The following is a 121896-nucleotide window of genomic DNA, read 5'->3' as shown; positions in this document are numbered from 1 at the left end:
ATAGGAACTCAGAGTTCAGATAGTGTTATTGATTCTCCTAGTTTAGTATGTTGATTCTTGAACACAACTACTTTATGAGTCTTGGTTGTGGCCCTAAGCACTTTGTTTTCTAGTATTATCACCGGATACATAAATGCCACAGACACATAACTGGGTGAACATTTTCAGATTGTGACTCAGCTTTGCTAGAGTCCCCAATTAGAGGTGTCCAGGGTTCTTAAGCACACTCTTCTTTTTGCTTTGGACCTCGACTTTAACCACTCAGTCTCAAGTTTTCACTTGACACCTTCACGCCACAAGCACATGGTTAGGGACAGCTTGGTTTAGCCGCTTAGGCCAGAATTTTATTCCTTTAGGCCCTCCTATCCACTGATGCTCAAAGCCTTGGATCCTTTTTATTTACCCTTGCCTTTTGGTTTTAAGGGCTATTGGCTTTTTGCTCTTGCCTTTTGGTTTAAAGAGCTTTTGGCTTTTTCTGCTTGCTTTTTCTTTTTCTTTCTTTTTTTCACCATTTTTTTTCTTTTTTTTTTCTGCAAGCTTTTGTATTCACTGCTTTTTCTTGCTTTAAGAATCATTTTTATGATTTTTCAGATTATCAAATAACAATTCTCCTTATCATCATTCTTTCAAGAGCCAACATATTTAACATTCATAAACAACAACTTCAAAAGACATATGCACTGTTCAAGCATTCATTCAGAAAACAAAAAGTATTGTCATCACATCAAAATAATTAAACTAATTTCAAGGATGAATTCGAAACCATGTACTTCTTGTTCTTTTGTGATTAAAACATTTTTCATTTAAGAAAGGTGATGGATTCATAGGACATTCATAACTTTAAGGCATAGACACTTAGACACTAGTGATCATATAGTAAAGACACAAACATAAATAAAACATAAAGCTCAAAAATAAAAAAAAAACCCGTAAAATAAATAGACAAGGAGATTAAGGAATGAGTCCACCTTAGTGAGGGTGACGTCTTCCTCTTCTTGAAGAACCAATGGTGCTTTTGAGCTCCTCTATGTCTCTTCCTTGCCTTTGTTGCTCCTCCCTCATGGCTCTTTGATCTTCTCTAATCTCATGGAGGATGATGGAGTGCTATTGGTGCCCCACCCTTAGTTGTCCCATGTTGAAACTTAATTCTCCTAGGGAAGTGTTGATTTGCTCCCAATAATTCTGTGGAGGAAAGTGCATCCCTTGAGGCATCTCAGAGATTTCATGGTGAGGAATTTCCTCATGCTCATGTTGAGGCCCATGATCTCTTATTTGCTCCATCCTTTTCTTAGTGATGGGCTTGTCCTCTTCAATGAGGATGTCTCCCTCAATGTCAATTCCAGCCGAATTGCAGAGGTGGCATATGAGGTGAGGAAAGGCTAACCTTGCCCAAGTGGAGGACTTGTCAGCCACCTTGTAAAGTTCTTGAGGTATAATCTCATGAACTTCCACCTCCTCTCCAATCATGATACTATGGATCATGATGGCCCGGTCTTTAGTAACTTCAGACCGGTTACTAGTAGGAATGATTGAGTGTTGAATGAACTCTAGCCATCCCCTAGTCACTGGTTTGAGGTCATGCCTTCTTAATTGAACCGGCTTGCCTCTTGAGTCAATTTTCCATTGATCTCCTTCCTCACATATGTCTATGAGGACTTGGTCCAACCTTTGATCAAAGTTGACCCTTCTTGTGTAGGGGCGTGCGTTCTCTTCCATCGTTGGCAAGTTGAACGCCAGCCTTACATTTTCCGGACTGAAATCTAAGTATTTCCCCCGAACCATGGTAAGCCAATGCTTTGGATTCGGGTTCACACTTTGATCATGGTTCCGAGTGATCCATGCGTTTGCATAAAACTCTTGAACCATTAGGATCCCGACTTGTTAAATGGGGTTGGTGAGAACTTTCCAACCTCTTCTTTGGATCTCAAGTCGGATCTCCGGATACTCATTATTTTTGAGCTTGAAAGGAACCTCAGGGATCACTTTCTTCTTGGCCACAACTTCATAGAAGTGGTCTTGATGGACCTTTGAGATGAATCTCTCTATCTCCCATGACTCAGAGGTGGAAGCAATTGCCTTCTCTTTCCTCTTTCTAGAGGTTTCTCTGGCCTTAGGTGCCATAAATGGTTATAGAAAAACAAAAAGCAATGCTTTTACCACACCAAACTTAAAATGTTTGCTCGTCCCTGAGCAAAAGAAGAAGGAAAGAAGGAGAAGAAGAAAAAGAATGGAGGAGATGGAGGGAGAAGGTGTATTCGGCCAAGGGTAAGAAGAGAGGGTTGTGTTGTGTGAAAATGAAGAAGGAATGAGGGGTTTATATAGGGGTGGGATGGGATGTAGGGTACGACCATTAGGGTTGGGTTTGGAAGGGAAAATATTTTGAATTTTGAAGGTAGGTGGGGTTTATGGGGAAGAGAGGATGGATGTGAGTGGTGAAGAGGTGATGGGAAAGAGTGATTGAGGTGATTGGTGAAGGGTATTTGGGGAAGAGAGTTATGAAAAGGTGTGAAGAGGAGAGAAGAAGATGTGGGGATCCTGTGGGGTCCACAGATCAAGTGGGGTCAAGGACTTAACATCCCTGCCCCAATTAGGCGTGTAAAACGCCCTTACTGTGCAATCCTGGCGTTTAACGCCAGAATGCTGCCTATTTCTGGCGTTTAACGCCAGGAAGATGCTTGTTTCTGGCGTTAAACGCCAGCTTGGTGCCTTTTTCTGACGTTAAACGCCAGACAGATGCTTGTTTCTGGCGTTTAAACGCCAGGCTGCTCTCCTCCAGGGTGTGCTATTTTCAATGCTATTTTTCATTCTATTTTTGATTTTTCAGTAGTTTTTGTGACTTCACATGATCATCAACCTAATAAAACACGGAATAACAAAAATAAAATAAAATAGATATGATTAAATAACATTGGGTTGCCTCCCAACAAGCGCTTCTTTAATGTCAATAGCTTGACAGTGAGCTCTCATGGAGCCTCACAGATAATCAGAGCAAGGTTGGAACCTCCCAACACCAAACTTAGAGTTTGAATGTGGGGGTTCAACACCAAACTTAGAGTTTGGTTGTGGCCTCCTAACACCAAACTTAGAGTTTGACTATGGGGGCTTTAGTTGACTCTGCAGTGAGATAAGCTTTTCATGCTTCCTCTCCATGGTTACAGAAGGAGATCCTTGAGTCTTAAACACAAGGTTGTCCTTATTCATTTGAAGGACCAACTCTCCTCTGTCCACATCAACCATAGCTCTTGCTGTGGCTAGGGAGGGTCTTCCAAGGATGATGGATTCATCCTCTTCCTTCCTAGTGTCTAGGATTATGAAATCAGCAGGGATGTAAAGGCCTTCAACCTTTACTAACACGTCCTCTACTTGTCCATAAGCCTATTTTCTTGAGTTGTCTGCCATCTCTAATGAGATTCTGACAGCTTGCGCCTCAAAGATCCCAAGTTTCTCCATTATAGAGAGTGGCATTAAGTTTATTCCTGACCCCAGGTCACACAGAGCCTTCTCAAAGGTCATGGTGCCTATGGTATATGGTATTAAGAATTTGCCAGGATCCTGTTTCTTTTGAGGTAATATCTGCCTATCCAATGCATTTAGTTTATTGGTGAGCAAGGGAGGTTCATCTTCCCAAGTCTCATTACCAAATAATTTGGCATTCAGCTTCATGATTGCACCAAGGTACTTAGCAACTTGCTCTTCAGTAATTTCTTCATCCTCTTCAGAGGAAGAATACTCATCAGAGCTCATGAAGGGCAGAAGGAGGTTCAATGGAATCTCTATGGTCTCTAATTGAGCCTCAGATTCCTTTGGTTCCTCAAAGGGAAACTTCTTATTGGTCACTGGACGTCCCAGGAGGTCTTCCTCACTAGGATTCACGTCCTCCTCCTCCCTTGTAGGTTCGGCCATGATGGTTAAATCAATGGGCTTGCACTCGCTCTTCAGATTTTCTTCTGTATTGCTTGGGAGAGTACTAGGAGGAGTTTCAGTGACTCTTTTACTCAGCTGGCCCACTTGTGCCTCCAAATTTCTAATGGAGGACCTTGTTTCATTCATGAAACTTAAAGTGGCCTTAGATAGATCAGAGACTATATTTGCTAAGCTAGATGGATTCTGCTCAGAATTCTCTGTCTGTTGCTGAGTGGATGATGGAGAAGGCTTGCTATTGCTAAACCTGTTTCTTCCACCATTATTAAAGCCTTATTGAGGCTTTTGTTGATCCTTCTATGAGAAATTTGGATGATTTCTCCATGAGGGATTATAGGTGTTTCCATAGGGTTCACCCATGTAATTCACCTATGCTATTGCAGGGTTCTCAGGATCATAAGCTTCTTCTTCAGAAGATGCCTCTTTAGTACTGTTGGATGATTTCTTCAATCCATTCAGACTCTGAGAAATCATATTGACTTGCTGAGTCAATATTTTGTTCTGAGCCAATATGGCATTCAGAGTATCAATTTCAAGAACTCCCTTCTTTTGAGACGTCCCATTATTCACAGGATTCCTTTCAGAAGTATAAATGAACTGGTTATTTGCAACCATGTCAATGAGTTCCTAAGCTTCTGCAGGCATTTTCTTTAGGTGAATGGATCCACCTACAGAATGGTCCAATGACATCTTTGATAATTCAGACAGACCATCATAGAATATATACAGGATGGTCCATTCTGAAAGCATGTCAGAAGGACACTTTTTGGTCAGTTCCTTGTATCTCTCCCAAGCTTCATAGAGGGATTCACCTTCCTTCTGTCTGAAGGTTTGAACATCCACTCTAAGCTTGCTAAGCTTTTGAGGAGGAAAGAACTTGGCTAAGAAAGCCGTGACCAGCTTATCCCAAGAGTTCAGGCTGTCTTTAGGTTGAGAGTCCAACCATATTCTAGCTCTGTCTCTTACAGCAAATGGGAAAAGCATAAGCCTGTAGACCTTGGGATCAACCCCATTGGTCTTAACAGTATCACAGATCTGCAAGAATTCAGTTAAGAACTGAAAGGGATCTTCGGATGGAAGTCCATAAAACTTGCAATTCTGTTGCATCAGAGAAACTAGTTGAGGTTTCAGCTCAAAATTGTTTGCTCCAATGGCAGGGATTGTGATGCTTCTTCCATGTAAATTAGAATTAGGTGCAGTAAAGTCACCAAGTATCTTCCTTGCATTGTTATTATTTTCGGCCATGCTTCCTTCTTTTTCGAAAATTTCTGTAAGATTTTCTCCAGAGAGTTGTGCTTTAGCTTTCCTTAGCTTCCTCTTTAGAGTTCTTTCAGGTTCAGGATCATCTTCAACAAGAATGTTCTTGTCCTTGTTCCTGCTCATATGAAAAAGAAGAGAACAGAAAATATAGAATCCTCTATGTCACAGTATAGAGATTCCTTTATTTGAGTAGAAGAAGATATGAATAGAAGAAGGAGAATCTAAACACAAGGGTGAGGAATAGGTTCGAATTCTTGGATGAAGAGGAGTGTTAGTAAATGAATAAATAAATAGAAGGAGGTGAGGGAGAAGAATTTTCGAAAATTATATAGAATAAAATAAAAGTATTTTTGTTTTTAAATTAGAATTAAAATAAAAAATTCAAAAATTAAGAAAGGAAAAATTAAATCAAATTAAATTTAATTTAAAACAATTAGTTAAAAAAGGAATTTTGAAAAAGATGAAGGTGATTTTCGAAAATTAAAGAAAGAATTAGTTAGATAGTTTTGAAAAAGATATGATTGAAATAGTAAACTTTTAAAATCAATCAAAAAGTTAAGTGGTTAGTTGAAAAAGATTTGAAAATTAATTTTGAAAAGATAAGAAGTTAGAAAAGATTTTGAAATTGATTTTGAAAAAGATGTGATTGAAATTTATTTTGAAAAAGATTTGAAAAAGAAATTTAAAAAGATTTGATTTTGAAAATTAAAGTTGATTACTTGACTAACAAGAAACTAAAAAGATATGATTCTAGAGTTTAAAGATTGAACATTTCTTACTAGGCAAGTAACAAACTTAAAAATTTTGAATCAATCACATTAATTGTTAGCATTAATTTCGAAAATATGAATTAGAAATAAGAAAAAGATTTTGAAAATCAATCATAAAGTTTTCGAAAATATGAAAGAAAAAATGAAAAATATTTGATTTTTGAAAAAGATTTGAAAAAGATAGAATTTTTAAATTGAAAATTTGATTTGACTCATAAAAAACAACTAAATTTTAAAAAGTTTTGAAAAAGTCAACTCAAATTTTCGAAAATTTATGAATGAAAAAGGAAAAGATATTTTTTTTTATTTTTGAATTTTTAATGATGAAAGAGAAAAACATCAAAAAGACTCAATGCATGAAAATTTTGGATCAAAACACATTATGCATGCAAGAACACTATGAATGCCAAGATGAACACCAAGAACACTTTGAATGTCAAGATGAACACCAAGAACTTATTTTTGAAAATTTTGAAGAAAAGAAAAACATGCAAGACACCAAACTTAAAGATTTTTAATTTTTAGACACTAACAAATTGAAAATGCATATGAAAAACAAGAAAAGACACAAAATAAGAAAATATGAAGATCAAACAAGAAGACTTGTCAAGAACAACTTGAAGATCATGAAGAACACATGCATGAGTTTTCGAAAAATGCACAAATTTTTAAACATGCAATTGACACCAAACTTAAAAATTGACTCAAGACTCAAACAAGCAACACAAATATTTTTGATTTTATGATTTTATAATTTTTTTTTTTGGATTTTCAAAAATTAATTGGAAAAGGAAAAATAAGGATTTCAAAATTTTTAATAAGAATTCCAAGAATCTTGCAATGTTAGTCTAAAGTTCCAGTCCAGGAATTAGACATGACTTACTAGCCAGCCAAGCTTTCAGTGAAAGCTCCGGTCCAAAACACTAGACATGGCTAATGGCCAGCCAAGCTTCAGCAGATATTGATACCTCACATGTATACAACAACTATGTGTGTAACTGCCAAATGGGTGAAGATCAACAAGCTCTTGTGATGATAAGTTGAAACCCCGGTCCAAAAGATTAGACATGGCTTACAGCCAGCTAGGATTCAACAGATCATCATGAAACACTAGAATTCATTCTTAAAAATTCTGAATAAAAATATTTTTTTGAAAATATTTATTTTTATTTTTTTCAAAAATAAGAATAATAAAAACAAAAAACTTAAAATTAAAATAAAATTACCTAATCTGAGCAACAAGATGAACCGTCAGTTGTCCAAACTCGAACAAACCCCGGCAACGGCGCCAAAAACTTGGTGCGCGAAAATCGTGACGGTTCTTTTCCTTGGTAACGGCGCTAAAAACTCAATACGCATGTTCATAATCTTAGTTCTTTGTCACAACTTCGTACAACTAACCAGCAAGTGCACTGGGTCGTCCAAGTAATAAACCTTACGTGAGTAAGGGTCGATCCCACGGAGATTGTCGGCTTGAAGCAAGCTATGGTCACCTTGTAAATCTCAGTCAGTCGGATTTAATTGATTATAGAGACTTAATAATTAAAAGATAAATAAAATGTAAAATAAAGATAGTGATACTTATGTAATTCATTGGTGAGAATTTCAGATAAGCGTATAGAGATGCGTTCGTTCCTCCTAAACATCTACTTTCCTATTGTCTTCAACCAATCATTTATACTCCTTTCTATGGCAAGCTGTATGTTAGGCATCACCGTTGTCAATGGCTACATCCTGTCCTCTCAGTGAAAATGGTCTAATGCGCTGTCACTGCATGGCTAATCATCTTTCGGATCTTGATCATACTGGAATAGGATCCATTGATCTTTTTGCGTCTGTCACTATGCCCAGCACTCGCGAGTTTGAAGCTCGTCGCAGCCATCCCTTCCCAGATCCTACTCGGAATACCACAGACAAGGTTTAGACTTTTCGGATCTCAAGAATGGCCGTCCATGGATTTTAACTTATACCACGAAGATTCTGATTAAGGAATCCCAGAGATACTCATTCAATCTAAGGTAGAACGGAAGTGGTTGTCAGGCACGCATTCATAGGTTGGGAATGATGATGACTGTCATGATCATCACATTCATATTGAGGTGTAAATGAATATCTTAGAATCAGAATAAGCTTAAATTGAATAGAAAAATGATAGTACTTTGTATTAATTCATGAGGAACAGCAGAGCTCTACACCTTAATCTATGGTGTGTAGAAACTCTACCGTTGAAAATACATAAGTGATGAAGGTTCAGGCATGGCCGAATGGCCAGCCCCCAAACGTGATCAAAGGATCAAAAGACAATCCAAAGATGTAAATACAATAGTAAAAAGTCCTATTTATGCTAAACTAGTTAGTAGGGTTTACAGAAATGAGTAAATGATGCAGAAATCCACTTCTGGGGCCTACTTGGTGTGTGCTTAGGCTGAGCATTAAGCTTTACACGTGTAGAGGCTTTTCTTGGAGTTGAACGCCAGTTTGTAACCTGTTTCTGGCGTTTAACTCTACTTTGCAACCTGTTTCTGGCGTTTAACTCTAGAATGCAGCATGGAACTGGCGTTGAACGCCAGTTTGCATCATCTAAACTAGGGCAAAGTATGAAATATTATATATTGATGGAAAGCCCTGGATGTCTACTTTCCAACGCAATTGAGAGCGCACCATTTGGAGTTCTGTAGCTCCAGAAAATCCACTTTGAGTGCAGGGAGGTCAGAATCCAACAGCATCTGTAGTCCTTCTTCAACCTCTGAATCTGATTTTTGCTCAAGTCCCTCAATTTCAGCCAAAAATTACCTGAAATCACAGAAAAACACGCAAACTCATAGTAAAGTCCAGAAATATGATTTTTATTTAAAATCTAATAAAAATATACTAAAAACTAACTAAATTATACTAAAAACTATGTAAAAACAATGCCAAAAAGCGTATAAATTATCCGCTCATCACTGAGCACCATCAAACAAGGACCGAACAAAAGCCTGAAAGACTACATGACTAGGTTCGCTGAAGCAACCAATGAAATACCCAACCTAAACCCTAAAGTACACCTCCACGCCCTAAAAAGTGGCCTCCGACCAGGGAAATTCCAGGAATCTATAGTGGTGGCGAAACCAAAAACCCTGGCCGAATTCCGAGAAAAGGCAACGACTCAGATCGAAATCGAAGAATTTCGAGCACTACGAAGAGCGGAAAAACTACCACAAACAGGGAAGAAGAAAGACGAAACAGACACCCAACCGGCAGGACAGAGCAGAGATCATTCAGATTAACTCCTAAGTTCGACAGCTATACCCCCCTTAACGCAAAAAGGGAGGACATTATAAAGAACATACTACACTCAAAACTCATCAAACCCCCAAATAAAGCTGGTATATATCAGGACCAGCAACATATGGACAGATCAAAGTATTGTGCTTTTCACCAAAAGTACGGCCACACCACAGACGACTGCGTAATAGCAAAAGATGTCCTAGAGAAGCTGGCCCGCCAGGGACTACTCGACAAATACATTGACAGCCGAGCACAAAGGCGGAATATGGAAGACCTCGGCCAACAACCAAAAGCAACTGACAATTCTCGAGATAAAGGGAAAAAGGTAGATAGTGATATCAATCCACCACGTAGGATAATAAACTGCATTTCTGGTGGTTTTGCAGGTGGCGGATGTACAAACTCGGCACGAAAAAGGTCGTACCGAGCTATGATGACGATGACAGAATCCACTTCATCTCAACCTATCGACAAGGACAAGCCGAAAATTTTATTCGTCCCCAAAGACTATAAGGCAAATGATCGAAACTTGGATGACCCGGTTGTCATCACAGCACAAGTCGGAGAACCATTAGTAAAGAAGATCCTAATGGATCCAGGAAGCAGCGCAGACATGCTTTTCTATTCAACATTCCAAAAGATGAAACTAAGTGACAAGAATATCCAACCATCTTCCGGCAAACTGGTAGGTTTCTCAGGTGAGCGCGTCTCCATTTGAGGTTATATTTGGTTACAAACCACCTTTGGGGATTATCCTAACAGCAAGACAATAGACATACAGTATCTTGTCGTGGACTACAAAAGCCCATACAACATTATTTTGGGCAGACCATCTTTGAACGTATTCAATGCTATTGTTTCTACTGTGCATTTGTGTGTTAAGTTTCTTTCGCATGATAATAAAGTCATCACTATCCACGGAGACTAGAAGAGGCCAGACAGTGCTATAACGCCAGTCTGAAAAGTGAACAGCCAAGACAACCCAAACAGCAATATGTCCAAGCAGTATATAACTCGGATCAACTGCCTTCCCTGGCCGACCTAGACCCCAAAACTAACCATCAAGAGTGGCTGATGCCAATAGATGATCTGACTAAAATTCAATTAACAAACAACGAATCCAAGTACACATACCTCGGCAACGCGCTTAAAAAAGAAGAACAAGACCAATTAGCCAAACTTCTGAGGAACAACACTGACCTATTCGCTTGGACCCCAGCAGACATGCCAGGAATAGATCCTAACGTCATTTGCCATAAGTTGGCCATCAACCCAACAGTCCGACCTATAGCCCAAAAGAAACGACACCTCGGCACCGACAAGAGAGCAGCCTCTTTGGAAGAAACTCAAAAGCTACTTAACGCTGGCTTCATCAAAGAACTCAGATACTCCACTTGGTTAGCCAATGTTGTAATGGTAAAAAAGAACAACGGTAAGTGGAGGATGTGTGTGGACTATACAGACCTTAACAAGGCCTGTCCAAAGGACGCATACCCCCTCCCATGCATTGATAAACTTGTTGATAATTCTTCTGGTTTCCAATGTTTAAGCTTCATGGATGCCTATTCTGGCTATAATAAAATCCTTATGCATAAGGCTGACCAAGATAAAACTGCCTTTATTACTGACAATGGAAATTTCTGTTATAAGGTTATGCCATTTGGACTCAAGAATGCAGGTGCTACCTACCAACGACTTATGGACAAAATTTTCACAAGTCAAATCGGACGAAACATAGAAGTCTATGTCGATGATATGGTGGCAAAATCAACACACACGGCAAACCATGTTAAAGACCTAACAGAGATATTCCAACAACTCCGAAGGTACAATATGAAGCTTAATCCTGATAAATGTGCTTTCGGAGTACAGAGTGGAAAATTCCTTGGCTTCATGCTCACTTGCCGAGGTATTGAAGCAAATCCCGAAAAGTTCCCGGAAATCCTAAACATGCAAAGCCCAAATACAGTCAAGGAGGTCCAACAACTAACTGGCCGACTCGCAGCCTTAGCCAGGTTTCTGCGTCGAGTAGCCCACCGATCACGTCATTTTTTCAAAAATCTACAGAAACAAGAAGAGTTTCACTAGACCGGGGAATGCAAAACAGCTTTCACCGAACTCAAGGCCATACTTTCAGCTCCTCCAATCCTCAAAACTCTAGAAACTGGTAAACCACTCTATTTATATTTATCTATTACTAACCAGGCTATCAGTTCTGTCTTGGTAACAGAAACAGAAAAACAGCAACACCCGGTATATTGCGTCAGCAAATCTCTTCAAAATGCCGAGGTTCGTTACCCAAAGATAGAGAAACTGGCTCTAGCTCTGGTCACAATGGCCAGACGCCTACGACATTACTTCCAAAGCCACACCATCGTGGTCAGAACAGAACAACCTTTAAGACAAATACTAACGAAGCCCGAGCTAGCAGGAAGATTAATCAAATGGTTGATCGAGCTGTCAGAATACGACATCCAATATCAATTCAGAGGAGCCATCAAATCACAAGCACTAGCCGACTTCATTGTAGAACTCACTACAGAAGAGCAGGATCCTAAAGATAACATATGGACACTATATATTGATGGAGCCTCAAACAGCAAAGGTTCCGGAGCAGGAATACTCCTCGAAGACAAACACGAAACACAATTCGAGCAATCCCTGCAATTTACTTTTCATGCAAGCAATAACCAAGCAGAGTACGAAGCTCTAATAGCAGGACTTCAACTGGCTCACACAATGGGAATAGCACATTTAAACGTCAAATGCGACTCCTTCCTTGTGGTGCAACAGGTAACAGGTAGTTTCCAGGTAAAAGACCCGTTGTTAGAAAATTACAATATCATAGTCAATAACCTCGTCAATAATTTTCAGAAATTTAATATATCTCACATACCTCGGGAACAAAATGATAGAGCAGATATTCTCTCAAAATTAGCAACAACAAGAAGTCAAACCACACCACCTATCTTATCCCAACTAACACTCGAAGAGCCTAGTGTTATACTAACATCAATCTCGAGTATTTCGGAGAAAGATGACTGGAGATCACCCTTCATCACTTACTTGTAAACAGGTCACATCCCTAGCAACATCCAAAATCAACGAAAGTTCAAACGAAGAGCGAGTTTCTATACAATGCTCGGAACCAAATTATACAAAAGAGGATTCATAAGACCTCTGCTAAGATGTCTAAATACAGCAGAAGCCAAACTGGCAATAGATGAAGTCCATGAAGGAGTCTGTGGCACACACATCGGCGGCCGGAGTCTAGCTGCCAAAATCCTCCAAGCTGGTTACTACTGGCTGACGTTACAACAAGACTGCATGAATAAAGTCAAACATTGTGACCACTGCCAACGTCATGCACCAATTATTCATAACCCAGTCGAGCAGTTACATACATCCGAGATATGCTGGCCGTTCAACAAATGGGGGCTAGATATCCTCGGACCATTTCCACCCGCTCCAGGCCAGGTTAAATTTTTAATTGTCGCCATAGATTACTTCACAAAATGGATAGAGGCTACACCATTGGCAAAAATCACTTCCGAAAAAATGATTTCTTTCGTATGGAAAAACATACTATGCCACTTTGGTATTCCTCAATCCATCATCACCGATAATGGTAGACAATTTATAGATCAAAAGTTCACAAATTTTTTACAAAATTTAAAAATATTTCAATAGTTCTCTTCTGTCGAACATCCACAAACTAACGGCTTAGCTGAAGCCGCCAATAAGATCATTTTGCAGGGCCTTAAAAAGAAGCTCGACGACTCAAAATGAGAATGGGCCGAGCTTATTCCTGAAGTACTATGGAGCTATAACATATCTGAACAATCAGCAACAAAGGAAACACCATTCAGGCTAGTCTACAGAAGCGACGTAATGATACCAATTGAGGTATCCCTACAAAACACCATAACCACAAATACAAGCGAAAGCGACAATGCTGAAAATAGAAGAGCCGAGCTCGACCTCATAGAGGAAGCTTGAGACAAAACTGCACTACAACAGACAGCGGCAAAACGAGCTATAGCTCAAAAATACAATAGGAAGCTCAAGACGAGGACATTCTCAGAAGGAGACCTCATACTCAGAAAAGTTGAAGACATACAAAAGCCACAAGGACATGGCAAACTAAGCGCAAATTGAGAAGGACCATTCAGAATACGCAAAGTCGTCTGCAAGGGAGCATACAAAATACAAAGGCTCGACGGAACTATACTACCAAACACTTGGAACATATCCTCTCTGAAAATGTACTTCAGTTAGTCTATAAGTCGGACATGGTGATGCACTCTTTTTCCTACTACCAGATTTTATCCCTAAGGAGGGTTTTGCTGGAGAGGTTTTAATGAGGCACACCACCCTGCATCTTTTTCAATCAATTAAATTGCACACTAAGAAACACAACTATCTATATCCTATCTTACATTCCATTCGCGTGACTAAACTCAAACAACCAATACTAACTCTTCGACACATTCAATCTGTTGCAAAACAAATCAAACATTCCATACGTTTATCAAACCCAGTTCTAACTTTATCAAACTTTCTCAAACCAAACTCGTATAGTTCCAAATAAACACAGTCAAATGGCAGTAAGCCCAAACAACACTGATACTATGTATCTAGTTACACAAATCCTATGTATCAAACCAAAACGCAAACTGCTCGGAGGTACAAAAAACAAACACTTGTACCTTACTCCATCCTCTAATCATTCGATACCAATATGCCAAAATATTCAAACATGAAATATGAACAAAAACAAATATTTGTTTGGCTAAAGGCCAGCAGTTCATAACAACAAGCCAAAACGACCTTAAGTCAAATACGTTCAAAAAACTACACAAACCAGCCTATTACAAACTTAAACATCAGGGTTCTCCCCCTCACCCTTGACACCATCCTCGTCCTGAACTAACTCATCCCCAACAACAACCTTACACGGATCTATTTTCGAAAAGTCAGCAGCAGGAGCTAGAAGCTTTGCCTGCTCAACAGCTCTCTCAAATCCAGCCGAGAACATCTCCAAACCATGATCCTCTTTCTCAGTTTCAGCCTGTTTCTTTTCCACTCCAAGAACCACAAGTCTAGCCTCCAAAGATACATTTTTCTCTTTCAATTCCTTTCCCGCACTCTCATAAGTCGTCAATTTCTCTTGCAATGTGTTGACCAAGTCAAGAGCATCACGCAGCTTACTCGCCTTCTCCACATTCTCCTGCATTAATTGAGTCATGGCAGCCTTATCAAACGAATCCCTAGCATGCTTCAACTCTTGAGTTCGACCAATAGACATCTACCGAGCTCCAATCACCTACATCAAATAAGCAAAACAAATCAAAAATCCACACAAGCAAACACAATAAAACAACGAAGTGACACTATACCTGCGGATACTGACAAACCCCAATGCAATATCGTCAACTTCCTGGACGAGTTTAACATCAGCCGGATTCTGACAGTGCTCATCAACAACCATAATAAACGGGAAATGCTCATTCCAAAGGGAAGTCAAATCCTCATCCCCACGATAACCATGAAGCACCCTTTGGTTCTCGGTAAAACGCTTGACCACCTCAAGATCAATCTCTTTCCCTCCGACCTTATCCTCGGCCACATCCACCGGCCTATCTTTCGTCCCATTTCCTCTTTTTCTTTTAAAGTTAACCTTCTTTGGAGACGGTTGATTAACTTCAGCACCTTTCTCCGCCATAATACGACTAGTAGAGCTTTTCTTTTCAATGTTTTTCGACCGAAAATACGCTCGCAAGCTGCTTGAGGTCACCTTTGGAGCCTTTTCAACTACACACAAAACATAAAGATAACGAATAAACAACCGTTACCGAACCATACAAAAACAAATTACACAAAGCAAATACTTATATATCCAGCCAAGGCATCTCTATCCATTTCCAACTCCAGAAGTTCAACAACCGACAACAAACTCGACGACAAAACATGATTAACCAAAAACTCCACAACCATCTCATTTCTGTATTTCATCCCATCCATACCCAATATTTGCCTAGGCCTCGGAACCCAGAATAATGGGAACCTCTCCAATAAATACTCATCTATAAACCAAGAAAATTTACCCTCAACAACGCCAATCTTCACAAACATAGACTTAAACCCTTTATACGAAGACCTATATAAGCTGAAAATGGCACGACCTGGAACACTAGCGAGATTCAACCAACAGCCTCACCTAACCCCCTTACACTGAAACAAAGTAAAAAAAGACTTCCAAGGATGGTTCAATCTCTAAATACCTCATCAGAATCTGAAAAGCTCTAACAAAAGCCCACGAATTAGGATGCAGCTGAGACGGTGCACACTTAAGCTGCATGAGAACACCACACTCAAATTCAGAAAAGGAAAACTTAACACCCAAGTCCACAAAAACACAGCTGTACATGAAGAAAAACTCAAACCCTTCCCCACGATGAAAGACACGATCATCAGCATTATACGGTATGAACTTAAGCTTAATATCAGTTCCCTCCCTGACCCACGAAGACACTAACCCTAATTGCGACACACTTTGATCATCGTCGAACACAGAAGCATACTCCTTCATTGAATCTGCAACCCATGAAAAAAGGATTCACAGGATCCCAAACCCAAACATCTTCAACTAGCTTAACTTCTACCTTACCACCCACATCCGTCCCTATCTCAACCTTTTTCCCTTATCCATCCCGAAAACAAACATGCACACAGAAAACAAGAGCACACGAGGAAGAAAGGAATAACTAACCTTTCTTATTCATCTTCCAAAAACACAGGCGAAAAAAGAAAAAGCAAGCCTCGAAACCAGATAATCAAACAATCCAAACAAAAAACCACCCACCAGCCCACTACCCACACCTTCTTCAAGCAGTAAAAATTCAAGAATAATCCCTAACCGTCGATTATTAAACACAAAAAGAAAATCAGCGGCTAGATCTCACTAGCGCTACATTACCCAACACGCATTAAAAGCGAATGCGTTTTCCAATATTTCTCTTTCCTCCCCAAGAGACGCACACAAAATATTAAGCGCGAAAATTCAAAAGGACAACCTACTTCCACTCCTTACACCGAGAATAAACATGCTAACCTTGGGGCTCCGAGCTATAACTCGGCACACCTAAAAGTTGTCACAATCAACCCACTCCAGATCCTGGTTCCGAGTTATAACACCTGAAAAAGGTTAACCTGTTTATATCTCGACCCCAAAACAAGCCAACTTTGGGGACTATGATCCGTTATGTTAGAACCGAGTCATAACGGGAATATCGGAACCAGGATCAACTCACAACTCCTCCGCAGACCTCTCTCCATAGATACCTAAGTTCCGAAATATTAGAACACAACCAAATCAATAACAAACAATGTGGATAACAGTTCCCCAATTACTCCATTATATACGAGTGATTTACTCAGTCACAGGTACGCAATTCATTCTGGTTTTCTACTCTGAACTCTCTCACACTCGTACTTACTTGAGCGTTGGAGTCCCTTTGTAGGTACTCAACGCCGCCTTCTCAGGAGAAGACGACGTTCCACGCCTTCTACTCCAAGGAAAGCCGGTTCCAGCATCAGCAGAACGAGCTATACCTCGGAGTTCACTTTCATACAGGAACAACATATATCAAGATATATATAATACAAGTAGGAGTTACTCTAGCGAAAGAAAGATTGATGATTGAGATACTAGTGTTTATATGGCTTTTGCCACCAAAATTTGAGTTGTGGGATTATTAATAGAGTAAGTACCCAACTCGATTCGTGATAATTTTTTTTTTTTGAAGGACTATGAGATTTTTAAACTAAAAATATTTTTTTTATTTTTAATATGTATTTTGTGAGATTAGTTAGTTTCTGTATCAATGATCTTTTTTTAAAACATATTTATATGACATGTTAATCACTAATATATCTTCTATTTAATTTTTATAAATAAAAATAATTTAAAAATTACTAATATTTCTTACTTTTATACAGTAAATTTAGTTAATATATTTAAAAAAAAGTAATAGAAAATAAAAATAAAAACTAAACTGCCCTAATAATTATTCTTAAAAGACAACGAAATTCTCAACAAAAAAGAATTTGTTAATCCTAGTTGATTCTTAATGAATAAATCAATAATTTAACATACATACCATGTAGACTTATTCTGTTAATACCGATCAAAGATATTGACAGAAGAACTAATCAATCTTATAAAAATAAAAATTAAGAATAAAAAAATATATTTTTGTTAAAAGCATCGTTGTTTTTGGAAGTAATTATCTGCGCCGTTTAAAATTTATCTCTTATTAATATTGTATAATAAAGGTAACAGCTGATGCAATCTAAAGCATAGTTATCAAACCCAGCTCAATCCGGACGGTTCGACCGGAAATCTGGTCACCCAGTCACCTAACCGGACCAAACCACTCATTGAACCGTTCACACAACAGACCCGGTCAAACCCGGTTCGATCCGACGGGTTTCATGCAAACCCGGTGACCCGGCCGGTTAATCCAACCCGGTCCGGGTCATGTTTATTAATTTTTTTTCTTCCTTGAAACGGCATCGTTTCAGACCCATCCCAACCCCCCTCTTTGAATGAACCCTAACTCCCTGGCGTCATAGAGTGGAACCCAACCACCCCCTCCCAAGCCCTCGTCTCTCTGTCTCTGCTCTCTCAAGCTTGGCGTTGGCAGCGGGTAGTCTCTCACCTTCACCTCGTCACTCTCTCGAGCTCGGCGTCGGCATCCCCTCACCCTCACCTCGTCGTCAGTTCGTCACTCTCAGTTTCTGGGTCTCTCACCTCATCGCTGTCTCGGTCTCTCACCATGAGTCCGTGATCCTGCGTTCGCTTCGTCGAAACCAGTGAAGCAACACCTGCTCCCTCGGGTGGTGGTGGTGGCGTCTTCTCTACCATGCAAGCTCCAGTTTTCAACCCTGTTCTTTCTCTAGGTCAATGTTCATTTCGGTGAATCTGGTGATTGTTGAATATGAGTTGTTGCTGTTTTATTTAGTTTTTTGAGTTCTTGTTGATGTTATTTCTCTGGTTTGATGTTAATTTTGGTGAACCTGAGCAAATTTTAGAGTTGTTGCTGTTCTTTTTGTTTGTTGAATGTTGATTTTTTAGAGTTGTTGTTGCTGTTCATTCTCGGATTCGATGTTAATTTTGGTGAATCTGAGCAAATTTTAGAGTTGTTGCTGTTCTTTCTGTTTATTGAATATTGGTTTTTTAGAGTTGTTGTTGCTGTTCATTCTCTTATTCGATGTTAATTTTGGTGAATCTTAGCAAATTTTAGAGTTGTTGCTGTTCTTTCTATTTATTGAATATTGGTTTTTTAGAGTTGTTGTTGCTGTTCTTTCACTGATTCGATGTTAATTTTGGTGAATCTGAGCAAATTTTAGAATTATTGTTCTTTCTGTTTGTTGAATGTTGGTTTTTTAGAGTTGTTGTTTCTGTTCTTTCTGTTCTTTCTCTGGTTTAAATTTTAGTTAGAATTATTGTTGAATCTGGCAGTTGCTGCTGTTATTTGATTTTTTTAGAGTTGTTGTTGAACCTGAAAAAATTTTAGTGAACTTAATTAGATTGAATAGTTAAATTCGTTGTTGATTATCATTAGTGAACTTTTGGTGGTTGTTGATTCTCATTAGTTGTTGCTGTGTTTCTTTTGCTTGAATGGAAAGGTTTTCCAACTAGCCATTATACCTGAGATTGCGAGAAGTCCTTCTTCTTCTTTGGAGCTTGTTCTTGTTCCTAGGGGTAAGTTCTACTGGTTTGTCGGGGATGCTCTTGTTTTTCTTTCAGGAGTTGGTTCGTGGCATGGACACCTAGCCCTTTCTTATTTTTAGTATTTGTGACAATCATAGAGTTTATAATAATAGAGGGAAGACTGATTCTGCTTGGGGTCATTGTAAACAAATTGTGGATTTATCGATTGTGTTATCTTTTACTCGCCTTTGATGATTTAAATTAAAAAAGTATTTTGTAATAGAGACTAATATATTATATTTTTTTAGATAATTAGTTATGTTTAAAAATTAATATTAAATTATTAATATTTGTAAAGATTTATATTTTAATTTTTAAGACATTATTTTAATTTTATTCATATAATTTTTTTTTTATAATAACCGAATTGATCGAATAAATTAATGACCAACCAGTTGAACTAATAACCTAGTGACTCATCGTATAACCATATTGATTACTAGTTTAATTATGATAACTATGATCTAAAACTAATCTAGACCATATACACACATGCGTGGAGTGAAGAGTGAAACTTCCAAAATCATCATCTTGTTACGCGATTGACGCCCAACCCATCATGCAAGTGGGGCAATCCGTGTGGTACCCAGCAAACTCTTTTTGCTTCTTCTGCTGCATTGCCTACGGTGCATATATAACATGCATTTTTCTCTTTATATATGTTTTTTTTCAATAATATTAAAGAGACAATAATATATAGGGTGTGTTTGGCAAACACGTTGGGGAGGAGAAAAGTCCGTTTGAGCTTCTTGAAAGTTTCATTTTGATGTTTAACAATTTTTATCTTTTTAAACGCAGAATTGATTTTGCCTCTAAACGTACGTTCAGGAGAAGCTGAAATTCGTAGCTTCTGCGTTTCACGTTCATGGTTGTGATTGCCATTAGAAAATTGGGTACAAAATTTATTTTATTTTTACCAACCCTACCCTTCATTTTCTTCTATAAGAATGATACCAATAACTATTACATGTTCTTTGTAGTTCTTTCTAGTTCCTATTTCTTCATAGTTTTTTCGTTCCAATTTTTTTTTCATCAAAATGGTTCAAATTTGTTTCAATCACTAGCAAATTGAATATTTTTTTTATTATTTTTAGTACTCATTTTCATATTTTAATTTTTATGTTTTTTTTATTGTATTATTTATTTATATTTTTTATTTATATGATAAAAATTTTTATATTATTTATGTAGTATTCTGATTTCTCATGTTATGTTTTTATACGAGTTTTTTTATCATTTAATATATTATTTTTTATATGTATATTTTTTATAAATTTTTTTTAAATTTTTGGTTGGCTTTGTTTATATGATTTTTTATTTATTTTATTGTATTTCTTTTATTCATATGATAAATGTTGTTGATTTTTTTTTATTTTTTATGGTGCTATGATTTTTTAAGTATTTTATTAATTTTTACAATATTTTTATTATTTTTTTATATGAATTCTTTTTTTTTTTTATCCTTTACTGCATTGTATTTATGTTGTGTATGAAATTTTTTATTTTTTTATTTGATTTTATTCATATGAATTTTATTTACTTTTTATGGTATTTTTTGGTTCATATGATATATGTTGTTGATTTTATGGAATTTTTATTATTTTTTATTTGTATAATTTTTTTTCTATTCTTTGATGTACTCTATTTTTATTTTATATTAATTTTTTTTATTTTTTATTCTGATTTTGTAAAATTTGTAATTGTAATTATTATATACTACGTTTAGTATCAAAATTTTGTATAATATAAATTATGATCCTATAAAAAAAAAGACAAAATGAATAAAAAATTAATTATAAATAACAATAAAGTCATAAATAATAAAAATTTATAGTGCAAAATAATACTAAATTAAAGAGTACTGACGGTATTAAAAAAATTATAGAATATTTTTTTTGACATTATAAAATTTATAGTACTCTCTTTTATATTTTTATTTTTTATTGTATTTATTTTATTTATATGATAAATATTTTTTATATTATTTTTGATAGTGTTTTGATTTTGTAGGTATATAAAAAAAATTATTTAAATTCATGTTTCTTTTAGTAATTTTTCATCTAAAAGTGATTTTAAGTAATATAATCCAAACAACATTTATTTTACTATAATCAATTTTGATATAAAGATTGCCAAACATAAATCACGTTAACTCAAACTTACTTATCATCAAAATCAATTTTGTAAAATCAATTTTATGCAAACTCCCGTTTGCAAACTGTAATCCAAACACACACATAAAATTATTTTAAGTAATTTAATATTTATAATTTAATATTTATTATATTTAAAATTATTTATTTATTTTAATAATAATTTAAAATATAAAATATAAAATAAATATATTAAAAAAATTGTAACTCTCTATGGTTTTTAAATTATGATTCCAAATATTACTCGTTCTTTTTAAATTTTTCATAAGATTGATAAAAAAAAATATATTATCCCAGCATAAAATAATTCATTCTTGCCCTTTTAAAAGGGGTTAACTTTTCATGATATATTCTTTTTTTGGGTTAAAATTTTAGAATTTTTTATTTAAATTAAATAAATATAGAAATTACGAAAATATATAAAATATGAAGTAATTATCTAAATGTATAATAAATCACATTTCAAATATTGAGAGGTGAAGTGAAAAATAAGCATATCTAAGCAACTGAAATCCTGTGCTGCGATGATACAACACTGTGACAAATCTAGGGTGTACCTAAAATACGTGTTAAGTGGGAGAACGGATATTGAGTATCCGAGATACGCGTGAACTCGAAACAAGGTCAGTATTCGAGATACATGTAAAACGCGTAATTCAGGTCTCAACATCTGGGATACACTCAAACGTGTAATGCAGGTCTTAACATCCAAGATATGTATATTATGGTGTAGGTGTCTTTGCACCCTAGATATTTTGGAGAAAAAAATCTATATATATCCTCCCATTCTCAACTATTTTCTCACAATTCACAATTCAATCTTTTCTTTCTCCTCTTTCTATTTTGTTCTCATGGAGAATAATCAGTTCTTTTTTGTTATGATTTATCCCAATGAAATAGTAAAAAATGGTGATGAAGGAGTGATTTTGTAATCTAATTCAACTATGATGTTACGCACTAACCGTGTTGATATTCTACATGCGCTAAAGACGGTCATACTGAGCAACAATGGAGGGAGAATAGGTAGCAAGGGGGTTGGACGGGTTGCATATAGATTTTTGCACGCATTTTTGAACAGTGGATTTACCAACAGGTTATTCTGGATTGAAGGGGATCAGCATGTGAGGGCAATGTTCGACGTACATATAAGGCTAATGCCACAACATGTGATGGAGTGGTATGCTGCCGTGCGTGACATGGTTGTTGGTGGTGGGCCGTCCTCTTCGAGTTCTCAAGTAGTCCCACTGGATGCAACACCAATTCACTACACCCTGCCTCATGATAGTGCCGAAGAAGACGACAACGAGGCGATTCAGATTATGTTGCCGAATTTGGGTTGTCCAACGAGACTTCTACCAATAGTGGTGCTCGATTTCTCCTGCCTCCTCTTTTATCCGTTCCTCAATTGTCATAAGTTTCAAGTCATTATCACAGTTTAAATTTGCACATAATGCAGCTAGATGATCCTTTCAATGTCGGCCAAGGAGAGGCTTACAACACCGATGGTGGGTTGGAATTTCGGGTTGGCCATAGGTTCAGGAATCGTGATGCTATTCTGATAATAGTGAAGAACTACAGTATTCGAAGAAATGTAGAGTATATAGTTTTGGAGTCGGATAGGCTTGAATACCACTGTTGTTGCAAGCAATTCACCAACGGTTGTCCATTGAGTTTTCGTGTGGCACTATGTTAGAACTTGAACTACTGGTATATTTTACATGTTATTTTTTAGTTGAAATTAAAGTCTATTACGTTAATTATGTCTTGTACTAAACATTGACATACACGAGTATTTTTGTAGGGAAGTGTGTAGGTTCGATAGAGCACATACCTGTTTGACACCAACCATGTCTCAAGACCATGCTTAGTTGGATAGTAGCTTGATGTGCAAGGTCATTCTACCTATAATAAAGAATGACCCCGTCGGTGTCTATCCTAGTGTTGCAAAGTGAGGGTGCATCAGAGTTACCATTTCAAGTCATCGTATCGAAAAATGTGGATGACAAAGCAAAAAGTGATTGCTTAGATTTATGGTGATTGAAAAGAGTCGTATAACAAGATACCCGATCTCTCACAAGCTTTGCAGGAATGCTTCCTAGATACGATTCACAACTGCGTTGTTGTTCCTTATTATGACGAGGACATGGTTGACGGAGATTGAAGCCAGGTTAATAAGGTCTTTTGGATATTCTCTCATTGCATTGAGGCAATTAAATATTGCAAGACTTTTGTATCGCTGGATGGGATACATTTGTACGAAAAGTACGAGAGTGTGCTGTTAATTGTTGTGGTTCAAGATGGTAATAACAACATTCTGCCCATAGCTTTCGTATTAGTCAAGTCTGAGATAACTGAGTCATGGTCATTTTTCCTCTCGAATTTGAGGCAGCATGTTACTCCGCAGCTGGAACTTCTTCTCATATCTAGTAGATCGCAGACCATTCGCGCTGCCCTAAATGTACCTCACAATGGATGGCATCCTCCCTCCACACATCATGCTTAATTAATTGCTTATTGCACATCATCCTACTATGGCCTTATATATGTCTCAGAGCATATTTTGGATGTCTGGATTCGAATTATGCGTTTTACACATATCTCGGATACTGAGATTCTGTTTTGAATTTATGCGTATTTCGGATATTCAGTATCCATTCTCACACTTAACACATATTCTGGGTGCATCTTGGAAATGTCATGGCGCCGTATTGTTACAGTATGGAGTCTCAGTCGCCAAGATATATTTATATTCCACTTCACCCTTCAATATCCAAGATGTTATACGTTGTGCATTTAAGTAATTACTTCATATTTTATGTATTTTTGTAATTTTTATATTTATTTAATTTAAATAAAAATTCCAAAATTTTGTGATAAATAACTATAGCGTATCGATAATAAATTAATAATGTGAATGGATAAAGCATGGAAAAGCACAAGCAAGCCAGTAACGTCCCAAAGGGCAAAAGCAATGTAATAATATGTTAGTTGTGAAACTATGGCCTACATTACATTAATTGCCTGTTGGTTCTTAATTAGTTGAATCTCTGATAAAATTTATTTTCCTCTGCTTTAATTTGTTTTGGCTCCGGCATAATGACCCTTTTTTTTAAATAATAATAAAAAAAGAAGGCGGTTCTTTTATTATTGCATTGAAACGGTTACTAGTCCACTTTATGAATTCACATGGAACTATTATGATTTAGGATAGCTGCATTTATAAAATTACTCCGCTAGGGAAAAAAAATATTATATACACCATCTTCTATATTCACTTTTCTTGTATATTTTTATTTTTGTTATTGAATGAAATTTGATAAATGAAAAAGAAAAAAGAATCATCTTTATATATCATAAAAAAAGTTATATATAAGAAAATTTGAACACAAAAATAATGCAAATATTATTTTTTAAAAAAATAAAAAGTTATTAATAATAATATTTTGTAAAATGATAGTTAGAAATCATAATTAACCTAAATGTTTGGAAACAAAAATTAATATTCTATCTTTAAATAACTTATACTTTAAAAAAATGAATTTAATTTTGATGCAGTGACTCAATATAATCGTTTTATACGTGCATCTAATCATATAACGTTACATTAGCAAAAATATTTACATTGATCACGTGAATAATCATTTAAGAAAATGATTGTAATTATACAACATTATAAAATATTTTACACATTCCGTAGCATCAAATTAAACTAAAAAAAATTAGCTTTCATTTGTATGGAAAACTACATCTAGAACATTTTTTCAAAATGAACGATGAAAATGTATCAGCAAAATTAATACTCAATTTAACCTTTAAAATTTGAAGTTGGATTCAATTTGACTTTTAAAATTTTAATAAACTCAAATTAGACTAATTATAATCGTAACTCACATTAACTCTTGAGTTAATCTCCGTTAACGATACGTTAATTTTGTACATTAACTTATTTTTATTTGAATTTTTTACCCAAATTCTATGTGATCAAGATTTATTAGAATTTTAAAATCTTGATTGTTGCTCCAAAGTCGCACAATTTTTAAATTAAACTTGTTCGTCCTTACGAACATATTGTGAAATCAATCAAATTTTTACGGAGTCTACTAATAAATCTTAATCATATAGAATCTAAATAAAAAATTTAAATATTAATAAATTAATGTATAAAATTAACACACTATTTATAAAAATTAACTCAAAAACTAATATAAGTTATTATTATAAATTTTGAAGACCGAATCGAATCGATTATAATTTTATTTAATATAAGTCTTACCTCAAAATTTATGAATCATAACAGCATATATATGCAAGTGCAAGTGAGAAACCGGAAAAGACATAAAAAGAAGACAAAGTTGAAATCAGTGGCGAAATTTCAGGAGTTTAGTAGTCAAAAATCATAAAAGTGCCGGACTTTTGAAGTTACATTTTAACTTTAATAACGAGTAGTCGAGTACAGTTGTTGTCATTTATCATATGAACTAATATATTTTTTCTATTGTGTTTTAAAAAGTATATTTTAAATATACAAAATAAATTCTTTTTAGAATTATTTTATACCATAAACATTTGAATAATCTTGAGAATTTTATTTCACTAAGACATTTTATTTTTACGTTTTTAAATAATGTTGCTAATAAAACATCTTCTATCAAAATTTTTAGTTTAACAATAATATCACATATTCACATTATTACAAAAAAAAAAAAAAACGCCTATAATGTATTTGATGTTTACGAAAAATAATTGATTATACTATTGTAAAAAAAATTGATTATACTATTATAAAAAAACTAATAATAATATTATGATAAATTTAATTATTTTACTATATCAAATTTAATTATTCTAATAACTAATTATTTTATATAATAATAATAATAATAATAATAATAATAATAATAATAATAATAATAATAATAATAATAATTAATAGTACTTTGCTAGTCCATGTACCAGCTTATTAAGAAAAGAATAAAGACTATATATATTTACCAATAATGATGAAAAATATTCGAAAAGCTAACATGCTATTTTTTTTTAATATTATACACATACAAGTTTAAACGACTAAAATTCACTTTTTTAACTTATTATGAATGTATTTAAAAGATACGCCAAGCTTGTATTTTGTATATAAACATGTTATAATATTTATATTGTCAATTATATACAATTCTTGAGGTGAGAATTATTCACACCTTATGGTCAACAAACAATAATCAATATTGTCAAAAAAAAAAATCTTAATAATAATATTCATATGAATAATCTTACTTCTTACATAGATTTATGACATATATAATTTTTAAAGTGATATAATTGGACTCTATATTTACACAAATTAGATAAATTTGAATTCAAGAATTTCAAATTTAGCTTCTTACTTAATGAATATTTGAACCTAATTATATTAAAACAATTAGTATTTTATTATGATAGATGATTTAATAATATATTAAATAATTAGTTGTGGATAAAATAAGAACAAAAAATTAATACTAAAAAACAGAAACATACCTTGATAAGTGTTAATTTTATAGAATTAAAAAAATAATTAGACTTACTATTTGGTGCTCCCAATTATTTCTCATACTTGATATGTTGATTCTTGAGTTTGAAGCAATAGGTAACAAAGCAATCAAAAGTCAAAACGCGTTGACAGCGCCGAATATGAATGATCAATTTGCAACCTTAAACTAAGCAATAACCATCCATTTAAATATTCTAAAATTAAAATTTATCATATCACTCACTTTTTCATATAAATATAACGAAAAGGTTCAGCAGTTTCACTCCTCAGAACCATAGAACTAGCTGGTACTTTTCATTTTTCAATGCTCTCATTAACACTTAACTATGTATAACGTTTTGCATTAAAATTAAACTTGTGTATATCTTGTGCTTATTTTGTAGTAGACTTGATGGGATTAAAAGGGTTGGTGCAGTTGTTCTGTATTGTTGTGACTCTGGTGAGTGTGTGTTTGGTGCAACTGAAAGCAGAAGATGCATACAAGTATTTCACATGGACTGTGACTTATGGAACACTCTCTCCTCTTGGTACACCCCAGAAGGTAGTAGTAATTAAGGTTTAGTTTAATTTTAATTATGATCTTTCAATTAATGTAGTATTATTTTTCTTTGCTTATTGATGTAGTATTATTTTTAAGGTGATTTTGATCAATGGTCAATTCCCTGGGCCTCAACTTGACTTGGTAACAAACGACAATGTAGTTCTTAACCTTATCAACAAGTTGGATGAGCCATTTTTACTCACTTGGTGAGTTTCTCTGTTTATCCGTGTGCCTTTTCTTTCCCCTGCTTTTTAACATAAACATATTACTCTAATGGTGAGCATTTAATTTTCTGTATTGTCAACTTCTCATGCTATCATTGTGGCTTCGGGGTATTCTAATTTGTCCACTAAGAATGCGTTTGGAAGGAAAATTAAATTTAGACAAAGAGATAGAGACTAAAAGATTGTGACTGAGAAACTAAATTAAATCTTTATATTATATTTGGTGTAAAATGTACGAGATTGAGTTATATCTCAATATCATGTTTGGTTTAAGATAAATATAAAGATTAATACGTAGATTTATAATTTAAAAAGTTAAATGAGTGTATTTTTAGTAAAAAAATGTTATTAAAATTTCAGTTTTTGTTTTTAAAAATTTTAATCCCTTATATCTCTATTTTTTAAAAGTTGATTAAAATTTTAATTTTAGTCTAATCACCAAATACAATATTCAGCCACATTCTTTTAATCTTAGTCTCAATCTTAAAACAAATACAATCTAAGAGTGTCAGAGATAATGTCGTTAGTAAAAAATTAAATTTATCCTGAAAAAAAATTTTTAATATAAAAATAAAATAAATAAACAAAAATATACATAAAATAGTTTGAAATAGACAAAAGTATATAAAAATACACTCCAAAAATTATTTTTTATAAACAAGAAGTATTATACTATTAATAAGGATTTGATATTCATGAATTTTAGTGTGTATTTTTTGTTCATCAAAAACAATCTCTAGAGTACACTTTGATATTTATGAATTTTGGTATGTATTTTTTTCGCTCCAAACTCTTTTACATATACTTTTATCTATTTATTCTATAAATAAAATATTTTAGAGCACCTTTTTACGATAAAAAAAAAAGTCAGATATCGCATTCTTACATAGCTAATTTTCTAGATATGCATTGATTTAGTGAAAGTATAAGTGACGATCTTGGGGAATATTTAGCTACAAGATTTTGCATTCCTTCGAGTAAAAATTTATAACAACGCCGCAAAAGCAAAACAAATGAATTTTCCATCAGTTTTGTAATACTTTGTTTTCTTGATGAAACAGGAATGGTATTAAACAAAGGAAAAACTCATGGCAAGATGGGGTATTGGGAACCAACTGTCCTATCCCTCCAAACTCAAACTACACTTACAAGTTTCAGGCAAAGGATCAAATTGGAACATACACATATTTTCCATCAACTCACCTGCATAAAGCAGCTGGAGGATTTGGTGGACTCAATGTGTACCATAGATCAGTCATCCCACTCCCTTATCCATACCCTCATGGAGATTTTACTTTGCTCATTGCTGATTGGTACAAAACTGGCCACAAGGTATAACTATATATACGTAACACTTCTCTAATCTAGATCATCACATTTTTCTCTTCTTTCTTCATTCATCAACTTATTAATAGTGTGTATAATTTTAGACTAATTAAACATTTGCAATTTCTTAAAACAATTATTCTTTTGAAGAAAAATAAACTTTCTAGAGTATCTGTGTTGGATGATTGGATCCTGCCTTTATTCCTCGTTACAATAAAAGTTAGAGTTTAATTTTGATGCATTTAACACAGTCGTCCAATCACAAACAATCGTTTATAATTACATTCATTCTTTTGGATGACTATTCACTCGGTCAATGTAAAAAGTAGTTACTTTTGTTATTTCATACGCATCAATGCATTCTTCTTCCTTGCAAATTTGCCACCAAGAGCTTGAAATTGAATTCAAATTGTTTGTCATCATGCAAACCATATTTATAGTTTTTTGTTCTGATCTTTACAGGCATTACAACAATCCTTAGATTCTGGAAAATCTCTTTCCTTCCCTGATGGTCTCCTTATCAATGGCCAGGCACATACTACTCTCAATGGTGACCAGGGTATGTTCTTTGCTTTAACAATATATTGTCCTATTTTCAGGTACCCAAATGTTGAAACTTCTCTATGATGCTAATTTTTCAAGACATGTTTGCACTAACCAACATTATTGTTTATGTTCAATTTCAGGAAAGACCTACATGTTCAGGATCTCAAATATGGGGTTATCAACCTCAATTAACTTCAGAATTCAGGGTCATTCATTGAAGCTAGTAGAAATTGAAGGGTCACACACTATTCAAAACATGTATGACTCCCTTGATGTCCATGCTGGCCAATCATTTTCAGTATTGGTGACCTTGAATCAATCTCCAAAAGACTACTACATTGTTGCCTCAACAAGATTTTCCAGGAAAGTTCTCACTGCTACTGCCGTTCTTCACTATTCAAACTCTCATTCACCTGCTTCTGGACCTCTTCCTAGCCCCCCTGCTTACCAGTATCATTGGTCTGTTAGGCAAGCAAGATCCTTTAGGTAACTAAATATCAAATCATTTCTCTTCAAAGTTTATGCGATTAGGAAAAAATTAAAAGAATAGTTATATATCTAATACGTTTTTTTCGTGTCGAGCAGGAGTGTTAAGAAAAAAAGGTCTATTTTGCCTTATTCAAAAGAATGAATCAACAAAAATCAAACTCTAGACCTAATAACGTATCAAGACATCATTATGCAAAAAATTTAAGATGTTGAATTACATTGATTATATATCTTCTACAAATTAAATTTAAGTAAGTAACCTTCACTCTACTCCCATCTATCTATATTCTTGATATGTTACATCCATGATTCTGAGAATTGAATCAAACTGGTTAGTAAGTCTAGGTTAATCTAGAAGACTAGAACCAACTACGAAGGTTTAAGTTAAAAAATGGTTACTAGCAAATCAGAGAAAAACTAGTCAGAAAATTAATAAAATGATCGAATTGGTTTGATTTTTAGTGATTAACCATTTATTTAAAAAGATTAAAATGTTGAGTTATATAAATATTAAGAACTATATTAGATATGCCAATGAGTTATATCTCAAATGTCATACTCTCTCCATACTCAATTAAGAGGTTCGAATCTCCCTATCTTTGATAAAATATATATATATATACTAAAATCAGTTACCAATATAAATACAAATTAAGTTAACATTTTTGAAACATTAATTATCTAGATTGTTGATCAGTTACAATATTGATGGATTGTTGTTGTTGCAGATGGAATCTGACAGCAAATGCAGCGAGGCCAAACCCACAAGGATCATACCATTATGGGAAAATAACTCCAACAAAGACAATTGTGTTGGCAAATTCAGCAGCTATGATCAACGGGAAAAAACGTTATGCTGTGAACAAGGTTTCCTATGTGAACCCTGATACTCCTCTGAAGCTTGCCGATTACTTCAACATCCCCGGAATTTTCAGTGTGGATTCAATCCAAAGCCTTCCTTCTAATGGACCCGCTTCGGCGCAGATAGCTACTTCTGTCATTCCAAATTCTCTTCACGACTTCATTGAGGTCGTTTTCCAGAACAATGAGAACACCATGCAATCTTGGCACCTTGATGGCTATGATTTTTGGGTCGTAGGGTATGTAATTCTTTTCTTTCTTCAATTTTTCTTTACATGTTTTAGAAGCAATTAATTATGTAGGTTTAGAAGTATAAGACTTGGGATTTATAGGTGGAAACTTACATACAGTAGTTGTCTAAGATACTAGTTGAGATTATCTAAATGATTCTGTTAGCAACTTCATATAAAAGACAAATATACGTGAGTCTTGTTCAGAATTATAACATTGATACTAATCAAAATTAATTTTAAAAATCACATCGTTTCTAAACGGTGAAGCAGCCACATATTTAATGATGCTCGTTGCAACCGTTACAGTTATGGTTTTGGAGAGTGGACACCAGCCAAGAGAAGATCCTACAATCTTGTGGATGCCGTGACAAGACATACTGCACAGGTAACTATAATTAGAATGAGATGAAATACTCAATTGGTTGCTTGGCGAAGATTTCACGACAAATTAGACTATTAAAATTAAGATAATGTAAAACGTTTTATATATTCTTTTAATCACATAAATTTTTTTTGGATAATCATTCACGTGATCTAATATGAAAAGTAATTATAAAATTTTTTTATATTGATAGTACATCAAAATTAAATTGTTAGGTTTTTTATGTAACATTTTCAAAAAAGAATATAGTAATACATATTTGAATAGAATATATGTCTATCATTTTTTAGTTGAAAGAATTACTTATAGAGAAATTACTTTTAAAAAGATAGATCTGTATTTAGTTTAAGTGTGCTAAAAGTAAATTTAATAAAAATAAAATTTACTTGTACAAAAGGTAATTTCCGAACCTCAAAAAATAATTTTGAACATACAAAACAAAACCGAACAAAATTAGAGCCTCTGTAGTTGGTGTACATTTTCGTTCTCAATCCCCTAAAATGAGTATTGTGTGAAACAAGTGTCAAATAAAAATGTAATGTGCTTACCTTTGTGTTGTCTAAATTAATGTAGGTATATCCAAATGGTTGGACTACAATATTGGTGTCGTTGGACAATGAAGGTATGTGGAACTTGAGGTCTGCAATATGGGAGAGGCAGTATCTTGGGCAGCAATTGTATCTCAGAGTTTGGACTGCTCAAAAAAGCCTTTCTACTGAATATAATATTCCTCCTAATGTCTTGCTTTGTGGGAAAGTCAACGGACATCATCACCCTTAGTAATTGACATCAACATATGCAATATTTTGGTGTCATTTTCTAGTCATGAGGGGTTGACTAAAATTGAAGATTGAAAGAAGAGAGAATTTGATTTATCATTTAATTTTCATGGTGAAATATGTAAAGTTAAAGAGACAAAGACACTTGATGAGAATTCGGTGATTGCTCTCTTATATATTTGGAGAAGTTATATTTTATTTTTAGGGTTAAGTACGATTTTGGTCTCTAACATAAAGGTCGAAAATTTATTTTGTCTCTGACCTATTTTTTGCTATAAAATGGTCTCGAAGTTTTTAGTTTGTTTTAAAATCGTTTTTCAGACAAAAATACCATTCCCCCTTCATTCCCAAAATCAACCAAATGCATAAATAGAAGCAGACAGAAGCAGAATGCAGAAACAGAAACAGACAAAAGCAGAATGCAGAAGCAATGAAACAACAACAACAACTAGAAGAACAACACCACCAACAACAATGGATAACGAAATCAGAACAACAACAAAAAAACAAAACCAGAAGCAGAAACAAAAACAGAAATAGAAGTAGAAGCAAAAGCAGAAACGGCAAGGAGCATCGACAACCAAGCAAGGAGGAGGAGCAGAAACGGCGAGCGGCGTGCGAGTGGCTGCGGCAACGCTGAATGCGGTCTCCCTCTCCCTTTCGACCTCTCTCTTCTCCCTTTCTCCTCTCTTCATCCGTGTGTGTGTGGCGGTTTCCCCTTCTCTCCATCACAGGTGGCAGCGCGGGGCGCGGGCGCTACCTTCCCTTCCCCCTTCTTCCCTCCCTCCCCCCTCCCCCAATTTCTCTTTCCCCCTCTTCTCCTTCTTTCTTTTTTTATTTATTTTATTTTATAATTTTTTTAGAAAAGGATAATTTGATAATAAAAATAAAAAATTTAGTAAAAATGACGATTTTAAAATAAACTGAAACTTTTGGGACCATTTTGTAGCGAAAAAAAAGGTCGAAGACAAAATAAATTTCCAGCCTCTAAATTAGGGACCAAAATCGTACTTAACCATTATTTTTACTAAAAATATTTACGTGTAGTCATAGTTTACTATTTAAGTTGACACTCTTCTTTATGCCCAAATTTCATAATTATTTTATTTTTTAGTTTTGAAACCCATTTTTGAAAAAACTATTTTGCTTCCTTGAATGACCCTCTTCCAATGCAAAGACATAATGTTTAAATCTAACCTCTTGCAAAACTCAACTAAATCCAACCAAACTTTATGGTTGTCCCTAGTTTTATCAATATTTATTATTGTGTAAATAATATTACTAAATATATTCTTCTCAATATATATCACACCGAGACAAACAGATATTATTAGACTAGGTAATCTTTTAAATAAGTCAAGTTTAAAAAGTAAAAACAAATTTTGTCAATTATGTTAAATCTCATACTTTAGCATTGTAACTAATACTCTGATGTGAGTCAACTATTTTTTTTATATCTACTAATCGTAGATTATGTTAGAATTTTTATTCTAATAGTAGTCCAATTTATTAATATAGAAATTAGTTTGGGTAATATTGTAATTATTAATTAATTATATTGACAGTTGGTCTGTTTTTTTATGGAAAGAATATGATTATTTATAAACTTTATAAAGTTTAGATCCCCAATTCTGATTACACAAGTGATTGTTTTGCACTCTTTTAAGATACTGCTCCATCAGCAAGCATAAAAATGTATCCTGACGTTGACTTCCTAGAATCAACACATCCCGCCAAGTCTGAATCTGAGTATCCAACAATCGGTTCGTCTATATGTAAGCATGAAATCTTTGGTCCCTTGAAGATACCTTAAGACTTTTTTTGTTGCTCTCCAATGGATAATTTCTGGATTAGTTTGATATCTTCCTAACATGCTACCAGCAAAAGCAATGTCAGGTCTTGTATAGATCTGAGCATACATTAGGCTTCGAACGGATGAAGCATAAGGAATATTTTGCATCTGTTCCTTTTCAAGTTCATTTTTAGGATATTGATCTAAGAAGAATTTGTCACCTTTCACAATAGGTGCAACACTTGGTGAACAATTTTGCATTTTAAACCACTCAAGAACTTTATTAATATAGGCTTTTTGAGATAAACCTAAAATTCCTTTATGTTTATCTCTATGAATCTTTATGCCAATGATATCAGGGGTGTCCGCGGATCGGATCGGATCAGATATGAGAAAAATTTCGATCCGATCCGCACTACAATCATCGGATCGGATCGGATCCAATATCCGCAGTTTTTAAGGTCGGATCCGATCTGATCCGATCCGCACATTTGCGGATCGGATCGGATCGGATATCGGATATATCCGCAAAACACAAAAATATTTTTAAAAGCTTATTTTTATTTAAAAAATATCAATAAAATTTATTTTTTCTATTCTTTTAAATATGTTTACTCTTAAAATAATATTAAACATACTTTTCTTGAATAATAAATTAAAATAATTTAACATATATGATAATTATTAGTTAAAATAAAACATAAAAAGAATATTTTACTTATTTATTTCTTTATTTTTGCGGATACGCGGATATGCGGATCGGATATGCAGATACCAACACAAAATCCGCAATCCGATTCGATTAGTGTGTGGATCCGATCTGATCCGATCCGAAAGCCTTGCGGATCGGATCCATATCCGTAATTTTCGGATTGGATTCGGATAAACACCACGGATATGCGGATCGGATCCGATCCATGGACACCCCTAAATGACATAAGATACATCACCCACATCTTTCATATCAAAATGTCTAGAGAGAAATTGTTTCACTTCATGTAACAACCCTAAATCATTTGTTGCAAGCAAAATATCATTTACATATAAGATGAAAAATATGATCTTGCTCCCACTAACCTTGTGACATATACATTGATCAGAAATAGTCTCAATGAATCCAAATAAAGAAATCACATTGTGAAACTTCAAATACCACTGTCGAAAAGCCTGCTTAAGACCATACATTGCTCTCTTAAGCTTGCAAACTAACTCTTTACCAGCACTTAAGATAAACCCTTCGAGTTGTCTCATATAGACCTCTTCTTCCAAATCTCCATTAAGAAATGTTGTTTTCACATCCATTTGATGCAATTATATGTCAAAATGTGCTACCAATGCCATAATAATCCGAAAAGAGTCTTTCTTTAAAACAGGAGAAATATTTTTCTGTAGTCAACTCCTTCCCTTTGTGTAAATCCTTTGGCAACAAGTCAAGCCTTGCAGCGCTCAATATTGCCTGATGAATTCTTCTTAGTCTTAAAGACCCATTTACAGCTAATGGCCTTTTTTCCATCAGGCAATTCTACAAGATCCCAAACTTGATTATTTGTCATAAAATTCATTTCATCTTTCATAGCATCTAGCCATAAATTGGAATTACGACTTTCCATTACTTGTGAAAACATCGTTGGGTCATTTTTATCACAAACATCATAGTCAGACTCAGTAAGATACATTACATAGTCACTAGAAATTGCAGGCTTTATTATTCTTGTTGATCTTTTTAATGTTACATCATCAATCTCTTGTAAAAGTAGTGTCATAACAGGTTCTCCTTCTTCTTGAAGTTGCTCTTGAGCAATATGTTCTTGAACAATATTTTAATTATGAAGAGTTTGATCCTCCACCATATAATCTACTTGAATATTTTCTTCATGATGTAGAACATCAGCAATAGGTTATTCTACATTGACCCTATCTGTATGGGCATTATATTGAACAATCACTCTTGTACATGGAGAGGTTTGACAAACATTATCATTCTCAATAATTTTAATAGGATGATTTCTCCTCCTTTTTACATCATGCTCTAAAAACTTTGCATTTCTAGAGTCAACTATTTTACTTGAATGGGAGGGACAATAAAATCTGTAACCCTTAGACTTTTCTGCAAAGTCGATAAAATAAGCACTTATCATCCTTGGGTCCAACTTCCTTTCTTGTGGACTATAAATCCGAACATTAACAGGACAACCCTAAATGCGTATATGATTCAAACTAGGTTTCCAACCTTTTCATAGCTCAAATGGCATTTTAGAAACTGCCTTTGTTGGAATTCTATTTAATATATACGTGGTTGTCTTAAGGGCTTCACTCCACAAGGATAAAGGAAGATTGGAGTTGCTAAGCATACTCCTCACCATATCCAGCAAAGTCCTATTTCTTCTTTCAGCTACACCATTTTGATCTGGTGTGCCAGGCATGGTGTATTGTGTCACAATACCATGCTCTTGAAGATACTTTGCAAATGGACCAAGTGTTTGTCCACTTTCAGTATATCTCCCGTAGAATTCTCCACCTCTATCCGATCTCACGATCTTAATTTGATTTTCGCATTATTTCTCTACTTCAACTTTATAAACTTTAAAAGCGTCCAATGCCTCATATTTATTATGAAGCATATAGAGATACATATATCATGAATAATCATCAATAAAGGAGATGAAGTATTTCTGACCACTTAAAGATATATCAGGACAACATATGTCAGTGTAAATTATTTCTAATATGTCAGAGCTCCTCTTAGCATCCTTTTGAGACTTTTTGGTTTGCTTCCCCTTAATTCAATCCACACAAGTATCAAAATCAGTAATGTTTAGAGGTTCAAGAATCCCATCACTTACTAATTTCTTCATTCTCTCAATGGAGATGTGTCCCAACCTTCGATGGCACAACATAGAGGATTTTTCATTCATACCATTACCATGCATAACCATAAAATTAGATGGAATATTATTAGCTAAAAGGACTTTAAATAAATCACCAATTAAAGTACCACGTCCAATAATATTAGAATTTTTAATAATATCAACAGAATCATCATAAAAATTTATACATAATCCTTGTTTTACAAGCTTAGATAAAGAAATTAAATTTTTAGAAAAATCTGGAATATAAAAAGTTTTTTCTAAATCTAAAATACAACCAATACTTAATACAAGCCAAAATGTTCCAACAGCTTCTACACGTGAATTCGATTGCCCATATAGATGCTCAGTTCACTTCCTATCAGTTTCCTTTTCCTTATGAAACCCTGCATGGTATTTGAAATATGAATTTCAGCATCAAAATCAATTCACTAAGTGTCACGACATATTTCAACAAAATTATATTCAAAACAGACCGAAGGAATAAAATCACAAAGGTTAGTACCTTTCTTTTCAAGCCAAAATTTAAATTTTGGGCACTCCTTCTTCATGTGTCCTTTCTTTTTACAAAAAAAATACCGTGCACCTTCTTTCTTCATAGGATGAGATGCAATACCCTTTCCTTTCTTCTGATGAGCTTACTTTTTACTACTCTCATATGTCACTAATAGTACACTTTCACCAAATTCTTGAATTAGCCTTCCTTCCTCTTGCACACACATCACCAGTAATTCGTTAATGGACCATTTTTTCGCATGTGTGTTATAAAAAATCTTAAATAGTCCATACTGGGTAGGAAGAGAATTCAGAATAAGATGTACCAGAAATGAGTCAGAGATCTCAACCTCTAAGGCTTTCAGTTGTGCTGCAATGTCTCTCAACCTTATGGATAACAATTGTGCCATTAGGGTGCTTGCAAGTGCCTTACTAGAAGACTCAAACTGTTCATCAATAGCTTTCATATAATCCTTGACATTCCCGCAATCAGGAATCGAACCTCGGATACTAGCTGAGATACGAGACTTAATGAACATCATACTTAAACGGTTGGATTTCTCCCACCGTTCATATAATGATACCTCGGCTCGAGAACTAGCATCAGTAGGTGTCGGAGGCTCTTCCCTACGAAGAGCATAGTCAAGGTCTGCACACCCTAAGTGAAAGAGAACCTTATTTTTTCATTCTTTATAGTTGTACCACTTAACAAATGAACTTCAGATACAGTTTCAGATATCATTACTGCTGCAAATAATAAATCACGCTAACATTACTCAACTTTAAATAGGCACATCAAAATCTATAACGTATGATAATACATGCCAATGCAACTCATATCAAAATAAATATGAATCATAGTGTCATTAAAATCTACCTGTGGACAAAGATTTTAACACACATAATATTCACTATATTAACTAAAGTATTGGAACTAGAAAATAAAATACTACTTCTTAATATTTGTAGGTTAATTAAGAAGTAAAAATATTTTCTATTTCAACCTAATTATATGTGAATAACATAATAAATTTCTGTGGGTAAGTTCATTATATAATTCACAACAATTACAAATATATCATATTAATATTTCCGTGATTTCTTTAAATATAATTATTATTAAGGATGTTGTGGCTACTTCTCAATAAATCATATATTAATCACAATATGATATACAGCGAAAGAATTTATATTGCATGCAAATATAATTATTAAATAAATAAATTTAGTGACATAAACAATGCTAAAAGTGAAGATGATCTAGTGGACAAATATTTTGACAATATTTAGAAGATCCAAGTTCAAACCTCACTCCTACCAAAGTTTGAATTTTTTATAACAAATTTAAATTTTGAAGTCCAACAACTTCAACGTGAAAGTAGCAAGCATTCAATATTATATAACAAACAAAATTCATCCATTGAAACAAGTTCTTTTGGTCTTCTCTCTTCCAGCGTCTTCCCTTTCTCCTTTTTTTCCAAGAATAGGAAAACTTATGGAAATTACGAAAAATTATGTTATTATGAAGAACAACTACGACACAAATTTAGAAGATTTCTTCTGGGAGTATTATTTATTATTCCCTCTTCTGATGATGCGTCAACTTTAATTTCAATGATTTTCTCTTATTTATTCCAAAATTTATACTATGCATTTTTTTCTTTGAAAATAATTAATCAAAATAATGCACAGTAATTAAATTTGAGATGACAAGAGGCAGAAATAATTTTGCACTGATAGTCTGATACCACATGTTAGAAATTTTATAAAACCAGTAATTTACGTACCTCCAACCATTGCCAATAAATTCTTTGATTTAATTTGGAACTTCCAATTCTTGAATCACAAAGCCAATAAATTCTTTCTTCTTCATAGTCTTTTCTGTGACTTCTTATTTCTTTTATCTTCTTTTCTGATAGATTGAAGTGAACGAAAGCAAGAGAGAAGAGAGAGAAGAAAGAGAAAATTTTCGAACGAAGCATTAAATGGAATTAAACCAAATTGAATTTCCACTTCCATTACCCAAGACATAAAGTAATGTGTAAAGCTTTCAATGTGATTAAATCAAATTGAATTTTGACTTCTAGTTACCAAGGCGAAGCATGCTTAAAGTCCTTGGGCCATATGTTTCTTTCTTTAATTTTTGATGGTCTTTGAGGGACTTTGGCTTCTTTGGATTCCTTTTTTTTTCCTTTAACATTCAGCCACTTGATTTAATTATTTTTGAAAAAAGATTTAATACTTGAATTGGTTTGATTTTGAAATGATTTGATACTGAAAATGATTTGAGTGGTCGAGAGGTGATTGATTTGGTGGTTGGGACCCTTGAAAGGCGGCAAAAATTTAAGTTTTAGAAGAGATACAGCCGAAATTTCTATAAAAATTGGAGTTTTAATTTGAAGTGTTGTTTAAAAAAAAAAAGATTATTATGTGACTTGTATATTTGAGACTATTTGTTGACCCTCTGTCGCAAAATGTGATCGGACACTTTAATTTTTTAGGTTCCCCATGGACATACATATATATGGATTTTGAATATTATATTATTGAGTTTGGAGTTTGACTTCATGGAATATTATTGAGTTTGGAGTTTGACTCCATGGAATATTCTATTTAAGTTTGGAGTTTGACTCCATGGATATTATTTTTTAGCTTGGGGATGCACGCACAGAGGGACTGTCCAATGGTTAACTCTCAGCACATGTCGGGTTGACTATATAACCGACAGATGAAACTCATAAGCCATAGGACATGCATACATCATGTGCATTTGTATGTTTTGTTTGAATATGCATTGTTTTGGTTTGCTTAATTGCTTAACTCTGCTTATCTGCTACTTGTTCTACTTGCTGTAATTGTACTTCTATCTGTGTTTTTCTTACTTAAATTGTATGTGTATATTTTCTGAGAGACCCCTCTTGGCGGGGGTGTAAGGGGGTGTTCCACCGGTGATTCAGAGGATTGGAGGAGACAGAAAGTGAAGAGTTAAGTTAAAGTTAGATTTAGAACTTGAATACCTTAGATAACTTACTTAATTTCTGATTTAGTTGGATCTTTGAGCTGAAATCTGAGTGTCGGAATTCTAGGAATGCCTTTGGCTTTTTCAGGACCTTTTATATTAAATATGCGGGCACATTTACCATGCTGAGAACCCCCGATTCTCATTCCATACATATTTATGTTATTTTTTAGATACAGGTCAAGAGACACCTCGTTGAGCGTCTGGCGACCCTCCTTACAAGCGAAGAATTGTATTTTGGGATGTTATATTTTGTTTTAGGTTGTATATATATGTATATAGAATTTTCACGTATATATTTTCTATTTTGTCCCTCCTAGAGGTTGACTTAGAGAAACATGTGTTTATTCTGTAGTTTGAGTTATATTTTGGGTTGTATATATATATGTAGTTACATACTCTGGCCAGCCTTAGCTTCGCAGGTCGAGTCTGGATCTTGATATATGTGTTTTGGAACTCTGATCTGTATATTATGTTTTTAACCTTCTTTTGATCTTGCCTATCTGTTTATGCTTATCCGTACGAGTGTGACACAATTTTTTTTTTCGTTTTTGTTTAGCTTCTTCTTTAAAGCTCCTAGATATGAATTCTCTCAACTATGTTTAGGTACATATTTTACATGTAGAGGTCATAATACCTCACCACCTCTGCTTTATGACTTAAGTGTAAGGCTCTGTGTGGTAGGGTATTACAACTACAAACATCAGCTTAAATTTTCACACATAGTGGGTTGTCCGCGTTATGGATCGGTATGATCTTGCCTATCTGTTTATGCTTATCCGTACGAGTGTAACACGATTTTCTTTTCTTTTTTTTTTCGTTTTTGTTTAGCTTCTTCTTTAAGGCTCCTAGATATGAATTCTCTCAACTATATTTAGGTACATATTTTACGTGTAGAGATCGTAATTCCTCGCCACCTCTGCTTTACGACTTAAGTGTAAGGCTCTCTGTGGTAGGATGTTACAACTACAAACATCAGCTTAAATTTTCACACAGAGTGGGTTGTCTGCGTTATTGATCGGTAGCAGAATCTATTACCCACTGTCTCTGAGACTGTCCTGAATCTACAACGGCATGGAGAATGGTGGGTCTCCCAACTCTACAATACATTGATGAACCATTGAAGAGATGGACAGAAATAAAGAACCAAATTAATAGAAGCAGCGATTCGAAGGAAAAGTTAAAATTGACAGCTAACCTAGCTTAGTTCTTGTGGAAATCACGAAACTCCCTCATTTTCGAAGGCCAGCGTAGCTCCCCGTCCATGGTAGTGGAAGTTTCCCATCGAGCTATCCGTGAAGGAACCTTTCCTCTTTTTTTCTTTTTCTTAGTTCATATAAATGTATTAAGTCTATTAGTTCTTTAGATTTTGGATGGATCTCTTTTAATTCTATTCCTGTCAGTCGTCCTCTTTTAGACCAAACTCTTTTATTTAATTAATAAATAAAAAAGGTCTACTTTGCACACAAAAATTAAAATTAAATAAATAAAGAAGAGTCAGATAAGAAAATTAAAAATAAAAAGAAAGTAGGGCTGGAGACAAGTGTTAGAAAAGGGGGTAATGGCCTCTCCAAATTAAAAATTTTAATGTATAAAAGTTATTAATTTTTATGAGATAAATACCAAATTGGTATCCGAAAGATTTTGGCGCTGACAAAATGGTACCTGACTTTTGTTATTAACAAAATAGTCCCTAAAAGATTTTAAAATTTGACAAGTGTGTCTTCGAGCTCGCCGGAGCAAATTTCCGATAAGCACAATGCTGATATGACCACCGTATTTTGATGACCTGGCAAATTACCCCCCTAACCCTAATCCCTCCCTCCCATCGCAGCGCCCATCTTTCCTCTCCCTCCTCATCGCAGCTCCAACGCACACTCTCCCCTTCTCTTTCCCTCCCTATCGCAGCCCCCTTTCCTCTCACTCTCTCTCATATCATTTCTGCAATAAAGAAGAATAAAAATCTGATACCTCAAAATCTCATCCCTTCAAAGCAATCACAAACTAAAAATTCCATCCCTTCAAAGCAATCACAAACTAAAACGAGAATCTGAGAAAAAGAAGAAGAAGGAATAATGGATCTAGTACCAGACGAGCTGCAATTCCTAAACATCACAAAAATTTTGAGAGAATCAATCTCAATTCCAAAGAGATCACCGAAGACGTTCTCCCTCATAACCCTAACCCTAATTTTTCCTCTCTCATTCGCAATCTTCGCACACTCACTCTTCATACACCCACTCGTCGCTCATCAGTTTCAGAACCCACATTAGGACTCTTCCCAAGCTAACCATGAATGGACTCTTCTCCTCACAATCCATTTCTGCTACCTTCTCTTTCTCTTCGTCTTTTCTCTCCTCTCCACCACTGTCGTCGTCACTGTCACTTCCCTCTACACCAACAAAGCTGTTTTCTTTTCCTCCACCGTCTTCGCAATTCCCAAAGTCTTCAAGCGTTTGTTCATCACTTATCTCTAGGTCACTCTTTTGATGTTCATCTATAACTTTGTCTTTGTGATTTTCTTGATTTTGCTTATTATAGCAATTGATATCCTTCTATTCCTCTACTATTTTTTGCTGTTATTGTGGGTGTGTTGGTCATTGTGAATTTGGTGGGATTGTGAATTTGTTTATCTACTATGTTGGCGCAGAATGTATATGCCCCTCAAGAGCAACATTCAAATGGAGAATCTGGATGTATGATCAAAGGGAAAGAAATGGGGGGGGGGGGGGTTGTAATTGAATTTTTTCTTTTTCTTCTTTTTTTAATGTAATTGATGGAATAGTGTAATAAATTTGGAAAGAAACACAAATTGTATTGGTAGATTGTAATTTGAATTGTGATATTGTGTTCTATTATGCGTACTTCTATCTGTGCCTTTATATGATCTACGATAAAAAGGAGAGGGAAGGGGACTGCGATGGAAGGAAAAGATAAGGGAGAGTGTGCGTTGAGGGGCTGCGATGGGGAGGGAGAGGAAAAGGGGCTGCGATGGGGAGGGAGGGGAAGGGGGTGGGCTGCGATGGGGAGGGAGATGGAAGGAGAGTCTGCGTTGGGGAGGGAGGGATTAGGGTTTGGAGATGGTTTGCCAAGTCACCAAAATATGGTGGCCATGTCAGCATTGTACTTGCTGGAGATTTGTTCCGGCGAGCTTAGGGATACGCTTGTCAAATTTTAAAATTTTTTAGGGATTATTTTGTCAATAACAAAAGTCAGGTACCATTTTATCAGCACCAAAATCTTTCGAATACCGATTTAATATTTACCTCTAATTTTTATATTAGTCTCTCTTTAATTTTAATTTTTTTTCTAGAATTATATTTTTATATTGGCCCACCTCCTAAACATTACTCTAGCTCCGTTCCTAGAAGAAAGCGTGGAGAAATTTTTGCAGCATTATTTCATTTCAGCGTTATCTCATACTTTTTTTTTCTAGGGATTGAGTCATATCTCATATGTGTGTGTGTTATTCGTTAATTTTTTTTGTCTTCTTCTCTCTGTTTCTTAAAATGTGCACAAGGACAAGTGTTTTTTGTTTGTACATGAGTCATTTTCTTTTTAGGCAACTTCCAACTATACTTTGAAGAAAAAACTACTCTTGCAAAAGGTTTAAATTAACTTGTTAGATATGCTTATTTTAAATGGTTAGTCAAAATACATATTTCACTTGACGTATTTTTGGGATGGACACTTCGTATTTTTTGTGCTTTTTCACTTATGAAATATGAACGTTACTTCTGAAGTAAGCTATCATATGGAGTTGCATTTATAAAGTGAAATGTTTACCCAAATTTAATTTCTGAGATTGTTTAATTCTTTCTTTAGTTTAGATTTATCTAATTTATTTATATTATTTAAAGATCAGAAAAATGTTTCCTACTGCATTGCACACTTAAATAAATATTAAATAATAATTAATAAAATTATTAAATTATATTTAAATTTATTAATTATTAAATTTTAATTCGAGAAATCGTAGAAGCTACATAAACCACATTATTATGGAATAAAATATACAATTTTACACAGTCTTTATCATATACAATATTTCAAAATAAAATCCTTAAGTATATGCACTTTTATGTTGACAAACTTTCTCAAAATACATAAAATATGTGTTGGATATTTATTAGATGTTTTTGTGTTTTATATAGAGTATTTCGAATTCTTTATGGTTTATATATTATGAACGGACAACATTATTTAAAACAAAAAAGAATTTCATAGAAAGAAGGGAAGGTGATGAAACCAACACAGATCCACACTATTCGATCCCGTTGTCTTCAATGATACTTCCGCAGCCACGTTAGACCTCTTGGAATTTTTTTTCCTTAGTTGCTATACCGAAAACCTCGCTATTAACAATCCATCGAAAAAATATTAGTAAAAGTTGAAGTACTAAAATGTTGCGCTACAACTTATTCTTCTCATATTTAATCCGTGAATCAGTGCCAGCCTTGGATCTGCAAATAAACACACATTATGATACTTGGCTTGTCCACTTTGATCACGTAATAAATTTAAATTTTTTTTAGAGTTAATAGTCAAATTCATTCTCGAAAAGATCATCCATTCTTCAAATTAGTTCTCAAAAGATTTTTTTAGTCATATTAGTGATAAAACGTAAGTTAAATTGGTCCTTCTGTTAATTAGACAATAACGGCATGATGATGTGTCATGTTAAGTGCCATGTGACATGATGACGTAGTAGGTTAATGCCACATGTCACTTGACGTGTAAAAAAGTTATTTATAATTAAGATAGTCCTTGAAAATTTAGACGTAAGTCATTTTCATCTTTAAAATTTTAAAAATTAATCAAATTAGTTCTTATACAAATTTCTTTTATTTTTTTTCATAATATTAAATTTAAAGTATTTTTTGATAGTACTATTTTAATATTATTTTTTAGACTTTAATAAATAAAAATTTCTTTACATAAAATAATAAAAATAATAAAATTATTATAAAATTATTTTGTGATTTATATTTTAAATTTTATATTTTCAAATTATAATTTTTATAATGACATTTTTTTATTTAAACGAATTTATCAAATTATTGTTGATTATATATTTAAAAATTTAATATTTTTTTATTGTTGATTATATTAATGATTAATTAATTAAAATAATATCTCTCTCTTCCCCGCGTCCTAGTTGGTTGTTTCTAAAATTTCAATTCAACGAACTAACGAAAATACAATAATATGCTGTACATGTAGATTTGGATATAATATAAGGTCGTAGAATTTACTCCAATTCTAGACCTAAACTAATTAATCATGAACGAGGAATGGATCCGCCATCGGCTGCGTCGCACCCGCTATGTTCAGATCTCTCCACTCTTCCATTTTCCAATTTCCTCACACCACCGACTTAACACTGCCTTTTCCATGCTTCACATTCTAATCCAATAACAATAATCAATCATTTCAATTATAACTTTGTCCAAGATCAAAAGCAATCCCCCAATTAAATGTAAACCCCTCATAATAGCAATATACTAACAATTTTCCCCCAACTAACGCCGCATGGCCTTGACTATTATTATTATTATTATTATTATTATTATTATTATTATTATTCAAAAATTAATTTATTACAAATTTAAATTTTATTTAAAAATTTATTGTAAATCAATAAATTATTGTATGTACAATAAAATTTAAATTTTTAATACTTATTTAAATATACAAATGAACTAATTTAAATTAGTTTGACTATTATTATTATTATTATTATTTCAAGAAATACTTAATGTGGTCAACTTATTAGTTATTAGCAACTTGTGCATTAATTTGAAAATATAATAATGCACCATGCATGTTACTACAACACGCAGTATTATGTGTACACACATTGTACCCCGGCCACCCTGGCATTCATCTTCCACATAACATCTTCTATTGTGTCTTATTATATATATATATATGAGTCTATCCATACTTCATCCTCAATTCAACACCTTAGTTCTCCATCTCAATTTGTTTCTCTCCAAGGCGAAGCTAGAGTTTTGGTAAGTTCATTTTTAGCTTGAGAAATTCATAGTTGTTCGTAATTCGAACAATATCATTGAGCTATAAAATTCACTTTCTATCCTTTCAACTTTAAACTCCTAATCACACTAAGGCAATATCTTTTTCCTACGCAATTTCTTGGGATGCAAGCATTACATTATACGTTAGGGTTTAGTATAGAAAACTCCCAGTGAAATTACTTAAGAAGAAACAATTTTTTTTTAATTAAAATTTTGAAATTAAGTAAATAAAATAAATAAAAAAATAATTCGAAAATAAAAAATAATTTTTGAAATTTCGAAAAATTTTAAAAAACAATATAGAAAAAGAAATTTTGAAATTCAAAAAAAAGAGAAAACACCAAACTTTTAAAATTTAAATTTAAAATCACTAGTTATTTGTAGAGCACTTTTTATTTAAAAAGATTGTTGCATATTTAATTTATGCAGTGTTTCATCATACAAGAGATGAAGATCTCTTTGGCTCTAGCTTTTCTTGGAATTTTGGGTGCTCTCTCTGTTGTAGCAGAAGATCGCTATCAATTTTTCACATGGGAAGTTACTTATGGAACAATTTACCCTCTTGGGGTTCCTCAACAGGTTAGACAATGCATAGTCCTTTTTTATGTATATGTATTTTAGTTTGAAATATATATGTATGCCTTTCTTTAATTTCATGCTAAATTAAAGTGATTAATGTTTTAATTCACATCTTATATATTATTAGGGCATTCTTATCAATGGCCAATTTCCAGGCCCTACAATTGATGGCATCACTAATGACAACATCGTTGTTAATGTCATTAACAAGCTTGACGAGAAATTCCTCATCACATGGTTAGTGATTTTTTTTTTTTCGCAATTTAATTTTCTCGAACATTTTACTTTAACTTTTTGTAGTCTTTGTCCTCCCAAAATATTTTCTTATAAGTATTTTACGATATCCTTCAGCCTTAAAAATTTTGATTTGTTTTTGTAATTATAACTATTTACTAATTTTCGTTAGTCTTCATAAATATTGTCATGCAACACCAAAATCCAAATGATATGTAGTAAATATTTTTCAACACACACACATATAAAATCAGCTATCAAATTAATTACTATGTATTTTTATCTATAAATTCATGAGATGTTTAACTCATTTTTAATATATATTTATATTTTAATATATATTTTATACAAATAACTGATTTAATAACTGATTTTTTATGTATAGTTAATATGGTTGAATATTTTTAGACGAAACAAAAACCATAAAACCCTTATTTATAGAGATTGAAAACATACATGATACATTTTTTTCTTCCTGATAAACTATGAATTTGGTGGAAATAATTAAGCATAATAATTAAATCATGTGAATGTGGTGGAAAAAAAAACAGGAATGGTATAAAGCAGAGAAGGACATCATGGGAAGATGGAGTATTGGGAACAAACTGCCCAATCCCTCCTAAGAGCAATTGGACATACAAGTTCCAACTGAAAGATCAAATTGGAACATACACATACTTCCCATCAACCAAGCTCCATAAAGCTGCTGGAGGTTTTGGGGCACTTAACATTGCCCAAAGATCTGTTATTTCCATTCCCTACCCTGCTCCTGATGCTGAATTCACCCTTCTTGTTGGTGATTGGTACAAGACCAACCACAAGGTTAGTTATCAAATCACTCCCTTATAGTTTTCAATATTATTCACTACTATTATATACAGTAAGTGTGTAATATGAATATGAATATATGAAATTATGAATGCTAAGTTAAATAAAGTAACTTTAGTATATTATTTTCATTAAATTATTTAAGGTAAAGTATATTTTCTTTTTAAAAAAATATTATTAACGTTTAATTTTATTTAATTTTATTCATAACATTTTCAATTCATTCAATTTTGTCATTAATATTTTAAATTTGTGTCAAAATTATTTCTGAATGGTTTTAATTTTGTCCCTAACAATTTAGATGAAATTAATGTTCAGGAATAATTTTAAAAAAATCGAAAACGTTAGAAATAAATTTAAAAACAATTAAATACTAAGTATTTTTCAAGAATATAACAAACATTTAGGGACTAAAAATATACTTTATTCAATTATTTATCAGTTTGAAAAATGTTTTTGGGACCGAATGAGTAACATAGAAATCAAAGAAGTATTGATGATCAAAACATAGATGGGCTAAAGAATCTTGATTTGCAGGTACTAAGGAGACTATTGGACTTTGGTAAGAAACTTCCTTCTCCTGATGCTCTTCTCATCAATGGGCAAAGAGATTCTGCTGTCTTTACTGGTCAAGCAGGTAATAACTAATTACTAATTAACCATCTCTCCATCTCCGTTAATACTTAATATTCACTATTTGAAACTAAATAAAAATGAAATCAACTATATTTATTTGCAGGGAAGACTTACAAATTCAGAGTGTCCAATGTTGGGTTAACAACATCAATCAACTTCAGGATTCAAGGCCACACATTGAAACTGATTGAAGTTGAAGGTGCTCACACATTACAGGACACATATGAGTCCCTTGATATTCATGTGGGTCAATCAGTGGCGGTTTTGGTCACACTTAACCAACCTGTGAATGGCTACACCATTGTTGCTACTAGCCGCTTCACTCCCATTGTTCTCACCACCACAGCCACTCTTCAATATGCTGGCTCCACTTCTAAGGCCCCTGGTCCATTGCCCATTGCCCCAACTACAGATGTAGATTGGTCCATGAAACAAGCCAACTCCATCAGGTAGTTAATTACTATAATTCTGGCTATAATATTATTTAACTTTTAAACACCACAAGCACAAACACACGATACGATTTTTTGTTTATCAAATGCAAAATAAATTACTTGTACTTTTAAAAATATTCCAAAAAATGAGTGTGAATATCACTTTAATTGAGACCCACCAAATTTATAGTTTAATAATAAGTCAAAATGAGAGTACATAAAGAATGATTCTTGTAGATCAATACTTGTCACCAAATTATATTCTCAAAGGCTTAATAAATATAAATGATTACACCTCTAACCTCCATTTTTATATAATAGCAACAGTTTCTTTTAGATATGTGTAAATTTTTTGCATAAACTTTTTTCTCTTTTATTTATCTTATGCTAAATGTTTTTGTCTCAAGATTGATCATACACTAAACTTTTAAAGAATAAAAGTTTTTGGTATCACACAGTGAGATTATTTCTCCTATATATTTTAGCGAAAAAGTTTAGGGGCTAGCAATTTTATTGAATTTTGGCCAGCATGTAACCAGCAGAGAAATGTGAGTCATTAGATGAAATCTCACACCAATCTCACACCATTAAATCATTATTAATGGTTATTTGATGGCTACTAATCACAAAAGTTGCTGGTCCCATAACATTGCTCTATTTTAGCAAATAAGAAGATGAATATAAATGACTATATCTATAATCTATATCTATATTCTAAAAGAAAGCTTCGAACTAACCTTCTAATGGTTGTTTGAATAGGTTGAATTTGACAGCAAACGCAGCAAGGCCAAATCCTCAAGGATCATTTCACTATGGAACCATCCCTATCACAAGGACAATCATATTGGCAAATTCTGAAGCAAACATCCATGGCAAGCTACGATATGCAGTGAATAGAATCTCCCACATTAATCCACTCACGGCATTGAAGCTTGCTGATTGGTTCAACATTCCAGGAGTGTTCAACCTCAACACTATCAGTGACGTTCCTCCTCCTGCAGGTACCCCTGCCAAATTAGGAACCTCTGTGGTAGGACTTACCCTTCATGACTTCGTAGAAATCATCTTCCAGAACAATGAAGACACAATCCAGTCATGGCACATGGATGGATCTAGCTTCTATGCTGTTGGGTAATCAAGAAATTAAAACTAAACTCATTTGGTCTTGTGAAGTTCAATTTCGATTTGATGAATGTTCGTTAATTAATAATATAATCCTCTTGTCATTAATTTTAGATATGAAAATGGCGTATGGACACCTGCCAGCAGAAACACTTACAACTTGGCTGATGCGGTTCCAAGATACACTGTTCAGGTCAGTAATCTTAATCCTTAATTTGTTTTTCAATTATCTTTAAATAAGAGAAAACAAGATAGACATACTTTCTATACTGATGATATATAAAATAGAATCAACACCTAAATTAGCCTTCCAAAAATTTTAGATAAGATATTTTGGTATCTAACAAATTTTTATATTTTAAAATTCTCAAAAATTATTTCTATTAAACAGATTGGTTCCTATGTAATTTTAAAGGGAGAATAATTTTGTCTTATTATAGTGATATTTTTTTACCTAATTGTATTATAACAAAATTTATTTAAAATTTAATTGAAAACGTTAAAAAAAACTAATTTGTCAGTATAAAAAATTCATTAGAACCATAATGTCTTATCTAACATTTTTTAGAACTAATTTGAATATTTATTCTATAAAATATTAGATGAACTCGTTTTATTTCAAATATGGTACTATTTATCCGACATCTACAATTAAGAAGACAATCTGCCAACTGTAATTAGTAAATAAACTTGGCACAATATCTCTAATAAATGACTTCAATTAATATTTTTCTTGTTACCTTGCATGCATAATGATCTTTATTATATATATTCGACTAATGGCTATTATTCATACATGAATGTATTTGTGTATATATACAGGTGTATCCAAAATCATGGACGGCCATATTGGTATCTTTGGACAATAAGGGGATGTGGAATTTGAGATCTGCAATTTGGCCAAGGCAATATTTGGGACAAGAATTGTATCTCAGGGTCTGGAACAACGAGAAGAGTCTATACACTGAAGCTAACATCCCTGACAATGCACTGTTATGTGGCATGGCCAAACACCTGCACTAATCATATTAATTAGTCTATGTAGACTTTTAAGAGATGAGGTTTTAATTTCATTATTATTATTATTATATTATATTGGTTTAAGTTGTAAGTTGCAACTCTGATTTTTATCTTCTTTAATTTCATTCTTATCATTAATTTGTTTAGAAACTTCAGTTACGAGAGTGTGACTGTCAAACAATGAAAAAAAAAGTAGATCGGGTTTCAATATTGAGGCCCATTTAGGAGCAGTGGTGCCAGTGCAATTTGATGTTGTGTTAGATTATTTCTTGTAATCATAATAAAGTTTTTTTTTCCAATACCTTTCTTGGTAATGCTAGAACTTGAAAAGGGTTAAATCAACAAAACTTTAAAATTGAAGTTCTATTAAATAGCTTTTGCAGAAGCAGATTATGCAAAAAAAAATTTTGTTTTGTTTCTAAAACCAGAATAAAATAAATTAAAGAAGGTGCGTGAGAATTACACAAATATATATTCTGATTTAATTTTTATGTACAATAAACTCTACATTCAGTCTCTACTATAATTATAGCGAATTTTTAACTATAATAAAATTGATTACATGCACAAATACTAATGAATTACAATCTAATTCATCTAGTATTTATCACAAAGTTTCTAACTAAGCCTAGTAACCACCAAGTGTTTTCAATTTGGCAAAGAAAAACTTAACCTGGTTCAATAGTCACCAAGTACTATCCCAACTTAGTAAGGAAAACTCAACTGGTTCTATGCCACCAAGTGTTATTCTAACTTGGCAAGGGAGATTAATCCTAGTTCAACAATAACTAAATACACAAAAAATTTCTTTTGACTTTTTTTTAATGTATTTCTCTTATCATTTTTCTCTCGTAGCTTTTTCTCATTTAACCTCATTATGATTTATCTTTTTTTCAATTATAGAAAGATAAACATCAAATAGCCATAACAATAAAATCTAAAATGAAACTCAAAAATGAAGGAAAATAATTCTGCATATATGACATGATGCTCTAAATTTCTCACTCTATTTTTTTCCTTTAAATGCTGTTGTGAGACCAGTTATATAGTATGTGGCTAGCTTTTTAATTTTGGTTCATCGTCTTTGCATTTTTCTTGAGCGTTGAATCAACTGAAGTTTTCTCCTTCTTTCAAGAAATCAAACCAGAAAATCAAGAATTGAGAACAGAATAATGTGACACAGAGGTGAGATGGACAACAATAGCTTCATGGGTATGAGATCCTCAATATATTTGCCAAATCAACACCCTTAATCTTGTACTTTGATCTCAAATTTTAATTTCAACTATTGATTTACAGCAGGAGAAAGTAACCTCAATTTTTTTCTTATTACTCGAAATGCATGTGCAAAGAGAAGGTAGATTCAACAAGCAATTGACTTACATAATAATGGACACCTTTTACCTTTTTTTCTGATTATACTTGATTTTGATAAGAATAAAATACACAATTTTTTACTTGCAAGAATAAGAAGAGTAACAATACCCACTCAATAATAAATAGCAGCAGCATAATAATATCCAATAACAGCAGAAAAATCACACAAACCAGAAAATAGAGACAAGTTAACATACCAAGATCTTTAACGTGAAAAAACTCCTCAATATGAGAAGTAAAAATCACGAGTCACTAAGACCAGGAAATAGCTTCACTATGATGAAAAATAGGGTACAACAGAGTCACAAATTACTGCACAAAATTGTTGGGTTTGGGCTCCCTTTCAGTGTGGAGAAAAAGCCCAAATGTTAGTATTCAAGCCTGTAGATAGTTGAAGTTGTTGAGGTGAGTTAAGGTTAAGTGAGAGAGGTCTCATTTGTAAGAAGAACATCAAACACTAAAGAGAAGAGAGGAGAGAAAGTTATTTTTGTATATATACAAAACAGTCTCTGTAAATTGGTTGCTGCAAATTTGTTAACTGTTGGATCAAGCTCAAATTTGGACAGTGTCTTTCAGATACTTGGTTCTTTGTTTTCACCGTTCAAATCTTCAATTCGACATCCGTAGCTGGAGCTATTGGCCACACACAGTAGCTCTATTTTTGTGGTATTTTTATCTTGTTCTTGTTTTGTAAGCTTTGAAACTTAGGTTTGGCTTGTTGTATGCACATTTTGTGCAGTAATTTGTGACTCTCCTGTACTCTATTTTTCATCGTAGTAAAGTTATTTTCTGGTCTTGGTGACTCGTAGTTTTTACTTCTCACATTGAAAAGGTTTTTCACATTAAAAATTTTGGTGTGTTAACTTGTCTCTAATTTCTGGTTTGTGTGATTTTTTAACTACTATTGGGTATTATTGTGCTGCTGTTAATACTTATTGTGAGTGGCTATTGTTATTCCTCTAATTCTTGCAAGTAGAAAATTGTGTGTTTTATTCCTATCATTTGGCATCAGAGTCAGTTTTGGACATTTGATTATAACTTGTTTGAAAGATGGAGACAAATAATTCTACTAAGATGATAAGTTTGAATGGCACTAATTACTATCTATGAAAAGAAAAAATGAAGGATTTGTTCTTTGTCAAAAATCTACATTTACCCATATTTTCTATACAAAAACCAGAATCTAAAACATATGAAGAATGAGAGCTTGAACACCAACAAGTTTTTAGTTTTATTAGGCAATAGGTGGATGATAATATTTACAATCACATTGCTAATGAGACTCATACTAGGACTTTGTGGAATCAAATTGAATCCTTGTATGCTTCTAAGTTTGGCAATAATAAATTGTATTTGTTGAATATGTTGATGAATTTAAGATATAAGGAGGGATCACAGGTATTAGATCACTTGAATGAATTTCAATAGGTTCTTGATGAGCGAAAATCAAAGTTCACGAATACTGGCAAGTGCACCGGATCACTCAAGTAATACCACGGTGAGTGGATATCGTTCTCATGAGAATTAAAGGATTGAGCAAGTAAATATCAGATTAAATTCTTAATTAGATTAATAAAACATGATTTTGAAAGGGGCAAGATTGTGTCTTGCTGAGAGCTTGAGAACCTTGAATGCTTGAATACTTGAATGCTTACGGATAGAGAGTTTGAATGCTGATTTGAGAGAAGACAGTGATGGTGAGAGTTAAGGGCTTTGGAGATGTTTATACTTTTAGAGAAATTAAACCTTGTTTACTTATCTTGAAGTTTGTAAAGATCTTTCACGACAAATTTTTGCTAACTGATTTTCAATTCCCTGATTCCTCAGTTTCTTAAGCATTAATTAGTCGTCAATTAATTAATCAAGAGATTAAACACAAAAACTTATTTAGAAAAAACACAATTTTTAAAAGTTGTTCTAATCCGAATCATATGTCACTTATTCAAAGTTAGAGTGATTGAAAAATCATGCACGTGTCGCGCACTAATTCAAGTAGTCATGTGAAAGAGTTTTCAACCTTTAATTCAAATATCAAAATTTTCAATTATAATAAAAGAATTCAAACGAGATTAGCATACCTTTCGATACGACTAATCCGAATAAAGAATGAATAACTCAATCATGAAATAAGTCAATGCAAAACTTTAAAATAAAATAAACGTAGATTAATAACCCATAGAAAATATAAACAGAGCTCCTAACCCTTTGACAAAGGATTAGTTATCCATGAAAAAGAAAAGAAAACAATGAAAAGAGATTACAGAGGAGCTGGATGTTTGGATTTAGATCCGAAGATCCTCCTCTGGGATCGTGCCTCTTGTGAACCTTGTTCACTTATTTATATTCTAATTCTAGAATTCAAATTTAAAACTAATCTTAATCTTATCTCTCGAAAAGAAAGATAAGGTAACTAACTACTTATTTCAATTTCAAATCAAAACAATAATTCAAAGCTAATCTAGAAACAAACCCTAACAACCAAATCTTTTATGATTTTAAAAATAAGGGGTAAGTACGATTTTGGTCCCTTAAGTATGGGGTCAGAATCGAATTCGTCCCTCTTGTTATTTTGTCATTAAAATCGTCCTTAATGTTTTTTTTCGTATTAAAATCGTCCTTTTTATTAAAATTTTTAATTTAATACCTAAACTACCCCTATTCCTATTTTAATAATAAAAATTATAAAATTAAAAAAAAAAAACAAAACGCGTTTGGGGAGGAGGGGGGGAAGAAAACGCGTGGGTGGGTGAGGGGGGAGGGAGATGGCGCCGGGGAGGGGAGGGGAAGGGAGCGGGGGAGGGGGATGGCGCCGGGGAGGGAGCTGCTCACGTTGCTGCCGTCAGACCCTGTCGCCGCCGTTCGTGCTTCAGTCGCCGCTGCTGCTCGTCGCCTCTGCTTCTTGCTTCGTCTTCTGCTTCTTCTTCTTCTTCTTCTTCTTCTTCTTCCCTTCTTCTTCTTCTTCTTATTATTATTGTTGTTGCTGATTTGTGGAATATTATTGTTGTTTTCTGTTTCTGATTTGTTGATTTGGGTGAGGGGGAGACGGGGAGGGGGAGGTGACGCGGGGTGGGGGTGGAGGTGCTGGGAAGGGAAGACGGGGAGAGGGGGGTGACGCGGGGTGGGGGTGGGGGTGCTGGGAAGGGAAGACGGGGAGAGGGGGTGACGCCGGGTGGGGGGTGGGGGTGCTGGGAAGGGAAGACGGGGAGGGGGGTGACGCCGGGTGGGGGTGGGGGTGCTGGGAAGGGAAGACGGGGAGAGGGGGGTGACGCCGGGTGGGGGTTGGGGGTGCTGGGAAGGGAAGACGGGGAGGGGGGTGACGCCGGGTGGGGTGGGGGTGGGGGTGCTGGGAAGGGAAGACGGGGAGAGGGGGTGACGCCGGGTGGGGGGTGGGGGTGCTGGGAAGGGAAGACGGGGAGGGGGGTGACGCCGGGTGGGGGTGGGGGTGGGGGTGCTGGGAAGGGAAGACCGGGAGGGGGAGGGGGAGGGGAGGCGGGGAGGGGGAGGGGGAGGGGAAGGGGAAAGGGGGGGAACGACGGCAGCGTTGATGGTGGTGCTGGTGGTGCTGCGGTGGTGTTGGTGGAGGTTGTGGCGGTGGTGTTGGTGTTGGTGGTGGTGGTGGTGGAGGAAGTAATTATGTTGGTAGTGGTAAGGGTATTTTTGTCCAAAAAAAATAAAAAGGACGATTTTAATACGAAAAAAAACATTAAGGACGATTTTAATGGCAAAATAAGAAGAGGGACGAATTCGATTCTGACCCCATACTTAAGGGACCAAAATCGTACTTACCCCTAAAAATAATTAATAACTAATCTTCTAGAGTCTTAAATCTTTTGGATGTGATTAAGACTTCTAATGATGTGGATAATTAAGCTTGAGTTTTAATTGTTGCTTCTTGAGAGTTGTAATTGTGTTTAAGCTAGGCTTGCTTTAGAGAAAATTTGGCAAAAGCCCGAAATTTCACCTTCCAAGAAGGGGTATACGCCGGGCGTGCAGGTGTCTAGGAGGGAGGTCCGTCGGGCGTGTGCTTCATCCGTCGGACGTGTAGGAGTTGAGAGAGAGGCCGTCCGGCGTGCATCTTGCCTGCTGGGCGTAAGTCTTGTCTATCGGGTTTGTAATCATGCACATTGGGCGTGTGGTCATGACCACTGGGTGTGCATGTTTTTTTTTTTTTTTTCAATTTAGCACGCTTTTACTCCTTAGGTCATGCTTTTGTTATCTTTAAACATTACTTTTATCTAAAAGCACTATTCTCTTTAAATTGATGAGTTACATTTTTAAAGTGTGACTAAACAAATATCTTTGTAAAAACATGCTTTTTATTTCATTGAAGTAGGTGCCAATAGATTATAGAAAGATAGATAATATATATAATAGATAAAAATATATTTAAATTAAAGGGCCAATATCCTTAGATCGAAGAAAAGGCTAACATTCACAAACCTCAAATAATCACTTAAAAAACCAAGTGCTTGCAAGTTGCCACAATTTCTTTGGCGTGCTTTTTGTATCAGTTGTCATTTTTGTTCAAACTTTTAGCCACACTTTTTAGGTTATGTTTGTAAAGCATGATAATAGAGTTTAATGGATACGTTTTAAAAGTGTGGCTAACTGTTTACATTTAGCACATATTTTAAAAGTGCGATCTATTTCTTTAATTTATCATGCATAGACACAAAATATGATATGATATTTTATCATGTATAGACACAAAATATGATATGATATAAAATACATAGATACTTAAATTTTAAATTTTTATAAGACAAGAAGATATAATATAAATTATTTTTTAGATGAATTATAGTTATATATTGATATTTTATTAATATTAAAATATAAATTAATTTTTAAACTATTTTTACTATTTTTTTAATTATATAAAATATTTAAAATAAATTTGTGTTTTATAAATAATAATAATAATATATACTATTTCTAAACTCATTTCAATCATACATGTTAAGAATAAAAGTGAGTATTGTGTCTAAAATATATCAGACACGTGTACATGATAACTTAACTAAGGACTTGTTTGGGTGAGGTTCTAGTAAAAAATTTTTTTTCGAGTTATCTTTTTTTAATGAAAAAGTAAAAGTAATTTTATGTTTGGATATCTCATGCAAAAAGATATTTTTATCTATCAATTATGTTTGGGTATAACAATATAAAAGTACTTATTTATTTATTTATTATATAAAAAAAATCTTTTTTTAAGAAAAAAAAGATCTTTTAAAAAAGATATAAATTACAGTTTCTCAAAAAAGATATTTTTTTATTTTTCTAGTACTTTTACTTTTACTATTAGAAATTTATCAAACACGTAAAATTTTTTTTTTTCAATAAAAAAGATATTTTTTTATTAAAATAATGGCACCCAAACAAACACTAACTGTTTAACCATTCTGCTATACTAAATAAACGTAGCCAAAAAAAAATTCAAAAATTTCAAATTTACCATTAATTTACTCGTATGAGCTAATAAACTAAATAAAATAAAATAAAATAAAATAATGTTAAAAAAAAAAAAACTAAAAAATGAAATACTTTGACAAACACGAATTCAAACACAAAACGAAAGGACAATTGGATCACATTATAACCGTTCTCTCCAATTTTGAGAAGATTAAGGTTAGGGTTCGTGATTTTCTTCTCTCTCTCAAACCCCTCCCAAACCCATTCCCAATTTCGCCCCTCACTGGGTCGTCTCTTCCTCTCCGAGTTTCTGCTCTCAACTCTCCTCCTCTTCTTCGCCGTGACTGTCAAACCTCCATATCGCCGCTGCTCCTCCACCTCGACCACGCCGGCTCGCCGCTGTCTTGGTGCTGCCGTCGCATCAGCTCAGGTAGGCCTCTTCCTTGCTTCCTCCCTCTCAACCTCAATTTGCCATTATATTGTTCAGTTCCGAGTTCTGAATGATTGAATCTGTGATTATATTCTGCTCTGTTTCTGCTATGTTCAACTGCTTAGGGTTGTTCTACTTTGTAAGGTTCTGTGATTTTGTTCTGTTTTGCTCTATTTCTGTTTCTGCGTGTTCATCTCTATTTTTTGCTTTGTACTCATAATACATATGATATATTGAAGTACTGAATACTTTGCCTCTTGCCTTGGTTTCATTAAATCTCTTTTGTAAGATAAGTTATGAATCAGATAAAATTGAATATATCATAAATTTAGTATGATAGATGATAGCATAAATCAGATGATAATCCCCCTATACATATTGCTACCTCTGATTCTGTGTTGCTATTTATTACAGACGTAGTAGTGTTACCAAATCGAAGCTAGGGTTTCGTCTACTTCCATTATGAACTGTGAGGCTTGCCACCTCAAGGAACTGGTAAACCCTTTTCCCACTGTATTTTATCTATCAACACTCTGGCTTCATATGCTCTCTTGTAGTTCCCATCTCTAATTAAGTTTTTCCGCTGTTGTTGTTGTTGTTGCTGTTGCAGGAAGTAGAGCTCTTTGAGATACGTGAAGTTTTACGATGTAAATATTTACTTTTTGCTCACTCTTGCTTCGCGAAATTCTTATATTTCATGTTGAATTGAGATAACTCAGAAGTAGGGGAGATTTTGCAGGCATACTGCACACTATTGTGTTTCATCGGGCCTTGGGGCTTGTGCGTCCAAAAGATGTCGACTTGGAGCTTTTCGACATAACTTACGTATGTGTTTTCTTAGTGACTTGAAAATGCCATGTGATTATGTGTTTGCTTAAATGCCTTTTAAGTTGCCAATTCTGTATTGAACATACTGTTAATTGTGTTGATTAATGTATGATGATGGATATGAATAATATATTTGAGTTTACCCAAGATAAACAAAAAGGAATAATACATTCGAGTTTCTGTGGTTTGGGGCCTTGACTTACTAGCCTTATGTTGTTTAAAATTTGATGTGTGAGTTTGCCACCGTTCCTGTATAGGTGCAATGTGGGGAGGTGGAGCTTGAGAAGAAAATAGATGAAAAGATTGAGCAGTTTGTTTGTTGGGTGGAGAAGCATCCGAACAAAAAGAGTCAGGTGTGCTGATTGCTTTTGGCTTTCAATTTTTTATGCTTATTTTCGTGCTGTACCTATCTGTTATTGAGTGTGCTAGTAAAAGGAAATTATTGTGGTTCATCAATGACCTAGCTGATTTTTGTGACAAGTTTCTGAATATGTTACTATCTTTCATGGTGTTGTTCCTTTCTAAGGTTGTATTGTTAGAATTACTGTTGGTGTTGGATGATATACGATTTAATTGGCTCGCATATTGGCCCATGTCATGACCTTTTTCATCTGTATCACTGGTTATGCATGAGTATCTGTTTGCGATAGTGATGCAATCCAATTTTCTAACTCGATTCTGTAGTAAAAGGAATGGAACTTCTGCAGCATGATGCATGATAGGGCCATGTAGTTGACCTGCCAAGTGGGATAAGACTTTGTTGTTGTTGTTATAGTTAGCCTTTTTATGTCTTGGCTATACCATACCTATACCTTTTGTATCTAGGTGTGGATGGCTTATCCCCTTTTTAAAATTCTCTTCCCTTCTAATAAACTTTTTTTTTTCTATCCAAAAAAGGGTTTAAACACGAAGTAATGTTCCATGTAATTCAATCTGCAGATTATGGTACACTATAAAAGTTAATGTGCAATCATTGTTGCATCTGGGCATTGAAGTTTATTATTTTTTAATTTTTATCTTAGACTTCTGAATTAATGTGATGCAGATATGTTTATCTTTCTATGAGGTAAAAAACAAACAGGCATCTTGGTTCAGTAACAAGATTGAACGCCTGTATTGGGAACAATGGTATATTTATCTTAATGTGGCTCAACATCCGAAGGGACATTCTAACAAGTCTCATCATGCCAAAGTTGTTGATCCGGGAGGTGCAGTAACTTGTATTTTGCCAGCTATATTTCTTTTTCTGTTTCAGTCATTCTGTGATGGTACTTACAGGGCTCTCTCTCTCTCTCTCACTTGTCATTTTCCTAATTTGCAGAGGGGGCATTGGAAGATAGAAATGCTCGAAGTGCAGCACTTGAAGCATCACTTCGTGAGGTTTTATTTCAAATAATTAAATTTGTTAATGAGAAGAAGGATCATGTTCCTCCAATACCAAATCTTGAGGGTGCTGTTTCATTTCCCTATGAAATTACAATTCCCAGGTGCGCTGTGTTTACATTGTTTCGTTGTATCCATTGTGGTTACACATTCCATATATCCTCTTATTCTTTATTATTTCGGACGACTTAAATGTTGTTAGCTAGCTTTGATTATAGATGATTTTTTCTGCTTGCGCGTAGAATTGACGGTATGATATTGTGTAAATGAACTTTTTCAGTTTTTCTATCTTTATTCCTTCATTGTGACATATAGAAAATCTATAAAGCTTTCAAAGTCAAAAGGGTTTTGGTTAAAGATGTACATGGAATAGAGGGCAATTATAGTAAAATGTAAGTTGTGATTGTAATTTATTTAGAGATGACAATGAGTTAGCATGGCATCAAGGCATGTTGGACCCATGATAGAGAGATCACATTGTTTACAAACTGGGTGGCTAAAATAAGAAATGGTTGTCATTACTGATTTCAAAGCGAGATGTATATTCTAAATCTAAACAGAAAACTTCAAGACCAATCACCATACTCCATGTTAGTTATATTGGACACTAAACTGCCAACATTAGGTGGAAGTAGTATTTTATGAGAAAATTCTCACAGTACCTTTCCACTATGAATAAAATATGATGGAATCTCAACTAAGGTGGATTTGACAAGGGTTGTATGATTATAAGATCAACAAATGGGATCAAAACGGAAGTAATCCAATCCAATCCAATCATGTGGGACATTCTAAGGGGTTTAAACTTCTGCATGTTATATCAATTGATTTCTTTATCCTTAATTTTGTGGAGACTGGAGACACAAACACAGGATATCCATATATTTTGATTTTTAAGAATCTAGATTTTGAGGTGTACAAGTTTGACATTACAATATTGTTCTACTTAATCTAAAATTAGGAAATGCTATTTTCTCAGAATGGCATGATATTAGCATTATTGGCATGATATCACCATTTTAACAAATGCAAGCCTTATGCTTGCACCATGTGCTCTCTTAAGTCATTGTTATTCAATGTGCTGATTTACTACAAACATAAATTGTAGGTTTTTGTCATTGATGAAAGATATTCAGATTGAAATCTGAATTAATAATTGAGTGGGTAAATTCTTCTTTTGTTAGGTTTGGTTCTGTTGTTTTCCAATCTTTATGACACAATAATGAACGCTTGTTTAGAGGCAATGAAGTTATGGTCATCTTATTTGTGAATAATATATTCCCATAATCCATATGCTCTTAACTTTTATCATATTGTTATTTTGGTACAAGCAAAAAAGCTTCTATAAAGCCTAGATCTTGAGAATGTCTTTATTTGGTGAAGATGACTGCCCTTGTGATCTTTCTTGTGGATCTTCCTAATGAGTTGTAGTTTCATTCTGTGACAATTATTCTGAAATTGAATCTTAATATTCTGCTGTCGTTGTACAGTTCCTCAGATTCTGCATTTGGAATGGATATGATCAAGAGGATGCTCCAAACAGGACATCCAACAATGCTAAGTTAAAGAGTTTGTAGAGTTGTGGATGGGTTATAAATCAAATGTAATTTTACTGGTTGGATCTAAGATTGAAATGTAATGTTGAAGTTGCTAAGTAAAGGCAAGGTTCAGTCTCTCTGTAAATATGACATTCTATAGGTGCAAATGGTGAACATTTTTTTTTCAAATTTTGGACTCCGAGGGGTGTTATCCCCTATGGGAGCGCCGCAATTTTAATTTTTTTAATTCGTTAAAATAACAAAAGGGTAATGCCGTTTTCTATTTTTATAATAAAAAAAAAAAAACTAAACGGTGATGCCGTTGTCTATTTTAATAATTTAAAAAAATGAAAAAGAAAACGGCAATATTGTTTACTATTGTTTAAAAAAATAATTTTTTTTTTGAATGAAAAAGCTCAACACACTAGGTGGAGCAAACAGAAACCAAGAAACATAAGTACAACTGAACATAAAATAGAACTACTAACTTAAGAAAGTAAAGCAACTCTTAGTCATCTTCGGACTTGCCATCAACAACCAAAGGGAGTATTCTCAATCCACTCGTCGGAGAGTACAAAAGATCTGTTGGAGATTTCTGCGACATTTGAGCCTTTATTATTGAACACTCGATTATTCCTTTTCAGCCAAATTGTCCATATTACAGCAAAGAAACCAACAAACCACTTCTTCCTCTCATCCTTTCTCTGTGTGGTAGTCGTTCAACTCTCAAAGTGTTGTTTTAGTATACCTGGTACGGTCCAGTCTCTTCTAAAAGCGTACAGCCAAGCACCCCACACCTGCCAAGTGATCTCACACCCGAGAAACAGATGAAAAGCAGACTCTACAGCCTTACAGCATAACACACACGAATTATCAAGTTGGTTAATGATCCCTAATCTGCAAAGTCTTTCTTTAGTGTTCACCCTCTCAATCAAGACAAACCAAGAAAATAATTCGACCTTAGGCGGGACGAAACCCCTCCATATAGCACTAGTGAAGTTATAGCTTGTTATTTCCTCCGGAAGGACTGCTTCCTGCATCACCTGCACAAAGGAGTTAGTAGAGAAAATACCAGTTCTATCAAATTTCCATATTACCTTATCCTCTCTCTCTCTCTCTCCGTTGTTAGCTTAACTGAATGTAAGAGCTCATGGAGTTGGTTCAAAAGTTTCAGCTCCCATTGAAATAACTCCCTCCTCCACTGAAAGCTCCATATCCACTCTAACCCATCCCAAAACCCACAGTCCCCTATAACAGATCCTTTAAGGTTTGAGACCGAGAAGAGTCTAGGGAACAGATCTTTCAAGACCCCACCAGTTAACCAGTCATCCTCCCAGAACCAGATTGTTCTCCCGTTTCCCACATCCAGTGACAAGCCTCTAATCATCTTTTCTCTGATTTGTGGCTCTTTGATATGAAGCCGACAAATGTCCTTCCATGGACCCCCTCTTGAAGGAACCGGTTGACCATGCAGCAACACAAAAGGGTTCATGTTATTACAAGAGCAAACTACTTTTTTTCATAAGGGGCAATCATCTTTCGAGAACCGCTACCACCATTTAAATAGAAGAGCTGTATTCCGAACCACTGCATCTCCCACTCCCAACCCACCCGCCTTTTTAGGAGCCATCACTACCTCCCATCGAACTAGTGGCATCCCGATTTTTCCATCCTCTTTGCTCCACAAGAACCGTCGTTGCAATGAGATCAACTCATCTGCTACTGCCTTTGCCATCTTGTACAAACTGAGATAGTATATAGGCAGACTATTAAGAACAGACTTAATGAGTACTAGCTTACCCGCTTTATTGAGGATATTTGCTTTCCACAAACTCAGCTTTTCTTCCACCTTATCAATCACTGGTTTCCACGTCTTAACTAGCCTCAGATTCGCTCCCAAAGAGATGCCAAGATACCGTACAGGGAGAGAGGCCTCCTTACATCCCAGCAAGAGACACATCTTGCGCGCCCAACCCTGTTCACAATTAACCGGAATGAAGCTGGATTTCTCAAAATTGATACTCAACCCAGACATCAGCTCGAAGCATCGTAGTAGGCGCTGGTAATTCCATATGGTCTCTTCCTCTGGAGGGCAGAAAAGGATAGTGTCATCCGCAAACTGTAAGTGTGACAACTCGATGTTATCCCGTCCAACCAACAGCGGTGATATGCGCCCATTCCTCACCGCCTCCCCGATCATTCTATGAAGTACGTCAACAATGAGCACAAACAGAAAGGGAGATAAAGGATCCCCTTGTCGTAGGCCCCTTTCCATTTTGAAGGGCTTAGAGGGAGACCCATTAATGAGCACTGACATAGTCGCAGAACAAACACATTCCTTAATCCACCCCCGCCACCTATGTCCAAAACCCATCTTCTGCAGTACTACATCCACAAAACTCCATTTGACCCTATCGTAAGCCTTCTGAAAATCCAGTTTAATTAGCGCTGAACTCCTTTTCCTTAACCTTAGGCAGTGTACCGTTTCACAGGCTATCAAAGCCCCATCATGAATTTTCCTACCCTGCACAAAAGCACTCTGAGTCTCGCCTACTAGGTCTGGCATTACTTTCCTCCGAACCAACACCTTAGAGATGACCTTTTAGACACAACCCACCATACTAATAGGACGAACATCTTTTTTTTCTGTAGCTCCAACGAATTTTGGTGCCAGCGCCACCCACGTGACATTCGACCCTGCAGGTAACAATGCTAAGTGGAAGAACCCCATCACTGCATCCGTGAATTTCTTCCCAACTTCTGCCCAACACTTCTTGATAAAATTCATGTTATACCCATCGCTTCCTGGAGCTTTTGTTGACTCACAATCCCACACTGCAGACTTTATTTCCTCAGCACTTGGCATCAGCTTCAGCTCTGTTGCCTCATCCTCATTTATTCGCCTTACTAGTCCTTCCCGAAAACCAATGTTTGGTGATGTCTCCTGATGGTACAACTCCTTATAAAAATTTCTTATAGCAACCTTAATTCGAGATTGATTTCGTCAATAATGTTTTCTTTTAAATTAATTAAAAAAATTTCCTTTAGGTAAAATATTGATGCCGTTTAGTGTTTTATGAAAGTAAATTTTTAATCCTTTTCATCTATTTCTTTTATTTATCCTATGGTTGTGTTCCGTGTGATACATGATTAGCGTTACCTGAATAACTCATGCAGTCATACCCCAACTATACTGCCACGGATTGTCTGAATATTCTCGTCTTGAATAGCTGCGTTGTGTCATGTGTGTTTCTGATTAACGTAGAAAACTTAATTGGATTGTTGGGTCTTACAGAAGACCTTTTTTCCTCGTTTTTTATCCCCCTCCAAGATCGATATTTCATTTCTTGAAAATAAATTACAGATCATACACCACTAGCAATTGGAATAGTCGACAAGCGTCCAAAAGCATTATTACACACCGGACACAATTGATTAGTGGAGAGAATTCTTCTTTTTTGTAGCTTTGATATTCTTATTGGTAAGCCATGGTGCAAAGCTTTCCAGACAAAGTTTTTTTGTGGAATTTTCATATCCCATAGTGCTCCAAAGTTGCTTCTTGGCATAAATCCAGGGAATATTTCATTGGGAGGGTGGTAGAAATTAGAAGCTACTTTGTACCCTTCCAAGACTAAAATTTTTTGTCTTATTTAGCACTCATTTGATTTTATCTTCAATCAGGTTGAGATCCAACATTCATCGTCATTTCTCAAATGCCCCATAAAGAATATGCTTGGGATTGTATATGGATAAATGGCAGGGAGCCATGGATTCTCCTAGACTTTTTTTTGGGGTCTTACATTACACACATTCTCACTCACACTCACATTCACACTCACATTAAAAGAGGGTTCTTATTTCTCACTCTTTGGATTCAAACCGAGGTGCGGCTTGATGAGAAATCTATAAATTGTCAGTTGGTGATGTAGGGTTGAGTTTTGGTTCTTGCATGCTGAGTTTAATGACTGTTGCATACGACATCAAGCTGCTAATATTCCGTTCTCTCGCTTATTTATAATTACGGTAAGTTGTTTCTTGTTCCGAATTTCTATAATCGCTATTCTGTTATATATTACTAAGGATTATGATACGAGTCCTATGGGACAAACTGAGAACTGTCATATGCCAATTGGTCCAATTACAAGAGCAATAACTAAGAGAATAAAAGAAGGTTTTGCAAATATGGCTAAATCATGTGTTCAGGAGATGCATCAAGAATTGGGCAAGACAATGATTAACGATTATCAAAAGTCACACGTCTTACTATTTTACAAGATGCATTGAAGACTCTCATTAGTCAAGATGAATTAAAAGAGACATCACTTTCTTAGAATTTATTCTATGTTTATTTTATTTTTGTTATTTGTTTGTTTTAGGCCCAATTATGATTTGGCCCATATTTTATTCTAGTGAACTTATGAGTTAGGAATTTAATTTTAAGAGGTATAAAAACCCTCTAAAACCTGGTAGCCATTTTTTTCCTTAATTTTTATGAATGAAATTTTCTTTGAATTTCTTTGAGAAACTTGGGTGTGAACAGGTGAGGTAGAGTGATTCCCTTAGCTGTTGCATCAGGAAATCAAATTGAAGTAGAGGAGTCCCTTTCTTTGATCTTCCATCTTATCCTGGGTTACGTTTAGTATCATTTGGTATCAGATTTCAGGTATTAGATTAATTTTCATTAGTCTACGTTCACCCTTTTTGTGTTCTATATAAATTAAAAAAAAAAAAAACTTCCAGCCACGCATAGTCACCTTATCCTTACGTCTTATTCTTTTTTTGTTGATTGGCTTTTAATTCCTTTTCCTAGGATTATTTTTCTTTCTTTGCTGCTTTTGTGTTCATCATTATTCTTTTCGTCCTTCCTTTTTATTTCTTTATTATCATTCTTCTCATTATTAGTAAAAAAAAAAAGAGTACGTCCTTTAAAGTTTCTTCTTATTATTAGTAAATTTTCTTTTGCCAACACATCTTGAGTATCCAAAAAACAAAAAAAAAGTACATACTTTGAAGTTTACATAGTAGCACTCAAGCAAAAAAAAAAAAATACAACAAAAAAAGCGTTGTGTTCTTATAAAAAAACAAAAACAAAGCAACCATCTCAAAAAAAAAAAAAAATCATTACGTGCGTTATTATTATTATTCTTATTCTTATTATTTTTTATCATTTTTTTATTATTCTTATCTTTTGTCTTTTGTGTCTTTGTCCCTTTTTATTATTCTGTCCATCTTTTTCTCTTATCGTTGCGTCGGATTTTCTCTATCTTTTATTTTTATATGATTTTTAAAGTGCAACAGTCAAAGAGATTCAAGAGTGGTAAAAGACAAGAGTGGTAAGTTCAATAGAGGGTAAAAGCCAATTTTGAGAATAAACAGGAGTGTCCATCTTTGAGTGAAACACGTGAGCGAGTGATTGTGAGGTCCTTTTATAACATTTTTGTTACAGGTTCATTGTTATGGCAGCTCATTCCGAAGATACTTTAGTTGACATGGAGTTGATGCAAAGGGCCATTCAACACTTAACTAATCGCTTGACTAAATTGGAAGCATGGAAGCAAGAGGTGACACAGACACTATCCAAGATTACTAAACAAGGACCTTTCTAGAATCGGCGTCAGAATCATGTACCTTCTGATGATGACTCTGATGGGGTTATAACACCTCGACATAAAAGTCAAGATAGCAATATCAACGCCATCAAGATGCAAATACCACCATTCAAAGGGAGAAATGATTCTGAAGTTTATTTGGAGTGGGAACGTAAGGTGGAAAGAATTTTTTCTTGTCATAATTACTCTGAGGCAAAGAAGGTTCGTTTGGCAGCAGTTGCATTCTCTGACTACACCTTGCTTTGGTAGGATGAACTAGTGAAGACACGACAGCGGAATGATGATCACTCTATAGAGTCTTGGGATCTTATGAAGTGCCTCATGAAAAAACGATTTGTGCCTTCGTACTACTACAGGAAAGTGCATCAGAAGTTACATCGACTGACTCAAGGCTCCAAGTCCGTTGAAGACTACCATAAGGAAATGGAAATGCTTATGATTACTGCCAACATAGAAGAGGACACTGAGGTTACTATGGCACGATTTGTGGGTGGTTTGAATAGAGCAATTGCTGATGTGGTGGAGTTACATCATTATGTGGAGATGGAGGATTTGGTCAGTATGGCAATGAAGGTGGAGAGGCAACAACAAAGAAGAGCACCAAGAGGATTATCGCATGCTAATCCAAAGTGGGAGTCTCGTAGTGCTGACACAACAAAGACTAAGGGTGTTGAATCCAATGCATTGCTTGATGCTACGAAGAAGAAAGGTAATTCTAACTCTTCTTCTGCTACTTCTAGACATCGAGATATTAAATACTTCAAGTGTCATGGTATGGGTCATTATGCTAGTGATTGCCCAAATAGGAGATTGATGGTTATTAGAGGAGATGATATTGTGTCTGATTCTGATCATGGTGATGACTCTGATCATAATAGCATGCCATCTTTGGAGGATTGTTCTGATGGTGATGTTGAGTATGCAGTCCATGGTGAATCTCTTGTTGTTAGATGTGCTTTGAATTTGCAGGTGAAAGAAGAAAGTCTAGAGCAACACCACAATCTTTTTCATACTAGATGCTTGGTGGGTGGAAAAGTGTGTAGTTTAATTATTGATGGCGGGAGTTGGACTAATGTGGCTAGTACACTTATGGTGGAGAAATTGGGTTTGACATGTGTTCGACATCCTAAACCATATACGTTGCAGTGGTTGAATGACAGTGGAGAGATCAAGGTTGACAAACAAGTGACAGTTGCATTCTCTGTTGGCGAGTATGTTGATGAAGCATTGTGTGATGTGGTGCCAATGCAAGCTTGTCATTTATTATTGGGGCGACCTTGGCAGTTCGACCGTCGAGCTTTTCATAATGGTTACACGAATCGATTCTCCTTTGATTTTAATGGTCGCAAGATCACTCTTGCTCCTTTATCACCTAAGGAGGTTTACTTTGACCAGTTGAAGCTTCAACAGGATACCAAGGGAAATATGAGATGTGAGATCACAGAAAAATCTGAGAGAAAAGAGGCTATGAGAGAAAAGAATATAGCAAAAGGCCCAAAGGTGAGTGAAAAGAAAGAAAAGAGTCCATGTCATGAGAGTAGTACAAATACAAAAAAAATTGAGAAAGTTAAGAGCAAATTGTGTTTCTTTGCAAAAGAGAGAGATTTAAAGAGTGCTTTAATAGGCAAAAAAGCTTTGTTTATGGTTCGGTTTAGGGATATTTTATTCTCTGACACTGACCTTAACCCAAATTTGCCAAATAGCTTTGTCTCTTTGTTGCAGAAATTTGCCGATGTCTTTCCTACTGACGTACCACGTGGTTTGCCTCCATTACGTGGGATTGAGCACCAAATTGATTTTATTCCTGGTGCTAGCATTCCTAATAGACCAACCTATAGGAGTAATCCTAAAGAGACAAAGGAGCTTCAAAGGCAAGTGGAGGAGTTATTAGCCAAAGGTCACATCCGGGAGAGTATGAGTCCATGTGCTGTACCAGTTTTGTTGGTTCCAAAGAAGGATGGTACTTGGCGAATGTGTGTGGATTGTCGTGCAGTCAATAAAATTACGGTAAAGTATCGTTATCCTATCCCTAGGTTAGATGACATGCTTGATGAGTTATATGGTGCATGCATATTCACTAAAATTGATTTGAAAAGTGGGTATCATCAAATTAGAATGAAACCAGGGGATGAATGGAAGACTGCATTTAAAACAAAACATGGATTATATGAGTGGTTAGTAATGCCTTTTGGATTAACTAATGCCCCTGGTACTTTTATGCGTCTAATGAACCATGTTTTGTGAGACTTTTTGGGTAAATTTGTAGTTATTTATTTTGATGATATTCTCATTTATAGCACTTGTTTGGATGACCACTTGTCACATGTTTCAACTGTTTTGGAAGTGCTTCGAAAAGAAAAATTATATGCTAATCTTAAAAAGTGCACTTTTTGTATTGATCGAGTTATATTTCTTGGTTTTGTTGTGAGTGCGAGTAGAATTGAAGTTGATGAGGAAAAGGTAAAGGCTATTCGTGAATGGCCAACGCCTAAGAATGCTTCTGAGGTACGAAGTTTTCATGGGTTAGCTGGGTTTTATAGACGATTTGTAAAAAATTTTTCTACCATTGCTGCGCCTCTCACAGAGGTTATAAAAAAGGATGTTGGATTTAAATGGGAAAAGGAACAAGACATTACATTTCATACCCTTAAAGACTGTTTGTGTTCTGCTCCTATTCTTGTTTTACCTAACTTTGATAAAACCTTTGAGATTGAATGTGATGCTTCTGGGATTGGTATAGGTGCTGTTTTAATGCAGGAAAAACGAGCCATTGCCTTCTTCAATGAAAAGTTGAATTTAGCTCAGCGTAAATATTCAACATATGACAAAGAATTATATGCTTTGGTTCGGGCTTTAGAGATTTGGCAACACTACCTCTTACCTAAGGAGTTTGTGATTCACACGGATCATGAATCTTTGAAGCACTTAAAAGGACAAGGTAAGCTTGATAAAAGACATGCTAAATGGGTGGAATTTATTGAAACATTTCCCTATGTGATTGCCTTTAAACAAGGTAAAGATAAGGTCGTTGCTGATGCTTTATCTCGGAGGTATGCTTTGATTACTACACTTACCTCTAAGTTATTGGGCTTTGAGTTTTTAAAGGAGTTGTATGTCACTGATTCTGACTTTTTTGCTATTTATGCCTCTTGTGAACATAGTGCATTTAACAAATTTTATAGACATGAAGGTTTTCTGTTTCGTGGTAATAGAATTTGTGTGCCTGCTTGATCTATGAGGAACTTACTTGTTCTTGAATCACATAATGGGGGTTTGATGGGTCATTTTGGTGTGCATAAGACATTGGATGTGTTATCTGAACATTTTTACTGGCCCCACATGCGTAGAGATGTTGAAAAATTTTGTGCTAAGTGTGTTACATGTAAACAGGCTAAATCTAAGTCTTTACCACATGGTTTGTATGCCCCTTTACATGTTCTTATGCATCCGTGGGTTGATATTTCTATGGATTTTGTACTTGGTTTGCCTCGAACAAAAGAAGGTCGAGATAGCATTTTTATTGTAGTACACAGATTTAGTAAAATGGCTCATTTTATTGCATGCCATAAAACTGATGATGCAACAAATATTGCTGATCTGTTCTTTAGAGAGGTTGTGTGTTTGCATGGTGTTCCCCAAACTATTGTTTCTGATCATGACGTAAAATTTTTGAGTCATTTTTGGAAAGTTTTATGGGGTAAATTAGGCACAAAATTATTATACTCTACTACTTGTCATCCTCAAACTGATGGTCAAACTGAAGTAGTAAATAGAACATTAGGGACCTTATTACGTGCTGTTGTTGGTAAGAATTTGAAAACTTGGGAAGATTGTTTACCTTTTATTGAGTTTGCTTATAATAGAATTATTCATTCTTCTACTGGGTTTTCTCCTTTTGAACTTGTTTATGGTTTTAATCCTTTAACTGTTTTGGACTTATTACCTTTGCCTTTGAGTGATATTGTTAGCTTGGATGCTGAAGGTAAAGCTGAAAAAGTTAAAGCAATGCACTTGAAAGCATGTGAATCGCTTGAACAGAAAAATAAGTTGATAGCCCAACGGGTGAATAAAGGTCGAAGACAACTTATCTTTGAACCTGGTGACTGGGTATGGGTTCATTTGAGAAAGGAGAGATTTCCTACTCAAAGAAAATCCAAGTTAGACCCTAGGGGTGATGGTCCATTTCAAGTGCTCGAAAGGGTCAATAACAATGCTTACAAGATTGACCTTCCAGGTGAGTATAATGTATCGGCTACTTTTAATGTCTCTGACCTATCTCCGTTTGCTTGTGATGCAGATTCGAGGATGAATCTTTTTCAGGAGGGAGGGAATCATACGAGCCCTATGGGACAAACTGAGAACTGTCATATGCCAATTGGTCCAATTACAAGAGCAACAACTAAGAGAATAAAAGAAGGTTTTACAAATATGGATAAATCATGTGTTCAGGAGATGCATCAAGAATTGGGCAAGACAATGATTAACGATTATCAAAAGTCACACGTCTTACTATTTTACAAGATGTATTGAAGACTCTCATTATTCAAGATGCATTAAAAGAGACATCACTTTCTTAGAGTTTATTCTATGTTTATTTTATTTTTGTTATTTGTTTGTTTTAGGCCCAATTATGATTTGGCCCATATTTTATTCTAGTGAACTTATGAGTTAGGAATTTAATTTTAAGAGGTATAAAAACCCTCTAAAACCTGGTAGCCATTTTTTTCCTTAATTTTTATGAATGAAATTTTTTTTGAGTTTCTTTGAGAAACTTGGGTGTGAACAGGTGAGGTAGCGTGATTTCCTTAGCTGTTGCATCAGGAAATCAAATTGAGGTAGAGGAATCCCTTTCTTTGATCTTCCATCTTATCCTGGGTTACATTCCGTATCAGATTACCTGATGTTAATATCTCAAGGTTGAGTTACTGTGTATGGTGTTTTATAGCTGTTGCTGCTGCGAAAAATGGTCGAATTTGTTGCCGCTAATTGTGGACTAAAAGAAAAGGGTTTTTAGACGCGTTTGGTTTTGTGGGTTTCGACTATTTGAGATAGTGGCTTTTTCTTAAACTTGTTTTATTTCCAAAAATTGTTATAAATTGATATCGATATGAAAAATATATTTTTGTGATTATGTGAATCTTATGGATTACCTTGAGCTGTTTGGATAAATGGAACTGGTCAACTGAGTTTGTTAAGAAGTAAATGAAACGTTGAGTTGCCTATAACTGACTTGATTTCTTGATTGTTGGGATTCTTGACTTTTTTTATTGGTTTGTATTGAGAATTGTTGAGTGTCCTGGATGATCAGATTTATATATATGTTTGGAAAATGGTTTGATATTTAAGGCGATTGATGAGAGATATTGGTTTAGTTCGAACTCTTGAAGGGTAGCATGGTTCGAGTTTTAGAAGAAATACTGTCGAAATTTATATAAGTATTTAAGTGAATTTAAATCATCAGAATTTGGGTTGGTAAAATGAAATGATTTGTTAGTCTCTTTTTAAGAGAAGTCTTGAACTAAAGAAATGAAGTTGAAATTAGTTTTTAGGTACTTGATGGAATGAAAATAAGTTTTGTTTGATTAATTTTAGTTTAAGAACTGTGTTTTTGAAGAGTTTTAGAGAAAAATAAAGTAATATAAGTGAATTGACGATTTAATTTATTTTGGTTTGGTTAATTATAAAAAGAATTATGATTTGGGTATTTAATTGAACGAAATTGAGTTTTATTGAATTAATATGAATTGAAGAGTGATGTTTTGAGGATTTTAATGAAAAATAAAGTAATGTAAGTGTGTATTTAAGAATAAAAAAATTTTTCGAGTCTTTCCAAACAAATTTTAAGCTTGAAAATGAAGTGAAATTAGTTTTGGGGAACTTAGTAAATTCATAAATGAGTTTCGTTTGATTAATGGTAATTAAAGAAGTTATATTTTAAAATGATTGAGTGAATTTGAAGTATTTAGATTTGATTGGAGAAATGGAACGATTTTCGAAATTTTGGGAAGGCCCAAAATTTGAAGTTGAAATTGTTTTAATAATTTGGTTAAACAAAAGGGGACTTAATTTATCCTGATTAATGTTTGATTCTGAATATGATTGAGATTGAAGAATATTGAGGTTGATTAGTGATGATTACGATTATGTTAATAATGAATTTTTTTATGATGATAATGATGATTATTGATTAATTGTTTAGGTAAACGCAAGGGTTGTGGTTTAGTCCCACTTGTTCTGAGTTAAGATTTGAGATTTCTGGGTAAACATAAGAGTTGAGGCGTTGTCCCATTTGCTCGAGGTTGAGACTATAGACACTTGTCTGGGTAGATGCAAGAGTTGTAGTTTGTCCCACTTGTTCCGAAATTATGGTGAAAGGCACCTGCTTAGTTAGATGTAAGGATTGTTTGTGGTTTGTCTCACTTGCTCCGGGATTGTGGTGAAAGGCACCTGCCTGGGTAGATGCAAGGGTTGAGGCGTTACCCCACTTGCTACATATAGTGTAAACCACTTGTATGGGTTGACACAAGGATTGTGGTTAGTCCCACTTGCTCCGTGATGTGGTGTTCTATGTCTGAGTTAGCTACCGGATGTGTCGAGTTTGACATTATAATAGACAAGTGAGCTTATGGCCAGTAGGACAGACATGCATCATATGCATCTATGTGACATTGTTTGGGTGTGCATATTGTATTTGGTTTGCTTATGTGAATATTTCTGTTTAACTGCTAACTGTCATACTTGCTATAATTGCTCTTAATTATGTTTGAATTTCATTACTTGTGATTGTAACTGGTTAGTTCGGATTATGGCGGATGTATTGCAGTGTATTTTGGGTCGAAGGCCGTGATTTATTTTGTATTGGGCTGGAGGAAGTGATTTGATTTTGTGTTGGATCGGAGGCCATGATTTGGTTATGTTTGGACTGAAGGCCGTGATTGGATGAATCAGTGGTAAATTTGATTAGATTGTTCCTTTGGTATGTATTGTAATGTTATGGAATGGTATCAGATTTGGAGTTCTTCTAAGTATGATGTGAATAATAGCTTTCAATGATTAATTGTTGTGATTTTAAAAAGATTCATAAGACGAGCGATGATTATTGTAGTTGAAAACAAATTTCTTTTATATATCTTCTTATGACAATTCTAAAACTCCTCTAGTGAGATTCTGTGATTAGGTTCGCACCCCTATAGCCTTATCTTTTCAGGAAATGGACGAAGAAGCTTATGAAGAGATTATTACGCTTTTGGTTACGCAATATTGTTGTATTAGCTTAGTTATAGTTCTCACTCGCCTTTATTATTATATTTTTGTAAAAATGATAGGAGTCGTGAATCGTGATTGTTATGGTATGTACATATGTAATATTTATAATTACTTACATAAGAAGTCTTGTAAGTAATTATAAATATATATATATATATATATATATATATATATATATATATATATATATATAAAAGTGCTGTGATCTATATCTACATATATTTTTCAAAAGAAAAAGTATTTTCGGTTTTTCAAAGAAAATAGCGATACGATTTTGAGTTAAAGACTCCTATTTTATTATTAAGTATATGAAGGTCGTCATAATATCCTTGCTATTTGAGTAGTAGCGCAGCCAAAAGCATGGCATTTTGATATTAAGGGTATTACACTAATTAGCATTCATGATATATACACTAATAGTGATTCGTTATAGAATATCTATGGATAAGTATTCAATATATATTTATTCTCGAGTTAATACTCAATTTGGTCCCTGAACTTACACGTGAGTCTCAATTTAGACGCGAGTCTCAATTTAGTCCTTCAGGTTTCAATTGCGTCTATTTAGTCTCCAAACTTTATAAACGTTTCTCACATTAGTCCCTGAGACAATTTTCAGTACAAAAATGTTAATGATGCGCTGATATAGATGGTCAGATGTCAAATTAAAACTTGTAAAATGATAAAGTTTTAGTTTTGGTATTTAAATAGCTCAAAAACGGCGTCGTATAACTTATTTTGTTAGGTAAAATTTTAATAAACAATACTTACTATGTTATTTTTGGGTTATTTGAGTGCCAAAACTAAAACGACATCATTTTACAAAGTTTAGTGTGGCATCCGGCTGTCCATAACAATGTTCCGTTAATGTTTGTACATTGAAAATTGTTTCAAAGACTAATATAAGTTATATTCGCAAAGTTTGGAGACTAAATAAAGGCAATTGAAACTTTAGGGATTAAATTAAAACTCACATGTAAATTCAGGGACCAAATTGAATATTATCTCGTTTATTCCCGTTAATTATTCTTAATTTGTCATCTTATTAAAAATGAAGCAATGACTAATATGTTATCTTTATTAGTTAATTAAAAACATTAAAAATAATATTAAATAATAAAATTAATTAGATATTTATTTTAATTTTTATTTATGTTTCTATTAGAATTAATATTCAAGTGAAATGACAAATTTAAAAAAAAATTAAAACTCATGTGAAACTATTTCATCAATTGAAGTACATTTAAATAATCAAAGATATATAGTGCATTGTTTGAAATTTACATAAATTTTTATAAATATGAACACATATAATAAGAAAATAAAAAATAATAAAAACTTAAATATTTAAAATAAAATATAAAGTTAAAAATAATAAAATAATAATAATCTACCATAATATTAATCAATAAATAAAATGTTAGTAACAATATACACTACTAGAAAACTAGTTATTACAGACGGATATTTCCGACGGATTTTATCCCACGAAAATACAGACGGAATTTGCGAGGAATTTTTTGTCGGAAAACAAAAAAAAATGAATTAGCGTAAATTACAGACGGAAAAGAGAATCCGTCGATAATTCTGTTGGAAAAATTAATTTTTTTCGTGGAAAATGGTTACAGACAAAAATTTCGTCTGTAATTAAATGAACAAAAATGCTGCGTTTTATTAAATTATTACAGACAAAAAATCTGTCTGTAATTTAAATTTTCCGTCAGAAATATTGAGTTAACCTTAACTCAGATCCTACCTTCTCGAGCTCCATTCACACTCCACACAAGTGACGAGCTTCTTCCTCTCTCCGTCCATGCTCTCCATCGCACGAGCTTCTTTCACCGCCGCTGCTCTCTCTATCGCTCCGTCCACGATCTCATCACTGACCTCAGCAACGGCCATTTGCTGGTCATCCTCATCGACCGGTTTAGGAATCACTGCACTCATCCACCGGTTCAGGTATGGTTTTGTATCGCTTTCAATTTTTGAATTCTTCTCATTTGAAATCATAGTTCCCGTGTTGCTCATCATGGCTTCGAGTAGCATAATGTTCCCTTGCCAGTTCTTCATTTTCATGAGATCCATTCATCATGCTTCTCATTTGAAATTGGGAATCACAGGTACACAGAATAGGTTACTTCATCTCTTTTTCGGTCTCTATCTTTTAATTTTTCTCTAATTTAAATTTCCTAAACTAGTTAATACTAGTTTGTAATCATCAATTTTAGCTTCCTGCTATCATAAATTTGGAATATGGACTTTTGGAATATCTCAATTTGTTGGAGGGGTATCTTTGTTACCTACTACACTAATGCTTTTGGAATAAATAAATGAGAAAGATTTATCTAGGTTTTTCTCTCATTACTAAATGAAGTTATAGTTAGTTGATTCTTGAAGATGTTAAGCATTGATGATTTGAAACTTGAATCAACTAGTTATGCTAGTATTCCTTCCAACCACGACATTGATCTGTAGGTTACACTTGCATTATAGACTTAGGGCCAGTTTGGCTAAACTTCTTAAATAAGTTCTTTTGAAAAATGAGCTTAAAATATAAGGACTTTTATTAATAATAACTTTTAAATAAGTTATTTTGAGTTTGGATAGTTATTATAGAAGTCATTGTTTTAAAGTTGTGCATTAAATAAGAGTGATAAAATAGCTTTTGAAAATAGGAGAAGTCACATTTTTTAACTTCTTCAAAAGCTCTTAAATAACTTTTTGAAAAGTTAAAAGTTTATTTAAAAAATTGTACCAAACACATTAATGTAACTTTCTATAAGTCAAAAGTTGAAAAAAGTAGCTTTTTGGTGTTTTCCAAACGGACCCTTAATAGCTTTATGGTCTCGGTGAGTGTCAATACATAAAGCATGAGTTTGCCCTTTGCCAATTTACAAGAGGAATTTGTTTGTTGCTGAAACTGGTTTTATTGGCAGGTGATGTGTTACGTTCCAACCACATCCAGAGGAAAGAACTACTCGAAGCATTAATTAAGGGTAGAAAATTCTCTGATCTTCATAAGATATCCCAGGTTTGTTTCACTTCTTCTAAGCTTTGTATTAGAGCATTGGTATTTGCACACAATAAAAGTGAGGAACATATCAAAATAAAAGAATCATAAAGGAAGTGCGACTAATGAACAAGTACTTGATATATAAAATAAGTTAGCTTTGTATATATTTAATGTTATGAGTTAGTTTTACTGTGTCTTTTGGCATTTTAGCAGTTCAGATTCTCAAAATGCATAATTTTCTAATGTTACAACCTACACTGATAATATGGGGAGAGCAGGACCAATTATTCCCTCTGGAGTTAGCACACAGACTGAAAAGGTAACTTCTTGTTGTGTTCTGTACCCTACTTTACAATAATCAAGGAATACTTTTTATGGCAAATCTTTTTTCTTTCACACTTCAATAATGTATTGTGTCAATTTTCTTGTGTTCTGTACACTACTTGATGACGAAGTTGTTGCTCACTTGGGAGACTTTGGATTAGCTAGACTCGTTCATGGTGCCACAAGCCGTTCTAGCAGTGATCAAGCTACTTCTTCTACAATTAAGAGAACCGTTGGATATATTCCAGTAGGTAAGCTCATAACTGATAATATTTGTTATTTGCAGTGTAATAAAGCTCCATTGATAATATTAGTGTGTAATAATCAGTGTGTAATATCAGTGTGAAATACAGATCTATTTATTTGAGTGTCCTTCAAGTCATTCCATGATGAGAACATTGAAATTAGATAGTACTTTTCGTTTAGTTTGATAATACGATGAATTTGTTTATTTTTTGAAATATTATAAATATTCGAATACACATTAGATAAAAATTTGTATTAAATTTATATTTATTTTGTATAAAAACAAGTTCATTTTGCAATGGAAAAATCTAAAAAAAATTCTATTTTACCTTACTGACGGATTTACAGACGGATTTTCTGTCTGTATTCAGAGTGTGGGATGATTTTTCAAGATTCAAATTATAGACGAAAAATCTGTCAGAAAATCTGTTTTCAATTACTGACGGAAAATCCGTCAAAAAATCTGTCTGTAATTACCGACGGAAAATCCGTCAGAAAATCTGTCTGTAATTACTGACGGAAAATCTGTCGAAAAATCCGTCTCTAATTACCGACGGAAAATCCGTTGGAAAGTTTGACGTTTCAGTGAAATGGAGGGGAGAATTTACCGATGGAAAATCTGTCGGTAACTGGTAAAAATTCGTCGGTAATTTTTCGATAGAAAAAATCCGTCGGTAAATAGTTTCCGACGAGGCTTTTACAGATGGACAAAATCCGTCGGTAATTTCGTCAATAACCAAAAATCCATCTGTAATAAAGACTAAATCTGTCTGTAAATTTGTCTGTATTAAATAATTTTCTAGTTGTGATAATTTTAATCTACTATATTCTTAATACAAGTATGCTACACATACAAGCTTTTTTGGCTTACAAGTCTTACAAGTTGGCACAAGCCCAACAAAACACACGCGCATTACACTATCACATTCAAGAGTAAATATACGAACGTTACTCAACCACTTCTTGTTTCCAAAGTGCGCTACTCACCATTATGAACGACTCTTCTTCTTCTTCCTCGATGAAAACCACAACTGTCATTTTTCTTCGCATTTCTCCTCCTCCTCCTCTTTTTTCTTCTTCTTCTCCTCCTTCTTTGTGTTTCTCCTCCTTTTTCTTCGCATGTTTCATCTTCATCGTCGTGTTTCTTCTCCTTCTTTTGATTTTGCAACATTATGTATTTTTTCTTCTTTGTTTGATTTTTTCCTCCCAAAAAGAATTATAAGAATATGAAATAAGAAGATGAAGAAGAAGAAGCAGCAGAGATGAGGAGGAAGAAGAGGAAGATTTCTGAATTATGCAGAACTCATCAGAATAAAAATACACCCAAATATCTTCGTTTTACACCCAAATATCTTCGTTTTTACACCCAAATTTGCTGCAGATACAGAAATGAGTTATGTTACGTGTACACTAAAATCAGCCACCAAAATTAGCAAGGGCTGCAAAATACACCCAAAATACACCATAGAAGGGCTGCAAAATACACCAAAAAATACACCATATTAAAACAAGCATAAACTATAGAATGCAAATACAACTATAAAACCATCATAAAAAATAACAAAAACCATATTCATGAATCATAACTAAATAGAAACTAAAACAATTCAATTAAAAGAATAAGACAATTCACCCTCCGTCAGATGAAAAGTCATAAACTGTAAATACACCCAAATTTTTATAAAAATACACCCAAATATCCCTGATCTACATCCGAACGTCTGATATAAAATGGACAAGATTATATTAATTCTAATCAGAACTAGTACATTAGATTCAATTCAAACAAGGAAGAATTAACAGCAAATTTTATAGGCAAGGTTCACGCACTTGTTCATCTGACAATCTGAAGTTAAATTATCCATTATCTTCAAAAACGATTTCAGAGCTTGATGTCAAAAAACAATGGAAATCGAGAATAACGAAGAAAGAGAACAGAGAGAGAAAAGCACGTAAATGAAGAAGGAGAAAGAGAATGCAAGAAATTCGAAAAAGAAAACGGAATCCTTTCAAAATTTAAAAATATGTTAGAGGCGCATGAAACATATGTGCATAACATGCGCGTTTGAGCGTAATATCAATTAGAGGACTTGTAAGACTTGTATAGCAAAATCACTTGTATGTAGAGATTAATCCTTCTTAATATTTTAATATAATTAATGTAAACCCCGGTTAAATTAGTAGATAATTAGTCAATAAATTAGTTTTTGATAAGGAGGATTAGAAATGTGAATATTATATTAAATTAGGGTAGAACTCATCGAAACGAGAATTTTGACACTAATTTCGAAGAAAACGGTCCAAAATTGGACCGAAAGGACCGAACCAGTTGAACCGGACCCAATTCGGGTTGTCGGTTCAACCGGACCAGCCCTTTTAAGTGAACCCAAGCCCTTCGTCCCCTTCATTCCAACAGAAACGAAGCTTTCATCTTCCAGGGGAGGGAAGAACGAGAAATATCCCGTAACCCTCACATTACTTTCCAAATCCTGTAACTCCTCCGTTCGAGCTCCGATCGCCGCACCGTTTGCGACCACGCGTTCACCGCGTCGAGCTCTACATTTGTACCAGAACAATTTCATAGGTAACTTGCTATTTCACTTCAGCCTCTCATTTCCCCTAATTTTTGAGTTTTGAGAAGGGGTGTTAAATTTCTTTGATTTTTTATGTTTTAGGATCCAATTAGCTTGAGGAAAACATTCACTCTTGCTTATGTGAAGCTTGGGTAAGGTGAGGATACGATAATTCTATTTTATTTTCATTGAATTTGAGCTTTGAGTATTAAATTGGATATATATGTGTTATGAATGTGTATTAGGTTGTGAATAAATAATTGGAGCTTGAAATTGTGAATACTGGAATTTGAAGGAAGCGGATTAGTTGAGTTTTGAGGGGCTGTCTTGGTTTTGAACAAATATATGCTTTGGTCGTTACGTGAAAATCAGCCAAGGTATGGTTTAGGTTTCTTGCATTTAATATATAATGTTCTGTGAAAACTTAGGCTAGACAACCATAGGATAACTTGGAGTGCAAGTATATGTTTAATATTTAGTAATTTGTCGATGAATATATTTGGTTGAAGTTTATTGAATAATTAGTTATTAATTTTGGATGGTGAATGTTGTTATGTTAATTTGGAAAGGATTATAGTTGAATGTTATTATTGATGAACATGGTTGGTTTGGTGCTTGTTGATTAACTAATGATTTGGTGAATTATTGATTTGAGGTATAACTATTGTGGAGGTTGTTGTGATAATGAGGTATTTTGTGTTAAAAACCTAGGATTTGTGAACTATGATTCTTAGTTGAATTTTGGGTTGTTGGATTTGAATAAATTGTTTATCTGAGGTAGATTTATTGTGGTGATTGTTATGATGATGAGGAAGGGTATGTTGAATTGAAAAGAAAGCAGGTTTGGACCCGAAAAGGGTGGCAAAATCCGAGTTTTAGAGGAGATGCTGCCGAAATTTTATAAAAATTAGAGATTTTGTTTATATGATTATTTAAAAAGATTTAGACTCAAATGTTATATGGTTTGATTTAGAGTTATTAAGAAAATGAGCATGTTTTAAGTTTGATTTATTTAGAAAAGAATGAATTGTGTTTTGAATTGGAACTATTGATGGACGGAATGGGGGGTGTGATAATGAAGGATAAAAATTGAATATGATTGACGTATAATAATGAATGAGATGCGATTGAGAAAGATGTGGATGTTGATGAATTATAATTGAATTATTTATATGGCTTATGAATTTGAATAATCTGAGATACGAGATTTCCTGTATTAAGTGCCGTGGCTTGCCACCACGTGTACCAGGTTGAAAACTCGATACTCTGTTGACCCTACGATGTAAGTGTGACCGGGCACTATATAAATTTCCGGGAATGTTACCCCCATTGAGCAATATTGATTATTTGAGAAAAATCTATGCATAGACTCTTGGGGATGCACGTCGGGGGACAGTCTAAGGACAATTCAGACTTGACGGGTTGGCTGGATAACCGACAGATGAGCCTCATCAGCCATAGGACAGATATGCATCATATGCATATTACTTGAATTACTTGCTTGTGCTTTAATTGGGTGTGCCTATCTGTATTTGCCATGCTAAATGTGTATTTGTTACCTGCAGTAGTTGTAACCTTCTTGTGTTTGCCTTTATCTCTCTATTTGTCTATGAAAATGCATGATGGAGTTGGAGGTATGAAGGAATGGCAGTATGAGATTTAGGTTTAAGGTTAAGTTAAGTCAGGTTTACATATTCTTAGAAAACCCACCTTTTATGGCTTCTATTTAATACTTTAAGCTCTATAATCTGAGTGTCGGCGTTCTAAGATTGCCTCTGGCATTCCCAGGACCTTATATATTATGTGTGTGGCACCTTTACCATACTGAGAACCTCCGGTTCTCATTCCATACTATGTTGTTGTTTTTCAGATGCAGGTCGAGAGGCATCTCGTTAGGCATCTGGACTCTTGAAGCGGAGTGGTTACAGGATTATTTTGTTATGCTATGATGTATATATATATGTACTTGGTTTTCTCTCCGCATAACTTGTTATTTTGATCCTCTTAGAGGTTTATGGAGAGGTATGATTGTGTATATGTACTTTTGGGTTTTGGATATATATGTATATATATGTAAATATTCTCCGGCCAGTCTTGACTTCGCAGGCTGAGTCAGGAGCTTGTTATTTTGTATCTTTGGCACTCTATTCCTACTTCTGTCATCTTATGTTTAGTAGATATGGTTTTCTTAGTACGCAAGTCAACTCGTTCCTTGAGCGTTGCGCTTTTATTTTGCGATTTTTATTCCCTCTATTCTTCAAGGTTCCTAGCATATTATAATTCTTCTGCTATTATATGTACTCATTTTATTTTAGAGGTCGTAATACCACATCACCTCTGTTTTACGACTTAAGCGTAAAGCTTTGTGTGGTAGGGTGTTACAATTAATGTTAATAAAGTAGTCAAATGTATGAAAAGTTGCAAGAATTTAAAAAATTAAAATTTATTAATGCATAAACAAGAAATATACAATTACCTATAATTATAATTAATTATATTTAATGAATCATAGTAAATAAATTAGGAAATATCACTAAGAAAATGCCACATCAATTATGCTATGATTTGCAAATAAAAAAAATGCTATGAATTGAAGAAAAAATCAATTCAAATTTTAATTCAAAATAAAAATTATCAATAAATAAAAAAGATAAAAAATGAGATATAATGAAAAATAATTTTGATAATATATGAATAATTAAATTAAATTATTGGATACTGATTTTACGGTAATATAATTTAAGTTAACATTAGTTATTTATCATTATTTTTAAGTTAATAATAATTGGTAACAATTTATATTAGAATTATTTTTGTCATTATTTTGATCTCTATTTTTTGAAATTAAATAATTATCATAACTAATGGCAAAAATTAGTTAATTTGTCATAAATAATTTAGTTTAATAAATTATGCTAAGTGCCATTCTAGTAAGACATTTATGGGGAGAAAATAAGTTTAATTAATTTAATTTATGTATGTTTTACGACATAATTAAAATACAACCCATAACTTTATATTTTGTAATTAACCAATATTTTTTAAATCTTTTGGTTGAATTTTTTTTATTGTTATTGACAAATTTTTCTATAATTTTTTTTTTGCCATTAGTTTTAAAAAAAATTAGAAACGTTGATACTCACTGAAAATAGGACAAGAAATTTGCTAATTTCTCAGACTGAAACTCAGTCCTTGATCAAAGAGTGTTGAGGCACATATATCTATAAAATAAAATAGATCAAAAGTTCAAAACAACCAATTAAATCATCAAAGACACATAGAATGATAGAAACTCAATAGAAAGAAAATTAGCTCCATTCCCTCTATTTCATGTTCATGAGTGCATAATCAACCAAAAAAAAAATGAAGTCTTAAGCCAAACCACAAGAGGGATAAGAAATGGAAAAATAGTAAGCATATTAGTTAGTCATTTAGTGCATGCTTGTAAATTATTTTTTTGTTTTAAGGAAATAGTTTTTTATTATTAAAAAAACAGTTAACACAAAATAAAAGTATACATATAACAAAAAAAATTGAGATAAAAAAATAAGAACCATGAAAGGATGATTCTTATATTTTTGTTATACTATCTTTTTATATATAATAGGAGAGTAATACATGGTTCATTACTTGACAAGTGTCCAGTCTCCATAATCAACATGTGGCACAATAAAAGAATAGGGGCATCAAAGTAAATAAACATTGTTTAAATGTCAAATTTAAAACTGTAGTGTGTACATATAAATAAAATGACAAAACCTTAAACTGAACATTTGTTAGCAGCCATTATATTTCAAAATTCAAAATACATTCTCCTTCCTCATCAGATATCTCTCCATCTGTCTCTCCGCTTGCCAGTACCGAAGCTCTTCACCGTCACCGGAACAAACACAGAAACTTTGCTCGTGATGCAAACAGAGGAACCGTTGGTAGAGACTTTTCATCTGTTCGCAAAAATCGAAGCTCGATCCCTTCGAAGTTACTCAGCATAGATGGCTGTCATTGGCAGTGTTGCAGAAGTAATTTATTTTTTTTAAGAGTTAGAATAGTTACACTGTTAGAGAATCATTAGAATCAATTTAGATCAATTAGCATCGTCTATATTTATATAGCATATCTGTACATTAATTGTATGATTCTATGTCTTTATTACTTTGATTCATTTAGCACCTATAAATACCCCTTGTATATTGTACCTCATATACAACTCAATAATACACTTTTCATATTATTCTCTCAGTCTCTTGTTTCTATCATGGTATCAAGAGCTTAGGTCTTTTTTTTTTTCGATGAATATTAGTTCATAGCCCCTTTGTTTTTTTCTTGTCGGCAGTGTTCTTTGGCCTCATTTTTCGTTCTCTTTTTGACGCTTTGGTTCGTCACCTCCGGCATCATCGTGTTCGTCTTGTCGCCGTGATTCCAACGCAACCAGAACCGTCGCCATCCGCCTCCGGACGCGCCTCCACGCGCCGCCGAAAGACGCTGCCACGACCAGGTTGATCTTCCTTCCAGCTTCCACCCGTGCCTCTTTGCTCGCAATTTTCGAGCTGTTTCTGACGCTTTGGTTCGTCACCTCCGGCATCATCGTGTTCTTCTCTCCGTCAGCTTTCCAACGCCGCCAAGATCGCCTCCAGAGACCGCCGCACGCGCCCCCACGCGCCTCCAGAACGTTGCTGCCCACCACCATTCTTTTCTCATCCAGAGGCTTCAGCAGCCGTTGGATCTTCGTGCAGATCGGACGTTCCTGGAGCGTCCACGTGTCACAACGAAGCTGGTTGGGCAACCCTGACCCGCGACGACCCGACCCGACCCACCATTCGACCCTCGTGCCACCTGTCGCCAGCATGCCTCCTTCCGCGTATCAGGTGCTGCCACGTGTCGTCACTCTCTGACGTGGCACTGACGCACCGCTGACGTGGCGCTGACGTGGCTGCCAAGTGGACCCTCCCTAAGGTTTTTTGGTGAGCTCTTTTCGATTCCGCGCTCTGTTTTCTCGTTTTCTGCCCCGAATTTGCAGTTTTCTTCTTCCTTTTGCTATTTCTTCTATTACTATGGAAAAACCGGATGTCTTTCAGCCTATCCCTGTTATTCTTAATGGCTCCAACTATGCACATTGGGTTGAAGCCATGCGAGGATTTCTTAAAGGGAGAAAATTATGGCGATATGTGACTGGTGATATTGCTTGTCCTGTTAAGCCAACTGTATCCAAAGATGGTGCCTCCAAATCCAAGGAGGATGCTGAGAAGGAGAAGGACTATGCAGAGAAATTGGAAGATTGGGATAGTAAAAATCATCAGATTATCACCTGGTTCCGCAACACTTCTACTCCTGGCATTCATTTACAATTTGGGCGTTTTGAAACTGCTAAAGAGGTATGGGATCATTTGGCGAAACGTTACACTATCTCTGATCTCTCTCATCAGTACCAACTGCTTAAGGAACTTCATAGCCTTAAGCAAGAATGCGGCCAAGCAGTTTTTGATTTTCTTGCTCAGATGGAGATTATTTTGGATCAGTTGACCTCCTGTGAGCCTGTTCTTAAAGATCCCACTGATGCTAAGGCATATGAGGATTATCGGAACCGAACACGTCTCATCCAATTTCTGATGGCACTTACTGATGACTATGAGCCGGTCAGGGCTTCTCTTCTTCATCAGAATCCCTTGCCTAGTCTTGAAGATGCTCTTCCTCGTCTTAAGTCTGAAGAAACGCGCTTGGGATTGCTTCGTTCTAAAAGTGAAACTGTCTTTGCTGCCACCGATAGAAAGGGAAAAATCTGTCGCAATTGTAATCGGCCTGGGCATTCCTTCTCCGACTGTCCTTCTATTGAATGTCGTAAGTGCAAACAAAAAGGCCACATTGGCTCCAACTGTCCAAAACTGTTCTGCCATTATTGTAAGCTCTCGGGTCACTTGATTGCTACCTGTCCTACTCGACCACCACGCTCAGATCAGAACAAGTATCAACCTCGTCCCAACAACTCTTCGCATGTGCCTGCCTCTACTGCTGCTGCTGCTATTGAGTCCACCTCTTCCACCTCTCTCAACACACCTTCTGTCTCTCCATCAGATGTTGAAACCCTTCTTCGGCAACTTCTCTCTTTTTCTGGTAATACCCCCGCTACTCTTTCCACCCCTCCAGGTAATTCAAAATGGTATTTTGATTCTGGTTGTTTCAATCATATGTCTCCTTTGCGTCATCTTTTTTTGTCGTTGTCTCCCACTACAAATGCACCTTCTGTTAACACTGCTAATGGTTCTCTCTTGCATGCAACACATCACGGGGTTATTTCACAGTCCAATATTCATCTTTCTGATGCTTATTTTATTCCAAAATTGAATTTTAATCTTATCTCTGTCGGTCAGCTTGTTGAACTTGGTTTTGATGTCATTTTTTCAAATTCTGGATGTCGTGTGCAGGATCGTCGGACAGGAAAGATCATCGGGACTGGATGTAAGGTTGGACGCTTATTTGAGCTCGAGAACCTTCATGTTCCCTCTACAAATCTCTGTGCTGCTTCCTCTCCATCTACTCTTTACTTGTGGCACCGTCGTCTTGCCCATAGCTCCTTAGGCAAATTACGTCCTCTTATATCTACGGGTGTTTTAGGTCAAGTTCAAAATGAGTCTTTAGATTGCATTTCTTGTCGCACTGCAAAACAACCTGGCTTATCATTTAATAATAATTCCTCTATTGCATGCTCTCCTTTTGATCTTATTCATTCTGATGTTTGGGGACCCGCTCCCACCGCTTCTATGGGAGGGGCTCGATATTTTGTCCTCTTTATTGATGATTATTCCCGTTTTACTTGGGTCTATTTGATGACTAATCGTTGTGAGTTGCCTCAGATTTATATTAACTTTGCCACTATGGTTCGAACTCAGTTTTCAAAGGTCATTAAAATTTTCAGACGTGATAATGCTATGGAATATCGTGACTCCAAACTTTTAAATTTTCTCGCTGAACAGGGTACTTTGTCCGAGTTTTCTTGTCCTGGTACCTCTCAACAAAATGGCAGAGCTGAGCGTAAACACCGTCATATTCTTGACTCTGTCCGTGCGATGCTTATTTCCTCTTCCTGTCCTGAGCGTGCTTGGGGTGAAGCTGTCCTCACTGCTGTTCATGCTATCAATAGACTCCCTTCTTCTGTTCTTGGTAACACTACTCCCTTTGAGCGTCTTTATCGTACTTCTCCCGATTACAGTTCTCTCCGGGTTTTTGGTTGTGTCTGTTTTGTCCTTCTTCAGCCTCATGAACATAATAAGCTTGAACCTCGGGCTCGCATGTGTTGTTTTCTTGGGTATGCATCTGAACATAAGGGTTATCGTTTTTGGGATCCTATCTCTCGCCGTATTCATATATCTCGTCATGTTGTCTTCTGGGAGCATCACATGTTCTCTAGTTTTTCCTCCTTTGAGTCCATTCCTTCTACTGCATCACCGTTTTTTACTAACCCAAATGTTGATCTCTTTCCTAGTGATGATACTACAGGGCCTACCCCAAGTCCACCCTTCGAGGCTCCTGATCCTCCACCTTCTCCATCTCCCGATGATTCCAGTCCGGACGGCGATCCCGCTCCTAGCGTCATGCCTCCTCATCCCACTCGTTCTTCTAGGGTAAGGAATCCCCCTCCTCATCTTCTTGATTATCATTGCTTTTCTACTATTCTTCATCAACATGAACCTAAGTCATTCAGAGAAGCCTCCACAAATCCAAATTGGCAACAAGCAATGCAGGAAGAAATACAGGCACTTGAAAAAGCACACACTTGGGATTTGGTTGATCCTCCTTCTGATCAGGAAGTTGTGGGCAGTAGATGGGTATACAAGATCAAAACTCGCTCTGATGGCTCTATTGACCGTTATAAGGCACGATTGGTTGCTCAAGGTTGTACGCAAGAGTATGGTATTGATTATAAAGAGACTTTTGCTCCTGTTGCTCGCCTTACGTCTGTTAGAGCTCTCCTTGCCATTGCTGCGGTTAAAAGATGGTCTCTCAGTCAGATGGATGTGAAGAATGCATTTCTTAATGGGGATTTGAAACAGAGAGTCTATATGAAACCACCTCCAGGATATCCTTGTCCTTCCAGTAAGGTTTGTCTCCTTCGCAAGGCACTTTATGGACTTAAGCAAGATCCTCGTGAATGGTTTGACAAGTTCAGCACTACCATATGCAGTCTTGGTTTTATTTCTAGTCCTCATGAGAATGCGCTTTTCATTCATAAAAGCGACCGTGGAGTTGTTCTTCTACTTTTGTATGTTGATGACATGATCATTACTGGAGATGATGTTGATGGTATCTCTGATCTCAAGACCTCACTTCACCGTACCTTTGAGATGAAGGATCTTGGTTCTCTCAGCTATTTTCTTGATCTCGAGGTCATCTCCACAGATGATGGCATTTATCTCTCTCAGGCTAAGTATGCTTCAGATCTCCTTGCTCGCGCTGGGATCACAGATAGTCGCACTGAGTCTACTCCTCTTGAGCCTAATGTTCGATTTACCCCTATGGATGGCACTGTTTTGGATAATCCGACACTTTATCGCCAGTTAGTTGGCGGTCTCGTCTACTTGACTGTCACCCGACCAGACATTGCCTATCCAGTTCATGTCTTCAGCCAGTTCTTGTCTGCTCCTCGTACTACTCACTATGCGGCAGTTCTTCGCATTCTTCGGTATGTCAAAGGCACTCTTTTTCATGGCCTTTATTTTTCTGCCCATTCCTCTTTGACCCTTCAGGCATACTCTGATGCTGATTGGGCTGGTGATCCCACTGATCGTCGTTCTACTACTGGTTATTGTTTGTTTCTTGGCGACGCTCTCATCTCTTGGCGTGCTAAGAAGCAAACGTTCACTGCTCGCTCAAGCACAGAAGCTGAGTACCGTGCTCTTGCTGACACCACTGCTGAGGTTATCTCGGTTCGTTGGCTTCTCGAAGATCTGGGTGCTCCTCAGTCTTCCCCTACTGATATTTTTTGTGATAGCCGCAGTGCTATTCAGATTGCCCATAATGATGTGTTTCATGAACGCACCAAACACATTGAGATTGATTGTCATTTTGTTCGGCAACGAATCCTTATTGATGCTGTTCGTCTCATTGCTGTTGGGACACTGGATCAGACTGCTGATATCTTCACGAAAGCTCATCACCCAACTCGCTTTCAAATTTTGTTATCCAAACTCAAGTTGGTATCCTTAGCTCCTACTTGAGTTTGAGGGGGGATGTTAGAGAATCATTAGAATCAATTTAGATCAATTAGCATCGTCTATATTTATATAGCATATCTGTACATTAATTGTAGGATTCTATGTCTTTATTACTTTGATTCATTTAGCACCTATAAATACCCCTTGTATATTGTACCTCATATACAACTCAATAATATACTTTTCATATTATTCTCTCAGTCTCTTGTTTCTATCATACACAAATCTTTATATTTATGCAAAATCAATGAAATTGAAAAAGTATTTCTTTGGCACGGTTAATAAACTCAGAATGGATCTCCATGCAATGTTTAGATATGGCGTCGAAGTGCATCTTGAAGGAGCTCAAAGATTTGCAGAAGAACCCTCCTATGACCGGTGAAAAAGTTCAAGAAGGTAATATTTGATTGGTAGATTTGGGGTTTAGATTTGATATGGTGTTGCTACTGTCAGTGAAGAGGCAATAGCTCGGCAGCAAGATAGTGATGCTGGAAAGCTAATCGGAGGATATTCACTGTCCGAGAAAAAAAGAGAAGAATGGTGGTAGAGATCTTGCCGTTGAAGGTGCTATCGACTGTGAGGCAGAGGTAATTTTTTATTTATTTCAAAACAAAAATACTTTATGTATTTATTTTTCTAATCTCCTACTATTTTGGCTGAAGGTTGGGGTTGGGTTCACAGAGCAGGGAATGAAGTTTGATAGTCGATGACGATTCGTATGAGGCCGTGATAGGCAGCTTCAAGTTTGGTTAAATTTTGCTTTTTGGATTGGTATTTGATGTGAATTGGTTTTATGTTTTGGTGGATGGTTTGGTTTGAATCATATATGTGTTTTGTGGATGTGGTAGATTTTAGATTCACGGTTATTTTTTGTTGCTGTTTGATTGGAAAAATAACAAAATGACGTTAGTGTTTAACTTAATAGTGTGTTCACAGTTAAGTTTAAATGATGATAAAAAAAAAGTGAAATCAGCTCATATGATTTATTGATTTTCTAGCTTCTGAAGTTTAGGGTTTTATGGTTTAATTAAATTGTTAATTCTAAGTCTAAATCTTTGTGATTATTTTAGTGATTAAAAGAAAATCACAAGCAAAAGAAGAAGAAATAGTCTTGCAGCAAAGGAGAAATAAGTTATTATTGCACTAATTATTCAATGATATCCATAATTCATGTGATTTCTTTTAGACAAATTTTCAAAGTTTACACAGTATATCCATTACTTTTTTTAAATTTTGTTTATATATTACTTATTTGATTGGTAAGGAAAAAGTTCCATATTTTTTAGAATAACATAAAAGGGAAGGGTTGGGTTGAAAGTTACCAAATATTAACATAGAACTTTTCTGTATCCTTTGAGCTAGATTCTAAATGCAGATGAAGTGAAAATCCTATTTTGTAGAGGTTTTGGGTATAGAATGCCATGTATTGAAAAAGTTTGTTAGTCATATTAGTCTTTTTTTTGTATTATTTTCTGTATTTTTTTGTGGTTACTTATTTGATGTTAAGTGTTTTGCATCTAAATTTGTTCTTTTTGAAATCACTAAACATAAATATTTTTATGCTTTTTTTTACTGCCATAAAGAATATGAAGATTTAAACCTTGTAGATCTTCAATTGAGTAGTATTGTCAGAAAAATATTGTAACATACTGTGAGGCATTATTTTTTTTTTGTTAATTTGCATTTCTAATTCTTTTTTAAAATAAAATATGTAGCTTATTAAAACAGAAACTTAGTATTAAAAAGAGAAGTTGAGATATTTTTTAAAAGTATGATATTTTTCAAAATATAAAAGTTAGACACCAAATAAGAGAATTTCCCTTTATAGGGTTACATGTAGGTATACATAGTGATAATGGTATTTTGTTTACTACAGGATTTATGAATTTTATTTATCTTGAATTTGTTTCGATCACCGTGCATATATATTATCATGAATAAACATGTGTTAATGTAGTCACATTTTGAATTGTAAATGAAATAGAAGTCATTGGCAGCTCTTCATTTTACTATTATGATAAAAGTTGGGTGGAATGAATACATTTTTTATTAATGGGATGTTCTCCTTCCATATTGTTACTTCATTATGAAGATGCTAAGGCTAACAAAATAACTATTTTTGTTATTTTAAAAGTGAGCCAAAATTTATATATGTCTTCTTATGAGAAAAATTAATGTTGATTCAAGTTGCATTTGCAAAAGAACACTGAAAGATCCAAATTTAAGGATGAATCATAAGGTGCATAAGATGTCATCATAATTGGATTAAGCTATGAACATTTTTGCATTTTGCAATAATTGTGGTGATAGAAAATTCTGGTGTTTAATACCTTTTTTCTTTTCTAATAATGAATTTTACTTTAGATCTGTTGTAAAATAAAAGATATATAAAATAAAGATGTATAAATAGAAGACTCTAATATTAAAATAATTAGCTCAATAATAATTTATATATATATAATAATATTATATGTTGTAATGTATATATATATATATACAAAGATAGAAAGGAGTATAAAAAGTAAAGAGAGATAGAATTACATAAATATATATATAAAGATAGAAATGAGTATAAAAAGTAAAGAAAGATAGAATAGCATTTGCTTTATTATTGCTATGTGTATAAAGGGAGAGAGAATAATATTCAGTTGTTGTTGTTGTTATATAAACTGAAGCGGGGCTTCACCTATTTATACAGGTGATAGGCCTTAATTTTCAACCTTGATTAACTACTAATATGCTTTGAAAAGCAATTCCTTCAGTTTAGGAAAAGTTAGCCGCCCAATCTCATAAATGGGCATTTAATTTGTTGTTATCATAACACTCCCCCTTGAATGCCTATTTAGGATTATTGCCTCGTTAAAACCTTACTAAAGAAAAACCTAGTGGGAAAAAACCTTAGTGAAGGAAAAAAAGTACAATATCCTTTAATGATGGAGATGCCTCGTTAAAAACCTTGTCAAGAAAAACCCAATGGAAAAAAAAAAACTTGACCAAGGAAAAAAGAGTACAGTCTCCCCCTCTTGCTGACATTATTTAATGTCTCGAAATCGGCGCATCCCAATCTCATGTACCAGTCTTTCAAAGGAGGATTTTGGGAGTGACTTTGTGAATAAATCTGCCAGATTGTCACTTGAACGGATCTGTTGGACATCAATTGTCCCTTGATTTTGAAAGTCATGAGTGAAGAAGAATTTGAGAGAAATATGCTTTGTTCTATCACCTTTGATGTATCCACCCTTAAGTTGAGCAATGCATGCTGTATTATCTTCAAACAGGACAGTTGGAGCTATCATATGATCAATCAGTCCACATGATGTTAGAATATATTGGATCAAACTCCTGAGCCAAAAACACTCGCGACTAGCTTCATGTATCGCAAGTATTTCAGCATGATTAGAGGAGGTTGCAGCAATCGCCTGTTTCGTGGACCTCCATGATATAGCTATTCCACCATATGTAAACAGATATCCTGTTTAAGATCTCCCTTTATGTGGATCAGACAAGTATCCGGCATCTGCATAGCCAACTAGTTGTGACTTGGATCCATAGGGATAAAACAATCCCATATCAACCGTTCCATGAAGATATCAAAAAATTTGTTTGATTCCACTCCAATGTCTTCTGGTTGGAGAGGAACTATACCTTGCTAGTAAATTCACCGCGAATGATATGTCAAGTCGCGTATTATTAGCAAGATACATTAGTGCTCTAATGGCACTAAGATATGGTACTTCAGGACCAAGGATATCTTCATTTTCTTCTTTAGGACGGAATTGATCCTTTTTCACATCCAAAGATCTTACGATCATTGGGGTACTTAATGGATGTGACTTATCCATATAAAATCTTTTCAATATCTTTTCTGTGTATGTTGTTTGATGAATAAAGATCCCTCCTTTTATATGCTCGATCTGCAGGCCGAGACAAAACTTGGTCTTTCCAAGATTTTTCATCTCAAACTCTTCTTTTAGAGTTTTTATAATTGTTGGAATCTCTTCAGGAGTCCCAATGATATTTAAATCATCAACGTACACAGCAATTATAATGAATCCAGATGCAGATTTCTTTATGAAAATACACGGGCAGATATCATCATTCTTGAATCCGTTTTTGGCCAGATACTCAGTAAGACGATTATACCACATTCGTTCAGATTACTTTAGACCATATAAAGATCTTTACAATTTGACTGAGTATAACCCTTGCGAATATTCATTGGATGGTTTAGATATCTTTAGTCCTTCAGGGACTTTCATATAGATATCCCGATCTAATGAGCCGTACAAATAGGCTGTTACCACATCCATTAAATGCATATGCAGTTTATGATATGCAGATAAACTGACCAAATAACGCAATGTTATCGCATCCACTACAGGGGAATACGTTTCTTCATAATCTATACCGGGCCTTTGTGAAAAACCTTGTGCCACAAGTCGGGCTTTATAGCGCACAACTTCATTTTCTCATTTCGTTTTCTCACAAATACCCACTTATATCCAATAGGTTTTACATCTTCAGGTGTACGGACTACAGGTCCAAAGACTTCACGTTTTGCAAGTGAGTCTAATTCAGCCTTCATGGCTTCTTTCCATTTTGGCCAATCATTCCTTTGTCGACATTCTTCGACTGATCTTGGCTCAAGATCCTTACTTTCATGCATGATATCTAATGCCACATTATATGCAAATATTTCATTGACAATTGTCTTATTTCGGTCCCATTTCTCTCCTGTAAAGACATAATTTATCGAGATCTCGTCATTTTCATAATTTTCAGGTACCTGAACGTCTTCTGGCGTTATATCAGAATTTTGGAAAACTGCAGGTGTTCCTACTATGTCTTTTTCAACAGGAATATTATTTACCTCTTTTCTCTTTTGAGGATTTTTGTCTTTGGAATCGACAGGCCTGCCACGCTTCTGGCGTGAATTTGCTTCAATGGCTACTTGTCCTACTGGGACATCAATTCGAATTGGGACATTTTCTGCTGGTATATAAGATTTAGTTATCCTCTTTGTATCGGAAAATGCATCAGGCAAATCATTTGCTATTCTTTGCAAATGTATAATCTTTTGAACTTCTAGTTCACATTGCCCTGATCGAAGATCTAAATGCATTAATGATGATGCATTCCAGCTAATCTCCTTTTTAGGAAGCTTATTCTCTCCCCCTAATGTTGGAAATTTTGATTCATCAAAATGACAATCCGCAAACCGGGCTTTAAATACATCCCCAGTTTGTATCTCCAGATACCTCACTATAGAGGGAGAATCATATCCAACATATATTCCCAATTTTCTTTGGGGTCCCATTTTGGTGCGATTAGGTGGTGCAATGGGAACATATATCGCACACCCAAATATTCTTAAATGGGAAACATTTGGCTGCTGGCCAAAAGCTAATTGCATAGGAGAGAATTGATGATAACTCGTTGGCCTCAAACGAATAAGTGCTGCGGCATGTAAAATAGCATGCCCCAAACCGAGGTTGGGAGATTTGTTCTCATAAGCAAGGGTCTAGCAATTAATTGGAGGCGCTTAATAAGTGATTCTGCTAACCCATTTTGTGTGTGAACATAAGCTACTGGATGTTCAACACTTATTCCATTAGCCATACAATAAGCATCAAAAGCTTGGGAAGTAAATTCACCAGCATTATCAAGACGAATTGCTTTAATTGGATTTTCTGGAAATTGTACTTTTAATCGAATAATTTGAGCCAGTAATCTCGCAAACGCCAGGTTGCGAGAAGATAATAAGCACACATGTGACCATCTCGAAGATACGTCTATCAGGACCATAAAATATCTAAAAGATCCACATGGTGGATGAATAGGTCTACATATATCACCTTGAATCCTTTCTAGGAATTCAGGGGACTCAAATCCAATCTTTACTGGTGATGGCCTTAAAATTAACTTCCCTTGAGAACATGCAGCACAACAAAATTCACTAGTTTTAAGAATCTTCTGGTTCTTTAGTGAATATCCATGAGAGTTTTCAATAATTCTCCTCATCATGGTTGTTTCCGGATGACCCAAACGGTCGTGCCAAGTTATGAATTCATTTGGGCTAGTAAACTTCTGATTTACAGTGGCATGTGATTCAATTGCACTAATCTTGGTATAATACAACCCAGATGAAAGTGAGGGTAATTTTTCTAATATAAATTTCTTATTTGAATCATGAGTTGTGATACATAAATACTCATGATTTCCTTCATTCATTGTCTCAACATGATATCCGTTTCGGCAAATATCTTTGAAACTCAACAAGTTCCTCAGGGACTTGGTAGATAATAGTGCATTATTTATTATAAATTTTGTTCCTCCAGGAAACAAAATTATAGCTCTTCCGGAGCCTTCTATCACATTGCCTGAGCCAATGATAGTATTAACATATTCCTCTTTTGGCACAATATGGGTAAAATATATATCACTTTTGAGAATTGTGTGTGAACTTGCACTATCCACAAGGCATACATCTTCATTATATATTCTTGCCATTTTCTTCAAAAATAAATAATAATAAAATGAGTAGTATACACAATTAAATTGAATACTTGATCAGAATTATTTTTCCAAGAAACACTGTACATAAAATAATGTCATATACTAAAATTTTATTTTAAAATTTGACACATTTAATAATTTTAAAATTCATAAACATTAATATTTCATTATTTATATACATCTCATTTGAAACTTAAATACATAGAAAATAAAACTTAACAATAAATTCTTTACATTATTTATTTACATAGATACTTCACAATCTCACATATTAAACTATTCCATCATTGATCAAATGACCAATATTTCCTTCAGCATCCTCAAAGAAATCAGATACATCATAATGAGTGGTGGAGTTCTCAGCATCATTTGAAACAAAATTTGTTTCCTTTCCTTTGTCGTTCTTTTTCAAAGATGCCTGGTAAAGATCAGCTAGGTGCCTTGTGGTACGACAGGTACGTGACCAATGGCCCTTTCCACCACAGCGAAAACACTTATCCTCGGTTGATTTATTCTGCCCGATATTCCTTTCTTTATCCCACTTCTGATGAGATCCTCTCTTTTGAACATAATTCTTTTTCCTTCTATAATTTTTCTTATTATTAAAACCTTGCCATTTACCTCTTCTGGGGTAATTTGCCACATTTACTTCAGGAAATGGGGCAGCGCCAGCTGGGCGCGCTTCATGATTTTTCAATAACAACTCGTTGTTGCGTTCAGCAACAAGAAGGCAAGAAATTAACTCAGAATATTTTTTAAACCCTTTCTCTCGATACTGCTGCTGCAGGAGCACATTCGAGGCATGGAAGGTTGAGAAAGTTTTCTCCAACATATCATGATCAGTTATTTTTTTCCCACACAATTTCATTCGTGAGGTGATTCGAAACATTGCAGAATTATATTCATTTATAGATTTAAAATCTTGTAAACGCAAATGTGTCCATTCATATCGGGCTTGAGGAAGTATTATCGTTTTATGATAATTATACCTTTCTTCAAGGTCTTTCCAAAGATCTGCAGGATCTTTTAATGTAAGATATTCATTTTTCAATCCTTCGTCAAGATGACGACGAAGAAAAATCATGGCTTTAGCTTTATCCTTCTGGGATGCATTATTTTCAGCCTTAATGGTATCTCCAAGATTCATTGAATCAAGATGAATTTCAGCATCTAATATCCATGATAAATAATTGTTTCCAGATATATCAAGAGCATTGAATTCAAGATGAGAGAGTTTCGACATAATGAAAAATTTGTTACCTGAGTCTTCCTAAAAATTTGATCAGAGTCTCGTGCTGATAACGTGTTGTAAAATAAAAGATATATAAAATAAAGATGTATAAATAGAAGATTCTAGTATTAAAATAATTAGCTCAATAATAATTTATATATATATAATAATATTATATGTTGTAATGTATATATATATACAAAGATAGAAAGGAGTATAAAAAGTAAAGAGAGAGAGAATTGCATAAATATATATATAAAGATAGAAATGAGTATAAAAAGTAAAGAGAGATAGAATTGCATAAATATATATATAAAGATAGAAATGAGTATAAAAGTAAAGAGAGATAGAATAGCATTTGCTTTATTATTGCTATGTGTATAAAGGGAGAGAGAATAATATTCAGTTGTTGTTGTTGTTATATAAACTGAAGCGGGGCTTCACCTATTTATAGGTGATAGGCCTTAATTTTCAACCTTGATTAACTACTAATATGCTTTGAAAAGCAATTCCTTCATTTTAGGAAAAGTTAGCCGCCCAATCTCATAAATGGGCATTTAATTTGTTGTTATCATAACAAGATCAATATTTTATTTTTTTCAGTGAATGATAGCTACAAGTTCTATTGCTCCATGGTAGGTAGTCAATTAAAACTCTTCCTTATCTTTTTTGGGGCTGTCTCTTGACGAAGGTAAGTAGTCAATTAAAGCTCTTCTTCATCCTTTTTTTATTCTTATTTTATAAATTTTTATTAAAATTGTTATTTTATCTTTCTAATTTTTTATGAGTTCAGTTATGTATTTGGATCAGAAATTATAGATTCAATAATAAAAGTTTAAAATTTTCACGTGAAAATCACCATTATGCCAGATCTAAGAAACAGATTTACGAAAGTCACTATTATGGACTGGAATTTGGGATTTGTTGAAGTAAGTAGAGAAATGCTTTCTTTTTAATTATTTTCATAGATTATAGATTATGCATTAACATAAAGTTTGCAATACCTTTGAAGTTTATTTCATAAAATGATGCTATAAATGCTATTCTACTTTTATATGTCATCTATCTGCCATGACTTTGCATTGATAAATTTTCACTTACAAGTGTTGATGGTTCACGAACGGATTTTTGACAGTTTAGAATTTCTCAATAAATTCTCGTTGCAAGTATAGCTTTTAAACCAACAATGAATCCTTTCATACAAAAATTTGGTTGTCACAAGTAACAAACCCCTAAAAATAATAACCGAAGTATTCAAACTTTGGGTCGTCTCTCAAGGAATTGCAGGAAAGTGTACTTATAATTGGTTATGGGATTTTATCTTTTTGGGTTTTTGAAAGGTTGAACAAGGAATGTAAATGACAAGAAAGTAAACTAATAGCTAAGAAAGCTCTTGGCAAGGTATGAGAATTAGAAGTCCTATCCTAGCTATCCTTATCAATTGTGATGAGAATTGTCCATTGCTCCCACTTAGTTAACCTCTAACTATGAAGGAAAGTCAAGTGGATAAATCAATTTGATTCCTCAAGTCCTAGTCAACTCCTAAGGAAAGACTAGCGTTAGTGGAATTCAAATCAACTAGCAACTTTCAATTATCAATCAACAAAGGAGTTTGATAACTCAAGCATCTCCAATTACTCAACCATAGCCAAGAGGAGAAAAATCTACTCTATAATCCAACCAAGCATTTTATCAAACACTTGGAAGGCACACATAAAAACATAGAAAACTAACAAGGAATATTAAATCTAAACAACCAATTGCAAACATCAATAATAACAAACGAAGAAAGGAACAATAATTATGAAATACCTCAAATTGTATTAAATAGAAAAGTGAATCTAACATGAGAATTTATAAACTAAAATAGCAACATAAAGTAATCAACAAGGGAAATAAATAAACTAAAAAGCTAGAACAATTAAAAGTAGAAGAGAAACTAAATTAAAGTAGAGTAGAAATCTCAAATTAAAAATAGCTAAACCTAAGAATCCTAAAACCTAGAGAGAGGAGAGAGCCTCTCTCTCTAGACTACATCTAAAACCTAAAATTATGTGAATGAAAGTTTGTTGAATGAATGAATGTGATTCCCCCACCTTACAGCCTCTAATCTGTGTTTTTCGGGCTTGAAATTGGGCCAAAAATAGCCTAGAAATCGCTGGGGGCGATTTCTGATACGACTAGCACATGGCTCTGTCACGCGTACGCGTCGCTGAACTTTCGCAAGGTCACGCATACGCGTGATGCACGCGTGCGCGTCGTTTAACTGCATGGCAACTATGGCAAATTGCATATCATTTTGAAGTCCCGGATGTTAGCTTTCCAACTCAACTGAAACCGCCTCATTCGGACCTCTGTAGCTCAAGTTATGATCGATTTAGTATGAAGAGGTCAGGCTTGACAGCTTAGCAATTCCTTCAATTTCTTGTATTCCTTCCACTTTTGCATGCTTCCTTTCTATCTTCTAAGTCATTCCTGCCCTATAAACCCTGAAAACACTTAACACACATATCACGGCATCAAATGGTAATAAGAGAGAATTAAAATTAGTAATTTAAAGTCAAAGAAGCATGTTTTCAATCATAGCACAGAACTAGGAAGGAAAATGTAAAACATGCGAATTCTATGAATAAGTGTGAGAATAGTGGATAAAATCCACTCAATTAAGTACAAGATAAACCCTAAAAATGGAGTTTATCAATGGTGAATTCATGTTAGTATGCTTTTAGCCTTTAAATCATTTTCATTTAACACTTTATTAGTCCTTAAGGGATGAAATATGTACAATTTAATCGCTGAATACTTTTTGATTTAGTGTTATAGTCTTTTAAGAGATTAAAAGTGTATAATTTCAATGGCTATAAAGTTTACTTTTAATTTGTGCAGTTTGAAAAATATATGTGCTGAATGAGACATGCATCTGCTAATTCTCTTAGCATATTAATTCATGCAAGAAGAATTTTATATTTTAGAAAATTTCAAACAAAAAATTTTGATATGGCCGTGTGTGTGAAATCTCACAAGAGATTCAAGAAAAATTAGAGAAATTCCATATAATCTAATTAGTTTATTGTATAATTTCTGGAAGAGGTTGTTTTTTAATGAATAATAAAGAACAAAAAAAATTATATTTATCTCGTTTAGGATTCAACTACAAAATATTCTTAATCTAGAATGTGCTTTAAATATGATGTTACAAAAAAAATATGTTTTAGGTAGTTACTAACTAAATACCAAAAGAGGGATTAATGTACGAATGGTGATTGTATGATGATGACTTTGAGAATAATTTTATTGTTTCTTCGGCATAAAATTTTAGGAGGTAATTTTTTTTTTTTTTACAACAGGTTTGTCAAGATGATAAAACAAAAGAAACTATATGAGGATCAATTCTAGGAATTTGTTGACATTGCTTAATTCCAGTTACATTTTATAGTAGATTGTTGACATTATTTAATTCTAGGAACTAATTCTATTTGTTTAAAGTTAATATTTACTTTAATATTTTCTTCTTTTGGTTTTTAATTGTTTGCCGTGCGTTTGTAATCAATGTGAGCCATGTTGAATTTACTCTTTATTGGCAAGGCATTGTGATTATAAAAATCTTTGGTTTATTTAATAATTTTTTGGTATATTTTATACTTATTGGATTTTTCAAAGCAATAAGTGTTTGGGGGTTGCCAATGAGTAATAGCGCAAATGGCATAAACTCCCCATACTCAATTAAGAGATTGCGGGGGTGAGTACTTATTACCCTTTAGTTTTTCGTTTTCTATTCATTATTTTGGCTTTGACAATATACCCATTGATGTCGTTCCAAAAAAGTTTGGTTATCATAACTTGACGTGTTTTTCTTCATCAAATTTGCTACCTTACTACATCAGATTTGGTTACGAACTTGAATCTGAAAAAATTATTGCTTTTACTGATAGACCAAAAGTGATAGCTGACTTGAACATATCCAAAATGCAATACCATATTGTGTATATTTGTTGATCTGAAAATGAATTTAAAGATGAGATTGAAGTACTTTTGTGGTGTGTTCTCTGCAATTTTGTTTTTCTAATTTTCGTGATTAGGTTTAATGCATCATTAGATTTTCTTGAAATGCAAAGTGTGCTGTTAGCATTCATGAGTATTTGAATTTTGTTGCATTGCGTTGTTCATCCATATCAATGAAGAGTAATTGAGAAATTTTTTTTCGCTATTATTTTACTTTTATTTGTAATTGGCTTTTGTAAATTTTGATTACGTAAAAAATGAGAATAACTGTATTTGTTTTGATTTCTAGGTTGATGAAGAGTTTACATTGTGTTGTTTGTTTATTGAGAATGAATGATGAGTAAATAATGACTGAGAATTTTTTTTTAATTTGAACTGTAGTACTTATTGAGAAGTATGTTCCTTTGTTTATCAGAGGTGATGATTCGGAGAGAGTTGACACGAGGAATTGGCTGCACTCCAGATTGTATACAGCCGCAGCAAAGTACAAGAATTATAGTTCAATACTTAATGCATGTGTTAGTAATATTCAGGGTATAAATGTTTACATTCAATTTGGATAGGGACATATGGCAATAAAAAAATATTTGCATATTTCTTTTTAATATTAGTTCTATTTATTGTTTAGAAAGATGTGAAATTTAGAGCAAATAATAGAATTAAAAGAATGAAGTGAGTTTGGATTAGAAATTGAGACATGAGTTCATATTCAATTGCCAATAATCCTTGAATCAAGGGTTAAGGGTGTACTAGGATTAAACTTAAATCAAAGTTTAAAATAAATTTTTTTTTCTTTCTGAGTTTACTTTTATTAGTTTATGACTTTACTTTTGTTGTTGTTAGGTTGGCAAGGAAGTCCTCAAATTTAGAAAAAAAAAAATTATTTTGTTTGTGCTGTGGTTAATTATGTGTATTTGCTGGACTATCAATTGATTATTATGTTTATAGTGTTGTCTTTTATGTAATGGAAGAAATAATTGAATAAGTTAAAATATATTCGATTAGTAATTAATTATCTTTTCATGGTCAACTAATGAAATACAATTGTAATGATTTGTGTCTAAATTTAAATCTTTTCATGCTTTTTTTTTTGAGACCTCATTGATTTGAGATAAGTCTCAATGTAGTCCCTGAAGTTGCACTCGAGCTTCGTAGTAGTCCTTGAACTTAAAAGTTCCTTAGAGTCATCCCCGAACTTGCACTCCGGGACTCAAAGTGGTCCTTCTGGCAATTTCAGCACACGTGGCGCAACCGGAAAGCTTAGCTGGCAGCGTTGGTGACACTTGGGACTCACAACGGCTAGCTGATGTGGCAGAGTAAACTCTTCCGACTCAATTTGGTCCCTCACGTGAAGTTAAAACCCTAATCCCCTTTTTTGAAGGCCACATTGTTCACTCTGCTGTCTCCTCGTCGGTGTTGTGTTCTTCTGTTCTCCCTCTCTGAAGCCCAAAGGTTATGGCTAGCACGAGCAATGCAGCTGGGAGCTCGAACAACCCACGATCGTTTGGAAGCATCATGAGCAGAATGAACAGAAACAAAGAAGCTCGTTTGCCAGAATGGTGTGCTTGTGGGTCGAGACCGGTGCTGCGGTGGTTAGGGACGGATTCTAATCCAGGGAGACCGTTCCTGGGTTGCCCGAACTACAATGTAAGTATTATTGTTGTTGATTGCTGTATTTATGGATATAAATTTTGCTGATTGAATTTTCTTTGATATGCAGACTATGGGTAAGAAATGGTGTGGATTGTTTATGTGGGTTGATAAAGTTTTGGAAGATGCCATGCCATGTGATGATAGAACAAGACATTCAGTTGATGATGAAGAATGGAAGATGAAGATGACTTAGAAATTTGGTAAATTAGAAGCTGAAATTAAGGTTCTAAAAATAAGAGAAATTTTGATGTTTGTGTTCATGCTGCTGATTGTAATTGGTGTTCTTGTATTAAAGCTGGATAGACAGTAGAGTCAACTGTATCTAGCAAAAAACAAATGACATGCATGTTATATGCATTCCTTGTTCATGTACTTATTCCTATCCTTTTGTTTGAAAGAAATGGAAATTAAAGTGTTTGATTATATGCATACTTTTGTTTCTGGACTTCTTTTCAATGAAATAGAAATAGACAGGATTTGAACTACTCTTAAGTCTGTAACAGAGGATAAGATATAAACAAAAGGCTTAGAAAACTCAATTCAATAAAATCAAAATTCATAATTCATATTGGTAATGTTTGATTCAAAAAAGACATTATAGAGCCAAACCACAAAGTATATCAAAGTTGTTGACATATTGACCTGATAAAATTCAAATACTAAAATCTCCAACACTGGGACAATGTTTTAGGCATTGTAAACAACATCAACAAAATAGCTACAAAAAAACAGCCTGCTTTTCCTAAACATAATCATCCTAATCTTTATTTTTGTGTCTGGGTGCCTTGAATCTAGGGTTGGGCACAAACTTCATGAAATTTGCAAGCCTTGTAGCAGTTTCCTATGTTGCACCTTGCATAGGGCCACTTGTTCAAATACTCCCAGGCTTCCTTATTAACCCTTTTAATCTTTTTGATGATATCAAGGAAGCCATCTTGGCTAGTACATCTTGCACAATCCCAAAGTAGCCCTCTAAGCTAGAGATCCTTCCATTGCTTATTGAAGTTCTTCCACAGATGCCAAACACAGAATCTGTGATGGACATATGGAAAAACCTCCTTAACTGCATTTATAAGGCCCTGTTTTAGATACCAAGGAAGGGGTCAAATAGTTATTTTCGGGCAGCAAAACTGTCCCTACAGTTATATAAGTGACATCAAAATAGTCCCTAGACTTGTTCAAGTGACATCAAACTAGCCCTAGACTTATGTAAGTGACATCAAACTAGTCCCTACACAGCACTGTTACAGAACATTATGCAGAACAGGATAAATGAGTAACAATAGATTGACAGAATATTATGCAGCATATAATTAGTCCAGGATTAATTCTGCATATATAGACAGCAGCCCAGTGTATTAACATCATATAATCAGTCTAGGATTAATTCAGCATATATAATAAGCAATATGTGCCTTAAATCAAACTGGCAAATAAATCACAAGGACAGGCACCAAACTTCACTCTCCGTGTAGTTTCCCACAAAACCCAAGACCAAGACCCTTTTTTTTCTTTTGCAACTGAGGGAAATATATATATACAACTACAACTTACTACCAACAAAAAAAGACACACAGAAATAAAGAAAATCTGCCAAATTTGGAGCTAAAGTAATCACTAACTAGAGAGGTTAAAAAACAATAAAATAATATACAACACTGAAGGTGGAGATGAAACAAGAAAAACCATCTAGAAATAGTAATGGTAAATAGTAGCTAATGAAAGCTCATTAAATGGCATCTATTATCTTCTTCATATTATAGCATTGATTCAGTCCTAATCTTTTTCTACCATTTTCATCATCACTCTCACTCTCTCCTTTTTATTACTTGACAGTTGGCAACAAAAGAACCACTTCCTTGCTTTTCTACTTCTCCTTCTCCCTCTAATATTTCACTGTGCTATATTGTCACTATATTCAAATTAACAATATAAGTTAAATCTTCTATTATTTTGTGATTTTCTTTTTCAAAATTTTTATTAGAAAAGGTTATTGTGGACCGGGGTATTGAATAGAGTGCCTAACTTTGTTAGTTGTTAACTGTTAAATTATATGATATTTCACCTTTATTTTGATCATGTTGCTAATGATTTGTGTCATGTGAACATAAGAAAGTGTGAAATCAAGAACATTATTTTGGTGTAACTAAGGATAGCAGTTCTCTAGACACTAACTTCAATCTTGGTGGATCAAACCATTCAAATTTACATACCTTTTTCCACAACTAATCCACTAGTCCAGACCAAATTTATCAAACAATTTGACTATTCCAATAGCTAAGTTATCTTCATTAGCAATTGCAAAACTTACTTTATATTACTCTAACTTATGTATGCAAGAATCCTTTATGATCACACACTCATTTTAACTAAACAGCATTACATATTACATTCAGTTTAACTAAACTAACCCAATACAAAGAAAAGCAATTAGGTAAATCAGTCAAATTCAGAATCCATTATCAGAGTTGTAAGACCCAGAATCTTTGAAAAGTCTTATTATAATCAAGTCTCAAATCCTACAATTATTTATAGCCTTAATTTCAGAAATTATTTTATTAAAGATAATTAAGGCAAGTTTTGATTTATTGAATTTGAGATGAGTTATGATTATTATCCAATTCTATAATTATTAGATTATTTTCTATATTTGAATTATAAAGTTGATAGTTATGAAATAATAAGGATTTTATATGATTTGGATTAGATAAGTAATATTTTAAATGTTACTATTGCTATTTTGGAAAAATGAAGAAATTAAGTATATTATTTCTAATTATTTGATTTGGGCATTTTATTGAAAGTAATTTGTAAAAATTGATGAGCAAATAGTATTTTCTATATACATCTAGTGTTGGATTTAATTTGGGTTTTAATTACTCTATTCCCTAATTTTAGTAAAGTTACCAAAGTGCCCCTAACCCTAATTTTTGAAAATGAAACCCTAACCCATGACCCGGTTCACCCCCAACATTTCCTTGCTCTCAGCAGCGGCAACACACGCTGAGTTTCCTCTGTGTTCCTGAAAGAATGAATCAAAGAAAGAAAGAAAATAAACGAAGGGGAAGGGGAAAAGTAGGGAAGAGGAGAGGAGAAAAGGAATGATGTCGCCGGCGGGCATCACTGCCGCCGCGCCGTCGTGTTGCCGTTGTAGGAAATGAAGCCGCGACCCATTGCCACGGGATGGAGGAGAGAACACGCGCGCAGGGGGAGGAAGGGTCCAGCCTCGTCGCGCCGCCTCTGCTGTCCGTGCTACCGTCGTCGTCCAAGCTCGTCACCGCCAGTTGCGTCGTCGCCGTCTCTGTCTAGCGCCGCCGCAGATGATGGGTCGCCGAGAACTGCCACCGCTGCTGCCGTCTTCGTGGGGCTTGAGTTGCTGCGGTCGCTCCTCGCCGTGAAGCCCGTCGCGAGCGCCGCTGTCAGCATCGTGCTCCCTGGTGCCGTCGAAGAGCCACTGTGACTGCCTCCCTCTCTGCCGCCGAGGTCCTCCGCCGCTGGGTACAGAGAAGGGCAGCGCCGTGCAAATCAAAGAAAGGAGATGCCTTTCTGCCTCTGCTCCTGGGTTTTGGAATCTGATCAGGACGCCACTGCCACCATCTGAGCTCGCTGCTGCTGATGATGGTAAGTCCAAACCGCCGCCGGAAAAGGGATTCAGGCCGCCGCAGGTGTTGCTGCCGGAGAAGGGAGCTGCATCTCCGTGATTCCGGCCGCCGGGAGAGGTTCTGTGACCTCTGGGAGCACCGCCGGAGCTCCGAACTTAGCTTTTTCCACTTGAGACCCTGCTGCCTTCGCCGGAAAAGTTTGCCGGTAAGGGTTTTATTTGAGGTTTCTGTCCTTTTTGAATTCCGAGAATACCGTAGTCACTGCGTGTTGGTTTCAGTTGGCGCAATCGGAAATTGTCGTCGCTGCCGCTTGAGGTGGCTGCCGGGCTGCCGTTGAACCGGTTCAGAGACCGCCGCTGTTTCGGTTCAGTTGTTCCTTCTTCATTCGGTAAGCGTTTTCGATTTGAAAGCTCTCTAGTTACTATTCTGGCTTCATACACTAAGGTTTTGCGGCATCAATTGCTATACGATTGAGTTTCGGTTGTTGTATGTTACGATTAGAGTTGTTGAGATTGTTGCGAACGTGACTGGGAGCTGAGGTTGTGGTTGCCGTCAGTTCGGGTTGAGGCAGAAAGGACTCTGTTACGCGTTTGGGTTATGGAATTGCGTTCTAAGGTAGGGGCGCTTTCCAAAAACTATATTTTTATATATTGGAATTATTACATATGGGTACTGATGTGAGAAAATGTGTATTTGGTGATTGTATCGGCCTTATGTATTATTTGATTGACTCGAATGTCTATGGATGTTGGTTTGGCTGAGTTGTTGTGCGTCTTTGTGAAATGTAATGTTTTGAAGCTGATTCTTTAAATATTTGAAATCTGAGTTTAATCCGTTGAGGATTGGTTTGAATTGAGTCAATTATTTTGATGATGTGAAAGATAGAGTACTCTTTGAAATTCAGCCTGGTTTGCTTTCACTGATTTGGTTTTGATAAATGATTTGTTGCTGAACCGATTCTTTAAAGCTTTGGAAATGAGTTAAATTGATTGATATTGAGTTTATTTCTGAAATAGTTTCCTTGAGATATGCCACTGAGGCGATTGTTGGATTTAGCTTGCTTTTGAATTGATTTCTGGTTTTGGGCTGTTAAAAAGGAATGAGAATCGGTTTAGTTTGGACCCAAACCGGGTGGCAAAAGTCCAAGTTTTAGGAGAGGTGCTGCCAAAATTTCTACAAAATCCTACTCTTGTTTGTAAAGTTATTTAAAAAGGGTTGGATTTGAGAAATTGTATTAATTGATTTATTAAGAGAATATTTATGTTTTCAAGCTTAATTTATTTAATGAACTTTATGCGTTGAGTTCGGCTTATTTAGAAACGAACTATTTGTACAGTTTGAATCACTGAAGGAAAGAATGATGCTCTAATATTGATTTCAATATAAAAAGGAGCTTTTAGTGATTTTAAAGGAATTTAGACTTTTGATTGAGTAATCAAGTTTGAGGCATTTTGGAAGAGTTAGAAAAATGGGTTCCAAAAAGAAACCTGAAAGTGGTTTGATTCAAATGAACCGGTTGTTTCAAATGAGTTGATTTTTGGACCGGGTTGGAACTTGTGATTTTGTATGATCGGTTTCATAATAAATTCAGTTTTATTTACTTGAACCGGGAATCTATGATTTTAAAAGTTTCAATGAATTTTAAGGAATTTATATAAGTTGACCTTCCCTAAAGACTTGGGACTCTGGCAAGAAACTTTTGTTATAAAATCCCATTGTTGGATGGGTGATTTTGAATGTTCCCAAAAAGAATCTTTAACTTTCCATGGTTTTGGAAGTTTTGGAAAGAGAATGCCGAGAGTGGCTTTGTTTTAAAAAGGGAACTCACTTTGAGTAAATTTGGCTTATGAGCCTGAGATGATTTGAGAAACGAGATTTCTAAAGCCAAGGCTGAAAAGAGTTGCAACTTGATTTCAAAGTGAAACGATTTGAGAAAAAGTGATTTGTGGCTTAAATGCCGGTTTTATGAAATTGATGATGTTGAATGGTGGAGGTGCCATTTTGTTATGAGCCGGAATGGCTGTGTATAATATTGATTTATGGCGGATTGCCGAATGAGTTATGGGCCGTATGGCTGATTATGAATTATGAATTTAAGCCGGATGGCTGAGATGGATGTTGATCCATGGCTGGGACTGAATGAATATATGCTTGAGATACCTGGGTAGTAGCAAGGGTTGTGGTTCGTCCCACTTGCTCCAGGTCAGAGATTGTGACGCCTGGGTAGTAGCAGTAGTAGTGGTGATTCCACTCGCTCCAGGTTGAGCTTTTAAACACCCGCCTGGGTAGTAGCCGCAGTAGTGGTTATTCCACTGGCTCTGGGTTGAGCGGGCAATAGCAAGGGGGTTGTAGCTCAAACCTACTTGCTCCGCGATGGGTGTTTCTGTCCATGGTTAGCTACCAGGACGTGTCGGGTTGGCTATATAACCGACAGATGATATCATCAGCCACTAGGGACAGGCATGCATCATATGCATTTATGTGACATTGTTTGGATGTGCATATTGTACTCGGTTTGCCTATGTGATTAATTGCTAATTGTTCTACTTGCAATAACTGTTTGTTTGTGCTTGCATCTTCCTATTGTGTTTGCTACTGGGACTCTGTTGGATTGTGGTGATTGGCTGATAGTTGGATTGTTTGGGCCTAGGGCCGTGGTTGAAATGAGATGGACCGATGGTTGGTTTTGGTTGTGTTCTGGTTTGGAAAAATATGAAAGGCTATTTTGGTTCAGCACAGATAAACTGTTTTGAAAGGCTCTTGAGTTTTTTGAGAATTGAACTGTTCCTCTTTCAGAAAAGATTTTCAGACTTTACTTTTGTTGTAAACCGTTGTTTTTGAAAATGAAGCATAAGACGGTTATTAATCACTGGTACGGTTTATCTTCATGTATCCTATTACAGTAATTCCCAAAAACCCTCTACTGAGAACCCTTTCGAGGATGATGTTCTCACCCCCCTACATTTTTCCCCTTTCAGGATATGGGCGCAGAAGTTACGAAGAGTTTATTTAGTTGTTGTTGAGAACTCTGTATTGCTTTAGTATATTTTGTACCCCCGCCTTTATCTTGATATGTTCTGTAAGAGGGATAGGAATTGTTTTGGATAATGCTTGTAATATTATCTATGTATATAAGTGTATATATGTATGTACTCTTTATGAGTTTTTGTAAGTTGTATGGTATTTATGGATGTATGATATCGGATGAAAGTATCTTTTGGATCGGTATTGCGGTTTAAAGTTTTAAACAGGCTCATATTTTAGTATTAAATAGTATAAAAGTCGTCGTAATGTCTGAGCTATCAGAGTCGCGCAGCCGGAAGTGTGAACTTTGGTAGTTAGGGTGTTACATTATGGTATCAGAGCAGTCCTTCCTGTAGAGCCTGAGGAATGGACCGACTATGCTTCAATTGCATACTCTGAGCGTTTGTCATGTATTAGGTCTTGTCGAATGACGAGAATTAGAGCTTCATGCACATGACGATCTATTGATTAACGCCATTAGTCTTGCGTTGCAAAATTCCTGATATTAAGTTTGGCCGGCTTAATACTAGTGAATTATGTATATGAAATCGCTAATGGGTTATCATAGATGATAGACGAGTTTCGAGTAAAGCGAATCGCGGGTTTTGAGAATGCTAGAAACTATTTCTCGAGGCTATTCAGTTGTGTGTCTTGAATTTCATTCGAGTCGACCTGTTCTTTCATGTCCTAAACTTGAAGTTCTTGATTGCTGATCCTTTTGAGTAGTTTGATTTTTAAACTTTATTCCTCTATCCACAGGCATTCTTGTTTGATCTTAAGTGCATATGCTTGTTTGAGATCCTTGTTGCATCTACCTTCCTTTGTTTGAGTTCTTTTTTTATTCCTGTATTCATTGATATAGCCTTGAACTTGTCTTAAAGCGCTGTGCATTTTTAACTCCTGATTCAGAGTCCATTAATAGAGAAATTGTTGATTCAATTTCCCTCTTATTTAACAGTGATTACAGCCAATTTTGAGATTTTTATGAAAATTGCTGTTGAATAGATGTATACTTATCTATATATGAACTTTGAAGATTTCTTATACATTTTAATACCTATTTATCTCTAATATCTCGCATGTACTTTTACTGGTTTACGGAACTGCACTTACTTTAAAAGTAAATTGACTTTCTAGTAATTCTACTATAGCTCCAGTGCACATCTTCATTTGATTATGTATTTGGATATTTTTCAAAATTTTGAAAAGAAAGGATTTACCACTTTTGTCTCGGTTGAGTTTCGTTTGATAAACTTTACTTAATTCATTTTGATTTGAGTTTGATTTAGCATACTACATGGCTTGTGCCATTGTGATTCTTTTAAAAATGTTGGACTCATGGCTTTCTTCTTATGAGCGGACTAAAGTCTCTTTTTAAGCTTTTCACCTCTATGAATGTCATACGTGATTCTATTTTTAACTAATCTTTTACGTCTTGTGAACATTACCACTGATCTTGGTTCGCCCTCTCTTGTGAATCCCATCCTTATGTGAATCAGTTTGATTCATTTCAAAATTAGTGCATCGCTTATTCACTCATTATCTCTACAAGAGTTTTTAGTCAAATGATTATCCTTGAGAAATTACTAATGATTGAGTTGTCTTTCCTATGACTTTTGTATTCGTTTGGAGTCAATTGAAAGCTTGTTTGATGACTCATGCCTAGTGAATCTTGTTTGAACTACTTTGATTTAAGATCCTTTCTTGCATGGCTTGACTTCTTTTTAGTACATCTTAAACTTCTTGAATGTTCTTCTAAGATGGCGATTTCAAGAACACTTTTGGAGTCTTGTTTTGAACCTTTTAAAGAAGTTTTGAATTCTCTTGTAAGAAGTTTTAAACGGAATTTATTTTCTGTTGCTTGATTTAGATTGAAACCATTGTTCAATTTTGACGAAGTTAATTTAAAGTTGTCATGCACTATTTTAAATGAAGTTTTGAAAAGCTTCCTTGTTTAGTGGAAACCGGTTTGTTTGTAACGTACCACTTATTTCCTTACCAGATTGTAAGTAAATTTTTACCTCGGAATTTCTTTTCTAAAAAGAGTTTAACTTCCTCTTTCGTCCTTGCTATAAATGTTATACACGCTTGTTTGAATATGGACTTTGAGAATTTTTGAACAAGCATTTGATTTTCTTCCGAGTCTTCTGAACTACTTTTGGTTAAGATTGTGCACCTAACTATCTTTCTAAAATAGTTGAGGAAATATTTTTGTGCTTAGCCAAACCTGTGTACAGTTTGTTTTTAAAACTCTACATAATCTACTTCGATGTGAAATTGAACTAGAGCAAAGCCACGTTTATGCTTTTGTTACCCTCTTGAAGGATATTTGTTGCTTAACTTTTCTTTTAGACTGCGAGGTGATTTTCCTGCAAGTTTTCGATTCTTTTAAGAACAATGTATTCAGAAGTACTTTTAATTATGCTCTTGAGTTTTGTGAGCTTTGCCTTGGGTTTGAGATATTCTCTTTTGTGAACCTCATACTTCTTCGACTCAGCTTGAATTTGTTCAAACTGATGCAATGATTTTCTTCTTATTGATCCTATTGAACTTCTTCGATCCAAGGGTCATCTTTGAAGTTGTCAATTGAATTGTGTCTAGCAAACTTCATTGCTTGAGTATCCTTGGTTATCTGGGATTGGATATATTCTCTCAAATCTATTATTGCTATCTTTGACATTTGACTCTCCTTTCTAAATCTTGTATCCTTCTGAGTAGACTCGAGAATTGTTTTGATATCACGTGCGACTTGTAGACGTAGTAACGCGATATGTTAGTTCTTTAAGACGTGATGTGTATACGGAAGTTGAAGCGGTAGGTGTGCAACGTATGAGTTGTGGGCGTTTTGTTCCTTGCGAACGGGTTTGTGGTTGTCAGGCTTGTGATCAAATTTGGGGTTTGTAAAGTGCTTGATGGAGTTGAAAAGTTGAAACTTTGAGGCTGATATGAGATTAGTGTGCAGAGGTTGAGCACGTCGTTTTAACTCCATCCTGTTTGATAGCCTTTGATGCCTTGCCCTTCTATCACATGATTGACCCATGTTATCTTTTGCATTGAGCCTACCTTGTAACGTTTGCTTTGCAATCACACTCCTACCTTTACATCCTTATGCTTATGACAATCAAAGTATTTGAAAATCGTATATATGATTATATTTTCAGATATTTTTGCTTCTTCCTTAAATGTGTTCAAGGGTGAACTATTATGGAATTTCTTTCATTTTGTATCAATTTTCGAGGGCAAAAATTTTTATAAGGTGGGTAGAATGTAAGACCCAGAATCTTTGAAAAGTCTTATTATGATCAAGTCTCAAATCCTACAGTTATTTATAGCCTTAATTTCAGAAATTATTTTATTAAAGATAATTAAGGCAAGTTTTGATTTATTGAATTTGAGATGAGTTATGATTATTATCCAATTCTATAATTATTAGATTATTTTCTATATTTGAATTATAAAGTTGATAGTTATGAAATAATAAGGATTTTATATGATTTGGATTAGATAAGTAATATTTTAAATGTTACTATTGCTATTTTGGAAAAATGAAGAAATTAAGTATATTATTTCTAATTATTTGATTTGGGCATTTTATTGAAAGTAATTTGTAAAAATTGATGAGCAAATAGTATTTTTTATATACATCTAGTGTTGGATTTAATTTGGGTTTCAATTACTCTATTCCCTAATTTTAGTAAAGTTACCAAAGTGCCCCTAACCCTAATTTTTGAAAATGAAACCCTAACCCATGACCCGGTTCACCCCCAACATTTCCTTGCTCTCAGCAGCGGCAACACACGCTGAGTTTCCTCTGTGTTCCTGAAAGAATGAATCAATGAAAGAAAGAAAATAAACGAAGGGGAACGGGAAAAGTAGGGAAGAGGAGAGGAGAAAAGGAATGACGTCGCCGGCGGGCATCACTGCCGCCGCGCCGTCGTGTTGCCGTTGTAGGAAAGGAAGCCGCGACCCATTGCCACGGGATGGAGGAGAGAACGCGCGCGCAGGGGGAGGAAGGGTCCAGCCTCGTCGCGCCGCCTCTGCTGTCCGTGCTACCGTCGTCGTCCAAGCTCGTCACCGCCAGTTGCGTCGTCGCCGTCTCTGTCCAGCGCCGCCGCAGATGATGGGTCGCCGAGAACTGCCACCGCTGCTACCGTCTTCGTGGGGCTTGAGTTGCTGCGGTCGCTCCTCACCGTGAAGCCCGTCGCGAGCGCCGCTGTCAGCATCGTGCTCCCTGGTGCCGTCGAGGAGCCACTGTGACTGCCTCCCTCTCTGCCGCCGAGGTCCTCCGCAGCTGGGTACAGAGAAGGGCAGCGCCGTGCAAATCAAAGAAAGGAGATGCCTTTCTGCCTCTGCTCCTGGGTTTTGGAATCTGATCAGGACGCCGCTGCCACCATCTGAGCTCGCTGCTGCTGATAATGGTAAGTCCAAACCGCCGCCGGCAAAGGGATTCAGGCCGCCGCAGGTGTTGCTGCCGGAGAAGGGAGCTGCATCTCCGTGATTCCGGCCGCCGGGAGAGGTTCTGTGACCTCTGGGAGCACCTCCGGAGCTCCGAACTCAGCTTTTGCCACTTGAGACCCTGCTGCCTTCGCCGGAAAAGTTTGCCGGTAAGGGTTTTATTTGAGGTTTCTGTCCTTTTTGAATTCCGAGAATACCGTAGTCACTGCGTGTTGGTTTCAGTTGGCGCAATCGGAAATTGTCGTCGCTGCCGCTTGAGGTGGCTGCCGGGCTGCCGTTGAACCGGTTCAGAGACTGCCGCTGTTTCGGTTCAGTTGTTCCTTCTTCATTCGGTAAGCGTTTTCGATTTGAAAGCTCTCTAGTTACTATTCTGGCTTCATACACTAAGGTTTTGCGGCATCAATTGCTATACGATTGAGTTTCGGTTGTTGTATGTTACGATTAGAGTTGTTGAGATTGTTGCGAACGTGACTGGGAGCTGAGGTTGTGGTTGCCGTCAGTTCGGGTTGAGGCAGAAAGGACTCTGTTACGCGTTTGGGTTATGGAATTGCGTTCTAAGGTAGGGGCGCTTTCCAAAAACTATATTTTTATATATTGGAATTATTACATATGGGTACTGATGTGAGAAAATGTGTATTTGGTGATTGTATCGGCCTTATGTATTATTTGATTGACTCGAATGTCTATGGATGTTGGTTTGGCTGAGTTGTTGTGCGGCTTTGTGAAATGTAATGTTTTGAAGCTGATTCTTTAAATATTTGAAATCTGAGTTTAATCCGTTGAGGATTGGTTTGAATTGAGTCAATTGTTTTGATGATGTGAAAGATAGAGTACTCTTTGAAATTCAGCCTGGTTTGCTTTCACTGATTTGGTTTTGATAAATGATTTGTTGCTGAACCGATTCTTTAAAGCTTTGGAAATGAGTTAAATTGATTGATATTGAGTTGATTTCTGAAATAGTTTCCTTGAGATATGCCACTGAGGCGATTGTTGGATTTAGCTTGCTTTTGAATTGATTTCTGGTTTTGGGCTGTTAAAAAGGAATGAGAATCGGTTTAGTTGGGACCCGAACCGGGTGGCAAAAGTCCAAGTTTTAGGGGAGGTGCTGCCGAAATTTCTACAAAATCCTACTCTTGTTTGTAAAGTTATTTAAAAAGGGTTGGATTTGAGAAATTGTATTAATTGATTTATTAAGAGAATATTTATGTTTTCAAGCTATATTTATTTAATGAACTTTATGCGTTGAGTTCGGCTTATTTAGAAACGAACTATTTGTACAGTTTGAATCACTGAAGGAAAGAATAATGCTCTAATATTGATTTCAATATAAAAAGGAGCTTTTTAGTGATTTTAAAGGAATTTAGACTTTTGATTGAGTAATCAAGTTTGAGGCATTTTGGAAGAGTTAGAAAAATGGGTTCCAAAAAGAAACCTGAAAGTGGTTTGATTCAAATGAACCGGTTTCGTTTCAAATGAGTTGATTTTTGGACCGGGTTGGAACTTGTGATTTTGTATGATCGGTTCATAATAAAATCAGTTTTATTTACTTGAACCGAGAATCTATGATTTTAAAAGTTTCAATGAATTTTAAGGAATTTATATAAGTTGACCTTCCCTAAAGACTTGGGACTCTGGCAAGAAACTTTTGTTATAAAATCCCATTGTTGGATGGGTGATTTTGAATGTTCCCAAAAAGAATCTTTAACTTTCCATGGTTTTGGAAGTTTTGGAAAGAGAATGCCGAGAGTGGCTTTGTTTTAAAAAGGGAACTCACTTTGAGTAAATTTGGCTTATGAGCCTGAGATGATTTGAGAAACGAGATTTCTAAAGCCAAGGCTGAAAAGAGTTGCAACTTGATTTCAAAGTGAAACGATTTGAGAAAAAGTGATTTGTGGCTTAAATGCCGGTTTTATGAAATTGATGATGTTGAATGGTGGAGGTGCCATTTTGTTATGAGCCGGAATGGCTGTGTATAATATTGATTTATGGCGGATTGCCGAATGAGTTATGGGCCGTATGGCTGATTATGAATTATGAATTTAAGCCGGATGGCTGAGATGGATGTTGATCCATGGCTGGGACTGAATGAATATATGCTTGAGATACCTGGGTAGTAGCAAGGGTTGTGGTTCGTCCCACTTGCTCCAGGTCAGAGATTGTGACGCCTGGGTAGTAGCGGTAGTAGTGGTGATTCCACTCGCTCCAGGTTGAGCTTTTAAACACCCGCCTGGGTAGTAGCCGCAGTAGTGGTTATTCCACTGGCTCTGGGTTGAGCGGGCAGTAGCAAGGGGGTTGTAGCTCAAACCTACTTGCTCCGCGATGGGTGTTTCTGTCCATGGTTAGCTACCAGGACGTGTCGGGTTGGCTATATAACCGACAGATGATATCATCAGCCACTAGGGACAGGCATGCATCATATGCATTTATGTGACATTGTTTGGGTGTGCATATTGTACTCGGTTTGCCTATGTGATTAATTGCTAATTGTTCTACTTGCAATAACTGTTTGTTTGTGCTTGCATCTTCCTATTGTGTTTGCTACTGGGACTCTGTTGGATTGTGGTGATTGGCTGATGGTTGGATTGTTTGGGCCTAGGGCCGTGGTTGAAATGAGATGGACCGATGGTTGGTTTTGGTTGTGTTCTGGTTTGGAAAAATATGAAAGGCTATTTTGGTTCAGCACAGATAAACTGTTTTGAAAGGCTCTTGAGTTTTTTGAGAATTGAACTGTTCCTCTTTCAGAAAAGATTTTCAGACTTTACTTTTGTTGTAAACCGTTGTTTTTGAAAATGAAGCATAAGACGATTATTAATCACTGGTACGGTTTATCTTCATGTATCCTATTACAGTAATTCCCAAAAACCCTCTACTGAGAACCCTTTCGAGGATGATGTTCTCACCCCCCTACATTTTTCCCCTTTCAGGATATGGGCGCAGAAGTTACGAAGAGTTTATTTAGTTGTTGTTGAGAACTCTGTATTGCTTTAGTATATTTTGTACCCTCGCCTTTATCTTGATATGTTCTGTAAGAGGGATAGGAATTGTTTTGGATAATGCTTGTAATATTATCTATGTATATAAGTGTATATATGTATGTACTCTTTATGAGTTTTTGTAAGTTGTATGGTATTTATGGATGTATGATATCGGATGAAAGTATCTTTTGGATCGGTATTGGGGTTTAAAGTTTTAAACAGGCTCATATTTTAGTATTAAATAGTATAAAAGTCGTCGTAATGTCCGAGCTATCAGAGTCGCGCAGCCGGAAGTGTGAACTTTGGTAGTTAGGGTGTTACAAGAGTTACAAAAAATTTCAACTCCCAAAAGATCTTTACTTCTACTGTGATCATGCAAACTTTGTTTAACAAATTCATTGATCAGAGTCATTGTTCTAAAACACATTAACAGTTTTGAAACTCCTCCACTAAGAGCAGTAAACCCTAACACATAAAGAACATGTTTTCATATCATCAAAACACAACAAACACTCCTACTCTACAATTTTCTTGGCCAAACCACTACGAAAGCCAGTAGTGATCAAACCCTAGCACAGAGAACAGAACAGAGGCGTTCATACCCACCAATTACAATCGAAAAAAATGACCTGAACTTTTGTGAATATTAGATTAACAACAATATAAAAAAAATAGAGAAACCACATTTTTTCATTTTTGGCTTACCTCTTTTAGAGAAACCAGGCTTCCCATGATTTTTTTTTTCATTTTTGGCAAACGAGCTTCTCTGTTTCTGTTCATTCTCCTCATGATGCTTCTAACGATCGTGGGTTGTTCGAGCTCCCAGCTGCATTGCTCGTGCTAGCCATAACCTTCGGGCTTCAGAGAGGGAGAACAGAAGAACACAGCACCGACGAGGAGACAGCAGAGTGAACAATGTGGCCTTCAAAAGAGGGGATTAGGGTTTTAACTTCACCGGAGGGACCAAATTGAGTCGGAAGAGTTTACTCTGCCACATCAGCTAGCCGTTGTGAGTCCCACGTGTCACCAACGCTGCCAGCTAAGCTTTTCGGTTGCGTCACGTGTGCTGAAATTGCCGGAAGGACCACTTTGAGTCCCGGAGTGCAAGTTCGGGGATGACTCTGAGGAACTTTTAAGTTCAGGGACTACTATGAGGCTCGAGTGCAACTTCAGGGACTACATTGAGACTTATCTCCATTGATTTTGTATCAAATATCAAATATTGGTATTTTATATATATAATGTATTGGTTATGACAATTTGTGAAATAACACGAATTTAGTGTGGGACATTAATTTTTATGATTTTTTGTTATAAAAGTTAGACATTTATAATTTTCAACCTCTTATAAATATATACGGAAAATCACTCAATGCATTCTATATTTTGATATAAATGTATGAAGTGAATTAACTTAAATAGTGTGTAACAAGAAATTGACAGTAAAATTGTCTCAATTTTTTAAAAAATATTTTATTTTTATTTTGCGGTTTTAATTAATATACCTTTATGTATAAACATTGATATCTATTAAATTTGTAATTTTTTTATGTGAAAGTTGTGAAGTATTTTAGGTAATTGATTTATAAAACAGGATAATTTAAATTCAAATAATAATATTTGTTAAAATATATTGCTCTTTTGTCAAAAAGTTATCAATTAAGCATGTGTTATCTACTTTAAATTAGAAGTCATTAAAAAAATTACTTCAAATTAGAAGTGATAAAAAATAAATTTCTTTTACTAGATTAATAATCTCATATTTTTTATCATCTAAATATAAATATAGTGTGTATTTATGAAATATTAATAAATAGTATTCACACTTAGTAAAGAGGTATGTCCAATTGATGTTATAAAAAAAATGTAACTACATTATTTTATCAGTAGATCAGAACACTTTTTTTTAATTAGATACAATTTTAAATTTGTAATAATTAGAACTTTTTATTAATTTTTAAGTTATCAACAACTTTACATGACAGTCTATTAATATATAAAGAAAAATAATTTCAATAGTTAATTTCAATTATACGTAATAATAATTTTATTTACTTATTTTTTATATATTTAGTTAAAATATATTTTTAAAGTTATTAAAATAAAAAAAAGTTATAAAAGAATATGCAAATTAATGTTAACTAAAGTATTAAAAAATATAATTACGCCAAATTTTATATATTGACTTTTTAAATTAGATTGAGCATTAATATAACAAAAAAATTAACTAATTAATTTATTTATATACTAAATAATTAATTTTTTTCACAAATATGTATTAATCTTTTTGTAAGCAAATAAATTATAAATATAATAAGGTAGATTATGTACATAATTTGTTCGAAGTGCGGACTCTACATTAGTTTACATATAAAAAATCAGAAGATATGAATTTTTTAAACAAATTAATTTATATTTATTATATTCAATTTAAATAAATAACAAATCATTATATTTTAATTTAGTAGTTAATTCACATTATTAAATTTTGGTTCATTAATTACATGAATTTTATGACTTTTTTAACGTAAATGATATGATTTTTGTGTAATGTAATATGTAATACTAATATAATATAATATAATAATTAAATAATATATATATATATATATTTTTATTTGTAGTTTTATTGTACATCTTTAATCAATTAATTATATTTGATACAATGAATTACAATTAATTAATTAATATAATTAATTTATTATAATAAAATAAATTTAATGAGTTAAATTAAATAAATTAAGAAGCATTTTTAAAAAAATATCATGTCTATCATTAAGTAAAAAAATTTGATTTTAATATAATATAATAGAAGATAAATTACACATTATTTTTTTTTTGAGAAAAGAACAAATAGGTCCCTAACATTTTGTCCTGCGAACATTTTTGTTCCTGAGCATTTGAAAATACTTTTAAATCCCCGACCTTCACAAATGTTGGACGGATGAGTCCCTCCGTCCAATTGCCTCCGTCAGACCCAACGAAAAAGTCTGACGTGGCTCCGTTCTGATGATGACATGACATGACGGGTTGACACGTGAACTGCTAACTGAAAGGGTACTTTCAAAAATTGGACAAATAAGTCCCTGCACCTAAAAACTACGTGATTTTGCTTTGGCCCTAATCCTTAAATTGATTGCATTTCTTTTTGGAAGCTAGTGGTGAGGAGCTCTACCTGCATTAACCATGGCTGCTAATAGAGTATCATCAACGTCAAGAAGAAGCTGCAGGATAGTAAGAGAAGAAAATTCTGCTTCAAGCTCAGATTCTTGTGTTGTGCACGACGGAGACCTCAAGCCGCAGGGGAGTAAGATCAAAGAGTGCTTGAAGAAAGTTGCTGAAACAATTTCTGTGCTCATACAACCTGGAGAATCATTTTTGCTTCTACTCACAGGTATCAACAGATTTAATCCTATCTTTCGTATCAAAGCACTTGAACCCATATAGTTTATTCATGGAGTTTATACATGAAAATTTCCACCCATTTTTAACCCCCATTTGAAGATAGATTAATTCTTGTACTTCAATTAATTGCAGGTGAAGTGCAGAGAGAAAGGACAGCCGAGATATTGGGATTGCATCCTTGTGGTTTCAGACCTCAGCACTCAAGCAAACTTGGAAATGAGTTTAGGCTATTCACAAACTATGACCTTGGAACAAGACTAGGAGGGTGGAAAAGATAGGTATTTATGTCCCAGTAGCTTCTCACACACTGAATTATCTCATGTATGCTATAGATTTTGTCTTGATATAGTTGTGGTCAGTTCCTGGTTATGCACTAGGAAGATGAAAGAGTTGGAATCTGGTTCACAATGCTTCAGTTTGCCGATTTCACATTGTTTGGCACCAATGAAGCTGGTTTTCTTAAAATGATGATCAAATACAAACGAATATTTTCTTTTGTGGCGTGAATGTTGCTTGAGTATTTTCGTAGCCATTGTTGAAAAATGTACAACTCTTTTTCTCACCACCAGCCACCACCCTAAACAAACGATCCAAATGAATGAGGATTAGGGCAGCACATAAAACGATGTCGTTTTGCGTGACAGGGACTTATGTGTCCATTTTTCAAAAGTTCCATCCCACTAACGTGTCACGTGGGAAGC

The 121896-nt window shown here is 34.7% G+C and overlaps 5 protein-coding genes, 1 long non-coding RNA gene, 1 other non-coding gene and 1 pseudogene across 9 annotated transcripts; 7 read left to right on the top strand and 1 right to left on the bottom strand.

Annotated features, from left to right (window-relative positions):
* Positions 1–4665: 4665 nt before the first annotated feature.
* On the top strand, positions 4666–4773 carry LOC148575832 (small nucleolar RNA R71). Its single transcript, XR_015904411.1, has one exon. It is a non-coding gene; the product is annotated as a small nucleolar RNA R71 (small nucleolar RNA).
* A 4569-nt stretch (positions 4774–9342) lies between these two features.
* LOC148575831 (uncharacterized) lies at positions 9343–9939 on the top strand. The gene has a single exon (XM_088502571.1). It carries the CDS (start codon positions 9343–9345, stop codon positions 9937–9939), a length of 597 nt encoding a protein of 198 aa, XP_088358697.1.
* A 4161-nt stretch (positions 9940–14100) lies between these two features.
* On the bottom strand, positions 14101–14538 carry LOC148575830 (uncharacterized). Its single transcript, XM_088500706.1, has one exon. It carries the CDS (start codon positions 14527–14529, stop codon positions 14101–14103), a length of 429 nt encoding a protein of 142 aa, XP_088356832.1. The 5' UTR covers positions 14530–14538.
* A 3316-nt stretch (positions 14539–17854) lies between these two features.
* On the top strand, positions 17855–19248 carry LOC107626352 (uncharacterized). The gene is made up of 2 exons (XR_001617529.3): positions 17855–18185; positions 18915–19248. It is a non-coding gene; the product is annotated as an uncharacterized LOC107626352 (long non-coding RNA).
* Positions 19249–26762: 7514 nt separating this feature from the next.
* On the top strand, positions 26763–32373 carry LOC107626335 (protein SKU5 SIMILAR 14). 2 transcript variants are annotated; one of them, XM_016329202.3, is made up of 9 exons: positions 26763–26969; positions 27066–27223; positions 27320–27429; positions 28509–28779; positions 29236–29332; positions 29460–29805; positions 30537–30908; positions 31209–31287; positions 31858–32373. In XM_016329202.3, exons 2-9 carry the CDS (start codon positions 27074–27076, stop codon positions 32062–32064), a joined length of 1632 nt encoding a protein of 543 aa, XP_016184688.1. In that variant the 5' UTR covers positions 26763–26969; positions 27066–27073; the 3' UTR covers positions 32065–32373. The 2 variants fall into 2 exon arrangements, with proteins under 2 accessions (XP_016184688.1, XP_016184696.1); XM_016329210.3 differs by having other exon boundaries at positions 26897–26969; positions 27069–27223.
* A 9938-nt stretch (positions 32374–42311) lies between these two features.
* On the top strand, positions 42312–42842 carry LOC148575829 (uncharacterized; annotated as a pseudogene).
* A 3301-nt stretch (positions 42843–46143) lies between these two features.
* Positions 46144–51426, top strand: LOC107626326 (L-ascorbate oxidase homolog). 2 transcript variants are annotated; one of them, XM_016329191.3, is made up of 9 exons: positions 46144–46253; positions 46704–46853; positions 46981–47090; positions 47639–47909; positions 48453–48552; positions 48655–49000; positions 49745–50116; positions 50222–50300; positions 50930–51426. In XM_016329191.3, exons 2-9 carry the CDS (start codon positions 46722–46724, stop codon positions 51128–51130), a joined length of 1611 nt encoding a protein of 536 aa, XP_016184677.1. In that variant the 5' UTR covers positions 46144–46253; positions 46704–46721; the 3' UTR covers positions 51131–51426. The 2 variants fall into 2 exon arrangements, with proteins under 2 accessions (XP_016184677.1, XP_088357274.1); XM_088501148.1 differs by having other exon boundaries at positions 46202–46253; positions 46720–46853.
* A 6625-nt stretch (positions 51427–58051) lies between these two features.
* Positions 58052–62284, top strand: LOC107626319 (meiotically up-regulated protein). The gene is made up of 8 exons (XM_016329181.3): positions 58052–58346; positions 58761–58841; positions 58957–58993; positions 59086–59171; positions 59432–59527; positions 60220–60382; positions 60496–60661; positions 62048–62284. The coding sequence occupies exons 2-8, from the start codon at positions 58809–58811 to the stop codon at positions 62121–62123; spliced, it is 657 nt and encodes a 218-aa protein (XP_016184667.1). The 5' UTR covers positions 58052–58346; positions 58761–58808; the 3' UTR covers positions 62124–62284.
* The last annotated feature ends 59612 nt before the right edge of the window (positions 62285–121896 follow it).

The sequence above is a fragment of the Arachis ipaensis genome, chromosome B1 (assembly GCF_059453495.1).
Source record: "Arachis ipaensis isolate K30076 ecotype BB chromosome B1, ASM5945349v1, whole genome shotgun sequence".
Taxonomy (NCBI): domain Eukaryota; kingdom Viridiplantae; phylum Streptophyta; class Magnoliopsida; order Fabales; family Fabaceae; genus Arachis; species Arachis ipaensis.
The sequence above is the reverse complement of the archived record's forward strand: the minus strand, read 5'-3'. Positions and strand labels throughout refer to the sequence as shown.

Coding starts and splice junctions, on each gene's coding strand:
- LOC107626335 (XM_016329202.3), top strand. CDS start 27,074: ATGGGATTAAAAGGGTTGGTGCAGTTGTTCTGTATTGTTGTGACTCTG. Junction 29,806..30,536: donor AGGCAAGCAAGATCCTTTAG/GTAACTAAATAT, acceptor TTGTTGTTGCAG/ATGGAATCTGACAGCAAATG. Junction 30,909..31,208: donor TATGATTTTTGGGTCGTAGG/GTATGTAATTCT, acceptor CAACCGTTACAG/TTATGGTTTTGGAGAGTGGA.
- LOC148575831 (XM_088502571.1), top strand. CDS start 9,343: ATGGACAGATCAAAGTATTGTGCTTTTCACCAAAAGTACGGCCACACC.
- LOC107626319 (XM_016329181.3), top strand. CDS start 58,809: ATGAACTGTGAGGCTTGCCACCTCAAGGAACTG. Junction 58,994..59,085: donor GATACGTGAAGTTTTACGAT/GTAAATATTTAC, acceptor GAGATTTTGCAG/GCATACTGCACACTATTGTG. Junction 59,172..59,431: donor AGCTTTTCGACATAACTTAC/GTATGTGTTTTC, acceptor GTTCCTGTATAG/GTGCAATGTGGGGAGGTGGA.
- LOC107626326 (XM_016329191.3), top strand. CDS start 46,722: ATGAAGATCTCTTTGGCTCTAGCTTTTCTTGGAATTTTGGGTGCTCTC. Junction 46,854..46,980: donor CTCTTGGGGTTCCTCAACAG/GTTAGACAATGC, acceptor ATATATTATTAG/GGCATTCTTATCAATGGCCA. Junction 50,301..50,929: donor TTCCAAGATACACTGTTCAG/GTCAGTAATCTT, acceptor GTATATATACAG/GTGTATCCAAAATCATGGAC.
- LOC148575830 (XM_088500706.1), bottom strand. CDS start 14,529: ATGTCTATTGGTCGAACTCAAGAGTTGAAGCATGCTAGGGATTCGTTT.